At 44.1% G+C, this 143,568-nt stretch overlaps 3 protein-coding genes across 4 annotated transcripts; 2 read left to right on the plus strand and 1 right to left on the minus strand.

Moving 5' to 3' along the window:
* Nucleotides 1-27,374: 27,374 nt before the first annotated feature.
* Nucleotides 27,375-53,385, plus strand: LNX2 (ligand of numb-protein X 2). The gene is made up of 9 exons (XM_009478026.2): nucleotides 27,375-27,775; nucleotides 36,563-36,801; nucleotides 37,915-38,114; nucleotides 41,797-42,168; nucleotides 43,704-43,850; nucleotides 46,064-46,241; nucleotides 48,307-48,538; nucleotides 50,337-50,495; nucleotides 53,250-53,385. The coding sequence occupies exons 1-9, from the start codon at nucleotides 27,375-27,377 to the stop codon at nucleotides 53,383-53,385; spliced, it is 2,064 nt and encodes a 687-aa protein (XP_009476301.1).
* A 43,726-nt stretch (nucleotides 53,386-97,111) lies between these two features.
* Nucleotides 97,112-100,871, plus strand: MTIF3 (mitochondrial translational initiation factor 3). 2 transcript variants are annotated; one of them, XM_075709353.1, is made up of 3 exons: nucleotides 97,112-97,613; nucleotides 99,116-99,228; nucleotides 100,565-100,871. In XM_075709353.1, the coding sequence occupies exons 1-3, from the start codon at nucleotides 97,151-97,153 to the stop codon at nucleotides 100,775-100,777; spliced, it is 789 nt and encodes a 262-aa protein (XP_075565468.1). In that variant the 5' UTR covers nucleotides 97,112-97,150; the 3' UTR covers nucleotides 100,778-100,871. The 2 variants fall into 2 exon arrangements, with proteins under 2 accessions (XP_075565468.1, XP_009491930.1); XM_009493655.2 differs by having other exon boundaries at nucleotides 99,083-99,228; nucleotides 100,565-100,870.
* A 26-nt stretch (nucleotides 100,872-100,897) lies between these two features.
* Nucleotides 100,898-105,952, minus strand: GTF3A (general transcription factor IIIA). The gene is made up of 9 exons (XM_075720374.1): nucleotides 105,728-105,952; nucleotides 105,288-105,388; nucleotides 104,661-104,757; nucleotides 104,381-104,469; nucleotides 103,355-103,428; nucleotides 102,131-102,214; nucleotides 101,496-101,725; nucleotides 101,328-101,387; nucleotides 100,898-101,056 (listed from the first exon to the last, which is right to left on the minus strand). Exons 1-9 carry the CDS (start codon nucleotides 105,950-105,952, stop codon nucleotides 100,901-100,903), a joined length of 1,116 nt encoding a protein of 371 aa, XP_075576489.1. The 3' UTR covers nucleotides 100,898-100,900.
* Between the last annotated feature and the right edge of the window lie 37,616 nt (nucleotides 105,953-143,568).

Genomic DNA, 143,568 nt, shown 5'->3' on the forward strand with positions numbered 1-143,568 from the left:
CTGGTATCAGCAAGCCTTCTTTGTTGATGCACTTTACTTTGTCATAACGTGAATGTGCTTTTGTCTGCGTACCTTGTATTAGTCCCTAGATGAAACGAGCTGTATCAGCAACATACTCTTACCGCAGTAGAATGGAGCCTATACTGGAGTTTTCAGCAGGTATATCGATGTCATCCAAATCATTCCCCTAATTGACTTTGCTACCTGCTACACCAGCAAAAACCAAACAAGAAGAAGAAAACCCACGACCCCCACAAGGTTCTTAAGCTAACCATATTTTGACTTCAGCACACTTGGGTCTTCCACTGACTTCAGCAACAGTCTGTGCAGAACAGTACATTCAAAGTCTGTCTTACGGCTGGGTAGCCTACGTCTAGAGCAAGTCACGTTTCAAGGAGGACGCTGGAGATGTTAATATCTGTATGTGCCTCATGGTTAGTGCACTGAATATCTGCAATAGATTACATACTTAAATATGGAACAGATTAAGTTGCTTCTACACGTTTGGAGGTTAAAAGTTATAGGAAAAAAAAAGTCAGTAACAGCTATTGCCGCTTCATGCAGAGGATGCCTTATTGTTACTTCCAAGTTCATGCATTTATTTACCAATAGCCTACCCTTCCTTGTGTTCTTGCCTCTTTTATTAGATATTCCCCTGCCCCATATCATCGTTGTCTCCTACTGTTTTTTTAATCAAGCTGTTTAAAATTTGTTTGTAGCCAGACTGAAATAACTGTAAGTGAAAGTTGATTGATACATCACAAGACCACATAGATCCTAATGTGTTGTATAAAATTTCTGGTCATGTTCAAAGGAGTTTGCTATAAACCCCGTCCTGATCACACAGCTGTACCTGTACCCTTGGTGCAGTATGTGCGCACCGTAGGTGTCATCCAAAGCCACACTGCTCCCTGGGGCTGCCCCGGCTCTTAGTTGAAGTAACTTGTTTTTTAGACTTTTAAACAAACTTTTTCAGCCAAGCTTCTTCTGCAGCACGTTGATGAAGATTTCCTTCTGTCCAGCCTCTTTTTCCTGTCTTTATGTCTTGTTTGCTCTGGAGGGGCTTTCTCAGCTGTTTATTGTTACTTACAGAAGCCAATGAAGGCTCACCCAGTGAATTAGTAAAATAGTTCCCTGTCTGTGCTAGATCTTGCATTTATATTAATTAAAAATTAGTACAAGTCAATTCCTGGACTGTTTTTACAAGTAGTCCATTACTGAACTATTACTGAACCATTGCTGCTTCTAATGAAGATGGAAGCTTTAAAAATCACAGGGTTTCCTGCCTTACACTAAACCAGTATAAAAACCTATTTCTTCAGTACTGAATGCCTTCAGAATTTAGGTTCACTTCTTAACTATTCAACTCCTTTTAAATGCTAAAGGTAAAGGTAATCTAATTGAGGTGATACTAGGCTAAAAATACAGATACGTTTGTGTACTTGTGGATCGTCATGCATTTCATCCAAATGTCTGAAAAAGGTATTTAAGTTGGATCTTTACATACACATTACAAAGCTTCATAAGGATTCAGTGACAGCCACCAAAAGTGTTTCTTTTTTGAATCACCAGTAAAAAAAGGTATCTTTCTACTTCGTCTGGCAAAATAACCACTCGCCATTCCTGTTATCTGGGGGGATGGCTCAGTGTGTCTGGTCAGCGCCGATACCTTTGTATTCTATAGCTTTTGATACGTGTCTGTCTATAGCTGGAAGTGACACGAGCTGAATTAGGCTTCACTGCATGTACAGCAGCAAATACACCTGTCATGGTGTATTTATACAGTGTGGGCATGGTCCTGCATAAATAATACTTGCGGTTTTAGTTGTGGGGAGGTTTTTTTCCCACTTTGAAATCCATTTTGACTGGTAGCTGCTGACTTATCTATCGACTGCCTTATGGCAAAATAACTTTCTGATGAAGGTGATTCAGTGGTGGTAAAAAGGAGAATCAGCAGCACAGCTTGTCTGTGCACTTGACCTGAGCTGTCTTGCCAGGTAAGCAGAAAAAGAGAATCTATGGGAAAATTAACACTAAAGTGAGTGGTAATGCAGAATTTTGGGTTACTGGAGTGTGAAATGAAACTGTTACAGTTCTTTCTTCTGCGGTAAGGGATGTGTGGCATCGACTAGAGAAATGCTGTAGAAGTGTAATGCTTTTCCTAAGTCATATTTTGAAAAGTTTGAAAAGCTGTGAAGCCAGGCAATGTTCATATCTAAGTGTCATGCTGTTATGAAGCGGACGATATTTGATGAAAAACTTTTGGGTACAGCTTGACATGCTCCCTCCTACAAATGATCAGAACCATATAGATTTTACAACAGGTATTGTTTGTCTTTAAGTAAGTCTAAAGTTTAGTGAAGGCAACTTACTTCACAAAGTAATGTCAATATTGTGCTGTGATTTTTTTTTTTTTCTTTTTGCCTCAAAGGGTCAAAGAGGAAAGATTTCTGGTTTAGCTGCAATACTGACTTTGATGATAAAGACGGTTTGTTCTGAAGCACTGACATAGGCGAGGCCGTGTATACCTGAAAACCTGCTAAGCAGGTTAAGTTGAAATGCAGGAGAGAAGGGACTTCACTACAATGCACCCACACGCGTTAGGAGCAGTTGCTATCCTGTCTATGCTATTTTTCAGATGATGTATCACATGCTGAGTCCTACTTAGCCAGCCCTCCAGCTTGACTGTACAACTGGATCTGCAGTGGTGACTCCATGGGGTGCTTTGTGGGCATGAGAGTCCTTCTGCCTGCTTCTGCTCCCGAGGAATCGCTGAATTCACCACAGCTATGATGATGTGGTCATGTATGGGATTTCTTTGCTAGGGCTTGGTTGCTCCTGGTACAAATCTGGTTAGCATTCTGCTTGTCATTGAACTTACTGTATCTGTGTGTGTATATATAAAAAACTAATTTCTATATATAAATAAATAAAACAGTATAAAAAGGAAAAAAACCAAACCCTGTATTTACTCTTTTCTTTCAACAATTTTTTGCTCTCTTTCCTTTCTTTCTTGTCAGATCTTAACTTAGAAATCCTTCCAAATTTAGCTCTAACATTAAGCATTTTTTATGGAAGAATGAAGTTGAAATACAGTAGGTAAAGACGTTACAGAAATCTGATCCAATGTGTTTTTACCAACTTAATTGTTGTTCAGTTCTGTAGTTTTTGCTTTTACTTCTCAGCTGTGAAATCACTTCATTCTTCTGGTGCTATCAGCAGTTACAGCAGTGAGGAGCTTCAACAATGTGTTGTTTAAATAGAAGATCTGTATAAATAATATTGATTATCAACACTGATTATAGAAAATGTTATGAACAATTTATGGGTTTTACTGGGGGGATTTTCACATAAATTGCCAGAACAGAAGTTTGGAAAAAAGCAAATGAGTGATGGAAAAACAATAACATTTATAAGATAGGAGGAGTTATTTCCTTAATTTTCCAGCTGATGAGTAGGTGCATATAAAAAGACAGACGTCAGATTGCTTTTGCTATCAGGATATAATATGTTTTTCTGTAGTTCAAAGCTTAAGTTCTATCCTTGTTTAATAATAAACTTATTCAGTTTTCTGACTTAAAATTAGCCTGCCTCTCAAATTTGAAATAAAATGGAAGCAAGGTGGAATAACCAATCATTTAATCAGATATTAAAAATGTATTTAAATATACTTCAGTATTTATTTATTTATAAAATTGCATTTAAATAGATTCATAAAACTCTTTATTGGAAAAAATGCTCTGCCTTAACACAAATTGAAGAGGATTAGGATTTAATAAAGTGAATTACTGTTTTCTGTTTGAGGGGGAAAAATATTTTCCCGCAAGGTTTTGCTTTTAAAACTACCGTCTTTCTTCCCACATGTTCTCAAATATGTTCTGCATTGTTCTAAAACAACTCTAATCTTTAATCCCATTATCTGTAAACTTCCTTTGTTTACTGAGGGATTTTTTTTCAGATTATTAAATCATTTTATATACAAATACTCCTTTTCTTGGTGCATACCGTAAGTCTCCATTGCGTGCCCAAGGCAGTGCCGCAAATGAAGCCGACTGACATCAATTATTGATGATGATTCTCTGTACACTGGGAAGTGAAATCGAGTCTCTGGTCTGAATTCGTGGTTTGTTTCAAACATAGGGTAATGAGAGCAAGTGCAGGGAGACACCGGAGCGCATGCAGTGATTTGCAGCATAAGCACAGACAAGTTAACTCAAGAGCATATGGGGTTGCGAAGATAAAATGGTTGGAGCTGAAGTTGTCTTGTGCTTTTAAAGATCTTGGTCAATATGTTTTCCTGGTACCCATACACCAAAATGAGAGGAGCTATTTTCTCTCACTGTGCTGGTGATATTTCGTTACGCTGGGGCACGGGATAGCACTTAACAGGAGGGAGGAGCCCCTCCATCCCAGTTCTCCATCCCACCTAAGTGTGGCGTGATCCAGTTTGCTCCGACTCCATCAGACTTCACAAGCTAAAATTGTACTCTGTATTTCTCATGCACCAATAACTTTCTTTCAGTGGTTTTTTTTTAAGTGTGAAATCAAGCAGCCTAACTTGGGAAATGTGCTTGCGCATCCTTCACGCTATTCCCTTTTGCGTCCATCCTTTGCGCGGGACAGGGCTGCCGGGGAAAAAAAGCTTCTGAACAGAAACCAGCAGCTGGGTTACAACGCAGGTTCAGGAGGGGTGGGGAAAACTGAAGGGCTGTGGTTAAGCTAAAAAGTGGCATTTCTTAACTTTGTAAATTAGCTTGCAACCCGAATCATCGCGTTTTGACGTTGCTACATGTAATTTTTGATGTTGTCTTTTTCACTGACTGCAACAGTTGCAGCAACTGCGTCATCAGTAAAATCCTTACTGCTTAGGAGGTTTAAAAGGAGCTGGCAATGCTGCCCGAGCTACAAGACAGCTTAGAGGCAGCAGAAAAGTTTGTTGTCCTGTAGAGGAAAAGTGGTCCGCTTGTTTTTTTTTTTTTTTTTCTGGAGGACAAAATGATCAGTGAGGATTTGGGTCCAGCCAGGTTTTCCTCTGCTGCAAGTTCTTTTCAATGCTGGCAGCCTCTTGCGGGTTCAGCTGCCTGGGTTTCCCTGCAAAGCGTTAGCTCTTGGGTATTGTTTTGGCAAGCGGTCTTCAGGCTTTTTTGAAGAACAGGCAAGGGAAATAGAAATTTTTTCAAAACCCAACGTGGAATTTCTTGGGACAGAGCAAGCTGTGCCGGCAGATGAGGATTTTGCATGTTTGAAGTTGTCAGAATCTGTCGTAGGCAAAAAGGTCAGAGGTGAATACAGGAGTCCAGTGTTTCCCCATCAGGACTGCCCCTCCATCCTCTGGAGGCAGGAGTTCAAACGCCAAATGTAGTAGGGGGAAGTAAGAAGTAAACAAAATAGGATGCGTCTTTGAAGGACAAATCGGTGTGGTGAGAGCTTCCCGTGCTGGCAAAAGCCTGAGTAAGCAGGTGGGGCTGGCAGCGTGCCCTGAAGGTTAATGTAGTCGGTCACCAAGTCCGAGGGGGAGATGGAGCCCTCCCTCCCTTCTGCCGGGGTTCTCAAGAAGGATGCTCTGAGAAGGCTTCTGGCCGCTGCCTCTCGTTTCACCTTGGGTGCTGGGAGAAAGAAATGGTAGCTAGGACCAAGACGATGCACGGCTCAACAAAAAAATCGATGTATTTAGTACCGGTGGCGTTTTAGAACCACGTTGGCTTTGGTGGACTCCGAGCAGCAGCAGGGCTGGTGTTTCATTTCTTCTGCAGCTCAGCTGCCCGGGTGGGCTGAGACTCTGCCGTCCGCCCTCCCAACCACCTGAGCTGCCCACCGCGCTAGCTGAGGTTTTATGGTGCCTCTAAGGCTATTCCTGGATGTCAAGTCTATATTGGAGAAATACTGCCAAATTTTTTTTTTTTTAGCGCTAATGCAGGAGAGGTCTAGCTGAGCACTGAGACAGTGATATTGTTAATTTTCCAGGCTCTTTCTATCTTACTCTCAGCTGTCCCTAGACATCCTCACCATTTTATGTTTCCTCTCTAATGGCATGAGCCAGGATGTCATAATATCCAAGATCAAATGTACCAGAAAATATAATAAATTAGAGTCTGGCTAGCAGAGTAATTGAAGAATAAACTGAATTTTAAACAACACAAGACTGCGTTCTGAACTGATTGCTATGCACAAAATGCACTGAAGGAGTGCAACTTCATGTAGATTTACAATTGATGGCAGCATTTCCTAGATTGCTACTGGTAATAAAGAAAGGAAAACGGTTTGAACTTTTGAGTTAGTACCGCAACATAATATTGCAGCAATGGAGAAGTACCATTCTAGTTACACTGCAAAGTAATTCTGGAAGAAAAATTTCCTTGGTGCATTATTTATTTATTTATTTAAGAGGTTTACATGTATTTAGCAATTCTGGAGTTTACAAAGTCGCAAAGTGAACGTAGGCTTTGCCATGCAAAGAACTAAATTTGTCCTCAACTCCTAATGTAATTCTTCTAGAAGAAATTACTTAGGAAAGGTAGCAGTAGACTGGATTCCTCTCAATTCAGAAGACTGAGTTTAAGGACGTTTGGTGTCCTTAAGGAATTCTGAGGTTGTTTGCCAGGTCAGTTTTATGGCGGATAGGCTGCATATTTTGTTTGAACAATTTTCTTGTAATTTTTATTTCATTAAAAACAGGTAACGCACATATATAAGACATTTTTAAAATAACCCTCGAGCTGTGGTGCTAGTAGAGATGGCATAAGAATTTCTGGTTTTGTGAGCTAGAAGTTACCTCAGCTGAGCCCTGAAAGCTGAGCATCCGTGTTCTCCGGGTCTCTTGAAATGTGAAGTGAGACAGCGGTGGTGGAAGCCACCCTGAAAGCTGCTCTTATAACCAGAAGTCATGGGAAAGCCTCTGAAATGCAAATAGTCAGTAGCAGGTATTTGCTAAAAGGTAACAAATGTTGTTTGAGCTGCCAGATTGAAGAATCTGAGTGGACCGTATGAAAGCGGGTCCTGTGCAGAGACATTGGTGTTGAGGTAGTCAAGCTGCTGATGTGCAGAGAAACCTGAAAAACATTTTTGACCATACTTTATTTTCTATTCATCCTAATTTTGAGAATGCAAAGGAAATTTTGTAGGGATGAGATTTTTGGTGGCAATAATTCAAGCTCAAGTAAAGGCTCTACCACTTCCAAAATTACATTCTGCAGTGGAATACCAACGGATGGAAGGGCTCTTCAGCGGTAGAAATCAAACATAAGCCATCTTTGGTGGCAGGGAGGGCAGGAAGGCAAAAAGGTAGTACTACTGCACTGAAAGAATCTAATTTTGTAGTGATAAGCAATATGATTTGTTTAAGTGAATACTTTAAAGGTTTAAATTGTATTTAAACATGAAATGGTATTGTTTATTTTCATAATTGTAAAATTTAAATAAGGTTCTCTACCAGGAATGGTAATGAAATACATTCGATTTTTAAACTAATTTTATAAAATATGAAAAAAGGTAGCTCTTGTGAATTAAATACTTGAATATATACAGTAAGCTTTAGCATTATTAAACTAATTCAAAGTGCTGTAAATCCCTTGATTTAAATTACTTCACTGTGCCATGACCTAGTGGAAGCAGAAATTAATCTAGAAGATGCAATTAATAAACTACTTACATCCCCCATGTAATATTTGAAATGAATCATTTTTCGGTATGTATTTTGATCACTTAATAACTTACCTCCTCGCGTCCATCCCGTGTCTCCATTGAAGTGGGCTGAGGGATCAGCGGGAAGCAGGAGGGAGGAGGTCCGGCTGCTGCCTGCCCCTCCAGGCTGCTGGGGAGATAGTAAGGGCCAGTTTCATAAACAAGCCACAGTCCACCACGGCTCTGGCTCTTCAAAGTTTTGTAGCAGAAAGCTTGGGAGAATGGTGTTATAAAGGAAAAAATAATCTGCCTATCAATAGGGGACAATAGGCAGCATTCAACCCATTTAAAAAGAAACAAACTTGAGCAGTAGAGGAATTCCTACAGGCAGGTTTTGAGAAGGGTCATCTTCAAGATCTGATATTTCTGCTCTCTTCAATGGCAAGTTCTGCTATTTTGTGGAAAAATCAGAGCTGAATTTTCCCTGAAGTGGAAAATTCAGAGCTCTCCTGTCCTACTGAGGTTTCCCTGTTCCTCTTCCCCTGTCCTGCATCCCAGGTGACTTTTGGTGAGTTACTCAAACACCATTTATCTTTGAGAGCTTCCCCAGTGGAATATGACACTTGTAACACATATTTGTACAATTAAGCCTTTCTCAGGCTGCGGGTGGTCTCTTTTCTAATGCTTGTTACCTAGTTAAGCTAGCGCATGAAATCTGCGTACCATGGACCTGCTCTTACTGCAGGTAAGACCACTTGAGAAATTTTGAGTGCAGTTGTTAGGGTTATATATAATGGGTAAGCGGAGTTCTTTTAAGGAGTCGTGGAGCATCTTTTTCTTTCAAAATATATTAGTGGCATGGAAGAAGGCAAGCGTTTCTGATAAAGTTTATTGCAATAGTAAATGTTAGAAACAAGCCAGCAATTCCAGATTGTTTTGGAAGCTGCAGGCAGTTGAATGATATATTACAATTTAAGCAATATATTTTCTGTAACACTTAGAAGCAGAAAATCTAAGCCATTTTCACAGGGTGAATGCATCCTGGAAATACGCAGCAGTCGTCATGATTAACCATTGGAAAACAGCTCTGTGTTCAGTCCCACAGTAAGATGCCTGAGGATCCTTTGAGGAAGGATGAGTAAGGGAGTATTAACAAGGGACCCAAAGGTGCTGTTGCTGGGGTATGGGCCACAGGCGGGTACCTGGGACCTGCCGGTTTCTGATGTGAATGCTCTTAAAGAGTTAGCACATGAAAGCTGGAAAGACTTAAAAAGAAAAAAAAAAATTAAAAAAGGTAAAAAAATTGTTAGAGGCTGCTTTATGGTATTTATTCAAGAACCCTTCTTTCCTCATCTTATTGGTAAATAAACAGTAGTGCATAAAAGTGATGGGAGGTTTCATCATTTTAAAGAGATGTTTACATATCCGGTGGCATTGCTGACAGGCAGCTAATACAGCTAGGTAGGCCTGGTAATGGTTTGCTACACACCGAGTAAATATCATAAACACTTGAGGATGGGAAGCCCTCAGGAACAGTAAACATGACTAGCTAATACCAATAAGTAAAGATTTCCCTGTTGGATGGAAAATTGCAGAAATGTGTATTTAATGTGCACACACAAACTAATCGCTTCAGCTAGATAACGTCGTGCAGTGATGCTGTTGGGATCAGCACTTAATGGTACAATTTCTGTTAAGGAATGCTTTTCCTGTAGTCGGTGGGCAGGGAGCCAACGCTACATGAAGTCATTGATGTCATCGCAGGGCTGCTGACAGGGGGGACCAGAGATCCTGAGACCGGGGTACGAGGCAGCCGCGTCCATCCTCGCGTGCCGCTGCGGTGCCGGACCGCTGAGGTTCATTTTATGGTGTGTTGTTGAGTCCTGTAAGGAAAGTCTTTTAGTCTGGCGATCGGCTTTCCGGTGGAGACTGCTATGCTTGAAGAATCTCTTCCGTCTGTTATTTTAAATTATGTGTGCCCCAAAGCAGGTATAAATGAATGCTCCTAGCGTGTCCATTAGATAGGGAGATGGACAGCTCATAAATTCAGATGTTGCTCTGTTTCATGTTCAGTCAAATAGACTTTGATTGTTGTAGTGTAGCAGCACAAAGGCATTTTGAGTTTTGTGACTGCAAGAAGGAATATTAATTCATTTCAGCTTTATCCCTGAGAAGTCCCGTGAAAAAAAAGAGAAAGAGCCTTTCACATATTTTGTTACATTGTTTTCCTACCTTGGTAAAAGCTGCTTCTCTTCAGCTTTAATAAAGGATGTAGTAGCTGAAAGGAAGCTTTTCCCACATGAAGGAAAAGGGTGAGAAATTGCAAAATGAGTTTACGAGATCGTCAACAGAAATACTTCGTGGGGCTTACAGAGGATCCCTTTGTATGAAAGTCAAAGAACTACAGATATAAACTAAGTCCCTACATGAGGCGATCGCTTGTTTGAAGTGGCATACCAATAAATATTTCTTTTCCTCCCAGCTTTTCCGCGTTTTTGAAGAGGGCATGGAAAAAGCTCATCAAAAGAGTTCATAAAGGTTAAGACCTTTATGGTTGTCAGTGACTTTGAGGTTCTTAGGTAAAGGCATTAAATAAGTGGAGTATACAGTGACTATGTCATGGGCAATACGTTGTTCTGTCACACCTTACAAGGTGAAAAATGTCATGAGTTCAAAACGTGTTTTCTCATATTTATGCACAACATAGAACAGCACAATTGCTCAGCTAAATAAACAGGACATTTTCAATTATAAGGTGCCATTACCTTTGTGTGTTCTTGTCATTTATGAAATCAGTGGGTGGTTAATTAAATTGCTCCTTTGGACTCTTCTGAAGGCTGTGTTTTAATTATATTTTAGTGGTGGTGTGCACATTTCTCAACTTTTTAATGAGGGTAAAAGTTCTTTACCTTTTCCTTTGGAAATACATATTTTTTTCTTGAGGTTAGTATAATATGGGGTTTTGTGGTGGGTTTTTCTTTCTTTCCAATAAAATCTCACTGTTCAGCTGCTCATTGGAATCATGTTGTGTGCTTAGTTGAAATCAAATCTTAAAATCTTAATTTTCCTGCTGCAAAGCACTCCTAAAGCTGCAGAGTCTGTGTGTTAAGCCCCATGTTGATGGAGCGAGTAGGTTCACCACTCAGGAGAGGAACATGCTTCCTTCAGCCGTTCAGGTCTTTTGAAGACATGGCCCCTGAAGGCAATTTTGGGGCTCAAACCCAGAATTTCAGTTCAGCCTGCTGGCCGAGCAGACAGATCCTGGCTGTCCTCCTCCACCTTCATTGGTAGTGAGAGCAGTGCTGGTGTTTGGGGGTTCAGAGGGGACCTTGCGGTGGCAGGGCTGGGCTGGGGAGCAGCTTTCGTGCGGCAGGGCAAGGGCTCTGCTTTTACCTCTTCCCTTTGCTGTGTGGTGTTTCACCACGCCATTTCACAGTACAGCTAAGATCCCCACGTTAAAAATCTTGGTATCTTAGCAAATGCCATTTCCAGCCATGACTTTCTTTTTATTTTAATTAATGACACTTGCATGCTAAAGGAAGCCCATGTAGGTATAGTATTGGTATGTTGACAGAGGAACGCTGTAGCCAGGATTGGTTTATGTTGGTTCTCCAGATGAAATGGTATATTACAGGCAAATGCTCAAACCCAAAGAAAACGCCCCTAGCCTAGTGTAAATATCGTTGACACCATCATTTTAGTGCTGTTGGAAATGCCTCTAGCAGAGGTCAAAAATCTCATGGGAAGGAGCAGAATGGCCCTTGCTTCTGACCGGACAATTTGTTTAACTGGTCTGGTGGCCTCACCAGGGGTGATGTCTCATGTAGGCCATGACAAGAAGGACATCAGTCCTCTTCATTATGCTGTTTATCCAAGTCTGTTTGTTTAAGACCATGCCAAGCCAAGAAAAGTCAAGAAAAACAGGTTTTGGTACTTTTTTAGGTGGGTAATTTACTTTGCAATCATGTTTTCTCAAGCGGAGGGTGATATAAGGACCACCCTGAAGTCTTCTGTAGCATCCACTGAGACCTCAAACTGAACCCTTCACTGCTGGAGCATACTTGTCTACTGCTGATTTATGGTGGTGTTTGTAGGTTTAGGGGTTTTTTTAATCCACTTCATGGAACTAAGTAGGCGAAGGGAGAGGACGGTGTCTTGAGGGATATGGTGGTTACCACATTTAGCCAGCTGTAGGCTCTCCTCATGTCATTTTTATTACGACCAGTATAATGGAAAAACAATACTTGAGTATTCAATTTGAAAGTGCAGTTATTGAAGTCGGATGTACTGGACTTTATAAAAGCTGCCATGGAAGACAGTGGTTTGTAGTTTGTGAGTCTGCAAATATGCAGTGTATCTAGTATTCAAAAAGCCATGAAGTTAGTTAATTTGAAAGAAAACCAGAATACTCTTTTGGGTTTTTTTTTTTCCTTCTTCTTCCTTTTTTTAATTGACAAAAGCAGAGTAATTTCAGGATGTAAAACTGACTTTCTGCACTGACTACCCCTCTAGTATTGAGATACTGAATTATAAAACTATACAGAAATTGAGACTTTTTCAGAAAGTGTGCAGTTTTGAGAACAGTTTCAACATCTAATTTTAATTTTCTTTTTCAAAAAGCAGAATTTTCTTAAATAGAGGAGGAGAGGAAAGAAAAATAATGTTCTGTAATTCAGTTTATTGCTTTTCTTGCAAACATAGTGTTGCTTTATGGAATATTCATAGCACATAGCACATGGAGAGCATGACAGAGACTTGAAATGTCCTGTATGTGTTGTAAAGCCGCTGTATATGTGGAGTTATTGTAAGTATTCCTGCGTGTGCGATACCCGCACATGCTCGCCGGGTGTGCTTACAAAATTGTGATGTGCTAGATGTAGCAGCACCATTTCATTATGCATTCATGAGAAATTGCTGGCGACATTTTAGCCTGCGGTTAATTTTAATGTTAGGTTTAAGATTTGAAAAGGACACAGTGTAAGAGAGTGCCTGCAGATCTTTTACGCTGGCTTCTGCTCTGGTTAGTATTTACTGAGCCACAGCTATTAGGGCTTCACTCGTATTCGTGTGAGGTTAGGTGATTAGTTGAATTTACTGCTTTAAGTAAATCGGACCCCGAGAGCTGCTTAGTGGTTATAGGAGGGGCTGGTCCTGTTTTAATTACCCACCGGTGAATTAATTTGTGTATACCAGCATGCCAACAACCTTTTTCCTTGAAGTTCCCTGTTGTCATGTGATATCCCCTCCTCCAGGAGAACAACAGTATATTCTTCTTTTCCTTTATGTTGGGCAGGTGTGCTGTGCTCCCTCCTCGCCTCCGCTGGGATGGAAGGGTAAGGAACGTAGACTAAAAAGCTGATGAAGAGAAGGGGCTGTTGTGCTCTGTGTTGCAGGTTTTGTAACAAATCCTTGGTGTTGGCTGCTGAGGAATCATACCTGGGTGTTTCCACGGCTCCACTCGGCATTTTAAAGATGCTCTTCTTCAGAGGCTGGATGCCAAGTGCTTAATTGCAGGTTAGACCCTGTGACAAGACTTGCAAACAAGAAACGAAGGGAATGCTTTCAATACGGCTTGTTTTAAATGCATAGGCTATTCTAACCCAAAGTGTAAACTGAGTGTCTCTTGAATTAGCTGGTTTGTGCTTTTTGTTTAAATTTTGGGGTTTTTTTTTGCATTTCTCTTTCTGAGGTTTTTTCCTAAATTATGTGGTTCTCTGATATGTTGTATTTAACAGGTTGATGCTTTGCAAAATGAATCTAAATTTCTCTTGCATGAATACAAAGGCTCTTTGCGGTGATTTGCATGTATGTATATGAATTTTTAAAGATTAAAAATTTCAGCTTTGCTCAGTTGTAAAATTCAAGTTTAAAAACACATTCCGTGAATTACATGAGATTTCTGACATCTTTGTAGTCAGAAGGTGAGAAGGAAGGGGAAGTGAAATAAAATTAAACATTTATGCTGATATAAGCAGAGGTCAGTGCACGTTCTGGCTGAAATTAAACCAACATTCTCCTTTCTCACGGCTATTTGTATTTTTTATAAATGCATGAGATGGGTATGGAGAGGATGGCTGGGAAATAAGCTCTTAAATGCAAAAGCTCTTTGGTCTCCTAGGATACCTATGTAGTAATAGTTTTACAATTATCCATAAGGTTTTCCAATAGGCATCCTAGAAACCCTGATAAACTTCCAGGTAACCTTTATAACCGCCTTGCAAAAAAAGCTTCTCATTTTGTTGAGCGTTGTGCAGTGCATGCAAACTTTAAGTAACACAAGTCCTCTGGTTAAGACTTGTTTTAAAAACAAAAAGGGATGATATACTTCAGAAAAACAGAACGAGAAACAGAAGATCATTCATGCATTTGTTCCTTCTTTTTCCTAAATCTGTTTGCTTTCAGGACTTCTTGCTAGAAAAATAAAAGTTAAGAGCTCGAGTGTGTAGGTATTTTGATGTAACTGTACTTAATGTTTTCAAGTGGAAATGTTTGTCCCAGAAGAATAATTCCTGTTTTGCCATTTTTCTACGATTTGGGGAGGGGAAGGAGGGAGAGGGAAAAATGGGAGAGCAAGTGAGACGTCAGGACTGGCTGTTAGGAGGTTTTTTAATTGAAAATTTGAAATTGTTGGTGAGGTTCAGTGGTTTCGTTTGTGTATTTTCTTACCCTAAGCATGCTGTATACCAATGTTTGCAATAATTATTTGGGACAAGGTTTTATAGCTAGTTCATCTCATGCTTTGACCCCCACTTTGCAGCTAAATAGGAATCTCTGAGCCAAAGTGTCCCCTCAGTTGCATTCACAGGTCTGAAGGGAGTCAGGAGGGCAGTGGAGAATGTGGGTCTCCAGCCAGCCAGAGCCTCAGCAGATGAGCTGTTCTCCAGCATCCAAAAAAAAATCCATCTTCTGTTTCATATGGGAAGGGTGCAGTGATTTATTTTCACTTAGTGAAAAAAACCAAGACTCTTTGTAAACCCCTTTAGCTTTAAATTTACTTCCACTTAGTAGTAGTGATTGGCTGAAGTAAAAGCAACACAACATGCTTTAAAAACAAAATAAGTGTCAGTTCAGAATTTAACCTTATTGAAACTCTCATGTTCAGTTAAACCGGTTTGTATGGACAAGCAGTAAATATATTTCCTGTTCTGAAGTTCATAAAGGGAAATGTATGCAAATCACTTCTTTTAGCCAAAGTACGTTATATTATTGCAGTAGCTTTCTAGTGTAACTTCTTGGTTCTGTGAAAGATTTTGCCTTTTCCATCTTAAAATTGTTCAGCTAGGATGGCCTTTTCAGGACTCTTTCCCTATATGTTTTCTTTACATTCACTCAATATATGGAGGCAGACTAGTTGCCTGGGATTTTATTTATTGTTTCTCTGTTCTCGTCCCATATGACTGATAATAAGAGACAGTATTGCTTGTAGTTGAGTATACTGCTTTTAAAGTAAGATGTCTCCTTTGAATTAATATCTCATCATGTTCTTGACTGCACTTCTGGTTTTCAGATTGCACACCAAAAGGACAGGATGAAGGCTTTTAATTACCCTGTTTGCCCACCTCTTGGTTCATTAAAGTGGAATGATTAGCTTCTTAACTCTCAAAGCCAGTGAAAATCAATCTGGTTTTTATTGCAATATTAAACAGTTCTTTACAGAAATGTGAAAAGTTGTTTTTCTGACCCAAATGTCTGTGTCTAGCTGGAAACTAATAACCATAGAGCAGACTACTTTTTTGTGTGGATTCCGTCATACTTCTCTGTATTATAAGCTTAATGCAGAAGGGACCCTACTCAGGATAAAGTGTGCACTCCTTTCCTAGGTATTTCTTAGCTTTTTAGCGACCCTGCCAGCTGAAGATGGCTTGTGGCATAGTCTCTTTGACCCGCTAGACCCTGTTCCTGTGAGCCACTGGACTGCTCTGAACTTGCTAGTAAGTTTGAGTCGTGTCTTCCAAGATCTGGATTTTATGAACGGGCAGTTTGCAGGCGAACTTCAGACTGATTCCTTGAATCCCCATTGTTGCCGATAGGAGCAGAGAAGCTTGGAAGTACATTCTTTCCAAACACTCCATTGCATGCAAGTGCCATTGCATTAAGTTCACCTGGCCTCACCAACACAGCAGCTGCTGCTGCTGCTGCTTCTGTGCGAAGGGCAGGCAGGTGTCTGCAGCAGCACTGGGCCTTGTCTATCCCATGGGAATGTGAGTCTTAATCTCACAGAGACAGCATTATCTTTTGGGTTCATTTGTACGGCTCCCAGTGCGGTAGGAGCGTTGTCTGTGATGGTTGCTGGCTCTTGGACAGTACAGCAATTAAAGAAAAAGGTTTATGAAGTTTAAAAAATGTTTCATCTAAGTATCTGGCATAAAACATGTGAAAGTGTTTAGCGTGGGTTAAGAGTAACAAAAAAAAAGTATGGAAATAAATGAGAGTTTGAATTTTTTATGTCTGTGAACCTAACCTAACTTGTTGAGAAGTGCTTGGTTTGGGAAAATGAGCATTGTGGTTAGGGAGCGCAAAGTAGATGGGCACTCCTGAGGCTGAATTGTCTGCCTCTTAAAGACCTTTTTCCAAAAGCAATGCTAATGAAGTAATATCCTTCAAAGCAAGACTGGTATTTTAAGAGCTAGCTCTTAAGGGTTGAATACATAGAATAAATGAGGAAGTGAAAACTGTATCATCCCCCACAGAATCTCAAATGCAAAATTTCAGCGTGCTGAGAAGAGATTGGACAGGGAGGAGGAGGAGGAGAAGGTTGGCTCCTTCCCAATGTAGCATGCTTCTGTCAGCCTCTATTGCTGGAGCCATTTTGACCATGGATACAGAAAAGCGGTGCCTGAAGTTAGGAATCTGAATGTCCTAGCTGGTGGGGCTCTTTAGCGCATCGCTCCTTTCCCACTCTCTTCCCAAAATGTGGTGAACCAGAATTCCCTACTGATGTGAGTAAATGTCTTCTGTATGTTTTGCAAATTCATGATTAAGTATCTGAGAACCGAAATGCATTTTTCTTTCGTAATTCTAGGCCTTCGGGTTTTTAACACCACCTCTTGTTTGCTAGGCGAGCGTAGCAGTTGGAGCCCTGATGCCTCCCTGCTCCACCAAACTTCTCCTGACCCTTCCCCCTGCTTGCTGGTAGGACAAGTACCCTTCTCTGAGCACTTAACCCTCTTGTGCTTTTATTGGACAATTTTATTCTAGTTTGTTTATTTACAGTTATATAAATACATGCGTTCTATATAAATACTGCATATGGCTGCCAGTTTGGTGTTTTACACAGGTGCTACCGGTTATGTGTCAAATTTTTTATTTGATTTTATTTAATTTGTACTACTGACTTAGAAGGTAGTGATTTTCATTTGTCTGCCTTTGTTTAGGAATCTTATTTTTTTAAACAAAGAAAACGAGATGACCGAGGGAAGTGGACAGAAATGCTGTGCTCACTCCTCCACATTATTTATTCTGCAGGGGGGAGGTAGAAGATTGCTGCTTAATATTTAGCCCCTGTCACTCATCTGAGAGCACATACCAGGACCTGTTGGCTGCCTGCGTCTTACTATGCATCTTTGCTAACATTTTCACTTGAATCTTAAAAGACTGTTTTTCAACAGTACTCCTACTGAAGTAGTTTCTTTCTAAGAGCACTAACAGGATTCAGGGGACGCACTGCAGCAGCCAAACTTTGCACCTCAGGCAGATAAGTAACTGCACTGTAAAAGCCTCCCTATCTGATAGGTGCTGAAATTCCATTTTTTTATATATATATGTATGTGTGTATATATTTAACATGCAGTCAGCCAAGCTAACTGCAGGGGGGTTGGGCTCGATGATCTCTCAAGGTCCCTTCCAACCTAAAGCATTCTATGATTCTATGATTCTATGTAATTGAAATAAACAACTGGCAAACATGGTTAGGGGATAAACGTTTTAGAAACATTTGGGGTTTTTTTGGTGGTGGTTTTTTTTTTAATTCAACAAATGTTGTCTCCACCCTTTCTTGGTGGCTGTGGAATTACAAGGGCTGAAGTGGAGAATATATGATTCCTATAGCTGGGGTGAAAACAAATGCAGTGTTGTCTTTGCTTCCAATATTCTTTCTCTGTCAAATCTGTATAACCAGACTTGACTTTACATAGTCAATTCAATGTCCGCTTTCCCTCTCTGAATCCTGTCTGGAGGCCCCAGATCAAGTACTAGTCTACTGTGTATGTAAAGACCTGTTTACATACAAAATATTTAAATGTTTTTTATTTAAGATACTATTTGTATATGTAAGACTACAGCTTCTAGGTCTAACATGTTCTCATTATGTAAATTCTGATGATGCATGGAGCCATTTATTTTCAGTATCTGTGTACACAGTACATCTATTTGAGGTATGGTACATGTACATAGAGAGAGCATAAGCAGAAGATCTCAATGTAAAGTTTTTATTTTCTGACAAGCGTCCTACAAAGTAATATGGTGGTATCCTGTATAAATGTACAAGAGCATGAGGACAGGTCACGTTCTGCCTTTCCTGTGTGCTGAAAGCTGGGTCGGGCAGCTGCCTCTGAAAATAACCTTTTTACGTGGATCAGAAGGAAATTTCTCCCTGGAAATTAGGTGGAAATTAGCAGCAAAGTGAAATGTCTGCAGCAGAGTTAATAAGGAGAGGCGCAGTCATTGCCTAAAGCATTAAGAATCAGAGAACTTGCCTTTATGGTGGAGTTAATTCAAGTGACAGCTAGCGGATGGCATCTTAATGTCATTCCCAGGCACAGGTAGGGACTGCTCAGGCATCCAGTGCTTTTGGGACGAGCCACCTGCTTGCCAAGGGGTAGCCGGAGCCAGCACAGCTTTCTGCTGCTCGCCGGTCGCACTGGGCTGCAGACCAAGTGGGGCGGTTTCGCAGGTGAAGCAGTCGATCTGCCTGCGGTACCCTGGCTCACGAGCAAGTCATGGCTCCTGGCTAATTTGGCCAGCGTGTAGGTAGCCGGAGTTAAACACCGTTTTGACTGCAGGCTTGAGAAGGCTTTTATTTTCTTCTTTTTTTGAAGAGTCCTGCTGTAGTGATACTTGTTTTCTTTCATTAGGGAGAAAAAAAGCCGTCTCTAGGCAGGGCAGACCTGTTTCGGGGATTGCCTTAGCTCTTCAAGTGATGCTCCTGAGCTGCCGGGGTGCTGTTTGGCAGGTTGAGGCGGGAGGCTGAAGCTGCAAACCTTCTGTCTAGACCACCCGCTGCACTCTTCCTCCCATACTTTCAGGTGTCTTCCTCTGGCCATGGGTTGTCATGGGTTCCTTGCAGCCGATGGGCGCTTGCTCCCATGGAGGACTCTAACTGCTTTCCTGCAGAGCAAGGACAACCTGTGGCTTATCATATATCTGAGCCGTCTCTAAAACGTGTCCTCTTGCCTCCATCTCGCACAGATCTTAGAAATCCTTGTTTTGAGAGAGATTGTTCTTTTTTGTTAGCTTAGTAGGGGACAGCTTCATCTTTTCATTATGTGGCTGAGCTAAAGAACTGCTTAGTAACAGCGTAGTTTACCTTTCAAAATAGCTTTCCATCATCACTCGGGTTGTGGTTGATGGGGGAAACCAGCCGTAACACGTTAGACAAGGTGGCATATGCCCAAAGGAAGAGATGGGGCTGGTGTTTTTCCCTGAAAATGGTTAGTCTTGCGATTTAACTACCCAGCAAGTTCTTTTATCCTTCTTTCCATCCCTCCACCCCCGGCTTTTCTCTGTCATCAAAGCCATTTTGTGATTAATCCAAGTGTTGTCTCCCTGAATTTTCTCCATACACACCCGTAGGGATGGGGGCTGGTTATACAGAAGAGCAGAAAAAGGGAACATAGCTCACCGCTTCCCTCTTATTTTCTTTGAATCGCTTCAGCTCCTTCAAATTTGAATTAATCAAATCAAATTCTCTCTGTGCATACACAGGAACCAGCTACGTTTAATCTAGTTAAGTGTTTTCTGTTCATCCACAGAAGTCCCCGTTTCAGGGCAAAGCGCGCAGGGGAGGGCTTTCCAGAAGGTTTAGCATCTTGATGGACAGCTTTCCGCTGCCTTCATCTCTCCAAACAGAAAGGGTGGCACATATGGCAAGGGGCTGGTGGACAGATTGCACTGCAGAAAATAACCATGGCAGATAAGCAAATGTTTTACTCTTTCTTGCCTTTCTCCTCTGCTCCATCAGTGAGAAGAAAGCCTCGCTAATTGTCTCCTTGTCATGGATTTTTGACTGTTGGGGTGCATTTTTCCTCCCACTGGATGTAAAAGCCCACCTGTTACAACAGCAGTAATGAGACACTGCTTTCTTTACGCTCTTTGCGCTAGGAAGGAAATTTGTCTTTGGCTTTACCAGCAGGTAAGTGTGGGTTATTTTAATTTTCATTGCACTTTGCTTCTTTTTTTTTTTTTTTTTTTTTCCACTGCTGCAAAATTCCAGAAGGGATTTCGGAGCTTGAAGGAGGTTTCGTGGAGAATTTTTTTATATGCTCAGGCCTAAAAGTTGCAAAGCTGCTCAGTTGTTTGCAGACCTGGCAGCGTCTCGAGCCCCCAGGTACTTGTCCCACATGTGGGGGTTCCTGCGGTGGGGTAGCTTCTGGCACCAAGCAGGGTTACCCCCCAGAAACAGGCTTTTCTCTTTCCACTTAGCAGGAAATTGAACGTACCCACAGAAAAGGGGGTGTCTTGCAAATTGTAAAGGCGGCCGCCGCCTCTTTTGTGAAACGGGATGGCAGAGAAGGGCAAATACCTGTGAGAGAGACTTTGAGTGAAGTGGGCAGCAGTGGCTGCCGTGCCTGCGGAGGAGGGGGTGCAAGTTCGAGTCCTTTCTCCTCCGGGGGGTTCAGGCTTCCCGCAGGCCAGGAGAGCAGCCCGGCCATCTGAACCTGGGCGACTCTCATCTAGCTTGACTTGTGTGTTTTGTGTGTTTTATCTCTTCCTTTTCCAGCACTCCTCTTTGGTAGGAATATGCAAAGTTTAATCTGTAGATGCATAGATGTATCTTCGTTAAAGATTCATGTGCTTGTCTCCTTTGCTTCTATTCTGAGATGATTTATCGGATGTAGCTCTGTATTTGCTATAAAGAATGGATTCTTCGTTGCAGAGACCTCTGTAAGGTCACAATCCTCATCTTCCCTGTCTCATTCGAGACCGATTTGACTAAAGTAAAGCTATTTTAATCTCCTGGTCCCAAAATAGAAGCCATTCTGTTTGTGCCGTAGAAGATGGCTGCAGGATGATCTTCACGTGTTTGAGCAAAACCTTCTGGCCACTTCTTTTATCTCCGGGCACCACGTCCTCCTCTTTCCTCCCGTCATCCCCTGGTGTTGAGCATCCCTGGGTTTGAGGTGCTGGTTTTGGGAGGGCGGGCATCATCCATCTTCTCTCCTCAGGTCGGGTGGTCTTGTGCTTTCCCTCGGTTTCCCCTTTCCTTGCAGCGTTTCCTTCCCTGGTGCGATGGTTGCTCGGACCCCCTGAGCCTCCGCAGGCAGCCGCGGGGCAGAGAGGGCAGCGCAGGCATTCCTCCTGCCGGTTCCCCTGCCTGGCAGCATCTCGCGCACGCTGCTATACAGCGGGGCCACTTAATGTCGCGGCGGTAGTTAAAGCCAGTAGCCCCCTGTTGCCACGGAAACGCAGCACTCCACAAATACCCAACACAACTTACGGTCCTATTAATTTTCCCAAATGCTCCTTATTTGCCAGATTTAAGCAGGGTTTCATTTCGCAGCCTGGAAAAATGCCGTACCCCAGAAATACCCAGCGAGGGGAGTGCGCGTGCACGTCTTTTTTAGGATGTTGCATGTAAAAACCCGCACCCCTGCGGTGGGGAAGGAGAAGCATCACCTGCGACCCATTGCCTTTGCAGTGATGATGCCACGTCAACATCTGGCATAGGGCTGACGTCTCCGCTGTGTGGGCATTGCTTCGATGGAGCAAAAAGAAGCACAGAGGCAAAGAAATAATCAGCGGAGAGATGGTTTTACTGCAAGCCCAGCCCTGCCTGGTTGTGGTTCAGTGGAACAAAGTCACCGTTCAGGCACGATTTTATTTAGTTTGAATATAAAAATTCCAGTCATTCTGCTGAGCGACTTAAAAAAATGTGGAAGAGGGTTGCTCATTGGTACAGAAAATAGGTGGATTGGATAATTGGCATGCGGTGACAGCGTGGCTGCAGCATTAGCAGAAATCTGTCCCAGTTTAATTGCTGTGCTCTGCCCATCTTTCCTAGGTTTTTTTCCTGACTTTGAGCTGCCAGATGCCATCTTTTGACAACACTTTCAGTTGTTTGCATTTTCAAAAGAGGAAGAGTCTGACAGGATTACTGTCTCATAAACTTGGACTAGAATCGAATGGGGGTTTGGTGTTTGAAGACAGTGCAGCCATCAGATACTGCTATAATTAACATGGATATTGTAAAGTCAATACAAGTTGCTAGTTCTGCTTCACTTGTTTGCTGTATGGCTTTAATATTAAAGCAGAGATTGTATCTAATGAGCTAGGTAACGCTTATTGGACGATGTGGAATAACACTTTCCCCTCTAGTGCTGTGTGCCAGCTCTTTATTCTCATCATGTTTTTTAATATAGTTTCTGCTATCTTTTATTCTTCCACTGGAGCTAGGGTCTGCTTTGAAAACAGTTATGAATCATCAGCCTGGTGCTGTAATTCCTGTGAAGGATACTGGACTGGGAACTGAGAACTAATTTTTAGTCGGTTGTGATGTGGTTTTAAGCAATGGATGTAACCACTGTCTAGTTTCCCTCTCCTGGGGCTTCTGTTGAGCCACTCCTGGCTGCTAAGAGATCCTGTTCACAGGCCTGGCATTTGAACAAGGCAGGGGAATTTGGGTACCCTGAGATCCTTCCTAGCTAGCTTGGGCACTCAGGTGCTGTGGCCATGGAGAACAGACTTCAGAAATCCCGTGACATTTTAAAATTAAGCCCACTTTTCCCGAAATCCAGGGTGATGACCATACTGTTGTTTGGAGTTATTGATCGATATGTGTTGCCTTGCAAATACAAATCTGACTGACCGGGAAAGGACTGCCTGAGCTTAGGATCATGTGAAACCTTCGCTGTAGCTGTTATAACTTCTCTCCATACCCTCCCTTTCTCCACTGCGGAAAGAGAAGAAAGGGATATGCTGAGGCATTCCTGTGCTGCGGAATTCCTGTGCTGCCAGCAGGCAGCAAAATTTTGAGCCCTCTGGGATGAGAAGCAGCAGCCAGCACCTGGTGGCATTGAATCGAGAGGAAATATAGGTGGACATTTTCTCACCTGCGGTTGGTTTGAGCTACACAGCATAAACTAGGCATTAATTCAGTGGTGAGATACGTCTCAGTGAGAAGATGCCCGTTCTGGCATGGAGCGTTGTTAGCCACAGAACTGAGAGATCTGCATCCCAGCTGTTTTGGGATACAGGGACACCGAAGTCCAGCAAAGGATCAGGGGTGTCATGCATCAAAAGGGTGTTCTTTTCACCTTTGCTTTTGGTTGAGGAAATTGCATAGAGTAGTAAACAAAATAGGGAATTGTGGTATAGTAAAGATAATTTTTAGAGAGACGAGTTGCTAAGCTGAGTATTTTCCTTAGTAGTTTGCTTCTGGGGTATAGTCATATTTTTTAGTAAAATTTTGAACAGTCAGTTAATGAGCTTCAAATCTCCAGGATTTTAATAAGAGAATTTAGAAATAGATTACTTAAATCTCTGAGAGCATTCATTGCAAAATACGTATTTCCATTAACTTCGAACTGAAACTTGTGTTAATTACTTGTGACTCATGTAAAAAAAGACAACCATAGTAAAAAGGCTAACTTACTGCTACAGTTCCAGTTTGCTTGGTTTTTGTTTGTTTTTTGGTTTGGGTGGGTTTTTTATAGTGTCCATTCAGACAGAAGGAATAAATATCGTGAAATCTTATGTAGGTATGAAGCCTGACATCTTATGCTTTTGTAAAAATGTGTCAGGCTTCTCCAAAGAATGTTAGCTGAATCAGTAAGTCAGAACTAGAGGAGGCCTAAGGATAAGGCTGTCTTTCTCAGTCTAAAATCACTCTCATGCACACTCCACTTAAAAAAAAAAAAAAAAAAAATTTTTGCATGGTTGGTTGTCCAGTCTTTCCCAGTTCCCAAGTGGATTGTGATTTAAAACTGAAAGCAGGGCACCACCTGCACTGTTCAGCTGTTGTAATGAAGTCTCAGGAGAATTATTTCCTAGGGAATTATATGACTTGAATAACAGGCCTGGCTGGCTCTTTTACCCTCTTTATATTTCTTATAATTCTGACTGTTTTTCCTGTTTGCAGCTTTGCTGAGCTGATACCATTCTGTGGAGCTGGTGATGTGCGGTGATAGGAGATAGAGCAAATAATATGAGGGATGCATAAAGAGGGTTGAAGTAGGGTATTATAAATGGCAGTGCTCTGGTATTGTGGATTTCAGGGATATAGTGCTTTACGTCAGTGAAATTTAGACCCTGCCTGCCATCCCAGTTGTTGCTCAGGCCGCAGATACTGTGTTTGTGGGCTTTATAAATCAGTTGATATTTTGCACTGGGAATAGCCTGTAAAAAGTCTTGGAATTGATAATTAGGCAGCTGTGCTATATATTCAATACAAATCCTGGTGACTGATTCCTCAGTCATGGAACAGACTTGCCCCCAACGCAGCACAGCAGTGAAGGAAGCAGACAGCAGTGTGAAAGTGAAGAAATCTCAATGGTTCTTTTGGGGGCTTTGGTGTGGTTTTTGTTTGGGGGTTTTTTTGGGTGGTGGTAGTGGTTGGTGGGGTTTTTTGTTTGTTTGTTTTTAAATCTTCATGTTGTAATCCACTGTATTTCTCCCACAGCTCTGCCAGCAGAGAGGTGGTGGAAGGGTGGTCACGTCAGCTGTGGAAAAGGCGGTGCGGTTAGTTTATATGGTATTTATTGATGGTTTAAGCTAACAAGGCACTGGTGAAGTGGCTAGAGGCAGTGTCAGCAGCCTGCAGAAGCAGCCTGCCCCTGGCCTCAAGTGGCACCTCCACAGCAAAGCACAGCCAAGGGCGCTTGTCCCTGCACCAGCAGCATTAAGACACTGGGATGGGGCAGTGGTAGGAACAGGTCTGTCTGCTCACCTCCTTCAGTGTGGGCAATAAAGAGTGACTGCCTGTGTTTCACTGAGGACAAACTCTTGTGATTTCAGTAAATAGAGCTTGTCTCTGGATATACCTTTCCTAAGAAAGAAGGTTTGTCATGATAATTTAGAACATGACAGTGAAAGCCTCATCTTTCAATAACTTCTCCTACTTTACTTTTTGTTCAAAATTTATAGTAAGCTATTTAAAAAAAGTTTTTAACACACAAAAGGATTTAATTCCCACCTTGCAAAAGAGGGGTGCAGGTATCTTTGACCATAGCAAGTATATGGTCAAAGTATCTCACAGGTATATCTGCTGCATGACACTGCCTGGTGCTCTGTAGCAGACTGCCATGTGAGTCACGTAGACGTCAAAGAATAGCAATGCTAGAAGACTTCAGGAAGGCGAATTCAGGATGCTCACGGGCAGAGGTCCATAACTGGAGCTCCGTAACTGCCGTACACAGAAGGGTCCCTGGGTGTTTCCGAGCCTGGCTGATGTAGGACTTGCTCCTTTCTTGGGACCTGGGTTACTTGGAGGAGGAGGAAGAGTCCTGGTCGTAGTCAATAGTAGAGGAGTGGGTCTAGCATTTGGGCAACAGACTCTTAAAATGGCTTCCTCTGCCTCTTTGGTGCATCCATTTCCTCTGCCCTGCCTGTTGGTGCTGCCAGTACCCCCAAGTACAATACAGCATGTGCCGCGTGTTCCTCTCCTAGTGCCTTAAGTGGCAAAATAATATGGTAAAGTCGCAAATCAATGCAGTGTTTTTCTAGAACATTTATCCGGTTTATTTTGCGTTACATAAAGGACAGCCATTAGACAGGTCTCATCCCTTCTGCGTTAATCCAGTAGCATGAACGCAGAGCGGGAGCGCTGCGGTTTGAGCTGAGGGCCCCGTGTGCGGCTCTCCTTATCTGCTCTCCAATCTTTGAACTCTTACATAATACATTTAAGACTGGGTTTTGAGTAATCTCTTTTGGGGTCTCATTTTGCATTCTAAGTCTCCAGTAACAAAGAACCGCTATGCTCTTCCCTTGTGAAATCCTTTCCAGACGGTGCACATTATCTACTATGTGGCAGGGCAATGATGAGCATCAATTTCCATGGCAGAATAGAAGCCTGGATTACAAATTACTATTTAATCCTTTTTGCGTCAAAGGATATAATAATCCTTGTAAAATGTGCTCTAAGTCTTGTGCTTGGCTGTGCGAGGTTAAGGGGCAAAAACCAAAACAGGGATTCTCTTAAAAAGTAAGACACGGTGAAATGCATGTCTTGCACATGAGTTTCAGAATATATTTAAGACTACATTTCAGCAGCTAAAAATAAAGATGATAGGCTGGTACCTAGACTAGCAGTTTTCATTTCTCCGTATGCTTGCTACTGCTCTGCTAGAATACAGTAAGTGTCTGTCATGAGCATTGCTTGCTGAATTGCAATAAGGAATTCAGGCACAAAGTAAGCATTACTCAAATTTGATTCCTCCCCCCCCCCCCATGAGAACATTTACCAAAGCTAATGAATTAGAAGGTCTCTTAAGAATCTGAGAACATTTGTTTTATTTTCTAAATCATCCTGTTATGACTGTCAAGCAATGTGATTTTGTAAGGGAGAAAAGGATAAATAAGTTTGGGGAGGGGGTAAGGATTTAGTGTTTGGAATTGCAGACTGATGACTGCATGGTTTTCCTGAGCAGGTAGTTATTTTAAGAGGGGCAAAGTTTAATAACTTACAACGTTTAGAAAATAAATCCCACAGTGACAGACCTACAGTCCTTTGGCTGACATGATTATCATCACATTGACTGTGCTGTAATTTTGTTAGATAAAAAACAAAACAGGTTAGTGGTTTGGAACCAACAGCTTCATATGATTAGTTTATTCCATGTTTTTATTACTGGTCTCTGTACTAAATGAAGTGTGGCGTATTGGATAGAATCAGTCCCTCTTACTGTGTAGCAACTCACAGAGAAAACCTGAAGGTAAATGGTGACATGCAATATTATTAATGGAAAGAACAGGGTAGGGAGTTTGCTCTTATTTTTAATGCAATGTATTTAGACCTGTAATGTGTAGTATTCTACATTAATAGTCAAAATCTGAAAAGGAGAGTAGGACCAGATTAAAATCATAATCTCATATTAAAGAACACATTTAATTACTTGGTCATGTAACCATTATTCCACAATCAGGTGTTTTTGTGCTAGACGCTAATTGTGCACTTCTAGTGTGACACTGCATAATGCGGTGTCCTTGCTGTCACAAACTGGTCGTCTTGCAGGTGAAAACTGTGCAGTGCGGGAGCTGTTATGAAGCCGTAAAACGTTTATGTTGTAAAAGGAATGGTACTTACAGATTTTTTTTTTTTTTGTCGCTCTCTTCTGTGACAAATTTACAGAAAACAGGAATATTCTCTTAATCTATCTAGCTGTTGTGTTTTGGTAAACCCAGAAGTTGTCAAAAGTTCGGACAAGAACTTTTGTAGTTCATGCAAAATGAATAATTTTTATTTCTTTATTTGTTGCAGAAAATGACACTTGACTGAAGAGCGTAAGTCACCCTGGAAGAAGTTGTTTCCCTCTGAGCTCTATGTGAGCAAGCCCATCCTATGAGAAGGAGGAGGAGGATCTGTCAGCCTTCTTAGCTGTACGATGGGGACTACAGGTGACGACATGGCTTCGGTGGAGCAGAATCCCTCCTTGAACCCTCTGTGCTTTGAGTGCGGCCAGCAGCACTGGACAAGGGAGAACCACCTCTACAACTACCAGAACGAAGTGGACGACGATTTGGTCTGCCACATTTGCCTTCAGCCCTTGTTGCAGCCATTGGACACTCCCTGTGGACACACTTTCTGCTACAAGTGCCTAAGGAACTTTCTGCAGGAGAAAGATTTCTGCCCGCTGGATCGAAAAAGACTCCATTTCAAACTCTGCAAAAAATCCAGCATTCTTGTTCATAAACTGTTAGACAAGCTATTTGTTTTGTGCCCCTTCTCTTCCGTGTGTCAGGAAGTCATGCAGCGATGTGACCTGGCGGCACATCTCAAAAACAGGTGAGCGGTGCAGATGCTTGGATTGCATGTTCCTTGCACGCTTGGTAGGCCAGTTTGTGTAGCAGTAGAAACTGGGGGCAGGAATGGGGAGAGGGTTGGTGGTGGTTTTTAAATTTGCAGTAGAAGACCGTAGGAATTGGTCAGTCTGTAACTGTGCACAGCTAGAGCCCTGGAACCCTGGACATCGCACCAGAAATAGTGAAGAATGCTTGGAGAGAGTCATGGGGAGAACAATATGGTTCATTAGAGGTCTCAAAAACATGATTTAGCAGAAAAAGTTAAAGAAAATGGGGGTGTGTACGGTAGGGGGGAAAAAGGCTGAGAGAGGGGAAAAATGAGAGATGTACAAACTCTGCAGAGAGGAAGGAAATAGTGCAATAGGAACAAAGGAGATTTAGTTCAGATTTTAGGAAAAAAAGCTTTATAATGGTCTGGCACTGGCATAGATTGCTTGGATGGTGGCTGTGTATTCCCCATTTTCAGAAGTGTTTATGAACTTGCTAAACCAACCTTTATCAGGAACAGTTACGGCAGAATTGATTCTGCTTTGGGGTAGGCAGATGGACAGGGTATCTTTCGAGACTCCTGCAAGACCTATTTTTTCTGTTTAAAAAAAACCATCTGTGTACTGAACAGGCTGATGGTATGTGGTGTGAGCATGATGTAGTTTCTAGGATTTTTTGTTTGTTTGTTTTGATTGCTTATAGAACACTTCCAACACCCTGTTAATTTGGTAGAAACTCATCACTTCACACCAGTGGGAAGTTTTGGTGCAGCTTTTGTGAGTATTTTTGTGTCAGAGAGATACATTCCAATATTACCTTTACCTAAATGTTTAGGACCTTATTTTGAACTGTTAATAGTTTTATAGTTCTTCTGCTTTATGTTGCCCTACCCTAAATATTTAAATATTGAAAGGAGACCATGACAGAAACAGGGAAATAGGATTATTATAAAGTTGGACCAGATGATCCTTGCAGTCCCTTCCAACCTGGTATTCTATGATTCCATGTTTATCAAATTCAGATAGAACAATACTTCATATTGTGCGGACTGGTGCACTTTGTTCTTCCAGCAAAGGAATTGCCTCCGTACCGTGTGTGCAGTACCCTGCTATGTGAAGATATTTCATTCTTCTCTGTAAGGCAATGCCATTTTTCTAATGGAAAAATGTTAAACTTGTTTTGAGGGGAATGTTTGACTTCTTTTGTTTCCTCTATAGGTTGGAGAATGTTTTCAGTAAAATAAACAGATAGAGGTTTTTTAATCATTGGCTATTTCATTACATAAGTCATGAACAAGAACTTGGACATACCATTTATGTTAAAGCTAAAATATGGTGGAATTAATGTCAAGGCTAAAAAAGTATTATGCTTATCTGTACCAACTAACTTTTAAACTGTTTAGAGATCTATGAAATTATAAAAGGAGTATAGTGAAGAATTACATAGAGAAGGAAATTATGTATTCAAAGGAAATGCATCTGACTTAAAAGAATCCAGTTCAGGTGAATTGCATCTGCTACCAGAAAATATTCCCTGTGTACAACTCAATGCTATTTGAAAACCTAAGTTCATTTTGCAGAGAGAGGTTTCAGAAGAGTATGCAACTGTCCCTGCAAAAAAGCATCAAACTCAGAAGAATAAGCATTGTGCATATCCATTGTACATAGACAAAAGGCACAAGGGAAATATGTGTTTTTGTCAGCAGTGTTCATAAAAACAAGCATATTTTCTAGTGACTCTTCACAAAAACGGGTGGTACGAGTCTTAAAGGTCTTTTCCAACCTAAACAATTCTATTCGTGCTCTTCTGGTCTCCTCGGTCACCAGCTAAGATGAGATCTTTTCATTTTCCATGATTTCATCGTGGGCTTTGTTCTTACCTGCTTTGCTTTCTTTCAATTTGATACTTTTTTTTTTTTTTTAATTTATTTTTTAAACCAGCCTGCATAAACTTCAGCAGTTGCCCATTTCATGATGGTGTTTCATGGTTTGGTAGTCTTATCTATGCTGGCTTTTTGGGCAAAGAGCCCTCCACCTTGGGATTGAAAGAGGGAAGGGACAGTGGTGGCTGTGGCGGGACAGGGAGAGGTTTCCTTTCCTGTTGCCCCCCCCAAAAAAGGAGGGCAGTATTAGCTGTGTGCCGCCTCTGCCTGCCCTCGGTCCGGTCCAGCCACACGGGTGGCCACCCGGATGGAAAGGTTTATTTGAGAGGTGCATGGATCTACCCCATGAACTTCTCTCCAGATCTCAGGCTTTGTCCATTTGGAGACTCTTGGAGACCATCTTTGGGTGAAGGGTGACGTTGTGGAGGAGATTGTTTGGGAGTCAAGCATGGTCTGGGTTTGGTGAACAAACAGAAAGAGTTTGTTCACGTGCGTATATCCAGCGTGCCCTCTTCCTTCTTCCCCACACCCTCAAGGCTTCTGGGGATTCAGAGCTTGGGAGGACCTTGGGCACGCAGGACATGCAGCAACCCTACGGACTGTGGTGAGCCTGGAGTTGTCTGGGTTGTGTCGGTTGTTGTACCCACAGCGTGAATGTACACATGTGCGGTGTCCATGTCAGGGAGGTATGGGGACTAACGAGGAGCCTATCTCTAGGGTTTTTTTCCTTTTTTTATTTCTCCACATGGTTTGCATGTTAGCTTAGGCTCTTGCTTGTTTCCTCCAGGCAAGTAATTTTTGATCTATATGATGACTTGGGGGCGGTGAGGAAGCCTAACTGTTTGTTGGATTTATAATCCTAATATTAAACTGATTTGATTTTAATAAAAGGCAAAATGCCAGCAAGACTCCTGCTATGTATTTGGTTCATCTTCTGGTTTCCCACTGTCATATCCCTCACCTCTTCAGTCCATTTTCCTTGGCTGGCATCTCTTTGAATGATGTTAGGGCTGTTTACAACAGGGCCATGTAATTTCTTTGTACATGGAACACTATGTATGCTCTCTTTAGGCATATATGAAATATTCATTTACTTAATGCACAAGGTTATTATGAAATCTGAGTGAGCTGAGTCACTAGCTTTTACTGTTTGTCGGCTGGAAAAAAGCTTTCAGATGCAGAAGGCTGCTCATTTTCAATTCCTTCTGTTGTCTTGGGATGCCGATATGCATTTTGAGTATATGGTGATTTACAGTTTTCAATTAAGTTTATTTGCAAACATCTGAACACCTGTAAATTATCATTGCTGACATAAACGATGGCAGCAACTGCGTAGTTTGAATTTGATTTTATATGGATTAGTGAATCCAGTAAAATTCTGCAACTGGTTATTAAATGCGTGAAAGAAATATAAAATTCAGTATTATTATAATTTTCAGCCTAGATTAATATAAACCAGTCTCAACAAGGCCTTACATGAGCTAGTTTGTATTTCTCAGAAATGCAGTATGGTTGGTTAGTTTTCACTGTCTAAAAACATTCACAGTCAGGTTTTCCAGTGTTGTTTTAATCGGCTCCATTTGAGCATAAAAGCTGGAAGAAAATGTCATCGTATCCAGTAGGCACCTTGGAGTGTAAGGTTACTGCAAGCTGCTCCAGCAAGGAGCACAAGACACAAACTTGATTACTTCATGGTCACTAATTGCACTCTGTGATACCTCGCTGCATAAAGAAAATATTCTTAATTTATCAGGCTTTCAGTTTCATCACATTCACTTGGGAACTGTGGTTTTCAAAGTTAAACACAATGCACATCTGATTTAAAGGGAAAAAATATGAGTAATGCTGAGTTGTACTGTTTTTCCCAGTCACTTGGTACAGAAAATTTGTTCATGTTTAGTAAAGTAGGTGCCAATTCCACTTCTAAATATCAAAGGTAAATGTATCAGAAGGAAATCTGACAAAAATTATTGAGCTTTTCTGTGTATGATTTTAATTCAGTTAATTCGTATGGATTATTCAGACCTGAAGAAACTCCATTGTACAAAAACTTACTCTGAAATTCATACAACTTTTCAATGAGAGGGTTAGGTATTGTGTTCATGTATTGCTTTTGAGTTGGGCTTCAGTTTTCCCCTCCTATATTCTCCTATGGTAGTTTAAGTTATCATTTTGGATGGAGACATTTTTCCAAATGTTTTAATGTTCACGCCAATATTCAAGCCGATTTTACGTCAAGTGAAGTTTGAACTTTATATAAGACTGTATTTTCTGGAATTGAAGAAATTGAGCTATTCGCTGTGTGTCAGTCAGCACGCTTAATACATGAATTTAGATTAACAAGATCCATGGGAAAATTAGTTGTATAGCTACAGAATTTTATTATTCAAAATCTTGGCAGTGCAAGTTATTTTGGTGTTTATGATAGTGCTGCTGAGTCCTGTTCTTCCCACCCAGTCCCATATTAGCTGCAAGCACTGCCCCTACCCTGCTTTTTGTAGCACCAGGAGAAGTGAAGAAGATCTATAGGACTTAACCTTTTGGCAGGTCTTTTCTTACACCCGAGTAAGTGGATAGGCAACAGATTCAGAGTTTCTCCATGCCCTACAGACTCTTCCCATTGCTGGACAGATGAAGAATGTGGTGGTTCTCTGCTCTGAAGCCACCCGCCTCCTTGCAGGCTCCTCAAATCACTGGTTGTGAGAGAGAAATATGCAACAAAACACTTTCTTCTTTCTCTCCTCTCTATCTCTTTTTCCCGAGTCTTCTGATTCCCAAACCGAGATAACTCCTAGTGCCTCCTTTTCTTTTTTCTTTTTCTTCTTTTTTTCCTGGCAAAAGAAAAAACAAGACCCAAACACTTAACTTTCCATAAGAGCACCGTGTTTTACTCTGAATTGCAGTTGTAAGTCTTGCCAGAATTACTGCTTAAGGTCACTTTATTGGCAAGGTTTTATGAGCAATAGCAAAGGCATTTGGGTTGCTTCTCTGAAGTCTTTGCTTAAATTCAGCTCCTGCTTGGAAAATGATTTAGTGCAACTGGTTTGAGGCTATTTGGTGTGTTTGCTTTTATCGAACCTCTAGACTGGGCAGAAGCTGATGGCATAAGTTACAATGAAATCTTTCTTTTCAGTAGTCAGTGAGCAAATGAGTTTTTCAAGGCCCTACTGTTATTCCACAAAATACACTGTAAACTACATCTTAATTTTGTACGAAAGCTCTTTTTATCTGGAGAGAAGGATTGCTGCTAGTGTTCCAAGAAATCAGTTTTTAAATGAGAAACCCAACAGACTTGGCTGTAAAAAAAACCAAACAACCAACAAAAAAAAAAAAAACCCCACACTTTTCTTCTCTGTCTGATATGGATTAAGAGAAGTTGAAGGTAAAAGCTACACTTTGTCACCATCCAGAATTGAGCAAAAGCTGGTGCTGAAGGGAGAAGAGAAGGGAGTCGATGAATATAAGCAGAAGCTCAGTTTACATCCCAAGAACAACTGCCCTTTGAGTTTCCCAATAAATAACATCACTCAGTTGCTTTAGCTGGTTGTTTCAGCATCTCTACTCTTGAGCATCTTGATTCATGAAAGAAATTAAATAATTTCTGGAAATTCTAAAAAACATTCCTTCCTTTCTTCTCGCTCCTAGCCAAGATATTCTGGCTTTGTAGGTAGATATGAAATGCTGTTCCTGTAAGACACATTTCAGTCTCATTTCAGCCCTTATTTATGCAATTTGTTGTATGATAATGGATTCCTGTACCCATAAAAACAATCTTCAGTGCTCGTTTAGATCCAGAGATGCCCATCTGTGTACATAACTTGTTACAAGATTTAGTCCAAAATGCTCTTTATCACAGATATTTGGCAAAAACAGTATTAGTGAACATGTGCACCTTTACAGATTTATTGGCGCTTTTTAACTGTTACAACTACTGTATGGTTTTGCTGTTTGTGAATAATACATTCCTACTGCCAATAAAAATCTTTTTACGTTGCAAGTGGAAATGAAAGATCTCTTTATAGATGTACTTAAATACCAATACTGCGTTTTGCTGCTTGGTAGGTGGGTATCGTGTGTAAAGACCTAGGAACTGGCATCCCATGAATTAATGTCTCCCCCAGACAACTACTTTCCTGGCAATGCAGTTGCACTATACCAGGCTGAAAGTCATAGTCTGTTACAATTACTAGTTAATTTGGGGAAGAATCTGGGTGTTTTTTCCTTTTTTGCCTTGTAGAGTGCTGCACAGAAGGGATTCCGCTGAGCTGAGTAGGTGTGCTCAGGAGGCTGTTTACATTTCTTGATATTAGCCTTTGAAATGGTAATTAAATATCATTGGCAAAAATAAACCTCAAACCTATTTATATTTCACGCAATGATTTTCATCAGCTGCTGGTAATGATGGGGGAATGTGCTCTGTGAAGGAGGGTGGAGGAGGACCTGGCTGTGGCTTGGAGGGCTTTGACAGAAATAGGACACTTCCAGGAGTGATTTTTGTTCCATCCTGGTTTGGTGTGGTTTTAAAAAAAAAAAAAAAAAAAATTCCAAGGCATACTTTGCTATCTACACCAGGTCCTTTGCGGATCCACAGGCCTTGTGAGCTGGCTGAATAAGAGTCAACAACAGCACAGTGTTTTAGTAGAAGATACCTAAGGAAGTATCTGGTTCACAGAAGTAGTCCAGTAAGGTAGACTCTGTCGTCCAAGCTCAGTGGGATTGAAGCGTTGGTCCTCTGACTGTCAGTTTTGAGCTATTAATTCACCTCTTTGCTGAAAAATCACCACTCCTATAGCAGAGCAGTTCAGGGACAGCAAGGACATGCGGCTTGGGGTGGCTTTGTCCTAAACTTTTGCAGATCAGTGTGGGAGAGCACATCCGTCAGAGCTCCCAGTAGAGAAGAGGTTTCCTCTCCAAGAGCGTTTACCCCTTGCTGTGTTGCTGCAGAAGTGAGAGATATTGGAGACTGGTCCTTTTTTTTCCCCTGTTGTCAGGGTTAAGATTTGGGGGAGTGTGAGACTAACCAACCCATCAAGTTAAAGTATTTTAGAAATTTTGAGGGAAGGGATTGCATCTCTCCTTTTCTTGGCCTTTTGGGATTCTTGTTTTGAGGTTTGTATTGTGAAATGGTCAATGATAAAAACTTCCTGCTGAATTTCACCTGTAACTGTATGTCTCTGGCCACCAGAAGAAATTGAGACTGGCCAGATTTCTTAGCTGATCAGTCCCACTATGCCAATGATTTTATGTAGTAAATATTGCCTGGGCAAAACCAAGAAGTAGGGTTGTGTTCCATCATTAAAATCAGAGAAACTTTTTCACAAAACAAAACCTTTCAAGTCATTTTCATCTTCCGTGCTTGCACTTTCTTAACGTCGAAGAACAAGATGACCAGCAGTTTCCTTGGGGAAAGCCCCAAGAAATTATTTCTTAAATGCGTCATTTCATAATGTGAACTGTCTCTAATTTATGTATTTATGCATATTTCACAGCACATTTGGGTTACCTTATGCTATTCTTCTAAACATGTATATCATGACTTTAATGTGTATATATATAATGATTGAAAGATATATATCACTTTATATATAACACTGCTGGGGTCACAAAAGCTACACAGGTGTCTCTGTCAACATTCTTCGGAGCTGAATAACTTTGTTAACATTTGTTCAAAATCCCTCATGCCGAAACAGCCTAACCATATAATTATCAAATCCCCTTCACAGAATGTCAGAACAGAATTGTGATTCTCAAAACGTTCTGGTTTAACAAGTTATGACATCGTTATACTTCTGCTGTCTTTTGCTCTGTTAACACATTTCTTCTCCTGTTGAAAAAAGAAATCATTTCTTCTTTTGTTATAACAATCTGTCAAGTTCCCAAACAGGGAGTGCTTTCAACAGTACGAGCATCTTTAGGTGGTCAGCAGCTCCAGAAGCAGGAACTTTAATAAGGACATCAAATACTGTAAGAAGTGACATATCAGACACTGGCAAAACTGTCACACAGGCAGATGTAAGTTTGATGTCCACATCCAATTATCTACATGTAAATATAAGACCCTTTGATAAATGAAGGCTTTCCCTGAATTTGCAACATTGCAGCCCTTCTTTGCAATAAACTACTGTAGCATTTTAAACATAAGCAAAAAAAATTATTGCATTAAGAATAATGGGAACTCACAAAAACGAGTTTATAACGAAAAGTGCCAAATGCTGATGGAGCATTGTTACATGAGGGAAAGTAAAAAATTGCACCTCCTGTGTGAAGTCAGGAAGAAAAAAGGGGAGACAGGAGGAGGATGAAACACCTTCTACTGCTTCAAGAGATGATAAGCAGAGCTGTTACTTTTCTAAACTTTTCATACGAATTCCTAGACTAGCATTTTTTTTTTTCAGTATTTTAACACTTAGATTGCAATATAGGTAAAATTTTCATCTCTTTCTTCCCCCGAATGACCCCATGAAAATACAATGCTTCCTTCTCTTGGCTTACTAAAGTGAAAGGAGATTGCTTCGGTGGCTCTCCAAATGTATCGCTGAACGGGGCTTCTCTTCTGTGGAATTTTATGCCAGTCCTGTTTAATCTTTTCAGCAAGGTTGTCTTCCAGAAACTGGAGTGTACATAACAGAGTAACTCTACATTCAGAAGGTGTTACAGCACATTAGTTCATGGCCAGAAAACTACGCAGTAGAAGTTTTGTGAAGAAGGCAGTATTGGTTTGAGGTTTGGTCCACTAAAACATATTTTGGCCTTAAAATCCGATGTGTTTAATATTTTTTTATGATTAATTTAAAGCTGTGGCTTTGAAGGAGACTGGTTTCATTTGATGGAGCACTCGGGGATTTTGTGCTACAAACATTGCTGCAGGCTTGAAGCATGGTTTAAACGTTGTTTTCACAGGTGTCCTGGGGCTTCGCATCGAAGGGTTGCTCTGGAGAGAAGGAAAACGAGCAAGCTGCAAGCAGAAGCAGAGGGCGAGAGCGGTCCTGGTGGGACGGAGCAGCCTAGCAGTTTATCTCCGGACGCAGATCAGGGAATAGTGCCAGCCGAGCAGAGCTTCAGCTCACCCGCCCTTCCCGCGTGGACAGATGAGCCCGGCATCGACAATCCGCCTTTTGAGGAGAACACTGTAGCAGACAGTATGTCATCACTTATCTTCTCCAGTCTCTTTTATCAGATGTGGAAACATTTGTGGTGTCAGAGCTTGTCTCTTCCCAACCGTGAACATGCATCTTCATCTTCTGCTCTTTTCTCTTGCAATTCCTGGAGAAATGCTAGTGGGTTTCGGTTATGTGCAAGTATGCAGCTGGGATAAGGTCACAGTTAGGAAGGAAGAAATATCCCAGAGTGTGTGCCAGTTATCATGGTGCTGTATCATCATTTATCATGTCACAGTGCAGTAGTTCATGTTAATCTACTAGTAGCACTGGCCTCGCAGCAAGTTGGAAGGAGTGTATTTTCTGTAAAATTACAAAAGTTGTTTTCTAAGATGAGATTTCTTTTCCCCGCTTCCCCTTCCCCCTGCCTGGATCAGCAGCCTTCCCACACATGGAGTGCTGTCCTGCTCGAGCAAAAAGGCAGCTGAGTAACTCCTGCATCCATCTGCACCGAATGAGCAGTAACATCTCTAGCATCTGGGATTTTTGAGAGGAAGCGCTGAGCCTTACCACAGAGGAACGTGGTCCTGTCCCCTTCCTTCCCCTCTGTATTTGCCATCCTTTAGCATCCCGCTTTTTCCTCTTTAGTTGTCTCCATGTTTGCTTCAGAAATGGGCTCCTGCTCTTGACGCAGTAACTCAATAGCAGCTCCTAGTGCAGTTGTGAGACCAGCTGACAAAGAGGCATGACCCCGTCCTATGCTGTGGGGTAACCCCTAAACTACATTTTTATCATCATCACCAAATGTGAATACACAAATGACCTAATTGGAAATGAGATATATGAAATTTATTATAAAGGACAGGATCCAGAGGGTTCAGAATACCCTTTTCCAATCCAAATAACCCCATTTCAGGAAGCATGGACGCTACTACATCATTAGAGGGCTGTTTCTAACAAGTAGGTGTTCCAGCAAGTAGTGGAACTTGTAGCTGGAACTTGTTCCAGCAAGTAGCGGAATCCAATTGCACTTGTTTAGTTTGTTAAACCGTTCTCATGTGGCCAGTCTACATTGTCCTTTGATGATTTGCTTTATTGAAAGTGAGTGAGGTATAAAGGATACTAATCATCTTTCTTTTTAAAAATAATTGGCAGCAAATCAACAGCCACCTACCTTGCCTGAAGGAGAGATCACTACTATTGAAATTCATCGGTCCAATCCTTATATCGAATTAGGAATTAGCATAGTGGGTGGCAATGAAACGCCTTTGATCAACATTGTCATTCAAGAGGTTTATCGAGATGGGATCATTGCCAGAGATGGAAGACTTCTTGCTGGAGACCAAATACTTCAAGTATGGAACCTAATTATGTATTCTGTCTGCTTGCTTTCCATTCACTCCTTGCAGAACTGTCTGTTAAATGAGATGGGAGATTTTCCTTGTCAGACTATGTTGTGTAAATGTTAGCTTTGCAATTATCAGTTGGAAGACAAATTAATATTCAGAGCAGAGCAGTTTTAGCTGCCATGCTTTATGTCGTTTGTCGGACCAGTCCGTGGAATTATTTTTCCTCCTTAGCATCTCTTATCAATGTTTAAAATATGAGTTTATTTTTCTGTTTTTAAATGTTGTGGGACTTGGTCTTTATTTGAACTTTATGCACGCTTTCCAAAGGAACCTAAGGTTATGTCTGGCTAACAAGTTGGCATAATTTGTCTTATTTTTACGTAGGAATTTGTGGATTGTAAGGCTGACTTCATCTAAACTGTTATTTTAACCTGGCTTCATTGTTAACATTCCAATAGCCTAGGCAATTGACCTGCATCTTTCAGTATGCATAAAAGAGAATCAGTGATATTCTTCACTGGCATGATTTGAAGCAAGGTGCTGTAAATACTTTTCAAAAAAAGTAAACAAACAATTAAAATGTAAGTTGGTTATGATAGAGTGTGTATTTCTGTTATGGTTTTAAGTAATTAGCCACGGGCAGTGTAAAAAGATCAAATTCCATTAATTTTTGAGTTTTAATTTTTTATTAGGAGAAGGAGTTGTTTATAGGACTCTTAAGAATGACAGTAACAGAGTTCTACATAAACAAGACAGTCCTCCAGCTTTTTTTGCTATTTTTAATCATTCCATCTGAAAGAAATATGTTACCATCATTTCAAAATTACTTCAGTAACAATGTTTACTTTTGATCTAGCTAGCCTAAGATCAATCCAAAATCAGTATCAGCCTTTTTCATTTCACTTTTTTGAAATCAAGTCAATAGAAGTAGCTTAAATACTGTAGTTACCCTTGGAATGAAATTAGTTTGCACTTCAGAAAATAAAGTCCCTTTTGAGAAATGTGCCTTTTTCCTCTCTTGGAGTGTTAGCATAGTGGCTGGCCAGGAAAGTAACCCAAGAGGTTTCCAAAATGTTGCCTTTTTAACAAGCAGTTGCAGACACTGAATGCTGCCTAATTTATTTCAATACTCAAGGGCTCTCCTTGGTTGCTAGAATAGGGAGCTTGAGCTGCAGTGAAGCTTTGGAAATCCTTGCTGTTTGGGCAGGTGTCAATTATGGTTCCCAAAGCTATAAGTGGTTATAAATTGACTATAAATAGGATTTATAAGCTGCAGTGAGTCTTCCCTACCAACGTGCTGGCACTGGGGCTGTCAGATGCTAGGGGGTTGTCCATCAGAGTCCTTCGGTCACGCCGAGGGAGAGGTATGGGAGGTAAAAGCCAAATTTTTTGGAAGATACAGTATCTTTATTGCTTTGAATTTACTTGTACAGGTGGTGAGCTGTTGTATTAAAATGACCAGGTTTGGTCTGTGCTGGCTGTAATTAAGTGCAGAGTTAGATGCAGCTCAGCATGCACGTTTCAGTCGGATATTTCTGAAAATGTCTTCAAAGGCTTTTATGAGCAGTAAAGGACTAAAAGAAAGCCAGAAAGGACTGAGAGGTGAAACTCAGCATTTTCTTGCCCAGTCAAACAAGAAGTATTACCCTTTCAAGTTCTGAGGGAACAGCATTTAGTAACAGCTACATAAAAGTGTGTGTTGTCTGCAAGGTATAGATAGGCACCTAACACTTTCAAAGTGCTCTACAAATTGTCCTTTTTTTGTGCCGAACTGTGACTGTAATTCATGCAAAACATGTCCTAATGAGAATCTCTTTCCCCAAGAAATGCTAAAGCTGTTTTATTCTGAAATTGTGAACTGCCTTGTAGAAAGAAGAATTACATTTTATTGCATATATTCTTCTGTGCCCTTTGATGGCTTCCATATTTTATGTATTTACTTCAGCTAGCAACGGCTAAAAATAAAACTAGTTTTAATTTAAGGGCTCGGACGGATAAGCCCTAGTGGGTTTTGCTGGTGGGAGCTCTAAATGTTATTTCTCCTAGCTATGCCTCCTTTCCCTCTGCCCAAGGTTACAGCCTGTCTCGGGGCAGTAGCAGACTGGGACAGGGCTGTGGTTTGGTGTCTGAGCTTGCGGTGCTGCTGGGAGCAGCAGCTTTGTTACTGGGCATTGGGCTGGAGGATGGAGGTGGCTCAGGAAGGGCTACCTCCCGCTTTGCTGCTGGAGCAGCAGCCTCTCCCAGAGGTAGGGTACCAGTGGGTACGGCTACCCCTTCACCGTGCTGAAACCACCATGGCCAAATTGTTTGGTGTTGACCTCTTGGGGCCCCTCAACTCAGATGCGTGATGTAAATGTGGTGGCTGTCGTACATAGATTTCTAGGTCTTTCTTCTTCCTATTTTTTTAAGTGTTAATACTGCTATTAGATGGCGGGAAGCTGCAAGTTTGTATTTTTACTTACCCACATTGCAATGGGGACCATTAAAAGGCTTAGGTAAGGCAGGTCAATATAGTCCATTTGGTGTTAGTTTCTATCTGCTGAAATTATGGGGCAGGGTTTTTTCCATCAGGACACAATAGTACATGCTAAAGGATGAAGTTTTAGTGTTAACTTTGAACCCCTTCTTACAGATCAAGGCAAATACAGCTTTTGTGCTGGTTTCTCTGGTGCTCCTGTTTTCTGCCAAATCTCATTGCGCTGTCAATTTTTATCTTAACTTTATAGTGCAAGAAATGACTGACCCTTGTATCAGTGGGCCACATAACAAACACAATTCTTGTTTATAGGGAGGGAAAGTTTAATCTGTTTTTCATTTACAACTGGATTTTGAGTGATACAGGTTATAAGTCTGAAACTGACCTAGTTGAAGTTGGTGGAAAATCTCCTAAGTTCATGCTAAGACTTGAGAACTAGTACAATCATCTTTTTCTGCTGTCTTAATGAACAAATTTCATTATTCTGGATTTCACAGGTTTTTTTTTTAAGTTTTCACATCATGGAAGTTCGGCATATTGTTAGACGTAAGCTTTCTTCAGAGATTTGGATGTATTCTCTTTATAGGTATTGTTTTGTAGTGTTAAGTGACGCTGGGCTTGACACTGAAAGCACACGCAAAGTACTTGTTTTGGACAACAAACGATGTAAAGATCTAAGGAAGACAAGTGTAGGAGACCAGAAGAACAAAAACTCTGGACTACGATGACAGAGGGTGTTCACTATTAGAGAGATGTTGTCACCTATGTGGGAAATAGCCTCAAGTTGCACCAGGGCAGGTTTAGATTGGATATTAGGAAAAATTTCTTCACCAAAAGGATTGTCAAGCATTGGAACATGCTGTCCAGGGAAGTGGTTGAGTCCCCATCCCAGAGGTATTCAAAAGATGTGGCGCTTAGGGTCATGGTTTAGTGGTGGACTTGGTAGTGTTAGGTTAACGGTTGGACTCGATGATCTTAATGGTCTTTTCCAACCTAAAAATAGGTTTGTAGATTGAGCAGCCAAAGTGGGTTTGCAGGAGAGGATGGAAGGACCAGAGAGGAAGCCTGGTAGGGTCAGATACGTAGGTTGCTCTAAGGTTGGTTTTGCAGTGAGCTCTGAATTTAGTTTGGAAAGGACTTTATTTCCATAACCAGGAACACTTAAACACGTGAAAATACCATTCTGATTTTTTTGTTGTTTTTGTTTTGCAGGTCAATAACTTTGACATAAGCAATGTGTCTCACAACCACGCTCGAGCTGTGCTTTCCCAGCCTTGCTCAGTGCTGCACCTCACCGTGCTGAGAGAGAGGCGGTTTGGCAGCCGCACACACAACCACGCGGACACCACCAGCTCCTTGCGGGAAGACAGCTTTCAAGTGACGCTGCATAAACGCGACTCCAGCGAGCAGCTTGGCATTAAACTTGTACGCAGAACAGACGAGCCAGGGGTTTTCATTCTTGACCTTTTGGAAGGGGGGTTGGCTGCTCAAGACGGCAGGCTCTGCAGCAACGACCGTGTACTTGCAATCAATGGACATGACTTGAAGCACGGGACACCCGAGCTTGCTGCTCAGGTTATACAGGTAATTTGCATTCCCTACCTGAGTCCTTAGCTCAGCTTTATTTCTTGGGCAAAGCCTGGGGTAGAGTGTGTGCCGGACAGAACAGCTTGTGTAACGCCTAAAAGCCTGCAGCAATGCAATTTGCTGTGATTTATGTTCTGGAAATAATACTGCAAAACAAGGTGTGCTTTGGCATCTATCAGATGAACTTCACTTCCTCAGAAGTGAAAAGTGCATTAGTCTTCCCTGGCATACAGCCTGAAGGTTAGAAGACTACACATGTGAGCAAGGAGGGTACCGTGTTGCCTATTGCTTAGCAGAAAAAAAATGAGGATTATTATTATTATATTTATGTATGTACTGTAGTTCTAATCTCTCAGTAAGCTCTATAAAAGTGAGCTTTGTTTTTGTATTGATTTGCCTGTGCATGGAATTGGGGTTAAAACAGGAAAGTGATTTGTCAGACTTTGTAGAGGCAACAGGTAGCAGCTGGGAAGAAAAAAATAGGTCTTGTATGAGTCCTGTGCAGTAAAACTCATTTTCTGAGTATTCAGGAAAGGGCTATTCCAAATGACTGGCTCTGCTCTGAACACAAATGTTACCCACAGCTTGATGCAGCCTGACACATGACCCTTCCCTGTTCCCACAGGAAAACCTTTACTCCATGCCTTTCTCCCAGTCTGTAAGGAAACAGCTGCAGCACATTGCTGCTTCCTGCTGACTGGATGTTGGTGCAAACTGCTCTTTTTTTTTTTTTTTTGGAAAGTTGGAATAGACCAGTAGTAGGTTCTTCCAGTCTAGTGCAGTCATCTTTGCTTAACCCAGCACCACACAGAGAGCTGCGATACAAATGAGTAGTAAATAACTTGTTTCAGGTATCATTGTAAGAGCTTCCGTGGCAGTTAAAGGAAAGTAACAATGATCTCAGGAATTTCCCAGTTTTTGGATACAGTGAAGTCGTCAAAATTTTACACTGGGTAACTTTTATCTGTTGAGGTGTATTTTTGTGGCAATAGAAAGAACTGATGTTTCATTTAACATCTGGTATCCAAGTTTCCTGATATTCCCCAAACTCCAGAATTTGATGGTCTGCTCATATATACCAACTTTCTTGGAAGTCTCTTGGGAAATACCAGAGGTGTTCAGAGCTTTTGACCAAAATCTGCAGACCCTGCAGCCATCACGTGGGCATTTCTTTCTTTTATTGCTACGTGTTGCAGAAGTTCGCAGAGGCTGCAAATGGAATTGGGTGATTTTTAATGTTTGAAGCTTCATAACATGAAGTGAGAAATAGTCCTTTTGTTAAAGGATTTCCAGCTGATACAGACATAACACCAGGGAAAAAGCAGGAGTGTTAATATCCCCTCTGTTCTGGGGGGAATTGCAGCAAGAAGCAAGTAAGGGACTGTGCAGTCTAAGAAGTTTGTGGCACCCCCAGGAAATGGAAAACAAATTCTGCTGTCATCTTGTTTCATATTTCATCATACGTCTTCCTCCCCTTGTTCTAATAATCAATATCCTATCAACTTCATTACTTTGTTTTATGTGTTTGGCAGGCTAGTGGGGAGAGAGTGAATTTGATCATCTCCAGACCCCTGAAGTCACAGACAGTCAGTATTATCCGAGACACGGGGACTCACAACAGCAACTCACACCAACACCAGTCCCAGCAGCTGTTTCACAGCAGACCCAACTCACATAAGGTTGGTGTTTCTCTTTCTAAGAGATATAAGTACAGTTTTATTCTTGTGATGGTCTAACTGTGTAGCAAGGCAAGACTGGAAGAAGGGGTTATATCTTTTTTTTTTTTTTTTTTTTTTTAAAAGATGACTTCCACATACTTAAGTCCTGCATCATGTCTGTCTGCAGCGGGAACAAAAGATATGCAACAGCTTTTCAATAGGTTTTGGATTTGCTGACTGCAATGAAAGAAGCAAGTTCTCTGACCTCGTACAGCTGTAGTTGTTAGACCTTGTCTAAGATGGTGGCTCATGTGTTACTGCTGCATGGGAGAGCTGTCATTCAAGAACTTTTGTTGCCGCTGTGCTGGCTGCAACCAGCAAGGACAGGAGATGTGGTGCACACCGTCCAGCATATAAAGAGCATGTTGGAGGGATGTGTCATCTCCTCCGTGAGCCAGCAGTGCTGGCTGCAAGACTGCTGAGTTTTGTAGGGTTAAGCTGAGAGAGAAAGGCAGAATGAAGAGACTTTTATGAAGCTAGTGTCAAATTATCCAGAAGACCTGCAGAAATTAAGCTATGCTTGAGATGTTCTTGTAGTTAGAAAAATAGGACTTTTCACTGTTGAGAAGTTGATTTTGTGAAATAATTGTCATGTTGACCATGTAAACCAAACCACCTTTCCTCCTGTCCACTCTGTTGACATCACTGTTTCATGTCATACTTCTGTTGGGAGGATTTACATATGTTGATAGTATTTTCTTCTAAAAGTTTGGGTAATTTCAGAAAAGAAAAGTGAGGCTTTAGGAAGCTTGTTTTCCTCCTGAGGGACAAAGGTGAGGCTCCTGAATACAGTTAGTGGCTGTTAGTACTTGCCACAACATTAGGCCATATCAACACAATGATTACAGCTCATCTATATCGGAGCTTGAACCCACTTTCCATCTGCCAGCATGGGTTGTGTTCATACCACAGTTCTAAAGCTGATGTGTTGGCCGAGCTGACTTCCCTCATGTATCAATACCACCCACGGGCTCTTTCAAAGTGGGAAGTCGCAGGTAACCACAAGTGGACATTTCCCATTTTTCATACTGTTTATCTTTGCCTCCTTCTCATTAACCTACAGTTGGCTTAGAAGTCTTGTGGCTTAAAAAATGTTTATATAATTCCATGACACCAGCCAGTTAGTCCTAAAGTCTGAAGACTTAAGAAGGAGCTGTCTTTATAAGCTATGGTACGTATATGTATAACTACATATGTGATTAACATGTATATGCGAAGAACAGAGTGAGTCAGAAGGAGCACGTGGCATTGGAAATCAAAGAAAGCAGTCTTGCCATTTTCCAAGAGAAGGCAGGGGAATAAATAAGTATTGTAGCTGGAAGGTAATCTCCCAGGTTATTTCTTCTGTTATTTTGGATTCCTTGCAAATATTCTGTTGATTTAAGATGCTAGTATAGGTACATGTGCAGTGGTTTGAATGTATCACTAAATATCCTGAAGAGGAAGAGCTTCAGCAATTAAAACATACTTTGAATCGGGTTTAGATCCTTTTGATAGGGCAAAACTAAATACAGGCTAAACTTTATAATTTGGGTGTTAGAAAATGAAATACAGGACCTCTTCTTGCTTCAAGTTTGGGTCTTCATTGTAATAATTAGGGAGTCTGCACAAGGCACCCATTACCAGCCTGTAGCATTGATTGGCCTTAGTTACTTTGTGCTCTGGGAGATTCTACATACCAGCTGAGAAAGAAAACATGATGTATAAGGGCTTTAAATGGTCTCTCTTTGTCAGCATAAACACACACGTGTTTTCATTTCTTAGGAGCTTCTTTGTAGTTCTGGGCCACATTCTGCTGACAAATGAGGTAATGCTGATGTTCACCAGGACATCAGAAGATTTGTTTCTGGTGTGTGTCTACTCTTTTGACCATATGGTTTTGTAGTGCAGTCCTAAAGTTTAGCCTATTCCAGTGTTGGATGCTAAGAAAAACTGGAGTGAGATTTTCAAGATGGGCCTTTATAAACTTTCTGTCTATATTTAAGTATCTACATGAGTGGCTTTTTTTTGAGTTTTTTTCTGACCTGGAGGAAATCCAGCCAAAACCAATTTGCACTATTTAGTCCTTTTAAACCATTCTGTTAAAGTGCCAAAGCATAGCTTTGGGGTGTATTTAGTTGTGTTTTGTTTGGCTTTTTTAAGTTTTAACAATGTTATTTATCCGTGTCAAACAGGATCTCTCCCAGTGCGTTACATGCCAAGAAAAGCACATTACTGTGAAAAAAGAGCCACATGAATCTCTGGGAATGACAGTGGCAGGAGGCAGAGGCAGCAAAAGTGGCGAACTGCCCATCTTTGTGACAAGTGTACAGCCTCACGGGTGTTTGGCAAGAGACGGCAGGATTAAACGAGGTGAGGCTTGGCTTTCCTGGTGGCACGGTGGCCTCTGATTGCTGTTTGATGAGTACGTTCTCTGGAGTCAGGTGGTGTCAAAAAGTCTTTTCGCAGATGTAGGGAAGCGCTGATGGATGCTTTTCATCATGTTTCAGTAATGGAAATAGAGTATTTAGGATTGTACTTTCACCTTTTCTAGGAAAGGGATGTTTAGAGAATGATAGCAGGGAAAGCAGATAAGACCAGGAAATGTCTGGTTAAATTCTTTAAAGCTGACGGTAATCCCATGAGCTGAGGGTCTGGTGCAATGCTTTGCACTGTAGTGCACGCATCCTGTTTTTGTGTTTAATTTGGTGGGCTGGGCCCCATCTCTGTCCAAGGAATCTCTGCTCCTCAGTATTGTATCTGAACAGCAGAGATGCTCTGATGGCAGGCCACAGCTCACCCATGCTAAGTTTACCCCCAGAGCTATGTCAGTGTTGACCCTGGTTCCTGAATGCTTTCTTATCCTCTGGGTCAGCTTGGGTTTGGCAGCCTTCAGGAAAAGCTACAGCCCTGTCCTTGTTCCTCAGCTTTGCAGAAGGGAACCAGGAGGTGGAGGTTAGGCTCGGTGTAGGTGGAGGCAGTCCTGCCTGATCGATAGCAAAGCATTAAAACACATTGTGCTGTATGTGAAACAAAAGACTGCTTCTGGGATCTCTGCAATTCAGAGTTCGCAGAATTACAGATTGGTTTAGGAAAGAAATGTAGGAAAAAAAACTTCACAGATGGCAAATTTAAAAAGGACAGTGTGGGAGCATCCTTATATGCTTCGAGAGAGGGAGATTTACACCCACATACCAACAGGTATGCTTTCTTTTTCTGTACTACTATGAAAAACACACTTGATAGAAGAATCGCAATTGCTCTTTCATTGTGTAACATTAAAGTAGCCACAGCAGCAACAAAAGTGATGTCCAGTTAAGCTGCACCTCAACTTTAGCTTTCCCTGGGAGGAAAAAGCTTTTAAAAATTAGTCTCGTTCCAAATGTGACCCAGGTGTTGGCACTTCTGCTTTGTTTTTTCTGGCTTTCACTGGTAAGTGAGACAGTGTGTGAAAGAGGAGACTGTCACTGCTTGGACAGTAAGTAACATTCTTGTTTTCGTCCTGAGGCTTTTTAAAAATATTCTGAAATAAAATAAAAATTGTGGCAATTTCTTTAGTGGCTTCGACTCTTTCCAGGTTATCTTAGTAGAGATGCTCTTTCTTTCTTCTAAAGGACTGGTTTTTGTACCAGCCTTTCCAGTAGTTTTTAAATTCCATTTTGTTCTCCCACGTAACAAGTTAGAAAAAGCAGAAGACGTCAAACAGTCTGTGGAGCCTCACTTATCTACAAGAGTTGGTTACTTTGTGGTGCCTGTATTGTTCCTTCCATCGTTCTTCCTTCCCTTTTAAAGTTAGGGTGGACCTAACTTTATGGGCTCAAGCTGCACCAGGGGAGGTTTAGGTTGGATATTAGGAAAAATTTCTTCACGGAAAGGGTAGTCAAGCATTGGAACAGGCTGCCCAGAGAGGTGGTGGAGTCACCATCCCTGGAAGTGTTCAAAAAACGGGTAGATGTGGCACTCTGGGACATGGTTTAGTCTAGTCTACCCTTGATTGGTTTAGTGTGGACTTGGTAGTGTAGGTTAATGGTTGGACTGGATGATCTTAAAGGTCTTTTCCAACCTAAACGATTCTATGATTCTAAGATCCACCACTGGAAATGATTGCGTAGTGACATCTGCAATAGCAGCTGCAGTCCAGATGGTGAGGTGCTTAGGTAATTTCTATCTCAAATTTTCAGGGCGATATACCATAGAAGCCACAGCATTTGATATGTTACATGGAAATAAATGATACTGATCCAGCTTAATAGTTCAATAGATTAATGTTTCAAACTGACAGTATAAGGCTTCAGAGATATTCGCTTTCCCAGGCTGTCAGTTCAGACTGTCTCAGCTCCAAAAAATACAGTATTAAATGAAACCCTGGCACAGGAGGGTGCTGTCGGTAGGAATGACTCTGACAGACTGATGTGTTCTCGCTTGCACCTTTGAACAGGTGATGTGCTGCTGAACATCAACGGCATCGATTTGACTAACCTAAGTCACAGCGAGGCGGTGGCCATGCTGAAAGCTAGCGCTGCCTCTTCAGTAGTCGCCCTGAAAGCCCTGGAAGTCCAGATTGTAGAAGAACAGCCCCAGGCTAATGAAGAACAATTGAGTACCATCAGTGAAAATGAATACGATGCCAGTTGGTCACCGTCATGGGTCATGTGGCTGGGACTTCCAAGGTACAGAATTAATTGATGAAGTAATTAGTTACCTGTTTTAAACTAAGTCTGAGAGAGGTACAAAAGCAGAGATTGTTATTAGTTGCAGCACATCTGCCCTTATTTCTGCCTGAACAACCATCTCGGCTATATTCGGTTGGCAGTGTGCTTAGGAGAAGACGACTGTGGACAGGAGCAATGTTTTCTTAGGAAATTGGAAGATGAATAGACTTGGTTTATCCCTTCGCAAACCATAGCAACTACCCATGTGGATTCTTCTCATTGAACACAAGTAATCTTTTCTATTGCTTAACCGTATTGTAACTTCCTGTAGAATAGCTAAAACCAGAGAGATTATTAATAAAAACACAAAGTATTTACCCACATGTCTCTTCGCTAATCCACTACCTAAATTTACAAGGCCAAATATACAAGTTTAGAATATTGGATCAGACTTGCCATTTTCAGAGACTCTTGACACAGGTCTCTTCTACACGTACAAGCCTGTAGTTACGAATCCTCATGCGTTTCTTTCAAGAACCCACTACCATCTCTGCCAAACACAAAAACTCTCCAAGATTTTCAGTGAGCTCCCTCCCCTTGATCAATCTGCAGTCTGCTGGACATCACCATGTTTCATTTTTACTCTTCTGTTTTTCACTCTCTTGTGGCTACAGCTGTAAGCTCATTCTGGCATTGTTTGCTATCAAGAAGAGCTCTCACTACAGCGAGTAGTGTTATTAACTTCCATCAGGGCATGCAGGTTAATCCCTCTCCCTCTGATAGAGTTACAGGGCTCAGGTTGTCTGTAGTTGAAGCATAAAACCACAAGAACCAGGCATATTGGTAGCAGAACTGCAGTTGAAGATAACAGAACCATGTGTTGACCCTCCAGAGTTTTCACACTTTTTCATTTAATTTTCTGAGTTTTACTATCAATTTCTTTTCCATTCAAGTATTAAGGAGTTACCTAATCTCAATAAACGGCTCTCAGTTTTGGTAAATGTACTTGCTTTCCATGCTTCAGCAGTGGTTTATTGCTTATGTACTACAGATACCCATGCATGGGTCCTAAAGTCACGCTGTGCATTGTGCTGCTACTCCTTAAAGGAGTGTTGTACATCAGTAAAGAACTTGGCACCTTTTTTACCCAAAAGTTAATTTCTATGTTGGTTGTTGGGTTTTTTGGTTTTTTTTTTTTAATTACAGTCATTGCCAACTTCATTGGCAAGAATTAATTTTTCACTGGGGGAGATAACATATATCAGTACAGTGAAGCATGATCTGGAATATTTACATTCTGTGTAATAAAATGGTTAATCATTTATATTTTCATTACTGGTGATGCATCAGTTCAGAGGTAGAGAAGATGATGCATGGATTTTTAGATCTTTACTTAAAGTAGAAAAAGACTAAACTGGCTGGGGGTGGAAGAAAAATGCACTGCATTTTTGACTTGCAAACTAAATGCATTGGGTATCCATTTTCCACCCACATTCTTGCCAGCTGTGAAATCCCTAAAATGCCATTCTATTACTGTCAGTTTACAGAGTTAACTGTGTTTAAGTTTATTCTAGCACTGCATTATTTCTTTTGAAACACTTTTCTGTCTCAAGATTGTGGGGTTTTTTGGTAATTGGTTTGAATATTGCAAAATTACTCTGTTTGGGAACAGAAGTCTAATCGTCATCCCTCCCCTTCTCTTCCACGCTTAGCATGGTGGTAATGATGAGACAGCAGGTGTTGTGCCTAGTATAAAAATATCTGTATGTGGTATACACGGTTCTTTCTCTTGCTATTCTGTGCTTCCATTCCACAGCTGCCTACATAGCTGCCATGACGTAGTACTGCGGCGGAGCAATTTAGGGAGCTGGGGTTTCAGCATCGTCGGTGGCTACGAAGAGAACCACACGAACCAGCCTTTCTTCATTAAAACGATTGTTCTTGGAACTCCTGCATACTTTGATGGAAGATTAAAGTAAGCTAAAATAACAATAGTAATAATAATAATAATCAACATTTTTAAATAGTTACATGCTGGTGCAACTAATTGCTTAATGAAATATGCTGTAGCACCTTGTGCTAGGGCAGGTCATGCAGCCCAGTAGTGCTTTGCCTCCCTGATGAGCATGATGCAGGGAAGTACGGGGTGTTTCTGCTGGGGAAGGGGCATCTGTCAGAGGTGGTGCTTGTGGCTGACACCCCTGCCATCTCCCGTCCTCCTCCCCAGCTTCGGTGCTCATGTCACCTGCTGTCTCCGTCTCCCTGTTGAACTCTTCTTTAGGCCAAGAGACATTGTATATGTGGAGAACTGGCCAGTTCGTAATGTCTTTGTCTTCCTAGAGAACAGCTAAAAAATTAGAACTTACTCGTGTAAAGTGGGGAAAACTGCTTTACCCTTTCATGTAGCCTTCTGAAGCCACTGCTGGAAACTCTGGTACTGAAGATGAGTGCTGCTGCTTTAATGGAAAGGCAAGAAAGTAGATGAAAAAGGTCTCTGAAAGGATCATTAAGGAACTGAGTCCCCATGCCAGTGCCCTGAGAGTCGTTAGCTGGCAGGAAAGACACTGATAAATGAGGCAAGTTCAGCAAAGGGTCCTGAGGTGGTGGGAGCTGGAGCACTCGCCCTGTGAGGAGAGGGCTTCAGGGGCACCTAACAGGTCCTTCCGGTACCTACAAGGAGATTATCAAGGAGACAGAGCCCAGGTTTTTCACAGTGGTGCGGGGTGAGAGGACAAGAGCCAACAGGCACAAGTTGAACAAAAGAGGTTGAGCCTGGTTATAAGGAGAAACTATTTCCCTGTGAGGACGGTCAGGCAGTGGCACAAGTTGCATGGTCTCTGCCCTTGGGGGTTTTGGAGACCTGACTGGATAAAGCCCTGAGAGACCTGGTCAGATCTCACAGCTGACCTTGCCTTGAGCAGGAGGTGGGACTAGAGACCTCCTGAGGTCCCTTCTGACCTTAAAGATTACGTGATTCTACTCACACGTTATGTTTGGATGCAACCCTCAGGTCTAGTATGCATATACGCATCTTAGCCTCGTTTAGGATTAGTTCAGAACTAGGACTTACAGTTGCTATTAAAGGTTCTCATAAACTGATTTTTTGTGAAGGTGGCAGTAAAGAGTATGCAACTTGAAGTTTTATGGTGTGATGTTTACATGTAGATTTACTTAGAAAGCAACTTAAGGAAAAAAATGTACTTATGCCTAGAGCCTTGCCAGTAATTGATTTTTCAGTTCAATGACTAAACAAATAAATGAAAAAATAGCTTAGCTGAACACAAAATTACATTTTTTTGGCCAGCTATGAAACAGTTTGGATTAAATGAAAGATTTCAGTTCAATCCAAAGTAAATAATTTCAGATTGGGGAATTAATAACTAGAAGTCTTCAAATGGAAATTCAAGCATCATTCCTAAGAAGAGGGGAAGAGTGGTTTCGGTCACACTGGAAAAGATGTTTTTGTGTGATATTGTGATATAGTACCCTCTGTTCAAATGTACTGTCTCACTGAGAATATGGACTTAAAAATGGGCCATAAACAAGGGAGAGCTCCTTAGAACCTGCACCATGAGTTATCATGGGGCAGGTCTTTTTGAAGCTGTTCTGTTTTGTTTAAATTGTCTAAATGTTTTGTTAGGCTAGAGAGGAAGGGAGAAAATAACTTCACAGTTCAATCGTTAAGACAGTTTTCTGCCTACTTTATCTGTCTGGTGTGATAGAAGGTGAAATGATTTCAGCAGAAAGGTTGGGTGAGTGGGATCCCACTCAGTGAACTGTAGGATTTTGGTTTGGTTGATGCGGTACCTTGGTTCAGGCAGAGAAGCGCTTTTGAGCGCGCATTTGACTGGTGTTGGTCACACTGCCTCTTCTTCCTCTGCTCTGCCCTAGTGGAGGGCACCAGGAGAGCTCAGGAACGCATCTTTTTGCCATCTGTTTTGGTGCCTCCCATAGCTGGGAGGATCAGTTTCAGGAAAAGTCCTGTGTGATCTCCAGTCATTTTCGATTGCTTTGGGGGCTGCCAAACACACGCTCAGGTCACAGAGAAGAGGTGCTTGAAGATGGAGCATGCTTAACATAGGAAGAACTTAGGTGCTTTTTTTAAAGTTTCTCTTGAGCTTGTAAAAACTGAAACTTAACCCTTCAAGGTCAATTTTTTCAAGGCCAGTAAACAGCACCCTCCCAAATTTCTAATCCCTGCTTCAAAACACAGAGATGCTACAGCTTCTCAGTTGAACCATCTGCTGAGGGAGATTTCAAGCCAAATGGTTGCATTTGACAAAACCGTAAGCCGTTGAAAACAAGGTTCTCGGTTGGAATGCGGTTGGTAACCAGAAGTATCTTTACTTACACCTCCTACGATAAAGGCATGTTTGGTGTAAATGTGTTATAATCCACACAAACAAAGAGAAATAGTTCTGCAGTGTACATGCTATCTCATTATTTCCTCTTGACTCCATTAGATCTTGCCAACTCTCTTTCCTCACAGTTCCCTACAGGTCAGCCCTTAATGCAGAACTATCTTTTTATTAGAACTGAATCCCAGTGATTTGTGAATTTCCCAGATAACTTTCAGTAGTAAAACAGGCTTAAAATTGAACCCTTTGGGGTTTTTTAGCTACACTTCCAGTCTGATGGAAACCTATCACCCGAGAGGTGAAGTGCTGTTTGTTGGTGTGTACTAGTTACTGCAGAACAGTAATTTTTTTTTTTCTTCTTGTGTTTTTAGGTGTGGTGATATGATTGTTGCTGTAAACGGACTATCCACGGTTGGAATGAGCCATTCTGCACTCGTTCCCATGCTGAAGGAGCAGAGGAACAAAGTGACTTTAACAGTGATTTGCTGGCCTGGAAGCCTCATATAGATTTGCGAATCACTTTGGTTAAAGCAGCTTCTTTTTCTAGATAGCTGGCACAAAAATCTCCTCTATCTTTTTTTCCCTATTGATACAGCTGGTTATAAGCAGGGCCAAAACTGCTGTATTTTCTTTTTTTGTGGGCCTCTCAGACTTACTCTATGTATCTTTCCGTCCTGAAATAGCCATTTCTGTTTGCTATATCCATTGCTGGTGCAAACGCAAATATACATAAGCTTATAGAGAAACTCCCACTCTGATATGGCTGTCATTGAGCTTTCCCTGTCAGGCTTGTAGAGTCAGCAGAAGAACTTAGTGGTTCTTTGGGTTTCTCTGCACAGTCCTGAAGTTATATGTGATATATAAACATAATAGCCATGTGCCCGTTCTTCTCTGCAAAGAGAACGTGTGTCAGTACCACAATGACACATCTGTCTGCTGCTATGAATCAAAATTCGTTTCCAAAGGTACGTCTTTTCATTTTGTAAGCCTTTCCATTTTTGATTCAATTATTTCAGACTGATTCAAGTAATCAATCGTACTCATCAGAAATTATTTGGTCCCCCAAATTTTTCTTGCAGGGCATCAGTGTTCATAGAAAAGTAGGACAAAAGCCTGGTATTACTGGAATTTTTATAAAGTGCAATAATTGGACTCTTTGTTAGGAAACTTTAATATATTACAGAGTTTGTATCCTATAATGACAAGAAATATGGAAGTAATTACTGTTGCAATGCTGGCAAGAATACACATGCCCGAGGTTGCCTTTGAGTGAATGGCTTGCAGTATTAGACTTGACTTTACAAATGAATGTTTTGCTATGTCAGAGAATTTTGATGAACATTTTTATGAAGACCATTTTTACCGTTTCTATTGTAGTTGCCAGCTGTCTCTATTCATGTGTGGAAACAATACTTTGACTTGTACTTTCTAAACGAGAGAATTATTTCCAGGAAAAAAGCAAGCTATTAAGAAACCATATGTTATGGTTTACAGGTGGGCAGGCTACAAGGAAGGCTCTTTGAATTCAAGTCCAACTGCAAAGTAAGCTGCAAAGTTCACTCTTACTCTGTCACCTCCTGACAAATGTACAAATGCCTTGATATCAAATGCTGAAACGAACTCTCTTGCATTTCAGGATATTATTTTTTTTTTCCTTTAGAGAGCACCTGCTATTAAGTTGTCAGTAAGAGTAATACTATTTATCTTGGATTGTATTTAGTATTTTTACAAACCAACCTATAACTTCTAGACTTTGCCTTTCCGTGATATTTGCAGGCTAAGCACCCGTTTGTTTAAGAAAAGAGGGGTAGAGCGCAGAAAGAACTGCGCTGAACTGGAGCTAACCCTGTGCGTTGTCAGTGTTCTGCATATTTGAAAAAGAGCTTCATTTATAAACCAAGTTCCCAACCTGAACTGATTTTATGAATGACCTCTGTATTGTATTATTAATTACCAGAGAATGTATTTCAGAATCACAGCATATTTCAATTGTGAAGCATGAACTTTATTTTCAAACTTAGCCAGTATAATATCGGGGCATATTATCGCATGTCATTAATTCCAGTAGCTTTGTTTTCAAAAGAAATAAAGTTCCTCTTTTGCAAAAAAAATTGTAAAAATCTGATATGAATGAAGTGGTTTTATTCCTCTCTGTAATGTATGCTATTGGTTTAATTTCATAATATTAAAATACAAAAGAATGTCCTCTGCAGTATATTACTGTGCTGCGAATCTTTGTTTCTGAAGCAAATGCCAAATGTATTTGATACACTAACTGATTTGAGAACAAGTTTCTCCCATCTCCAGATGCTGTTTAACTGTATGCTTTGCTCTTAATGCAGATTTTTTTGTAAAGTACATCTTAGTGTAGCCCTTAGGGAAGATTTTGACATACGTACTAGGTTTAATGTTTTTTATTTTAAAAATTACCCTTTTCATTCAAAACCCTGCAAAAATCAGATTTTTTTTTTCTTGTATATGTAACAAAAGCATGGGTTAGCTTAAACTGTGCGGTTTTGTTTCTGTGTTCTGTAGCTTTTCATCAGAATGTCTAGCGATAAAACCTTTGGAATTAATTCCCTTCCTGAAGCATTTTTCCCCTTGTAGCTGCATAGTTGGGTTTGGTTTTCTGTGCCTTCTGTTTTAAATTATTTCAAGATTTTTTTTTTTTTTCCCCAGATATTGCTATCTAATTGTATGGTACTAATGAAGGATGAATGAAAATAAAAGTTCATTCTACTCATTGTAATAACGCAAAATATTGTCTCAGTCTTTGCAAAAGATATGGGTAGCTCAATGCAGACTCAGTTTAAAGATTTTTTTTTTTTCCCCCCTTGCTGTGATTTATCATAAATTACAGTTAGTGAATGTACCAAAAGAGTCTAAGGTTTAGTCTAGTCTACCCTTGATTGGTTTAGTGTGGACTTGGTAATGTTAGGTTAATGGTTGGACTGGATGATCTTAAAGGTCTTTTCCAACCTAAACGATTCTATGTTTCTATAAGGGCTCATTCCGCCAGGGTAATGTGCCAGCCCTTTAACCCGTAATTCCAGCCCTGAGAAGTGTTTCTAAAGCAGAGGTAAGATCTGTGCCGTACGGTACTTTGCTGCAAGCAGCGTTTCCTCTTTTCCCCTCAATGCCAGCTGGTACCGATCAGCTGGAGGATATTTTCACAGCATAGATTTGATGCAAGGAGACAGTCTTGCTGGAAACATCAGCTTTACAGCTGAAACTTGAGCCTCCTGGTAATCAATTCCCATCTCCATCTCTTGCAGGCAAGTATGCTCTATCTTTAGATGTCTGTGGAGCTGGAATGAGTCTAAAAGCGATTTCTTAATGATTTGCAGTAAAGCTGCCCAGAACCTGGATTCTTACTCCTTGCAGTAGTTAGTGGGTTAAGAAATAGATGAGTTCCTTTAAAACAAAACCATGCCTATGTACAGAAACGCAGAAGAAACCAGCTGCGTCTGCCAGTAGGTTATTAGCTCTTGTACTACTTGCAAGGTAAGAGCCAGACCATCAGAGTTTTGGTTTACAGACAGATTAATGAATTCATTGTTGCAGCTGAAGGTGCACAGAGATGTTGTGTGAGGTGGTGGACCTACTCATCTGTGCTGGAGCTTCATGGGAGGAACACCTTCCCCAAACAACCCTAGGGGTCTCCAGCAAAGAATGTAAAACAGTTTATCCTGCTTCACAGCATGCCAATGAAGCAAAATCTGAAGATATCTCATTTGCCGCTCTAAACTTCCTATTTAGAGTCAGGAACAACCGAGGGGAAAATTCAACATCACAGAAGAATTAAGAATTCATTTATTTGCAAATTTGCTAATAGATCTGGGGTGGGTATAATGAAAATCTAAGCCTGGTTCTCAGATATAGTGTGACCCAGATAATATCAGAAGCAAGGCAAGTTCCTTTTAGTTAAGAGACTTGACCATTTACCTCTGAGGCAATTTTAATGGATCATAAAAGTTTGTTAACAAACTAAGGGAGGAGATCCTGATGAGTTAAAAGAATAAGTATGCCAGGCAGGTCAGCAATGATGGCAAACATGGAGTTAAGGCCACACATGGCTGATGCCACATGGCCCAAGAAGATGTTTTAACACCAAGAAGGCAAGTGAACATCCTCATCCCAGTTGTCTCAGGCAAATTCTAGGCAAGCTTACTTACCTAAAAAGTGGATTTCCCCCAACACATAGAAAAAGGAGAGACAGAAAATGATTTGCAATCACCTCATTACACCTGACATAAGTCTGTCCAGCTAATGAAGGACAATTCTTAGATTACTTGTTGCCCAGAGGATGGAGTAAGCCTTAGACTTTATCAGTAATGTTATATGGGTAAGAAAGATTCATTTTAGCTATATGTTGATTTTGTCCTTCTGCTTGCTGCCATATCATGTGGATAGGTCCCCTGAATATTAGCAGTGTAATAAAGATGCAATGCCTATGTCAGTGATGCATTGCAATTGATATGATGGTGATGAGCTCCCTTCTTTGGAGTGACGCAGACAACTTCAGACAACTCAGAAATCAAAGAGGTCTGAGAGTCCAGTCAAAGGTGCCGAGCCTGCTCGGCATCAGCCACGGCATTCACTGCGCCTGAAGCTGTTTTAGAAGGCAAAGGAATGTGTTTGGGTTTAGGGGTTGATTTTGTTGTTAAACTATGCTGGTAAAGGGTGGCTGGAGCAATCTGTGGGTTGCAAGCACAGCCAAGCAGAAACAGTACACTCCTCAGTGGGGAAAGCCAAGTTTGTTTTGCCAAAGGAGGAATGGGAGCAAACCGATCCCTTCGCAGGAGGGGGAGGAATTGGGCAAGAGATGGAAGGGAGATCCTCTTCTGCAACTCTTAGGGGCAAATATTGCATCTAGAAGGGGCTGCCCCTCTTCACCCTCCTTCCCAAGTAGTAGTAGCTACCTTAAACACCTCAACTGCCTTCCATGACCTTTCCTACCCTGCCTTAGCTGCAGCAACCAGCTGTGGAGACCACGGCTCAGGTTTAGAGAGAAGAGGCAGTAGCATGGAGGTTGCTTTGCATCCCCCAGCAGCCTGCTGCAGTGGCGAATACCAGCTTCAGCTGTGCCGGAGTCAGTGGTCATGGTCTCAGTGGTGACTCAGTCTTGGGCATCTTGCAAGGAGCTGGTCCGCAAAACGACCACCCCTGCCTTCTAAGATGCAGCTGCAAGGGTTCATGTAAACACATCAGGAGCACTCTAACGCTGGTCTTGGAGATAGGCTTGCCTAATGCTATGGATCCATAGCGCACAGAACAACCTCTGCTGTGGTGGGGTTCATCTAGCAGCTCTGCTTTACCCCCAAAGCATAGTGTATGGTGACGCAAAAACATCACTATTTCAGGAGCTATGTTTGGTCTTCTACAGCTCTTCTGCCCTACCAGTGTTGGTAATCGTTAGAGGAACAGTTGAAGGAGAGGAGGTAAGTTTTACTAAAATGGAGCTCTTCCTTCATGCTTTTACCTATTAATGGACTATCACATTCTCTGCAGCACATTTTCTGTACTGTGCCTTCAGGCTGATAATAAATTGCAGCGTATGAGCACTAAATGGCAATGGAAATTAGAGGTGGATGTGTTCTCTTGCATTAACTAGTTTACCAGTAGGCTGGACAAAATACATCATGTAAGGGAGATGGTATCATAGACAGTGAGAGAATTTAATTACAGTGATGAATTTAATGCTATGATGGGGTTTAGATGTAGCCGTGACATTAGCTACTTGTAGTGGCTACATTGCTTAGCAACCTCGGCACCAGGCAGCAAGACCCAAAATGCCTTTTTTCTGCCCCTAAAGCAGGCAGGTATTGAACCTTAACCAGCCTCAGGGCAAGCCCAGGCATCGGACCGGTTCCACAAGCCCTCCACTAAAGCCAGGTAGAGCTGGGTTTGCAGTTTGGACCCAGCTTTGTAGGGTAACAAATGAAATATGCAATTAAGGAACCCGTTTGGTATTTCTTTCGATCTGGGACAAACCAAAGTGCTGGTGGCTTTGCTCCCAGGTTTTGCTATAAAGCGATTGCGGAAAGCTGCTGAAGAGAAGCATTTTAATCAGATTAGAATAGATAAAGAGTATAACCCTGTGGTTATACAATTGAGCTTTCTAATCATATTAAACTTTAATACCGGCATCAGTGCCATATTGGAACAACAATCGCAAAAAGCTACAAGCATAAAATATTACAGATCCTTAAACATATTACAAAATGTCATCCACTAAAGTTAAAAAATGTTATCGTTTTCGGGGAACTGTGCCAGCTAAAAAAAAAAAAAAAAACCAAACCAAACCACAGGAGCCTGAAGTCCTGCGTACATGTGCAGATTAAATGCAGCACAGCAGAGGCAAGGCTTGACCTTTTTGTTTCTTACTTTTTTCCTAATTAAATTGCTTCCTAAACAGCTACTTCTGCCACCCCTGTTACCCACCTTAGTCCTCATCCACCGAGGTGCTAAGTACACTTAGCTGTTTTTGCAATCAGTTAAAGGGTCCCTCGTTGTGGGATGCAGCAAGAGGTGGCTCCTCTTTACTGGTGAAGCAGCCCTGGAAAGAAACAGCTTCAGCTCTGTCACATCGCTGCCGTTGCAGCCACGGCTCAGCATCCGTCGGTGCTTAAAGCAGGGGAGGATTGGAGCCAAGAGCTGAAGGAAAGGGGCTGCTAATGCACGTCAAACACTTGATTTAAGCGGGTCTGTCTTCTGGCATCTATGTGTTTCCACCGATTTGAGTTTCCCCTGTGATTCAGGTTTGTGAGTACAAAGGACCCTGCTTGGAAATGGTGGCCTTGCGCTGAAATTCTGCCTGCGGCTGCAAGTCCTGCCGGTACACCTCCGGGCTGCAGCAGCCTTGAATTGCAGCTGGCAATCACGGCTGTCCCTCCTTGAGCAAGACGGCCAAGCAATAATTCAAACCCAAAGGTTTTCCTTTCTTCTTCCCTCCAGCTGGAGTTTCTTCTTCCCACAGGCAGGCTGGAGGAGCTATGTGATTTGTTTTGATTGTATAGAGTCAAGGTAGCAAAGACCTCGAATTTAAATCACACAGTCCCTTCTGGCTGCTGTGTGAGTGCAGCTGGCAGCTCGGCACAGGGCAATGTCCATGAAAGCAGGCAGGACGGGAGCCACCACACCGCTGCAGCCCTCATCCAGGGATCCCGGGACAGGCTGTGGTGGGTTCTCCTGTGCCCTTGGGGTGAAATTTTATTCTGCTGAATATTCTGGACCTCACAGAGACTTTCTCATCCTTAAACTAAATAGCATTTACCCCTGGATTTTTCTTCCCAAGCTTTCCATCGTTTTTTCTGACATTTTTGTATGTTCCCTGTCCCACTGCGATGATGCTCGGCTGCTCCCCTATGACCCTAGAAGTGCTGCTTTTTCCAAGGCATCTTCCAGCCCACTAATGCTTCCTCCAGGCTCATGGTCTCTCTGCATCATCCTCTGACAGGTAGCACGTGGTCTGCAGCATGGTGAGGCTGAAGGGGTGTTTTGGGCTTTCTATCGCTGCCGGCACCATTGGTGCTGGGGATGCAGCCCAGTGCTGGGACAGCTGCTGGGTTTGCTGCTCCCCACCACAGGGGAAGCATCACAGCTGGGTCCCAGAGAGGTCCCCCACCTCCAGCACCCACCCTGGCACCCCACACACTGGCAGCCCCGGGGTGGCAGCGGGGGACCGCTGTCTAACAGCCCACGAAGTTTGGCTCTTTGTCTTTCTTTGTGATTGATGCCCTGGTAATTACACACCTTATGAAGACATGCAATGTAATCATACCTTTCTAAAAATGCCTTGGATTAAAAGCTTTTCCTGGGTCTTTAGGTGATGGGTCTGCAATTACAGAAAATGAACTGCATTTTAGCTTTCCATTGAAATTAATAACAGTGGTTCTCCAGTTGACTCTGTGAGTAGTTAATGGAACAAACTGGATGCTTCACTACAATATGGGTTTTAAAGCTATTTGAGAGAGATTCTGTGTTTCAAATAGGAAAATAATTCACACGATGCAAAACCATTTTGTTTGCATCTTTGTGAAATAATGGCTCTGTGTAGCTTTGAGATGTAACTGTTTATCAATAATTATTTCAATGTGCTCTTCCATCCCTCGCTGCACTTGGAGGGAATGACCTGCAGAGAACTTTGGAAAAAAGTAAAACAAGCCAAGGAATTAATGATGCAGAAAAGAGCTCCAGCCTGGCCTGGGCTGCATGAATAGGTTTTACCATAAACCTTGAAAAACAGATTTATGTGAGTTCATGCAGGGGCAGAACAGCAAATATTCTGAGACTTGTTGAATTTCAGTTACCCCATCTCCAACTTGGCTCAGTTAAACTCAAGCTGTGAAAATCAGCAAATTTTGGAGTGCTGCTGGTGGGTTGCAACTGATTGCAGGGGGAGAGCAGCCAGCCCCTCTCCTACATCCCAGTTGACCTGCCCCACAGGCAGGGGCAAAACAGCTCATGTGTCTTCTGCTGCATCTGCCTCCTTTCATAGCTCCTTGCCCGCCAAGCAGAGATGCATCTATGGCATCACTCTCCAGGTGAGCAGAAAAGTGAGTGGTTCCTCTTTCCCTGGTGCTTTTTGCATATGAACTGGGCTGAGGATGGACCAGGATCCAACTCTGCACCTCCCATGGTGAAACTAGTCCTACTGCTCCTCTACGCTGGGGATACCAGGGGTCCAGAGCAGTGGGAATAACCACCAGGAGCAACCACAGGGCTTTTTCCCCACGGAGCAGGGGTCCCACAGGGCCACCCTCCCTCCCTCCACAATCAACACCCGTGTGCCGCCAGCCCTGCCCGCTCCTTCAGTGCCACAGCTCACCCGAGAAACGTTGCAACACCTTTGGCCCCCAGTCAGCAAGTCCATTCTCACAGCAGCCGTGAGTAGCTGCTCAGGCTTTTCGGTCAATGTTCATCTCCCATAACCGAGAAGCTTTTCCCGGCACTGGCCTTTGTAGAGCCAGATGCTGAATTGGGTGATCCCCGTTAGCTTGTGCTGCAGTTGCTGCTTTCCAGCACTGGCCATGGTGTTTCTGGAAACCTGTGACCCTGTGCCTTATTCCTCTATGGATACAATTTCAGTGTCCACATTTTTATTTCCCATCCGGTGAACACCTTTGCACTGCGAAGCTAAAGCAGAGTGGGCGCTAAGTACCACCAGCAGCCTGGCGCCCGGGCTGGCTCCCAGTCCTGGTTCATTTAACAAGGCAGAAGAGCCCCGAGCACACCCACCTCCTGCCTAAGAAGTCCTCTCCTCGGGCTGTCCCCCCGGGGTGCAGGGTCAGCCCTCACTCCCACACACTCTGTCCTGCAGCGGGGTGTTCATGCGTCAGCGTTGCCAGTTTTACTGCCTCTCCCCTGGATGATAGCATCATCTATGTGAGTTTCAGTACTTTCTCTGACATCAAAAATAGTTGTGTTTTCAGAGCATATCCCTCAGCTGTCTGGAGCAACCTGAACTGCAATCTGAAGAAACGGCGTTTCCCAAGGAACTTCTTGAATGAAACACTTGCTCCCTTTTTTTCTCTCCAAAAGTATCTGCCAGAAATCTAGTGAGACATCAACCACAGAAAAATATTTTTCATCAACTGGGTCTCCTGGGACTCACACACTCACAAGAAAATATCCTGTCAGTCAATGGCCGTGCACATGAACGTGTACTGCAGTGACCTCCTCAGGTACCCTCTCAGAGGTTGGTTGGCACTAATTTGCAACAACACGCTCCGACACCCCTTGCCCAGGCCCAGAGCCACTTGCAACCGCAGTGCTTGCGCAAGGACGGGTTTTGGTAGCATCCTGCTTCCCAGCCAGTAGCCGAGATTGGATGTGGTCAGGAACAAGGGTGCATGATCAATCAAAACCTCAGGAGAGGGAAATGGTAGGTAATTTTCTAGCATATTATAAAGATAATACATTTTTATGATGTCTATATTATGTAAGACCCATATATTATAATTACCCATATAATTAACTATAACAACCTATATGTTATAGGTAGCAAATTCTAGATAATTACCTAAAAGTTTGCAGCCTTTTGGGTGGCCCAGCATGGGCAAGACGGAATTTCACTTGTTTGTCCTGCTGCCAGACTCACAGCTTCTCAAGGCACAGCTCTGCTTCCTTACACAGCTGTAAATCATTCCTAGCTAGGCTAAAAAAAAAACCACACACTCATTTTTCCTTTTCTTCTTTCTCTCCTAATTCACCTTTTATATAATCTATACCTTTCCCAAAGTACCAAGGCCCGGGAAGGACTGACCCCACCACCCACCCAGCACCCCTGGATCAGAACTGCTGCTGCAAGCTACAGCCAGGACAGGTGATTCAACCCCAGGCTTTGAAGGCATCCAGCAGCTGTGCTTCTGCCTACACTTATTTCATTTTATTTCCGTGTCTCATTATTTTTGTTGGCAAGGAAGGTAGGGGGAGGGATTTTTTATCAGAAGTGGAGTCAATGAAGAAGCACCACAGAAACGTCTTTTGGCAGACGGCTGCCGCCACTTGCCCAGCCTGCATGAGGCAGACGAAAACTTGCCCGATCTAATGAAGGCTAATGAGTTCATCTGCTTTGAGAAAATCCTTAATTTATTGCTAGAATTGGTTAATTCTATTAGCAAATAGATCAACTACGTCCAGGTCTTTGTGTGTGTTACGGTCTCATGGGCTACATCACTATGCAGTGCATGGATTATCAACAAGACGTGTCTGTAACGTCTTGACTTTGCCTTAATTTGTGCTCTGCTAGCAGAAGAAGCCACAGCTCCTCAGCTATTGTTGTTTCTCATGGCTGGAGCTGTTCTTTGAAATACAACTAGAACAAAATTTAATTCAACAAAAATTTAACAAATTTTACAAAATTTAATGGTTGGACTGGATGATCTTAAAGGTCTTTTCCAACCTAAACAATTCTATGATTCTATGAAAACCTTGCTCCCTAAACAAAGTCCTCTCTGCAGAGCCCCAGAGCAAATCAACCTTTACACACGTGTGGTAAAGCCCTGAAAGAGGAGGTTTTAGTGGCAACGCTGCCAGCCGCCGGCTCAGAGCCACTCTGACGGCTGGCCCAGCCATCACGCCGCTGCCTGACACCGGTGGGCTCGTGGGGGCCACCAGCTGCCATGGGCGGGCCAGGTTTTCCTGGCACCAGCCACGGCTTCCTCTAAGGGACTCCAGGTAAAGTCAACCGAAGTGAATAAGATGCGAGGCTTGCGGCTCATTCTTCTGTTATTATTTTACAAATGAGCAGCCAGACGGACATCTTCCTTGGTTTAGGGTAAATATTTTATCAGCCGTATCCTTCAGATGTGGCATTGCTCTCCATCTCCCATTCACAGCGAAGAATATGGAGCTGCTCACCTAGGCTTGAGAGTGTTTTTTTACCAATCATATTGGTTGTGATGCTGAAATGAAAAACCTATTGGCTTTAATCACGAGGAAGGAAGGCTGAGCACAGAGATGCATCTTTGCGATGCAAATTTCCTTGTCGTTTAGCGTGATTTTTCATTGTCAAACAGATAAAAGCTAACCAGGGAGCGAGCAGCAAACCTGGCATGTTGTGACAGACACTTGCAAACAACAGATAAAACGTGCCATTTCCAGCTTCAGCCAGGTGTATCTGACTGTCATTCCGTGAGCCTTTGGAAGCTTTGAATATCAGATATTTTAATTATAAATGCTCAGTCAAGTCAATATATTTCTCAGTAGAGGAGCAGCAACAGACAAAAAGGATTTTTGTAAAATTCAGTGTGCACAGCGACATCTCTAGAACTTAAAAATAAGACAAGAACATCTTTAAAAAAAAAGATTTAAAACTCATATATACAAAACAGGAACAGCAAAACAGACCTTTGGGGAGACTGCAAGTAAGCTTCAGCTCAAACTTGGAAAGAAACACAAGCTTTGGAAGTCCTTCTGGACTTTGCAATGCATAATTATGTTGTGCTTCCATGCCTTGAAGTAAAGCACGGCTGTAACTGTGCAACCTTTGAGCTACCTGGGAGCTTCATGATGGAGAATTTCGCCAGACAGGCATCTCTCCTGCCAACAGCCTGGATGTGAGGCACGAGGATAGAGATGCTCTGCCCAGGCACAGATATCTGTCATGTTGATACCTGATGTTTATACTGGGGAGCTTGGGCTCTCTTTCTCCTTAATGGAGAGAAATTGGCACTTTTAGGTGCTGTTCATCTCATCCTAATGTAGTTGTCTAAAATAAATCAGATGACTCACCCTGTGGGCATAGCTTTTTTTTTTTTTCCCTGTCTTGAAAGCAAGCAAGGATGAGCAGCCGAGGTACCAGCTTTCGCGCAATAGCGTCTAAAGGTAGGTGAGATGAATCCTACTGTAGATAGCTAGTGCTTCACAGTTCTCCAAATAAGTCAGATGTAAAGTTCCTGAGAGAGGCTGGTTTTGAGAGCAGTCAAAAAAATTTAAGCAACAAAGAATATTTCAGCTCCCCTCCTGGGATGCAGGTGGCATCAGACAACATTAAGCACACATGGAAAGACATAAAAATGGGGTGCCCAAGGTAATCACATGGGGTGGGGTACTCAGGAAGGTCCATGCTGGGGGGCTGTCATCGCAAGCCACCTCCTGTAAGGTACTCCTGGGTTGGAAATGATGCATCTCAGACAAGACCCAGCTCAAAGCTTGTGGTCTGGGGGCTGTCAGGGAAATGTGCCCTCTTTAGGGGTAACACTGGGTAGAGCCACCCCCCGCAAGTGCCCGCACCTTCGCTGGCTGCTGCTGTCAGCTGCAGGGAGCCAGGCAGCAATGACAGCTGGCATTAGGGTACACGCTTTTGGGGTCCCCAGTTTTGCAGAGGGAAAATGCCCATCCACCTTGTTGGCAGCTGTGGGCAGGCTCCATCTCAGCCGACTTCACCCACCCAGAGGCTGAGCATCTCCTCTAATTGTGCCTCCACGAGCAGCAGGGAGGCCAGGAAGGTGATCCCTCCATGTACTTAGGTGTTTGCCCAAGCAAGGGCTGGGCCAGCCCTGGAGGCTTTTGTGCCCCCTGACTGATGAGGGGGCTCGCTGAGAGCCCCCCTGCATGGCTAAACCTGGGTGAGGGGGTCCCATCATCACACCATCACAACCAAGGGGCAATGCTGGGAGGTGGACTTAAAAGCAGAACATTTATATTGGTGATAAGCAGCAGTTCATTTTAAAGAGAAGTTCAAACTAATACTGTTTCGACTACCATGTTGAGCTGTGTCCTCTCAGAGACACATGTTGCCTGATACACCTAAACTGAAGAAATATCAGCTCCCACCTTGGAGATATCCAAAAGCTGTCTGGACGTGGTCCTGGGCAACCGGCTTGAGGTGGCCCTGCTTGCATAGGGGGGTTGGACCAAATGACCTCCAGAGATCCCTTCCCACCTCAAACCCTCTGTGATTCTGTGAAATCTAAAAATAATGTAAAAATAATAGAGAAATTAAGAATGTTCTCAGTGAAGCCTTCGCTGAAAGATGACTCTGAGATTTTATGAAATGGCAATTTTCAAAAATACTTTCATCACTCAGGAGTGCTTTCTCTTTGAATTTTCATCAGAATGACACACTTTGGTGGAATTATTCAGGTTGGCCTGCCAAGGTCTACAGCTTACCAAACGCTTTCCAGCAGAAAGGGGGTGCCTGCATGGTCATCCTTCTCCTGCCTGGCTGGACGTGGGCTCACCACCACCACCACCACCACCACCGTTCACCAGCGAGGCACCACGAGGGCACCCTCTCCCAGAGCAAAGCCCCTCTCACCTCCTGGCCTGCCCCTGCTCCCCTGCCACACGATGGGGATGTGGCCATGGTGCCGGGCATCCCTCCATAGTCACCCCAAGGCAGCCAGCCTTGTGTCTCACTGCTTCCGCTTGGGTTTTCATATACGCTACGTACATGCTGGCGAGATATGGACAGCAAAACCTTACCCCCTTCCCCCCCTTCCATTGCTCTGCATCTCTGCACCTGGAGGGGTAGAGGATGCCAATGTTGGTTAGACACAAAAGTAAAAAGAAAAGGAGAAGAAGGGAAAATAATTCTTCCCTTCCCTCTCCTGTTTGTTCAGATCATTACCATATCAGCAAACCCACATGAAAGTACTGTTAATTTTAATACTTTCCCAAGACTAATTAGGTTTAAATTGGGTAGAAAATATTGTGCAAATAACTAGCCGTGCATAAAATCCTCGGTGAAGTTTAAACAGGAGTGGTAGAAAACAGGGAAAATAGTTTTTATTAATGCATTTACACCTTTTTAGAATTTCCCTGAATTGTGTTTTACCTTGGCTATAAAAATGAAAACATTTAAATTTCTTTAAAATTACATTTGACTTAATTACAGCCAATCCCTAATACCAGCAAACAACCCATTTTGCCTACTTTGCAGCATAAATAGCCACCAGCCTCATCATTTCATAAAGAGCTGTTTTTCTACATGATGTTCTCTATGTGCAGAATGTTAATAGCTACTATAGCTGAATATGAATAGGCTTTGTAGCTCCACTTGAAATATAGAAAAATGGCCCAGACATTAAAAAAGATAAAAGGGAAAAGGGCAGTAATGAATTTAGAGGAAAATGAACATTAATGGTACTAGCATTACCTCATGTTCCACATAACAAATTATTGGAAATCTGTCAAGCACACCAAATTATCTACTCATCTGCTGTTGTGGGGCCCTTTGGAGCCATCCAAAACCAGCAAAAGCAAGACAATTTAAGCTAATTTTACTATTTATAACAATAGAACAGACCATTAAGATAAATTAATGTCATTATCAAGTTTCTATGAAAATGACAAATACCGCTATTTCAAGCAGCTTTAGAAGCTGTTGACTATAATGAAATCTGCTGTACAGGTACTAAAAAGAAACACTCCAAGTAATTATTTTCTAGTAGCTTGTTTGTTTCCTTCACATTCATTTACTTTCACCACAATTAGTTCTGTACACAATATATGGTAACTAAACAGTCACACCACGCAGCATTAGGACTAATTGGGCAATTACGATGCAGTTTTCAGCCTTTTAGGTCCTAAAGAGAGCCAGGAGTAAACATTTTAGAGGCAACAATAGTGGCACCGCATCGATTTGCGGGGTTGGAGTTTGAAGGAATACAAAGCAATGAGAGAAATAAAGCCAGGTAAAATGCTTTACACAAAACAGCCCGAAATGAGATGGTTTATTAAATGATCTAATTGCTGAGGCTCCAAGTGTGAGGCTGGACACGGCCGGCAGAAGCCAGCTGGGGTTAGGATTTCGGAGCAGGCGGGCTCCCAGGTGGGCTGCGGTGCTCGGGGCGAGAGCGATGCCAGGTCAGCGCCGGCAGCCTCTGGCCTCAGATCCGTACAGCCGTCTAACGACGAGTGTGACGCCAGGCAATGGTGGGAAAACATGTGGGCTGGGAAGGTTTACTCGTATTTTCTCAAAACTTCCTCGGCATTTTAACTCCACGTGTTTCACATGTGCATGTCCCACCCTTGGCGGGACCTTTCTGACCCCCAGCACTGCTGTGTTAGACAACAAATTATGCAAACAAATCCTTTCTTACTGCCAGTCTTGAGTTTTTGCTCTGGAAGATAAAGAAAACAGAAGCTCCTGGTCCCTCTTCTCTCTACCACTCACAATTTACTAGACAAGGCTGGGGAGAATACACATGTATACTGCAAATGCAGCACGGATGCAGCTCAATATGTGAATAAATTACAGCCGAGGCGTCGATGTTCAGCTGTGTTAATCAAACACGATGGAGGTAGCCATGGAAAGCTAGGTGGAGATGTCACACTTTCCCAGGCCAGGCTGGAGGCTTTTTTCCCCCCAACAGCTCGCTCACACAGAGGGCAAGAGGAGGATGAGGGAGCTTAGCATCCCTCTTTGAACTCCTTTTCGCTTTCCCCATTTCTGTAGCTGCCAAGCTTTTATCCGCTCTGTGTGTGGCATTTCATGCCAGCAACATAATGAAATAATTTGTGTATTTGCACATAATTTCCACGCAACCATCTCCAACTTTAAAACCCCTGTACGGCTGAGGTGGGGGTGAGTGCAGGGTGCAGGGATAGCTCACTGCTGTGATTCCAGGGGAGCAGCAAAGCAAATCTCTGCCTGCATCCCTGCCCGGGGACATGCGAGTCGGGCTGAGAGCCTCTTCTTTGCCTCCAACACAGGCAAGAGGCTGAGCTGGGGGCTCCCCGAATTGCTGCAATGGAAGCCACGGTCCTCACACTCACCTCCCTGCCACACGGCTAATACTCCGCAGGGCGGAGGGCAGACCATGCATAGGGACAACCTGTGTCAGTGAACTCCCAAGGGCCTGGGGACAAGGCTGCTCGCTCCCAGGGCTGCAAGGCGGTCTCCAGCCCAGGGACAGATGAGGAAGGTACCAAACCCAGCTGCTGACACAAAGAATCCCCTCTTTCTCCTCTTCCTCCTGGCCAGTCCCTGTCGGGCATCCAGCGACGCCACCACGGCACAGTGGTATCTTAGTCTGGGTGCTGATCAGCTCTGTGCTAATGATAATGAAAGGCAATTAGTCTCTAAAAGCATTATCACAACTTTCATTGCATTTATGACATTTTATTAGTACTATCAGTCAGGGATTTTATGAAGCAGAAGTTTGCTTTTTCCTTAATTAGACATTTATGAGAGAATATCAAATCTGACAATCCATTTAGGAATTTATTACAGAATAAAGAGACTCCAGCTGAAATTCAGCTTTGGTTTATACGCCTGGTTTTGCACTGAATTTAACAGGAGCTGCATCTATTTGTACCAGTGCAAATTTGGCTTAATGTGTCTGCGACAGATTATGCATCCATCAATTTAGGGAAGGCTGAACCATCCACCTTGTTCACAGGTGCTTCCAAAGGCTGGAGATGCTCAGGTTGCATGGGGAGGCACGGGCAAGAGCAGAGGTCCTGTGAGCTCTTGCAGAAGGATGATTTTTAAATGGGTTTCTACAGGAACCTCCTAAGTGAAGCTTTATGAAATGCTGGAGCAGCTACTGGGGAACCTCTCCAAATCACAGCAATTAGCAAATCATGCCAATTATTCAGGCCCCCGAGACATATGTAAAACCCAGCCAGGTGAGTATGCTGGGCCAGGTTACACCGTCCCATCTGGGCTGCAGCAGTTTCCTGACCCTGTTCTCCCACCACTCATCAAAGGGGAGACATCATGGTTGGGCTGGGCCTCTGTCCCTGCCAGGGAGGCTGACATCCATTGCCTCACCTTGCCACTGCCTAAAAGCTCTCCCAGGAGCAGCTGGAGCCCAGCAGCCAGCACACGGCAGGGGCGGGGTGAGCTCAGTCACTCAGATGTACGCCCGAGCCCTTGGGACCTTCACTTTGATTTCTGCCTTGTTACCGTCTTCAGTCCCTGTGCTTTGTCCTGCATTCTCCATTATAAGGCCAGATTCTTGCATTGCTCCATCTCTAAAAGATGCTAAAAGGAATTTCTTAGAAATTATTCTAAAAATTTCACACCTGAAAGGAGTGACGAGCCAGCTGCTGACCCCTCAGCAAGCAGCTGCCAGCAGCGCCCGAGCACTCAGCGAGTGTGTGCAGGATGGTGCGCCTTTGCCGGGAGCCAGCAGGGTCTGGTGGCCTCCTCAGTGGCCAGGAGAGCAGCAGGTGGCCCAGGGACCAGTGGAAGGTGCAGGACAGCCATGCATTGTAAGCTGGACTTCTCAGTCTCCCAGAGCCAGACATGGAGCAGTAGGGAAGGGAGCAGGACAGCGGGGCTGTGTCCAAGGAGGGATGAAGAATTCAGAGGAAAAGTGGGAAAATGTGTCCCTTGTGTGCCTAAAGGGCTCTTGTGACCACTGCATATCCAACTGGGGCTGAAAGGGCTATTTTAACTGTGCATACTAACACTGTACCACTCCTAGCCTCTGCAGTTTTGGAAGGTGTTCAATATTTAAGAAGTTACAAACACCCACACCCCACCACCCTACCCTCCCTACCCCCTGTTTCAAGACTTGGAGAAAGCGCTGCTGTGAAAAACCTGAAGAACTTACAAAGGATATTGAGAGCTGACCTTACTACAATTTGTGTAAACTTGTTCAGAGAGAAAATAGGGGTTGTAAAGGAACCGTACCACAAAGGGGTTGTAAAGGGACTGTACCATAGAGAGGAGAGAGTCATAGCAAGAACTAAGGAATGAAGCTGCAGCCGCACAAGTTCGGCTTGGAAGTGGAGTGCAGATCTCCACCAGCCAGGGTGCTTAACCATTAACTCGCAGTGCCAAAGGCAATAGTTATCGGCAGCTCAAGGCTGGGTGCCTGTATTCCCACACAAGTAACTGGGCTCCAGACAGAGGTAAGCAAATGCAATGTAATAGTCTGTGATAGGCAGGCAGTCTGCCCAGGTGATCTGAGGTTCCCTTCTGCCCTTAAATACTGCGAATTTATGAGAAGGATCTGCAGGCTGAAGAGCTAGGTCAGTGGAGAGCAGACCTGGGCGCACACCTAAGATACACATCAGAAAGGTCTGTGATGGTGAAAATGCTTAAATAGCACAACTGTAGCATGTTGGCTGATATTTTCCAGACTTTTAGCTCTGTAAATAAAATATACCCTGTGAAATTTCTGCGAAACCAGGATTTTTTGTGAGGTCCTCTGCATGCACAAGAGTGTGTTGGAGGCAGGAAAGGAGAGATTTATCGCGGAAGCCAGTGCATCCTTAAATACCAGCTCCTCTCGTTCCACTATAAACAGATGGAACCCCACAGATACCCACACTTGTCTTTGTCTCCGATAAAGACAGCTCGAGGTTAGCTCCAGCTTTGGCAGTCTCGGACACGGCGGTGCAGAACATCAGACCCAGCCAGAACGCGTCAGCCGCTCGCCAGGCAACCAGCCCCACGTCTAGCACCTCAGCTGTTCTGCCGCGGGCCTGGCTTCTGGTTTTCCCTCAATGGATGCCGTTTAGCTTTTACTTCATGTAACAGTAATAAAAATTAACACTATTTTTGCAAGAAGAGACCCAAGTAGGGAAAGGAATGTGCTTTTTAGATTCTTCATCCTGCCTCTTGCCAAAACTGCTCTTATCTGTGTCTGTGTGTTAAGGAAAGAGACAGACGGCAGAAAAGCTGCAGGCATGCTGGTGAGGGTACAGAGAAAGACAGAAGAGAGCTTTTCCCTATTTCTTCACGCTTTAGCAGGAGATGCAGGGCAGCAACTTCACGGTGCCAGGGTCTTCCGTCCTGCCCCTGCCTTTGCCTGTGCAACCCCCAAAAAGCCCCAGCTCACCTGGCGGGTCCCTCTGACATGGCACACAGCACAGAATATCATGATCAGATTTCCTGTCAATCAAGCTGATGCTTTGCAACAGATCCCAGCCTGAACAACCCAGAAAACCATGTGATCACTGTTTTAGGTTGTTCTGGACTTTTCAGAGTTCAGGGTTAAGTTTTCCCTCTACACTCCAGAAGCACAACCTTTGTAGTGATGAAGAAATCCCCTCCTCCCACCCCCATGAGTATTTTTCCTTTTCCCCTGCTTACGGAGAGAGCATTAAGCCCCGATGTGAGCATGTTAAGATCAGGCCCATGAGACTGTCTTAAGAGTCTGCAAGCAGCCTGGCACAAGCCACTCCGAGGTGTGGGCTAGCACGGTAATTTAAACAGCAGCAAACCCAAATCGAAAACGATCAATGTGCAGCTTACTAAAAAAGAAGTTTGTAAGCACAATGATAAATACATTAGTGTACTAGCAAACCAACCACCACCAAACTGATTCTATTACATAGTTATTGTCAGATGAATTCCATCAATCTCTCTCCATTTTAAGAAATGGATGGATTTTCACGGACTTTTCCACTCAAAGAGCACAGATGGCGGGAACCTGGTGCAGAGCTGACAAGCAGCTCGCTGCAGCGCATGGCACCCTGCAGACACAGTGCTAACAGCTGCTTATTGCATCTTTCTCCAGGCTGGATGCAGAGACACAGCCTCTTTCCCAGGAAAATGATCCACAGCACATGGCATGCCAGGTTATACTAACAGAGGAGCTGAAGCCTCCGTAATTCTCTCTAAGCACCTCTCTTTACCCCAGGAGAATTCCAGCACCATTCCATTCTGAAGATGGACAAAAGTGTGCTCCCTTCCACAACAGCAACTAAAACTACCAACTAGTGAACACAGTTGCCCCCCAAGACTGGCAATGTGACCAGATGAGTCCCTGGTGACCGGAAGAAGGGACACGTTGTGCCCATTTTTAAAAAGGGAAGAAAGAAGGACCCTGGGAACTACCAGCCTGTCAGCCTCACCTCTGTGCCTGGGAAGACCATGGAACGGATCATCCTACAAGCTACGCTAAAGCACATGGAGCACAGGGAGGTGATTCAAGACAGCCAGAACAACTTCACCAAGGGCAAGTCCTGCCTGACCAACCTAGTGGCTTTCTATAAAGGAGTGACTGCATCAGTGGACAAGGGAAAAGCAACGGATGTCATCTATCTGGACTTCTGTAAGGCCTTCAACACGGTCCCCCACAACATCCTTCTCTCTAAATTGGGGAGATATAGATTTGATGGGCGGACTTTTCAGTGGATAAGGAATTTGCTGGACGGCCACATCCAGAGGGTCATGGTCAACGGCTCAATGTCCACATGGAGACTGATGACAAGTGGTGTCCCTCAGGTGTCCGTACTGGGACCAGTGCTGTTTAGCATCTTCATCAATGACATAGACAATGGGATTGAGTGCACCCTCAGCAAGTTTCCAGACAACACCAAGCTGAGTGGTGCAGCTGACACGCCAGAAGGACAAGATATCATCCAAAGGGACCTGGGCAAGCTGGAGAGGTGGGCCTGTGTGAACCTCATGAGGTTCAACAAGGCCAAGTGTGAGGTCCTGCACCTGGGATGGGGCAACCCCCGATATCAATACAGGCTGGGGGATGAAGGGATTGAGAGCAGCCATGCGGAGAAGGACTTGGGGGTACTGGTGGATGAAAAGCTGGACATGAGCTGGCAATGTGCGCTTGCAGCCCAGAAAGCCAACCTGGGCTGGGCTGCATCAAAAGCAGCGTGGCCAGCAGGTCGAGGGAGGTGATTCTGCCTCTCTACTCTGCTCTGGTGAGACCTCACCTGGAGTACTGCGTCCACCTCTGGGGCCCTCAGCACAGGAAGGACATGGACCTGCTGGAGTGGGTCCAGAGGAGGGCCACAAAAATGATCTGAGGGCTGGAGCACCTCTCCTATGAGGCCAGGCTGAGAGAGTTGGGGTTGTTCAGCCTGGAGAAGGCTGCGAGGAGACCTTATTGCGACCTTGCAGTACTTAAAGGGGGCTATAGGAAAGATGGGGGCAAGGTCTGTTGTGACAGGACAAGGAATAATGGTTTTAAACTAAAGGAGGATAGATTTAGACTGGCTGTAAGGAAGAAATTTTTACAATGAGGGTGGTGAAGGACTGGAACAGGTTGCCCAGAGAGGTAGTGGAGGCCCCACCCTTAGAAACATTCAAGGTGAGGTTGGATGGGGCTCTGAGCAACCTGATCTGGTTAAAGCTGTCCCTGCTCACTGCAGGGGGGTTGGGCTAGATGACCTCTAAAGGTCCCTTCCAACCCAAAGCTTTCTATGATTCTATGATTATTCACCAGTGTCCTGGTTTCAGCTGGAATAGAGTTAATCTTCGTAGTAGCAGGCATAGTGCTGTGGTTTGGATTTAGTAGGAGAAGAATGTTGATAACACACTGATGGTTTAGTTGTTGCTGAGTACTGCTTATGCTAGTCAAGGACTTTTCAGCTTCCCATGCTCTGCCAGGTGCACAAGAAACTGGGAGGGGGCACAGCCAGAATAGTTGATCCAAACTGACCAAAGGGCTATTCCATACCATATGACATCATGCTCAGTATATAAACTGGGGGGGGTTGGCCAGGGAGCTGTGATCGCTGCTCGGGAACTGTCTGGGTATCGGTCAGTGGGTGGTGAGCAATGGTATTGTGCATCACTTGCTTTGTATATTATTATTATTATTATCGTCTTTCTTATATTGTTGTTATTATTATTACTGTTTTACTTTATTTCAATTATTAAACTGTTCTTATCTCAACCCAGGAGTGTTTCTCACTGTTACTCCTCCGATTCTCTCCCCCATTCCACCGGGGCAGGGGGAGTGAGCGAGCAGCTGTGTGGTGCTTAGTTGCTGGCTGGGGCTAAACCACGAGAGCCAGTAATTACAGCCCCTGCGCTGATGGAGCTTTTTAATCCCAGCAATGTTTCATGCTCTCTGCAGAGCCTTCTCCAGAGAAGCCTCCTGAGAAGGCTGCAGAGGTGGGTCCAGAGGCTGCATTCCACGTTTGCTGCCCCTGTGAGCAGGTGTCCTTGGAAAGGTTTTGCCATGGAGCATATTTCATGCCCGATGGATGGCAGCGGGTTGCCTTTTAACACTGTGTGCACAGGCAGCGACAGGCTGTCTGAGCCTCCCTCCTGTGCCCTGTTATCATGTAGAGCTTCTGTGCCCCACATTAGATGCCACTGGGGCTCTGCTACCCTCAGGGCTGGGGATGGTCTCTGAAGGATCATGCTTTGTCTACCTGGGTGGTCTTGGCCTGAGAGATGTAGGGGAGGACACACTCAACCTGCATGATTTACAGTCAGCTTGGAACAAACCACTTTAAACTGAGAAATGTTTTGGTTAAAGAGAGTCTCAGGGCAGTGCTTGGGTGACATGAGGATGGTAGGACTTGCTTAACAGGTTAAGAAAAGGAACTGGAGCAAAAGTTGTCTAGAGATCCAGGTTTCTGATTTACCTGCATCTGGGGAGACGAGCAGCTCCTGCCACGCCAGAGGGGACCCAACCTGCCTGCTCCAGGGGTGCAGGAAGGACCTGCTGGTCCCTACCCCTGCAGAGCCCCAGTGGCACGCACACAGGGGACAGTCACCTTACCAAGACAGAAGGCTCAGAGGCAGCCATGGGCTGTCAACTTCCATGACTTATCTTGTCACGTGTGCCCTGAGCTCATGGGGAGGGCTGGAGCATTGACTTATTTTGGCCCACAGTGAGGAGAGGAAAGGCGCGCACACATGGACAGCTGACATGGAAACCTGCTCAGCAACACTGACTTTGTCCGGTGTCCCATATCTTGGAAACGGCTTTTAGCTGGAGACCAGAGGGAAAGGTATTCATATGAATGCATTAGTGTGCCACTGTGCTGTTTGAACTGTGCATTTTCATACACTCAACAGCTGTGGAGTCTGTATGAGGGACACAACTACACGTACATGGAGGCTCTCAGATGTCAGGAGCAGCTACTGACTCTTCTGCCTGTGTGTGGGCTCTTCCCTGGGCTCCAAGGGTAGTGATGTGGGGACTCCGACACCCTAGCAGTATCACGAGTCCAGATACCAATCAATCAGGCCCTCAGGCTATGGCAGTCTCAGCAACACAAGGACAGGACACATGTGTTTCTCTCAGGAGACAGGCTCTGCTTTGTGCTGCCGCCTCCACCATGAGGCACTAGGCTAGCCAGGAGCCAAAGCAAGCTCTCTGCCCGCACCCACAGCCACCTGAAACACTTCAGAATACCTTGGTGACACCACATGGTACTGAGGCACGTTGCTGGAGTCTGACAGAGTGTCATCTATCCCACCATTGTAAAGTCAACACCACGCTGTGGTAGTTACCACCAGCCCACTGGTCATGAATACCTGCCCATGCATGGGCATTATCCTAGTGATAGTAGGGCATGAGGGATGCTGGTGTCTGGATGTGGGGTATGTGGTAGGGCTGTGGGGGACATGGAGGGCATAAAGGCTGATTCTTGGGCTGTATACAATTCAAATATATTTGTATCATGTACATTTCTACATTGCCAGTAACAAGACAGTCAATCCGTATTTCCTCCCAACCCCATCTTCAGCATTTGCTTCTGCTCTACTCTGCCCACCAATTGCACCAGCACAGTCATTTGTGCAACATAGGGTGACCAGGACCACTGTACTTACTTGGATGAAAAATAACCCACTTCTTTGCAAAGTCATTTTTCAGCTGTATCAGCTCTTTGGCTCAGCACTGTCACAAACCCACTTGTACCAGTACAGCATGGGTGGTAGCATGGTGGGTGGGAACAAAAGGGCAGGGAAAGGAGCTGAGAGCGGTGGCTGATGGAGAACTGTCTCCACATGAGGCTATGGCTTTGGGGTGAACAGCAATGCATCTCTGCCCCCTCACTCCTGCAGCACGTTCCTTTGCCCACCTGGTACTGTGTCACATCTTGGCTCTGGAGCAACTATTTTGCAGCCACAATGTGAACCGAGTCAGGGCTCATGGCCTCATCTCTATAAAAACCTGCAAAATACTTATTTTCAAACCAGATCAGTTTTTCAGTCATGATTCACCACACAGATACGCTTCCTGCACAATTCAATGGGTGGTACAACATAGCATGGGCTGGAACAAGAGAAATGCAATTTAGAGCAGCTGCTTCATACAGCTTCATACCATTGAGCAGTGTAAGGCAGGACCAAAGTGAGATGTGTGTGCCCACAGAAGACTTCTCAACCTTAATTACAACATTTTTCAGCCCCTCCCTTCAAGCTTAGCTAGTGCAATTTGTGTTGAACTGCTGATGATGTAAGACTTCTTAAAGGAGTTGGGTTTCTTTTAAGATCGGTATGATAAAGACAGAGGAAGTATGTGATGTACATTGTCACACTTTGTGATGAAGACTGAAGAGATAAACATGGAATATAAACTGTTTTGTGAAGTTCTGGTCTATGACCTTTATCTCCAAGTAAATTTAGCTAAATAAATAAGTAATAAAACAAATGCTGTAAATGAAATTCTGAAAATGATCACTGCAGTTATTTGAAGAACAAAGAACACAGGTATATTTTTAACCACTGAGACTACAGGTCTTTGAAGTCTGAGCTAAGCTGTGAGTTCAGAGGAAAGAAGTGGGCCCCCAGGGAGGAGTAAGATGGGGTGAACACAGTGTACAGCTGCTCAGGTTTGGCTCATGGTCTTGCACAGAGCCCAGGGGAGCTATTGCTAGGGTGGGTGCAAATGGAGCAATGAGAGAATGAGAGAAGAGCTGAAGCGCTTTCCTCAGTGGGCCTATCTACTCACATTGCTGTGCCCTTTCAGTTGAGACATAAATCACTTTCTTCATTACCAGGTGCACCAAGGGTGATGAACTGTACCCCAGAGCCCCAGTTCCACCTGGGGAGCTCACTGCGCTCTCCAGACAGAGAAGTCCATACACCACCTTTGCCACTGGCCTGAGGACACAGGCAAGTCATGACTAAATCGTGAAATGGCAGCTTGAATTAAATGGTGATTCACTTTTTTACAGCCCATTAATAGCAAACCATCTCTAATTACAATAATTTGTGGTAATAAGTGACAATTAATATCAGATTTGTCTGGGAGAAAGGTAATTTGCTATCTAAAATGAGGGACATGAAATGATTTTGTACGTAGGTGCTGCTCAAAGACATGATTTGGGTTCCACATGGGGACCATCACAGAAGGTTAGACCAACACTATCTTTAGCCAGGACAGTTACAGGAGAACTTGACAAATAAAATACCCAGAGTTGCAGCTGCTGTGGATGGAGGTTTAGGACTTTGCACTGAAAGCACGATTTAAAACCTGGATCAGGTTTCTTAGGGCCTTCTCCAGTTAGGGTCTGAAGCTCTGCAAGGACTGAGATTCCCTGGCTGGCCTGGAAGACCACCCTGGCTCCATGGAGTGTCTTTTCATCCAAAGAGTTGTCTCAGAGATTTCATTTCCTATTTGCTTGCATCTTACCTTCAGGTACGATCAGGTCAGTAGGAGCTTTGCTTCACCCACCTTCATAAGTACTTTCTCCTCTGTGCACAAGGAACTTTGTGCTGTTACTTTTTTTTTCTTTTTTCCAAAAAGCTCTGACTCAGGTCCCTCATGAAGGTTCTTACAGAATTGGAGCTGTCATGAAAAGTCCTCCTATCAGGATTAATAACTAATCTAAAGTGGTTAAAAGATGTGAAACAAAAGGTGGAAAAAACGAGGCAGCTTTTCACAATGAAGGAGATAACCACTGGGGAGCTGTACTGGCCAACATTTTCATAAGTGGTTTGGCCAAGGGGTGAATAGTGAGGTGAAAAAGTTTGCTGATGTAGCAAAATTGTCAGAGAGTAACAATGACAACTGGCTATGAAGAGCTGCAGATGGATTTTATGCTGTGGAGTGACTTTGAGGATAAAATGGAAGATGAAATTCAACATTGATAAATGCTAAGTAATGTGCATGCGGGAAAACAATCCTAACTATGTATGCTCAGTGATGGGCTCTAAATTAGCTATTATCACCGGGGAAGAGATCTTTGAATAGCTCTCTGAAATACCAGCTCATTACTCAGGGGTGGTCAAGAAGGTAAATATGATGTCAGGAGTTATTAGGAGAAGAACAGAGAGCAAAATAGAAAACGCCATTATGCCATAGTATGGATGTACTCAGACCTTGAGTACCATATACAGTTCTGGTCTCCCTACCTTAAAAGCATGTGCTAGAACTGACAAACAATGAGATAAGGATACTAAAGGTATGGAATGGCTTTTATGGGAAGTGACTGCAAATATGAGGACACGGAAGTTTACAAAAAGAATGAATGAATGGCGGTAAGACAGTGAGATGTTAAATTATGAATGATATTGAGAAAACAAAAGAGAATGGCTCTTTGCTGTTTCTCAAAGAAGAATGGCTATTTGCTATTTCGCAAAGAATAGTAAATTTTAAAAGAAACAGAAAAGTACTGTTTTACTTCAATTGTGGAAATCATTGTCACAAGATTACAGACACAGGCACAGATGAGTTGTAAAAAGGATTAGATACAAATAGCATAAGAAAAAAAAAATCAAGTGCTATTACAAACAAAGATGGCAATGCAACCCCTAGCTCAAGCAAATGGAAATACATGTTTCCACAAGTATAGGAACAGATATATAAGTATAAGCATGTACATGAATGCACACAAACACAACTATTTCTAAGCCAAAAGGGTACACCGAGGAAGAATCTCTCTACTTGCTGTTTGTACATCCTTCCGTAAGCATCCATCCTAGTCACTGTCAGGTGCCAGTCTCTCCCAAGACCCGTTCACGTGTCCCTCCCTTCCTTTTAGGATCACTGTCGCAGATGTCAAGCACTGTTCTCTGCTCTCAGGTCTCTGACTGGAGGTGATACTTCACACGCAGCTGGTACCTGGCACTGGGACCCTGGCATCTGGCTTGAGCTTTCCGAAAGAGAAGGTGCAGTTGTATGTAACCATCTTTGTTCAAAGAATAGCATCTGTGTGTAACTAAGAAAGGCACAGTTAAAAAAAAAAAAAAAAAGTAATCAACAGTTTACATTGCTGATTACTGTGTCAGAAGGAAACTAAATTGCAAAATACTGAAATCTAGTGGGATCTGACAGGCAAGAACTTTTTTTCTGTCCTCGTATTAAGATTGGGAATGTAGCCTGACAAAATTAAGTTAATAAATGCCACGTTTACGGAGGAGCTTGAACCCTCCTGATGTTTGCATCCTACATGGCATCCTGCTTTTGAGTTCAACCATCATATTATAGTTGAACTTAAAGAGAATAATGAATGGTTTTCCAAGACTTTTCCTCTCTTTTCTAGGATTGCTAGATCCTGACTGCCCCTAGAGTCAGTGGGAACAGCACACCCTTCCCTCTCTGACCCAGCCGTGCTGCTTGGAAAGGCGCTGCCAAGATATGTGCAAGGGCAGGATTGGTGCTTTCAATCAAATGTTTTAATGTAAGTCGCACTCCTTAGCCCGTGTTACAACCAAAGTGAGGGTCCCAATGCTATGCTTTGCTTTTATGATACAAAATAAACCTTATGACTGATGGGAGGCACAGGCTTGCAGGAAAAAACATGTAAGACTCTGCTCTAATGACACTGCGCGTTCATTCCTTTCTCGTGATTCAATGGACAGGTCTGGAAATGCTGAACATATAAAAGGACACCACATTTCCAAACTGTTGAGAAATGAATAATGCATTGGGAAGCAAACATAAGCATTATTTCTCTTCTAATCAGTATCATGAAGCATTTTGCAAATTAACCACTTTCCCCAGACACTTAGTGTATTAAGTAGCTCTAGGCTGAGCCCCTATCAGGCTGGATGGTGCCATCTGCATTTAGAAAATTGCCTATACATTTATTAAAGTTAAATTCATCCATTAATTAATCTTTCAGCATTTTCCCTGGAAACTCTCATTAGCACATTGAGCTAATTCCTACAACCAGCAGCACTAGGGGGTGTGTGTATGGGCAGGGTGGGGAGGAGGGAAGGTTATTCTAACTTAATAATGGAAAGGATACCTCATTCTTACATTTACATTAAAATCAAATTGACAAAGTCAGAGTAACTTTGGAATGAGATAAACCTGCTATTTTATTTTCCTTCTATATTGGAATCTTTGCTGCAGGAGGAAAAATATATTCAGAACATGACAGAAATCTTCTGAAGCTGATAAACCAGAAGGAATGAGACAGTCTTCTAGTTACCCATTCCTACATAACTCTGATGTAGGTGTATTTTGACCTAGGAAAAGGAAACTGCATTTGTGTAGCAGTACTACTCAGTTCCTTTTCTACAGTTCAGGATAGTTTCATACTTGCTTGTATGACAGCAGCACCTAAAAACCCTGGCTGGACAGGAGGACTCAGATGCACCACAGACTTATCTTGACCTGCCCAGTTTCTTCAGTGAGGTGAGCCAGGGTAAATGTGGTAAGCTCTTGGTGTGCCAAAACCGATCAACTGCGTTAACTTGAACCTTTTTTATTTAGGTTTATGTTAAAACATTTTCCTCATGCGTCCCACAGGTTAGGAGTGGCTGTGCAGTCGGGGACTATGGCTCAGGTTGATGGACAGTCCTTTTTTATGCCACGGTAACCGTATCCCCATGATGAACATCACTATGAACATCGAGTGAAACGCAGCAGAAATTCCTCGGGGAGCCTGCTGGCTAACCTGACAAGATAACAGGTGGGAAAATGGCAGCATAGAGAAATGAAATTACTTTTAAAGGTCTTAGGGTAGAAGGAGGCTAATACTAAATCCAGGAATCTTAACTCCTCATTGAGTCACCTTGCCAGCACGCACAGCTGCCCACACTGAGCATCTTACAAGTTTGCCCTATGTTGCACATTAACACAAAGGAAAAAGTATTATTTTAACAACTCTCCTCCTTCATCACACGCTTGTAGCATAAATGCAAATATGGCTATTACTGCCACTGCTTCCCACATAAGCTGCTCTACCTTTCTACATGGGAAGTCCTCCCCTTGCAAAATGGGAGCAGTCGGGGAGGGGAATAGCAATAGTCAGATCACATACAGCAAAATACAGCTGGCAAATGAGCACATTATCCAGGTGACAACACCAGGACGTGTATCGTGTAAATACCACAGCAACACTCATACGTGTGGGCTTTCCAGGGTCACATAGCAAAGAGGGTGGGATCTGAGGGTGTGTGGTGAAAGTCAGTATTGGGCATATTTTAAGAGACCCAACTATCAGGCTTGACATGTGTTGATCTTTTTAATAGCTGAAAACTAGGTCAAGCTCCACAGGCCTGCACCCTCAAGGGACAGGAATCAACTTTTGGTCATTCTGCTCCCACATTTATTACACAAGTATAAAAATTGATGGTCCTCTCTTCTCGAGATACTGCAGAGCACAGGACACATTTGTAAGCGAGAGACTCTGCGTGAGGTCATTGTAAAAAACATTCCACCCCAATTAAACACAATTTGCTCATACTAATTTTACTGTAGTACAATTCTTGTAACTATAATTACCTAAAGCTCTAAGCTTTAGAGGTGCAGGTACTAACCAATGAGCCCGTCAGCAGCCCCGATTCTTAAGCACTCCTGCATACACAACATTCTCAAGCCTTTTATCCCTTCAAAGTCAGTATGCCAGTTCCCATGTGTAAAACAGCTCTTACACACATACACCTTCAGAATCAGACCTGAAGTAATGCTTTGTAACCCCAAAAGCATTTTCTGTTTAATAAAGAATAGTAAAAAGTGTTTCTTTTACAAAGACAAATACACTTTTAATGAAGGTAGGACCCTGACCTCAAATAGAAAACTGGATTATTTCAACTTGCTATGGTTTTTATTCAGCCTTTCTTGCCTCCTAATCCTGATAGAGTTCAGCTGTACTCCTCTAGCAACAAATGGATTCTCCTGCAGCTAAAATAATTGTATAAATAGGGATGCTAATGTACTCCCTTCAGCTGATTAGTATCAAGTTGTAGAGACAGTGAGCTCAGCTTGTACTTGTATTATAATTTCTATTAACTTCTGCCCCCAATCTCTATGTAAAGATACTCTAGCAGAGAAATAACATGAAATAAGCACAAGATGCAAAACAGTTCTGGTGTTGAAAAACAAAAAGAAGAAAAATTTAAGGAATAACTTCATCTGTGTCACTCACGCCAGATGGCTGCTTATTTAAGTAATCAAGTTAGGCAAGACGCATTTAGGACTATCTTATTTAATTTGATTATTTAAATTAATAAACTGCCTGTAAGACAGTGTTTTTTTGCAGATATGATCAGGTCCTATTCAACTCCAGTTCATGTTTGCTGATTTGGATATGGTTACATCCAAAATGAATTAGTTCATCACTTCTCTACGTAGCTAAACTGTTTTGCTTACATGAGGAATGTTTTGGATCAGATGAGAATTACCCCGATGCACCAATTGATATTATGTTAATGCCTAGCAGATTAATGCTCTAGCAAATTTGCATATAATGAACACAGACCATAACCCTTTGTTGAAGTGTGCATCCCCCCCAGATAATGGGCCCTTTCCATATTGACAGGGAACGAAGACGGCAGGAGAAGCAGGTTCTGTAATTCCTCTTATGCATTCAACAAAACTACTGCTGTAACTGCAGAGGTATCGAGTAGTTACTGGTACGGGAGTGATTATGCAAATGACAATATGCAGTTTTAGCGACTGACCTAACACTACCCTAAGACTCTACATTTGTTCAGTCTACAGCATATGTTTCCAACCCATATAGACTTCAACAAAGATAGTGCTTATATAGTCAATAAACAATGTTGTTCTGCCCTTTTTCCTGGCAAACTTTGGGAGCAGTTATTATAGAATCATAGAATCGTTTAGGTTGGAAAAGACCTTTAAGATCATCCAGTCCAACCATTAACCTACACAATTTATTTAGGGCTTGTCCAAAAACTTTCCACTGAAACTGTTTTTATGGAAAACTTCGATTTAAAGCTGAATAGCTTTTCATTTTTACTGAAAGGATGTCTCCTGCCTGTGGAATATTCTGTCCTTTTTGACCCAATGAGCTATGTCCCAAGCAAAGCACATTTCGATGGGGACATGCCATTCTGAACACTCAGAGGAACCCAAAGTGGGGATCCTTTGAAGGCTCAGCTCAACTGCTGAGGCACAGTTTACTAAAATTAGTAATTGGCGCACTTTGTGAAATTTAGTCCAGCTAGAAAGCCCAACCTGGACAGGGCAATGAATTTATGGAGCACATCAGAGCACTTCCAGATCAAAGCATTTGGGTCTCTAATTTGACAAAATCTTTTTTAAAAGCCAAGGAAAAAATTGGTAGCTTTGTTCACTGCGCAAAAAATATCTTGATTGCCAACCAAAAGCTAATAATTGAATTTAATTCAAATATCCACATTTGGAAAGGTTGTATGCTTTTTCTATTTGTCCTGCAGTCAGTTTGTAAATGGTTGGGGAGGACTGCTTGGGAATGTGGAAAACTAGGTTTACATGTCTAGCCTGGACTGATGTAAGAGGACAAATTTTGATACGAAGCTGATGCAGTGAAAACTTGAACCAGCCTTTCCTTCCTCTTGAGCCAGGATCCCAGAGCAAAGCCTTTGGCTTCAATGAAATGCTACATTTTTTCCAAAATTTAATTTTACTGAAAATATTCTAAAGGATCTACAATTAATACTTTTAAAATAACAGAAGGAAACATGGATAGCCTCTATATATTTACTCAGTTATTTGTTACAGTTACTTTATATAACTCACTTTTCTTGGCTCATGGCTGGTTTTTAGATATAATTAGAAGAAACCATTTACCTTTTAGACCATCATTTAACTATATTTCAAGCTCACAAAGTACAGTTGTTTTCCACTACCCACATATGTAATTGTAAAAGCAAAGCAAATGCTACTCTTACAATACAGCATTCATCTCCAAAGTTTACAAAAGCAGGGTGAGCTAATGGAAAAAGAACTACTAAATGAAGTACCAACTGGCCCGGTTTCTAGGCTTGTTTTTAACTTTTTCCCCTTTTTGGCCATTTAAGAAAAGATACTGCGATTTTTTTCCCCACTGTATTTTTACCCAGACATGAAATAGCTAACAATAATTCTTATCTTTTTTCAGTGGTGTGTTGAAACATGTTGGTTCGGATTGAGTATGAGATTTGGGTGTTAAAAAAAAATAATTCCAGCTCTGTTGCTCTATTTCCTTGTAAACAAGCAGACAAACAGGAAACTTCAGTTTCTCTATGTATGCTAATTCCCTTGTTAGGGCCAGGCACAAATTTTATACTACCTTGAACATGGGGAAACACTATAAAGCTGCAAATTAGTAAATTAAGATTTTATTTTTTTTAAGATCGTGTTATGGTCAATAATACTTACAGATCTTCTCATTGGTACATTTGCAGAATGAGTTTCCTTTGACAAATTTAAACAGAATGAATGCATGTGAGCCTTTACAGTGTGAATAAATTCTGCTCAGTCCTTTGAACACCATCTATGTTTGTGAGTTACTTGATCTTAGCTGAATATGGGAATAATTCATTTGATTTCTGGGTACAATTCTATGTGTTAATGCAGAGCTGGTTTCTGAATTTCTTATCAAAACAATTACCTCCTGCTGCTCTTTATAGAACAAAATATGACTCATTCCTTGTGGCTCCATCATCCATGTTTAATTTATGTAAATAACTTATGGTCTGATACCACGTAAGTATCACTGGCATATGAATCCAAATAAATACATAAATTGCTTGGAATGTAAAGATGTCTCAGCACAATTGAAGTGCTTTAAAATTATTAACAAATAAATTCTCAACCTTCTACTCGAATACAGATTAGTTCCTTATATTTCAAATGGACTAAGCTTGTAGGACTGTAATTGCTTCTAAGAAAATGTATACATAAGGGTCCCAATCCTTCATTAGAATGCAAAATGGCAGAACCTGAAAATCACTTACATCCTGCTGATTCCTGAAGTGATTCACAGATAAATACGGCTTTTTTTCACCCAAGCTGAGGTCATAGTCCAAAATTCTGGGCATGCCATTGGGGTAGAGGACCCCCCTGAGGTCCCTTCCAACCTGAATTATTCTTTGATTCTACACTTCTATCACAAAGCAGTAATTTCTTTTAGGCAGCTGTTCCTCCTGGAGCAAAAAACTTGTTCCTATAACCCTTATCGGAATAAAATAGAGTAGATTTCAGAGGGACTGTGTAATTAATTCTAGAAGAGGCTTTGTCCCTAGTCTCAGACACATGAACTGCACTTACACAAAACAGCAAAGTTAAGGAAAAAATATCAAAATTACTAAGACATATAGCAGCATGTTGTTTTATAATTCAGTTTGACAAAAGTCAGGCACAGTGAAGTACTGAAGCTACCACTGAGATTTCAGTAAGAAAAAATATGTTACCAGTATTTCAGGAAGCACGAAATACTATAAATCATTATTTTCTGACAACCCAGGGATCATAATTGATGTTTTTTCATGTTCAAGATGCTACACAAAAAGCAAGCAATCGGGCAGTAGGCAGGAACGCTCCGTCTTTTGACAGTGAAACCCTGACATAACAGGAGAGTCCTGGTGAAGTGCCCAGTGCAGTATTTCTTTATTGTTCATTCAGATTATAGGAGTGCCTAACCTGAGAGCACAGCTCCATTGTGCTAGGCATGGTCCAGACGTGTAATTAGGGAAAGACTCTGCAAGGAAAAAGGGAGAGCGATTCTGTCTAAGTGGGAAAAAAGATGAGAGGAGAAGCATGGAGATGAAGTGACTTATCCAAGGTCACAGGGCACATCAGTGGCAGCACTGCAGTCAAAACTCTCATCTCCTGACTCCCAAACCAAGAGTCACCCAGCTAACACAAGCATGAGGCAAAAGATGTAGCTGAAATTTAGGCTGTATGAATCCAGGGCTCTTTGGGCTGCTCTAACTCTTCTTCTCTGCTGCTCTATCCCTAAAAGCAAGCCACCATCAGTGACTTGTAACAATCAAATAACCTTGCTTTGGTGTGTCTGCAGCCATCACCCACACACAACTTGGCAATTCTCCTCCCCAAGCTTCCACTCATCCCGGACCGTTTGATGCCTGCTGCCTTTGTGAAGCTTTTGAAATTAATGCTTTGAAGCCTCGAAGAGCAGCTCAGAAGGAAAAAAAAATGTCGGGTTTACATTTTTAAAAAGATGTTCTTATTCTCCTCACAGCTGAGTTTTGGCGGCTGCTCCTGGACAGAACAGTAAGTTTTTGTTGTGTTTTCCCAGGCCAGTTTGTCTGGACTGTGGAGAGCCATACTTTTTCTCATCTGTTTTTCGCTGCGGATAGGCCATAAGAAGTCACCTGCTCAGCGGAGGCTGCTCCTGTGCGTGCGTGGACCAAAGAGAGAGGACACGCAGCCCTCAGCTGTTTCAGCTGGATCGTGCCATTTTCCCCATCTCTGGGGATAGAAAAGGCCCCATATTTCTACAGCTCCTGACTCCCCTTCTCTCTGCCAGCCAAGTGTCTACATACATGTTTATACAACATGCCAGTACAAATGCTTCTGTCTGTGAGCTGAACAGACTTTCTCCAGATCTGCTAGCTGTCCTGTAGGGAAGAATTTAGTCTACACCAACAAAAACCAGTTCATACTAACTGACTTCAGAAAGAATCCTCCCTGAACTGTCAAAGTCATGATATGCATCTGTCCTGGTTTCAGCTGGGATAGAGTTAATTTTCTTCCTAGTAGCTGGCATAGTGCTGTGGTTTGGATTTGGTAGGAGAAGAATGTTGATAACACACTGATGGTTTAGTTGTTGCTCAGTACTGCTTATGCTAGTCAAGGACTTTTCAGCTTCCCATGCTCTGCCAGGTGCACAAGAAGCTGGGAGGGGGCACAGCCAGAATAGTTGACCCAAACTGACCAAAGGGCTATTCCATACCATATGACATCATGCTCAGTATATAAACTGGGGGGGTTGGCCAGGGAGCAGCGATCGCTGCTCGGGAACTGTCTGGGTATCGGTCAGTGGGTGGTGAGCAATTGCATTGTGCATCACTTGCTTTGTATATTATTATTGTTATCATTAGTATATCGTTATTATTATCATTACTATTTTACTTTATTTCAATTATTAAACTGTTCTTATCTCAACCCAGGAGTGTTTCTCACTCTTACTCCTCCGATTCTCTCCCCCATTCCACCGGGGCAGGGGGAGTGAGCGAGCAGCTGCGTGGTGCTTAGTTGCTGGCTGGGGCTAAATCACGACAGCATCTCAAAGGACTAATCTAGCTCTCCGGGGAGCAAAATCAGCTCTCAGTCATACAGCCAGGAACCCAGTGCAAGTCTGAATTAACACAAAAGCAAGTTAGTTTGAAGTTTCAAGCCTTGGTCACGCAGACTGCAAAGACACCACAAACCAGATTGTATTTCTCCTGTAAGCAAACAGAAGTTGTCCCAAGAGCAGTGAAATAACTGATATTTGAATGGTCAAGGTTTGTGTTGTCTCTCAGTTGCCACCATAATCATTTCTGCTGTTCTTCCTATCTCCTACAACAGCCCTACAATATCAAATACCAAAATTAAAGATATCGATACCCCCCAGCACGTCCCCTACGCCTCTCCCTTGTCCTCAAAACATCCTAGTTCTCCCATCTCTAAATCCCCCACTGCAGCACTCCCTCAGCCTTCCACATCCCCTACGCAGGCTCCTGGGCCGCTGGCGAGGCAGAAGGCACCGTGTGCCATAGTTGATGTGGTAATACCCGCGAGTTAACGGGGCAGTCTGCACACGCACATGCTCTCTGGTCAACTGGATGAACTCTTCTGCCAGAACAAGACAGTAATTTGAGGGTCTCTCCTCTGTTTAATCATCGATTTTCACAAAACCTGTTAGAAATACATAAATATTAATAGTTATTACAAATGTGCAATATCTTTGAGGCCCCTCTTTGCCAGACTGGGCTGAAGTGTCCAAGAGATTAAAACTGTGCCAACAGAACTTGCAGAAAGACAGATGGATAAGAAGACAGGATGATCACGTAAGCTTTTTTTTCTTTAGGAAAACATGCAAAAAAAAACCCAAACCAAACAAAAAACCTACTTCCAAAATGCACAGTTTGTACTTACAAATTATTATCAGATTTAATTAAATTCTGTTTTCAGATCTGAGTTCTTTACTTTGTGCCAGGATAAAACAAAACAAAAAAAGCAGTAATTTTATCAATTAATTTTGAAGAAATATTGGTTGGCAGAAGGCATGTTGTTGTGTATAAACATGTGAAAAATCCTACTGAACTTTTTTTTAATATAACTTTTCTTCAGTAGTTTTCAGAAAGATTTAAATTTCCCTCATCTCTGCGTTCCAAGAAGCTGAATGAGAACTTCACAGCAGAGCTACCCACCGAGTGCATTTTATAGCTTGTGCTTCTTCACCAAATTGGGAGATAAAAAACCCCAAAAACTAGCATCACGCATGATATGCTAAAAAATCTTGAAGACACGTGATGAAGACTGTTGTTAAGGGCATTTGACTTTCATCATCTTTAGAGGGAGATAAAAAAGAAAGTAAGATTACCTTGGGAAAAAGTACATACAAAACGAGTCAGATTGTAAAGCCTCCAATAAAACACTACTCTTGGCAAGCTACATCGGGGGGGGGGGGGGGGGGAAAAGGCAGCTCCTCTGTCCATAATGTGTATTTTTTTTAACATTTACAAATTATTTTTGACTTAGCCACGCAGGGAGCCTACTTTCAACCCTCAATTTGAAAATCATGGAGGCTTTATAAAGTCTTCCACCTGCATCTCTTTTTTGCATCACAGTTCTTTATCCTCTAAAGGATGAAAACCCTGGCATATAAAAACTCTGTTAAGCTGTCACTATCAATAGAGTAAAAAAAAAATAATGGTTGACAAAGAAGAAACAAATTGCATCTTCGAATAAGTTTCCTTCATGCTCTTGTTAAAAGCTATAACCTCTGATGTTAACTAAATTTAACCCATTCTGACCCTTTCGGTGGCCCTTAACCTTTTCTTTATTCTGCTTCCTGTGGTTGCTGAAGAAAACTGGCCCAGTCATTGGAAAAGCGCTCTCTGTTGCACACAAAGCCCCAGCCTCGCTGCTAGTCTGTCAGGAGGGATAGAATAGACGGGGAGGTCAGCACCTGTGCTGAGAAGCAGGTGACAGGGAACTGCCTGGACCATTCTAGGGCAAGTTGTAATAGTTTCTACCCTTTAAATATCACACTGTAGTTTCGGGTATTCAAGGCAGCGAAGTTCACGTTTTCTTTGTGAATGCAGACTTTAAACAAATTAATCTATTGCTGTTCAACTGACTGTAAAATTAGTAGATTTACTGTTGCAAAAAAAAAAAAAAAAAAAAAAAAAAGAGAGCTTTCACTTCCACTTTAATAAGGTCACGGATGTGTCCTAGGCTGCCAACAAAAGCAGCTTTTAAAATCTTCGCAGCTGAACCCAGCAACTTGCAAAGGCTGCAGAACAATGTCTTAGATGTACAGTGGAAACTCCTCTCCCTACAGTCAAGATGTAAAACTAGACAGTTAAAAAACTTTCTACGCTGGGAAGTTTTAACTTTAATTGTGTCTCGCCCCAGGGACCCATGGGCTTGCTTTATGATTAACATTTTAATAAACTCAGTCAGCCTTGCTTTTCAGGGAGCAAAATCAGTTCTTTGCCTGGATTCGGTAAATCAGCCCAAGCAATTTAACGGCAGAGCATGCATCTTCAAAAGATTTGTTTTAATTCCTGTAGCAGCGGCAGATCTCAGAAACCAAACAAAACTTGAGCTGTTTCAACTGTATTTGTATATTCTGTGCAGGGCATCAGTTAGCCGTGAGCATTTACCACTCAACAGAATTTTGGGGTTTGCTTTAATTTTTTTGCTGTCTCTTGCTAGAATAAAATAGAGAAGTGTGTGTAGGAAGCAACTTTCAAAAGCTGGGGATGGAAAAGGCGTAAATGAGCTACTGCAGAATCCAGGAATCTGGATCTACTATATCCCCAGAATTTCTGTCCTTTAAATACATGTTTACTCTGATATGTTCTCTACCATACAGCAATGCTCAGCTCAGCACAAGGGAGATTTTCATCCGAGTTATGTGCTAAAGTCTTTTATAAACACTAATGGGAAAAAGAATACTAAGGCATACACAGGAGAGGCTACAGCCCCTCTCTGAACCAGGGGATGCAGAACCACGCAGCCATGGTTATAACTAGCAGGAAGGTGGAGGCGAGCCACGCCAGCTGCTGCTGAAGAGCAGGGGTGGGGAGGAGAATCATAGAGTCATAGAATCATAGAATGGTTTAGGTTGGAAAAGACCTTCAAGATCATCCAGTCCAACCATTAACCCACACTACCAAGTCTACTCTAAGCCAGTCAAGGGTAGACTAGACTAAACCATGTCCCGAAGTGCCACATCTACCTGTTTTTTAAACACTTCCAAGCTCCCCCGCCAAAACTCCCTGCGAAGGAGGGAATTACACAGAAAAACAGGAAAAGAGAGGTGCACAGTGTAAGTGGCCCTCCAGATGCTCAGTACTTTTGCAAGCGTAAGTGTGCAGGAGACTAGTCACAGATTTAGTAATAAGACTGAAAAAACCTGCTGTCCCAACCTGCTGCTACTGGTCCATGACCAAGAGCCCCAGGCATTGCATAAACCCAACCATATCAGTAATAAATTCCTGATGATCTTGTTTGGCACTTGAAATTTTTTGGACCAGATATTGAGAACTACAGCTCCCGTTTAGAAAGCGGCAAGATGTTTACCGCGGACCAAAGTTAAGACCGGTCCTCCACCCAGAGCCAGCAGGTGCGAGCTCCTTGCAGGTGTAAGGCACTTCAGCAGCTTGCTTCCTCCTCCCACAAAATGAATGACGGAGTTTGAATGAAAGTAAACTAGAGCCTTGAGTCTCCAGGTGAGCACTCTTGTCATCCACCTAAGGGTATTCTTGCTCTCTGCTGGGCATTACAAGCATCTCACTGTACTACACTGCACTACACCGCTCTTGTATGAGGGCAAGAAATGTCTCCATCCACCATCCTTTCTCCTTCTCATATATTTGCACTTTAAATTCTCTGGGGCATGAATTTTCTATGGTTTGGCACGAGGTCTAGCAGAAAAGGCCCTGATTTGGCACAAAAAAATAATAAAGTGAAAACAACAACTTTGCTAACCAGCTTGGGAAACTAAATGCCAAATGGAAAAAAAGACAGATGCAGATTTAGGAATTAAAAAGCAAATAAATGACTGAGAGTATTGTCAGGGGTGGGCAGAGGATGACATGCATCAGGCAAAATAGAAGGGAGAAAGTTATTATTAACTGCGCTTATTATGATAGTGTCTTTCAAACAATTAAGACTGCAGTCCCACTGTGACAGGCACATATAAAACACGGCCCCTGGACAATTACAGTGTAAACAGACGTGAGACAAAGGACAAGGAGAAAGAGTACAATGAACCCCCAGAAAGATCAAGTTAATTGAGGACAAACAGCATGAGAAGGCTGCACTATTTCTTGGCACACAATTTAATTAGAAGGGCATGAAGTAAAACAAACATCAGGTTTAAACTTAACGGAATTAAATAAAGGGAAGATAGAAGGAATGCAAGTCATATGCTCCAAAGTACCTTGCTTCCATGCAGGTAGTTTTTATCACAGAGAAGAGGATTATAAGCTTTATTGCTCCTACTAGCATTGCTGAAAATTATCTGTCTTATGGGGATGGTTCTCAGAGAGGCAGTAGTAGCCAACTGCAAGCTGGGCCGTTGACAGGCTCTCCTCTAACGCATATTGCAGAGCTAAGGATGAAAAAAAAAAAAATCTCTCTCCAGGCTTCAGCTCTGCCAAAACTTCCCTTCATGGTTATTCAAATTCCACACTTGATTTCCAGACCATGAAAAGAGCAGTAAAAAACATTTTTGTCTCGCCTTTTCTTGTTGTGGAATGTTTTGCTCTCCACAGCTGGACACTGTAGCATTTCAGTAATTTGTGTTTCAAGAGCATCAAACTGAGATCCGGTTTTCTTAGGCACTCTACAGGTAGAAGAGATGGCAATCCCTGTTCCCAAAGAGCTTACAACTGTAAAGGCATAAAGCCTGAGTGAAATCAAGAAATGAACAAAAGAGCAGGATGGAAAAAACAGGCGCTATTTGCATAGAATAGGTGAAGCTACAGTTGTCAGCCAGGCTGTTAGCACAGCTCACCATCTACTTAGCCAATTCTGTTAATGGCATTCTTCCATATTTGTCACAGCAGGCACGGAGTTTTAATGAGAATAAGGTGCCAGGAATAAATTTGAGATTGTGAACTGGTTTAGTAAAGTTTTCTAGTTTTGCACAGAATTACTATATGACGTCTTCTGTGGAGATGGAGAGCACACAGCACTGACAGACTTTTTTGCAAGCGTGTACCAAAATGACTGTACAAAAACAACCAGCATGTGAAATTAAACCATTCTAAGACAACAGTTAAGAACAGAAAGCTTTCAAACAAAAAAAAAATGAAACTCAGATTTTCATTGCATTTCTTTTTCCTGGGCAGGAAGGGGGAGAGAGGAAAGAGGCATCACTTAGTTGAAGCCCAAAGCAAATAAGCTAAAAAGTCCTGATTTTTTTAAGCAGGAAGGACAGTGGACAAGGCCTTGCTCCCAGCTGCCTCCTATGGCTTCGTTTTGCACCAAATTCTAAACGCAAGCACACTTTGGGCCCGAGTGTTGTTCTCAGCTCCAGGCTGGCCGGCCAAACAGCATCCCTCAATAGGCACAAACACCTCAGCTCCTGAAAAGACGTTCTCCACAAACGCGCTGCCCCGCTAGAACAGCAGGAGAACAGCAAACTCTCACGCTGTTTAGTATTTTGCTCATTTAGTGGTTTACTTACAGCTGGGGACCTAGGGTTTGCACACGAATTTCAGCTTCCCTTTCCAAGGCAACGTCTTCTATCTCCAAATCGGAAGAAGGAGCCTGCAAACCTAAGGCAGCGCAGCCTGCCGAAGAAGGTAGCAAATCCAAACATCCCACAAGCTTTCAGACCCACTCACACGCCACAAACGCACACGCTGCTGACCCCTGCAGACACATCCCTACCATGCACCACCCACACCTTGCACGCACGCACGCGCGCACGCGCGACCCGGGACACAACGTGCAGTGCTGATGCCTGGCAATCCTAGCATGCGACGCAAGCCCGCACCGCTGCGCGTTCAGTCACACCGGCGGGCGCGCAGTCATACGGGTGGAGACAGGCAGTGTGACGTATTATGGTACGCAGCCAGGTACTACGATGACCCAGGCGCGCAGCCTTGACACGCAACACGCGCGCAAGGTGCTCAGCGCGGCACGTCCTCCCCACTCGCAGCCACGGACTACCTTCCTGGGAGGACCGCTGAGCACAGCGAGAACCATACAAGAGAACAGAACAGAATCATTCAGGTTGGAAAGAATCTCTAAGGTCATCCAGTCCAACTGTCAACCCAACACCACCATGCCCACTAAGCCATGTCCCAGAGTGCCACGTCTACCCGTTTTTTGAATGCTTCCAGGGATGGGGACTCCACCACCTCTCTGGGCAGCCTGTTCCAATGCTTGACCACCCTTTCTGTGAAGAAATTTTCCCTAATTTCCAACCTAAACCTCCCCTGGCGCAGCTTGAGCCCATTTCCTCTCGTCCTATCGCTAACTACTTGGGAGAAGAGACCAACACCCACCTCACTACAACCTCCTTTCAGGTAGTTGTCGAGAGCGATAAGGTCTCCCCTCAGCCTCCTCTTCTCCAGGCTAAACACCCCCAGCTCCCTCAGCCGCTCCTCACACGGCCTGTGCTCCAGACCCTAGCAGCGGCCCTCACACCCACGCGCCGCTCCCCCCGCGCACAAAGAGGCGCAGAGAATGAACAGAAGGACACAGCTCAGGGCCCACAACAACCCGCCCCTGCCGAACCGGGCAGGCGCCCATCGCCGTGGAAACCCGCGGCCGCAAGAGGCCCGCGCAGACCCGCGGCCAGGCGCACGCGTCCGCGGCCAGACGGGAACTCCCCACGCGCACACGGCGGCCTACGCGGAGACACGGGCGGGCGCAGCCGCGCGTGCGCAGCCGCGCGGGCGGCCGTGCGCGCAGGCAGGCTGGCAGGCACGCGCGCTGCCCGCGCACGAGCGGCACGGGCGCGCGCACACGCACCCGCGCAGCACTGGCACGGCCGAACGGCCCCGCCCACAGCCGCGCGCAGGCCCCCTCCCGCCCCTCCTCCCCCAGCAAGCGCGCAACCGGACGCGTGGGCACACGGGCACGCGCACGCGGGGGACGCGCACAGCTGTGCGCGCGCGCGCGCACGCCCCCCCCCGCCGCCCGCTCACGGAGGCAGGAGGCGGAGGCGCGGGAAGAGGAAGAGGAGGAGGAAGAGGAAGGGGGAGAGGCGGGGCAGCGTCCACCCTGCCGGCGGCCCAGGTCGGTCCCTCGGCTGCTGCGGCGGGCCGGCTCGGCTCGGCCCGGCCCGGGCGGCAGGTAGGTAAAGGCCGCCCGGTGCGGGGGGAGGGCGGCACCGCGGGCCGGGCCGGGGCGGCCGCGGGAGGCCCGGCGGGCTCCGGGCAGCGAGGCCGCAGCCGCCGCGGCGCCCCGCCTGCAGCGGCGCAGCGCCCGGCCGGGGTCAGGCGGAGCCGCGCAGGGCCGCGGGCACAGGGCCGCGGCCCAGGGTCACAGCCGCGGTCACGCCACAGGCACACGCACGCACGGACAGACAAGACAGACAGACAGACAGACGATGACCTCCCCGACATGCACGCCCGGGAACGCAAAGGCAGCAGGGCACAGTCACGCACGGTCACACACCCGCGCGCAGCCCGTCTCCCCCGCGCCCCGCACAAATCCACGCGTAAAATTAAAATGGCGTCCTTCCAGCGGGCGCTCAGACGAGGCGGCACAGGAGAGCACAGCCAGCAGCTCCCACGAGGTGCACGACGTCTCCCAAAACGTCTCCCAAAACGTCTCCCACGGCGCCCACGCGCGCAGGGGCGGCCGCCTTCCCTGCGCTTCCCCGTGTGCGTGTGGCCTAACCAGCAACCCAACACCACCATGCCCACTAAGCCATGTCCCAGCGTGCTGTATCTCCCTGGTTTTTGCACACTTCCAAGGATGGTGACTCCACCACCTCTCTGGGCAGCCTGTTCCAATGCTTGACAGTCCTTTTGCTGAAGAAGTTTTTCCTAATATCCAATCTAAACCCCCCCTGACGCAGCTTGAGCCCATTTCCTCTCGTCCTATTGCTAACTACTTGGGAGAAGAGCCCAACACCCACCTCACTACAACCTCCTTTCAGGTAGTTGTAGAGAGCAATAAGGTCTCCCCTCAGACTCCTCTTCTCCACACTAAACAACCCCAGTTCCCTCAGCCGCTCCTCATAAGGCCTGTGCTCCAGACTCTTCACCAGCTTTGTTGCCCTTCTCTGAACATGCTCCAGCACCTCAATGTCTGTCTTGTATTGAGGGGCCCAAAACTGGACACTGTATTCGAGGTACTTCCAAGGAAGAGTATCAGAACCAGGAAGAAAGTCCTAGCGTTAGATACTTCATTAAAAAAATGTGGGCTGAAAATATTAAGTGTGACATGCCTTTTTGTTGGACAACAAATTCTCCCTCTTAACATTGGCTAATTTCTCCATACACAAAAAAAGCTGTGTAAGAATAGATATTCTTGTGAGGAGAAATGAACTAGAAGTTTTGGATTCTTTAAAGGAGCTTAGGCTCAAACTTTAAAATGCTGAGGATAACATCAACTCTTCATAAATTTTGTTCCTTTGTCAAATTTTCTCTCTGGGTTAAAGCCCTCTGTTACTGTAAAATTACTGTTGATTGTTCATTCTGTATAGTAACACCATGCATCTTTTTGAAAGAGCAGTTTTAAGGACTAGGGTTAACTGAACTTCAATCAAGTCTTTGTAATATAACTAGAAGAATCTGACTGATGGGGGTAACTTGTTTTTAATTCTTCCCTGCTTCCTCAGAATGACTACCTTTTGCGTGATGAAACTTTTACGTCAAGCAACCAGGAATGAGAATAGATACGCAAAAAGATTCTTTGCTACTCTTCTGACACAAACACCACAAAAGAGGGTCTTTTCTCCATTCTGGATGGTGGTACCTGACCCTAGAAAGTCAACTGTGTTTGGACTTGCTCAACCATTTTGTACAGCTGAAAAATCTCGCAGGGAACCAAAAAGCAAAGCAGCATTTGGAAGCGTTGGGCGAAGAATTCCCTATCGGATTTTGCACGTAATCAACCAGGATGGAGAGAGCTTAGGAAACATGCACCGAGCAGAGGCACTCAAACTTATGGATCAACAGGACCTGAAACTAGTTCTCCTTCGTGAGAATGCAGAGCCTCCTGTATACAGACTAATGACTGGGCAGCAGATTCATGAAGAACAGCTTAAACGTGCAGAGAAGAAAAAAGCAAGTCCAAAACCAGGTATGTATGTTGTTGACACTACAACACTGAGCACTTTGAGAAATGCTACATTAAAAGTGGTTTCAGCAGATGAAATCCTCTTACTTGCATTTGTGTAAATCCAAAGCAATGTCACTGCAGTCCATGCTATTAAGGATTTGCAGTGGTGAAAATAAAGTTTTGGCTTAGTCTAGTCTTCCACAGAGAAGCCTTCTAGTGCCTTCTCAGAATTTTCTATTTTGGCATCTGCTAGCTTTTTTTAAAAATCTGGTTTTATTTAAGTGAACATAACTAGACTCTGGTTCCATGAGACTCACTGAATTTCTGTTCTGTTACTAAGGCATGAAGCGACAGGCAGTTTTTACAAACAGAGCACCGGGAACACCAAAATATTTTTGTCACCAGTCCTCATTCTTAGACTAGACATTAGAAAGAAGTTTTTTACAATGAGGGTGGTCAAGCACTGGAACAGGTTGCCCAGAGACGTGGTAGAGGCCCCATCCCTGGCAACATTCAAGGTCGGGTTGGATGGGGCTCTGAGCAACCTGATCTGGTTAAAGCTGTCCCTGCTCACTGCAGGGGGGTTGGGCTAGGTGACCTCTAAAGGTCCCTTCCAACCCAAAGCATTCTATGATTCTACGATTCCTAGCTTGCTGCTAGGAAGACAAAGTCTGGAGCCTTTTCTTGTACAGACTAAGAGAACAACTTTTTCAATATTGAACACTTTTCAGTGGTTTTTTTCTTAAGTCAGCCTGCTCCAGCAGTTTAACAAACTGAGTTTGGCAAAGAGGTTTTGGAAAAGGCATCAGACCTTGTATCCTTTTTTCTTATCCTCACGCTAATGAAGGTATCTGTGCTTTGGGTAGGCTTCTGATTTTAGAGGAGAGCACTATTGTGGTATTGAGTTTTTCTATTCAAGAAACTACAAAAGATTATTCAAATGGTAACTGCTTTAGAGAATCTTTAAGGAGGACAAGACCATAAATTGTTCAAATATATTACAAGGCATTATACTTCCAATTGAATATTGCACTTCACCATTCAGGAAAATGGGCTTGAGATGAAGAGATGTCTAACTTCAAAGCTTTTACATTCAGCTATACTATGCGCAGAATGTAGGAATTTGCATGTTAAGTCTTTAATTCCAATGCTTCCTGGTTTATCTTTGTTAGGCCTGCATTGTGGGTGGTATGAACAAATTGTAAGTAAAATAAAAATACTTTAAGCCTTCTGACCCTGAAGAGACTTCCCACTGTCTCTCGAACATGCACTCAGTCTCCCAGTTATGGCAGTGAGTGTGAGATACCAAGTAGCCACCTTCTAACGTGAGAGTGGTGTGTGCTGGGACAATGAGATTGGGATGCTCTGTGTATGAGAAGGCAGCACGGGGGAAGGGAGTTAAGCAGACACAGCACCAGAGGCTGTTGAAAGAGAGCAATACAGGTTTGTCAGATGTTAAGCCAACACAGTTTTAGTTCTGTTTTAAACAGGGATGGTTCAGAAGGAGTTATCCTTTTCTTCAGCTATTGCCAAGAACGACTTAGAGACCAAGACTAAACAGATAGCACAGTGGATTGAAAAGAAATACCATGTTAAAATTACCATCCGGCAAGCAAAAGATAGCAGTACAGACATGGTAAGTGCACTCCTGAAAACTGGACCAATAAATTTAATGAAATAGGTGTACTTGTATTAACTTCCCCTAGTCAGTACTACCTTTTTTTTTTTTTTTTTTTAATATATCATGCACTGATAAAATAAGTGAAGGTCTAGGTCCCATGAAAGTAATGGTTGGCCCACCTTAAGTTGCATCTGTTCAAACACTGCAGTTCTAGAAAAATAGTCCCATAGAGACAATTCAAATGCCATGCTTTCTTAAGAATGAAGTTATAATACTGGCTTTGACAGCAGAGTCTAAGCAGTTCCTATTCCTTTGCAGTGCCATCTTATTAACTGGGCTGGTGAAATTCTCCTGTCTCTGCCTTAAGCCCGCTTACTCATTGAAAAAACTAACAGTAAGGTTTAAAAAAAATTCTGTATTTTAGCTGGATTATTTCAATAACCTAACTGTTCTTCTGAAGATCCATTTGTGCAATGGTGTCCAGGGTTAGTTTTCCACTGCTGTGTGGAAAACTACTGGAATGATGTTCCAAGACTGGCGAAGTAAACATCTATAAAGATGTTAGGGAGCTGGTGGCAACTTACTAGTATAATTGCAGGGCCTTGAGACTCATCTCCATTGTCATTTGCAAAAATGTTTTTTTAATAAAGATTCCATGTAAGATTTTTTTTTCCCCTTTCTAACATTTGTAGTAAATTAGGTTTCCTCGATGAGTCTCTCTACTACATTGCTGGAAAAAAATGTGGTATCACTTCATCCAAAAGGAACAAAACTTTTTGTAAGGAGTTGAATTCACGGGGAAAAGGTAGCAGGAGGTAGAACTGGATATGGGAGGGAGCAGAACATTTCATGCTACAGTCCAGATTGAGGTTGTCCTTAAATTTAAAAGCTTAATTAGGAGATTAAGAGTTCAGCTTGTTATATGAATGCACTGTATCACTCAGTTCAGTACTACTGCTTTCTGTTAACCTTAGAACACTACTGCCCCTTAAGAGGAAAGCCCCATAATAATATGCCCAAATCTAGTTGAAGAGGCAGGTGGGGAGGAGTCAGATGCAGTTGTAATCACTTTCACAGACACCTTTAAACAGCAAAACAGGATGAGTCAGGAATTCAACCTAAGTGTTAGGAAATGGCTCAATTCCTCTGGCAACTTTCCTAAACCTGCTTCTGAGTAAAGAACAAATGATTAGGAAAGGACAAACTGAACTGCTCAAACCAGGACTAGCAACTAGCTCATTTCAGCTAATAGATAAACCACAAGCAGGAGATAGCATCATTACAGAACAGCCTGAAATATTTTTCTACCTGTGTTTGTGCATTTAGTCCCTATTTTTCCGCTTCTTTTCAGTTCATGCTTTTTGATCAGATTTTGGAGACTGTCTCCGAGAAAGCCACTTACCTTTCGAAGCCAAAAGTTACTAGAGAAGGAGTGAGTACCTGTATTTTGAGACACATGTCTGACAAAGAGTTGAAAGCATACCAGAAGATGGAAAAACAGAAAAACAGTACAGTAAGGAAAGATGAAAATGAAGATCTGAAGTCAAGTGAGTTACATCAGTGACATTATGAACAGGTGTAAACAATATTAATTTCTTATTTTAAAAAAAAAAGACTATAAATGTAATAAAGTTATTATTGAGCTTTGCAGTGGTCATTCCATGAAGAAAGTTGTCTCAGTTAACCTTTACTGCAGAGTCAGAATTTCAACAGCCGGTATTTCATTTTCCATGGGCTTATCCATTGTCTTGCTTTCTGTCACAACCACATCCTTTCCTCGCTGCGTTTTAGGAGGAATGTAGCCGCTCAGACGAGACGCTAAGCTCCTCTTAGGACGAGAACGCTTTGCCTGGCAGAAATAAATCCAGAATTAACAACTTAACATATCTGTGGAGCAAAGACTACTACTGGGGGGGATGAGGAGGAAGAAGAAATTAATGAATAGGCCAGCACTGCATTATTTAAAGGAGCTTCAGAAATTAAGAATCTCCCAAATTTAGTAGCTATCTGGCCTGTTTTCCTGCTTGAAGTCACATTCTAAAACACATGATGTTTACCCTCCTCTGAAGTGACAGGATATGGTTTAGACGACTTTTTTCAAGAGTATAACTTACTTTCAAGTTCAGCTTTCTCTTTTCAGGATCATGTACAACTGCATGCCTTGCTAGGCTCTGCTACAGTTACAAAGAGTGGGTGGTGGGGAAAAAAAAAAAAAAAAAAAAGAGTTAGATTTATCATTTCAGATTATGTGATTCAGATTAGGACACTGTAAAAACACATACCTTCATTGCAAACACTCTTCCACAGCCTGGATAGTCACAAGAGAATGGTTTTTTCTCCTCGTGAAAAGAGAGGATATGGCTTTGAAGGTTAAATACAGTTGTGTAAGTTCTCCCGCATCCTTCTCTCGGGCATCGGCAGACTTCCCTCTCCACAGCATGTGTTTTTTGATGCTGCTTGAGATAATCTTTCCTTTTAAAAGTTTTGTAACACTCATTGCAAACTATCGGCTCTGAGTGGGCAAGAGACAGAGTATAAATTAACAGCTTCTTACAGGAACTCAGACTCAAACCCTAGTAGTCCTCTAGAACAATGCTAAAATCCACATGAAATGCAAGGAACTCGGAGACTGGAAAAGAATAATGCAGTATGAGTTACCCAGATCTGAAATCCTACATCATACAATTTCTCATTAACTGGATTGCAAAGCAAAGCTTGTATACTGAGTAGCATTTTCACCAGTGAAAGGTCTAGCTAGAGTGACAACCATTTTACCAATTAAGTGTTAGTAAACAAGTTTGTCTAGACACAATAAGGTGATGAAAGGAGTTCAGCAAGGACTCCTCTTCAAATTAGCAGTTTGTTTCCTATTCATATCAAAAGTTAAGTTCTATTTACTACAGCATTTGGGGTTTACCTGTATGACTTTCTTTATTATGTTTCAGAAGCTCTGTCCAAGTTTTTCCAGTATATGAGCAGTTTTCTTTCTTGCATGCATAGCCTGTTAGGGCAAATGTTTACAATCACAAAGGTTCTGGCAAACACAGTCCAGTTTTACAAGGGGGAGCTCCACTTTCAGCATTTGAAAATTAAAGGCCAGTATTCCTCCTCTCCTCCCATACTGCATGGCAATGGGACGAGAGGCAACAAACACAATTAGAACATAAGAAAGTCCTAACAGATTTAAGGAAGAAGCCTTGTATCACTGATACAAGTTGTCCAGAGAAGCTGTGGAATACCTACACCTGGAAACTTTCAAAACTTGACAGGACGCAGCCCTTGGCAACCTGGTCTAACTGACCGCGCCTTGAGCGGGCAGTTGGACCAGATGACCTCCAGAGGTTCTTTCCAACCTAAATGATTTTAGAAACATAAGATCTTGACCATACAGTAATATTCCTGAGTCTAAAGAGACTCTACCATTCTATCAAGCAGACAGGATCATTTTTAAACAAACCACAGAAAGTCAACACTATTTAAATCCTAGGACTGGGAAGGTCAAACAACTATCAACAAGTCCCTGTCTTAAGAAGGGAACCCAGTACAAATTGCAGTTTTTGGATACCCTTCCTAGTCCCTTGGGTTTGGGTTTTTTTTTTTTTCTAGCCCTGGAAAGCAGGTTAGCTGTCAATAGTACTGAAAGAAAGGACAGGAGTGTAGTAGGATTAGGTCAAACATACATGACCACCTCCTGACAATTCCACTTAAATACCTTTCACATAGGTACATTAACAACTTTAAAAATGCAAGCCTACATGGCTTTGCCAAGGCTCCATAGGAAATTTGTGGCAGAACTGGCAACTGCTCCTAACCTCTGGAGGCCTAGGCTAGTGCCTTAACCATTATCGCATCTTCAGAAGATGGATTATTGACAAGGAAGCAGATTAGGAGAAGAAATGACAGAAGGGATCCTGAGCTTTGTTCAGCCTGCCACAAGTACATTGTAACTGAACACTGCCAATGCCTTGCAATTGTATCCCATTTGACTATTTGAAACTGGTGTTCTTGTTTTGTCTTGTCTGGATCACTAGGCCCAGAATACTTTCATGTCTGTCATACATCCCTGCATACTCTCTGTACTGGAAGAAGTCCTTTTTCCTTTGCTAAAACATAATTGAGGCAAGAAGAAAAATTGTATTACCTTCATGTATCTTCTCATGCCGCTTTAGTCGACTTGGAGTAGAAAAGTACTTTCCACATCCTTCATTATTACATCTAGGTATAAAGTACACTGGTTTAATTTCTTTCACTGCATCTGCATATTTTTTCTTTAGGTGAAGAACAATTAAGGGGGACAAAATAATCTGTTTCCCCTTGCCTAGAGATCTGTTCTGTGTCCCCCCCACCCCTTGTAAAAGTAAATTCCATAGTATGTTTCTAATAGAGGACTCTGATCCCCTCAAGAGTTAAAACTATAGTACGATTTCCACGTATACAGCAGGTTAAGCTTTAGCTAAAGAATCAAGCCTCATATCCTCCCTACACAGTAGGCTCTTCAAACATAAAAGAGGGATAGAAAGTGGAGGGTTGAAGTGGCTTGTACAGATTTAGCAGTCAGGGCAGTAGCAGAGCACTGACAGAATCTTTGTGCCTGTCACCCACCCATACCAGTGCACTTCACTTCAGTGGAACATTCCTGTAAAGTGTATTCCACCTGTAAGAAATACAAGACTAAACTTTGTTTTAATCAGATCTATACTGATGTGTCATGTAAATAATGGAGTTGCAATGCACAGCTTCTCAGAGAGGTGTCCAAGCCTCTCGCCTTTTTTAAGCTACTACTCACTTCAATGTTAGCCAAGCCACGGCTTTTTACTGGAAAACAGAGGTAGCTGCATTTTTCATTACCATACAAGCTCTTATGCTTGTATTTCAGACTGTGTGAACTCAAAACTGGTTTTTTTTTCATTTATTTTTCCTGTGAACCTGTAATAAATCGTAAGAAAATGTCTGGAATGCTGAAGTTACAGAGCACCAAGACTGTTTCTCTAAATAGACTACTGAGCGAAGCACTAGTACAAGAAATATACTTGCAGCCATGACTACAAATTCATGCCTTTTTTTTTTTAAACGCCACATCAATGAGAAGGTGGAAAAAAGGCACCTGTTTTCATCTACAGTGTTTAAATGGAAATGTTTAAATTCATTATTAAAATTGTCCACCTACTTGAAGGGAGGTTCATTGGTGTGGTGACATTGATGAACTTTAAGCTGTTGATGCTTCTTGAAAGACTTGTTACAGCCTTCAAAGTCGCACTATTTAGGAAATTAAATTACCATTAGAGGCCAAATAATGACAGCCAAGTCCACATGTGTTTGCTGTAATCACAATCACAGTATTGGTACTCACACAAGTACCACGTAATAACAAGTTGAAGTATTTCACTAGATAGGCAAAAAGGAGTTTGTTTAACCTCTGCTTTATAGTATCAAATGCAATTACTCACCACATACTGCTTTTGCTGATTTTCATGCTTGCGCTCAATGTGCTTCTTTAAGTTTGATTTTGTTCCAAATTTCTGATTGCATCCATCAGCTGTGCACCTGCAAATGAACTGCATTTTTATTATCACTCTCAGCAATTTGTTTCCTAGGCAGATACAGAAATCATTGGACAAGAGGAACACACAAAGAATAACTGAAACTCAGACCCCCAAGTATAAAATCTGCTTTAAAGACAAGAAAACCCAGAGGCTAAGTTACACTCCAAGGCCACAGGAAAACATATCAGAAGAGATTTTTAATAAAACACATAGGAATTCCTAGCTCATAATCCATGACGTGCAGCTACCAAGGGCTTAGTAGTAAGAGATAACTGCCCTTCCTTCCTTCTTTTAATTCTGTATTCTAGGGAGAGATCTGCCCGTTCCTTTAAGCATCTATTATGCATCATTACCAGGTAGGAGGTTTTAGGTGCAGGAGGTTCCCCACGTCTCACCCTTTGCGCACGCTGTTGCGGCAGCACTCATGATACCAAATCGTGCCCTGGAACACCCACACATGGCTCTTAACTCCCCTTCGTTTCCACAAGGAGAAGCGTAATCCGTCTTAAGGAGTAAAAAATTTGGCCTTACTCGAACGGCTTTTCCCCAGTGTGCGTAAGAAGGTGGCGAGCGCGGTGGAAATCTCTCGTGAAACCTTTACCGCAGCCTTCGTAATCGCAGACGTACGGCCTCTGAAAGAGAGCGGGCGGTTCGCAGATGACAACCCACCCCTGCGGGGGGCTCGGCTGCTTCCAGGACGCTGCCTTCAGCAGGATGCCCCGGCGGTACGCCGGACACAGCCCACGCAGCAGTGTTCGGCAGACCCCACGCAGGCTGCCCGATCCCCCGGGGGTGGGGGGGGGGGGGGGCCTGGCCGCGCAGGCCGCCGCCACCCGCCTGCCAGGCCCCGGCACGGCGCCCCTCACCTCACCACACACAACCTCCCTCCCCGGCCGACGGGGGGGGCCGAGGGGGCGCCCCGCGCCGCTGCTCCCTCAGGCCGTGGCGGCGGGGCCGGCGGCCCGGCTCACCTCGCCCGTGTGCCGGCAGAGGTGGGCGTCCAGCCTCCAGGCCTTGTTGAAGGTGGCGTCGCAGTCGGGGAAGGAGCAGATGAAAGGGCGGGAGGGGAGCGCGCTCGCGCTCCCGCTCGCTCGCGCTCTCCCTCTCCCGCTCGCGCTCCCGCTCCCGCTCCCGCTGCCACCGGGCGAGGACGCGCGCGCCGCACCCCCGCCCTCCAGCGCGCTCCCGGCCGCCATGCGGGAGGGCACGTGACCAGCCCCGAGCGGCGGGCGGGGGGGGGGGGGGGCGGGGCGCCGAGCGGGCGCATGCGCAGTCTGGCGGCGGCGCTGCCCGGGGCCCGCAGCGGGCGAGGCGGGCGGGGCCGCGGCTGCCGTGCCCCAGCGTGTGTCGGCGGCCGCGGTCCGGCTTGAGCCACCCTGCCCCGCCGTCGGCTAAGGCGCCGTGAGGGGCGCAGGGGGCCACGGCCGCCTCGCCTGAGAGCCTGATCCCCAAAGCAGCCCAGGCCCCTGCTCCCTTCTCCATTACCTCAGGCGCCAGGCACAAGCCCGCTGCTGCTGGCTGGTGTGGAGCCATCTCACACGCCAGAGGAGACCTGATCATGCAGAGATCAAAAACACCTAAGTTTGAGTCCTGCCACGGAGCAGCTCATCTGGGGTTTTAGGGCCGTATGGGCTCTGCTGCCTCCCCAAGAAGTGCTGCATGGATTTTGCAGGTGCCAGGTCACATCCTAGGGCAAGGTCTTCCAAGCAGTTTTGGTTTGAGTCCCTACCTTGCCAGGAGGGAAGATGGGTCTGCATGATGCTGGTTGGACCCAGCCATCAGCTTCTGCTGCACACTTCCTACCACCTGCCCCAAAATTCAGGCATTTGCAAGCCCAGATGGAGGTGTCTGCTGTCCGGGATCCCATGGCAGAGTGTCTTGTCACGCTGGCCTGTGATCATGCTGACTCCCCAAGCTGCCTGAGGTTACAGCTATGGGAAGAGGACATGGGACTGCACGGAGCTGAGGGGCCCTAGCACCTTGTACAGCACCTCGCTGGTACTTGACTTGTCATGCTGAGGTATCGTAGAATCATAGAAACGCTTAGGTTGGAAAAAACTTTTAAGGTCATTGAGTCCAAACGTTAACTTAACACTGCCAAGTCCACCACTAAACCATGTCCCTAAGCACCACATCTACACATCTTTAAAATACCTCCAGGGATGGGGACTCCACCACTTCCCTGGGCAGCCTGTTCCAATGCTTGACTACCCTTTCCATGAAGAAGTTTTTCCTAATATCCAATCTAAACCTCCCCTGGCACAACTTGAGCCCATTTCCTCTTGTCCTATCACTAACTACTTGGGAGAAGAGACCAACACCCACCTCACTACAACCTCCTTTCAGGTAGTTGTAGAGAGCAATAAGGTCTCCCCTCAGACTCCTTTTCTCCACACTAAACAACCCCAGTTCCCTCAGCCGCTCCTCATAAGGCCTGTGCTCCAGACCCTTCACCAGCTTCGTTGCCCTTCTCTGGACACGCTCCAGCACCTCAATGTCTTTCTTGTGCTGAGGGGCCCAAAACTGAACACAGTATTTGAGGTGCAGCCTCACCAGTGCCAAGTACAGGGGGACGATCATTTCCCTAGTCCTGCTGGCCATACTATTCCTGATACAAGCCAGGATGCTGTTGGCCTTCTTGGCCACCTGGGCACACTGCTGGCTCATGTTCAGCCGGCTGTCAACCAACACCCCCAGGTCCTTTTTAGCCAGGCAGCTTTCCAGCCACTCTTCCCCAAGCCTGTAGCATTGCATGGGGTTGTTGTGACTGAAGCGCAGGACCTGGCGCCTAGCCTTGTTGAAACTCCCACAATTGGCCTCGGCTCATCGATCCAGCCTGTCCAGATCCCTCTTGCAGGGCCATCCTACCCTTGAGCAGATCAACACTCCCACCCAACTTGGTGTTGTCTGCAAACTTACCAAGGGTGCACTCGATCCCCTCACCCAGATCGTTGTTCATCTCATGATCACATCACCTGCTCTGCTTTGCACTATTTGAGTTGTCACCTGAGCTTTACTTTAGAAGATATTCCACATGTGTTGCAATTCTTCCCACGGAGTGAGTGTGAGGGACAGAGGAAGAAAAATGGAACAGGACAGTGACAAGGGAACCATCCCAGGGAGAAAAACTCCCATTCCTTCTTCTCCGTATGTGTCCTGAGAACTGGGAAAGCCTAAGCAGATGGCGGTGCTTGGAGCAGGCTAGGGAAATGGGAGAGGAAAGACGGGGGGAATAACGAGCAGGAATCAAGCCTGTGGGGGCTGGACGGGAGAAGGGACACATGAAGTGAGATGGCAGCAGTGCCGGAGGTTGGGATACCTAATGGCTATGCAAGTACGTGGCAGGGAGGGAAGCTGCTGGGCAGAGCGAGGAGTTCATGCCGGGCCAGAAGCAGATCCCCATGGCCCTGGGGGATGTCTCTTATCTTGCTCATCTGTAGCAGGACTAAGGGGAGGGCTGAATCAGTCAGTCAGACCCTCACAAAGCAATGGCAAGAAATCACCTTATTTTCAGAAGGGAAGTCAGTCTGAAAAGATCTTAGCTTTTAACAAATACTAACCAAAACACTTAGAAGAAAAAGTTGCTACTTTTTTGTTTTTTGTCTCAGAATTGCAATAAAAAACAAACCTGAAATTTAAAAAAGAAGTTATAAATCTTCCTCTTTGAGTCTTTTCATGTGAAAACGTGATATTGCCTCTCTAACACAGGTGAGGAAGTATCATGCAAGGGAGAAAACTTTGGAAAATGTTGCCACTGGCTACACAGAGAACAAATATTCGTCGCATAGGGGTTTGCTCTATGCAACGCCAGTTAGAGATGTCAGCTGCTCAAATTCCTCTGGGAATTTTAATTCCATTTTGGAAATATATAAATAGAGGATGACTCTAGGCCTGAGGGATTCTCATTGTGTTGTGCTGTTGGTGTCTTCTGAGGTGACTACAGAGGGAGGATTTTGAAGAGTCCTGTAGTAGAGCTGGAAAGAGCAGTGGGTTCCATTTCAGATTTGATCTTATTAATTTCTGCTGTGGGAGGTGGAAGGTAAACCTTCTGAGAGGTAAACATATGCAACAGAGAAAAATAAGTCTGAAGGTGTACATTTCCAACACAATGTCTGCACTTCTACTGATAAATTTTAATAATCTGTAAGCTGAAAAGGAGCAAAAAACCAGAAAACTGAGGTAGTTCATTCCCTCAAGAAAAAAACTACAACACACAACTCCCTCACATACACATAAAAACCCCACAGGGTAATGAATTCCTCAGACTCTGATTAAAACTACTCCTTTAAGCTGGCAGGATCTACCCAGAATTAAATATCAATCCAGGAAAGACTGCACATAGTGCCATGGATACTCATTTCCCTCTGAAGAACTGCTGCATGAATGGGCCATGTATCTTTGTCTACTAAAGGCTGTTTCATTTTCCCACCCCAATGTTCTGCTGTAGGCAAAATTGTATTTACTTCGTCTGCAAGAACAGTCATTTCTCTTTAGGCAGCACCATTGAATCAAAGATCTTATGTTTATGAACATTACACAGAAATTATTTCAATGTGTACTAAAATGCAGATAAATAAGTTTTAAATGTACTTACAGAGTAGCTGTGGAATTGCAGGAACCATTCCCCTGCATGAGAGAAAGTTTGCAAACTGAAAGATGACTTTTTCCTATAGATTTGCGGCAAGCTAAATATTGACTGTTTGAAGCACCATGTCTAAGATCCCTTGGCCTGGTCCAGTGGAGATGGGATGCAGAATGACTGTGACTTAAGAATGATGCTAACTACTGTTTATGTGTTTTTAGCTGGTCCCTACAAGTTTTGAGACCACAGTTGCAATTGCAGTGTCAACAATCCTGCAACAAGTCCAGACACATCTTAAAAAACCCCAAGGCTTTCAGCTTTCCAGAATAAGTGGAGAAATGGTGCTGAGGAGCTCCATAAAGTTGGCAATAGTTGTCAGGAAACTTCCTGCAGTTTGTGGAGAAGTTCCTCGGTTATGCATTGCACGGTGAACTGTTATGTCAGGTAGGATGGAAGTGGAATAAAGCAAAGAAGTAGTTCTAGCATTTCTTATAAATGTGAAATGTCGAGCTTTTTATTAGTAGAAATGTGAAAATATCACTGTGGCAGATGTGCTGCAAACCTATGGTAGTATGATCCGTAATCACTCCAATGGATTACGTGGTTGTGAAAGCAATAGCATAGTTTTCCACCTACAGGCAAGACAATTCATCTGTGTATGCCAGCAACATGTTAGATCTTCTCTCACAGAGAAAGCAAACATGTTGCTGAAAAATCCTTTTTCCCCTCTTTGCAACACATACCTCAAAGCACGAAAACAACTAAGGTTTTTTGGTAGTTGTTCATTTTTACACAGTTGAAAGGGGAATAGACCGTTGTCTCTTTGGTTATTTCCAAGACTCTAAGGAAGCTCCAGTAGCAATATTTGAAAAGATAAAAATAAAGTAGCGCAGTCAAATGTTTTGCCTTCGACAGTGCATCAATACTTGCAGTGGGTGATGCTAACATGAACTCAAGACATCATTTTTTCTAGCAGTTTATGGGAAATCAGAACAAGTATGTCCTTTGGCAGTGTTAGGTTAATGGTTGGACTTGATGATCTTAAAGGTCTTTTCCAATCTAAACGATTCTATATTTGCTCTGCCCATATACAGCATACTATAGGAAAAGGCATTGCAGATAACTTGTTATTTGGCTATGAAAGCTGGGAAAGAGGTTCTCAGTCATTTTTCCTCATCAGCTACCAGGTTTCAGGATTGCAGGTGATACTCCATTTTGGCAATGTTGAATACGTAGGAATGTTGAGGCATATCTCCACAAGGTGATTATTTCCATAGTTTTCACTTGAAAGGATATCAAAATATTATGCAGATGTTGGTACTCTTGGAAGACATCTCGTGCGAATGCCTTCTTGAAACCACTGTGTCCTTCAAGGCTGGCAAAGGGATGCATCTCCTCAATTTTATGCCAATGCATTAGTTGAAAGGTAACTTCCAGAAAATGTAATTGTTCTTGAAGCTTTTCAGACAGAAGGCAGCATATGGGTAATCAGAAGGAGGAATACTGTATGCTAAGTGGTCAGTAAAGCTCACGCTTCAGGAACCTGTCATTAGGAAATTATCTACATGCCAACTTAAATTCTAGTCCCTGAACTTTCTTAAAAATTGTGGAATTAACTACTTTTGTCTGTCCAAAATGCAGCAGTGAAAATAACATTTGTTTGGGTAAACAGCTTTCGGAAGATTGAAGAAACTTCTTATATGTTATGTTCACCTGAACTCTAAACTGAAGTTATGTTCAATTTTACAAATAAAAAAAAAACCCTATTTGAAAAAAATGCATTACAAGGCATCCAAATTGCTTAGTACCTTTTAAAATAGTAAATTGTAAATTGTTCTAACTGAATTTGTGTACTGCAGAAATGTACCACTGAGGGAAAAAAAAGCATGCTACATGATGGGAAATACGTAGTTCCCTAACACAATCCTTACAATGATATGTTGCATTTGTTTGCCAAGTAGTCATGCCTTACTCCCACCAAGTAGGCAGTCTCCCTCACACTGTTCTGCCTGCCAGAGACAAAGTTGTTACTGGATACCAGACCTGAGTTGTAGAGCACAGAACAGCCCAGGTTGGAAGGGACCTTGAAAGATCGTCTGGTCCAACCTTTTGTGGAAAAGGGAGCCTAGATGAGATTATCTACCACCTTGTCCAGTCGCATCTTGACAAATTTGATGCAGACGAGGGGATAGAAAAGGCTGTTCCTCTTAAGCATTTTCATCCCGTGGGATTACTATAAACAGAAATGAAAGAAGACCAAAATGTGAAAAGCAATCAAGAGAAAGCCCCAGAAAGCTGGCTGCTTTCCTTGTTAGCATGAATGTGGGTGAGAAGAGTCGGGGGTGGAAGAAGGGCCATGGTTGTTGTTCATGTTGAAGAGGATCAGCCCAGCCACACTGGAAATGCTTCCTACGTCTACTGTATTATTGCTCTAATCTGCCCTGCCATTTTCCCTGGCTCCAGCCTACTTGCAAGGTTATATGGACCCCAACCCCCCAGCCTTCTTTTCCTCCTCACAACAACAACAGCTTTATTCTCTCCTTCATCAGAGCATGGGCTCTTCCTCTTTTCCTAAATCACAAGCTTGTCCCGTGTCTAAGGGAGAGCAGATGAAGCATGTGTGAATTATGCAGACTGGATGCCAGAGGCAAACTGTAGTTAGGATAGTGTTTCCTTGATCTCTCTGTTTACAGAATTATAGCTGGCTTGTAATGGTGCCAGTGTGCTCAGGAACCCTTTCTAGGGATTTCTGGGAACCGCAAAAACATGTTAGGAAGAGGATGGAGTTAATCAGTTGGGCTTTCCGGCTGCTATATTCAGCCTAGCAAGCCACCTCCAACAGATGTTTCTGCTTTTAGGCCACAAAGAATTTTACTGACTGGCTGTCCCTGTGTTCAAGAAGCATGTAAAGCTATCAAAGACTTGTTTTCCATAAGAGCATTTTCTTGTCAGGTGATGTTTTTCTGTCTCTGGCACAGCATATTTTAATGAATCTCTCAATAGACTGATCCCCCAAGAGAAGAAATAGAGGAAATCTGCATTACCTGATTTTCTCTCCTGCCTACGGAAGGCATGGGCTGTAAGCGACGGCAAAGTTACACAGCAGAGCTGTGTGGAGCAGAGCCCTCTGCTCCCCATCAGCCTTCTCATCTGCTCTCCTGACTTGCCTATTTTGAATAAAATTTCCTGCATGTCATACAAATCAAATTAGAGCCAGGTCCCAGGTGTTCCTTAGATGTTTGGGAGCCAGTCAGTTAATATCACTGCCTGGGTCTTGTATCTCTACCTATCTCCCATGGCTTGCATGATAAGAAGGGAAACGCAACTGTGTGAGCACCTGTATGAGCTGGCTCCCCATGAACTCTCTCCAGATGGGATGGGGGAAAGGAGGGCTTGGGCACAGCCCCTCTGCAGGCTGTGGGGTGATGGAGGACCCCTCTCCTGGAAAACACCTCCTTCCCCTATTCCTGCCCCTGCCTCGCTGCGTTCGCCCTGAAGGCTTTACCTACTCGAGCATTCCGCCCACCCAACCGTTAGACAGGATCAGACAAGACCAGGTTGAAACAAAATGGTCCCGATTCTCCATTTCACCATTGTAGTCGGCTGAAGTGAGCAAAGTTACTCCTCAGTCCCCCAGCACAACTCCAGGAAGGAGCTGCCTGCCCAGAGGATGTTGATGGGGTTATTGGTCCTCCCTGGCCCATGGCACAGCCAATTTTCGGAAGGGACATAACACCCAGCATTATGTCTGCCCTGCAAATGGTGCCTTTCCTAATCAGTCACAACTATTTGTGCTCGCAGCACTGGCCTCTCAAGGCATCGCATTACATGGGTCAGTGAGGACAGCAGTTATCTATCTGACCAAAATTGCAGGTGCAAAATCATGCCTGCAGCTATCTGGGGCCATAAAAACAAGGCATCCTCCAAAGGCGGGTTGCAACAGAAGCGGCCACAGTAGCTGTACGATTCCTTCCTCTCCCAGCCATGCCCTGCGGGGCACTTCTCCGGCACGTAGTCTGTTCACTTGGAAGAAGGAGAAACGCAATTTCACCCATCCTCTCCTGGCAGCAGTGGCTAGGAGGGATGGTTATTTTAGTGGACCACAACATTATTGCAATAATTGCTGCTTCATCAGACAGAATTATTAGTCTGTCAGTAATGCGTTAGACAGCAACACTTGTCTCAAATGCCTCTTAATTATCTAAATAAGCAAATTTGCTTCCTTTCCCATGGTGGTCACTATTCTCTTGTATCATTTGTGCAGCTGAAGCTGTGATCTTGCAAATACCCCTGCAAGTAGTTGTTATTACAAGGGTTGTCTTGTCGAAGCGCAGAGGCAAGGCAGAGATGCCAGACTATTTCCTCAGGGCCTGATTCAAATCCTTTTGAAATCAGTAGAGAGATGCTCCCAGTCTTTCATGACTTTGGATTATATCCTCAGATAGTAACTTTTTCCAGGCAGGAATTTTGCTTCAAATGTCTCTCGAATACACTTGAGAGATCTGGCAGCTGATAAAACGCTACAGCCTTAAGCCAATACAGCCAGCAGAGCCCCTGAATATATTGTAATTTTTTTCGACATACAGTTTTTCTCCTGGGGAAAGCAACGATCTGATATGTTTTCTTGTCCAGAGTGAGACCTGCAGTAGCTTTTTAGTTACTCGGAGACATTCAAAAGCTGAAAATGTGACTTTCAGTGTAAAGGTTTGAGGCTGCAGACATTCACAGGGCTTCAATACATGCCTTCTGCCTGCTGCACAGCCAGGGTTTGCCCTCCTGTCCACCTCCCCTGCGCTCCACCTGCGCCTGTTCGTGTACCAGCATCCCCTCCTTTAAACACCAACACTCGCAGAGCCGTGGACTCTGCTCCAGCAGGCAGGGCTGCCTGCCTGCTCCACCTCACACAAGCCAAAATCCCAGGAGAGTGTCCCTGCTGCCATCATGGGCCAAACATTTGGATGGTTTGCCTGCAAACCCCCTGTCCCCTGCTGCCCCCATCACCCCAGACCTTCCCCTGGGCTGCTGAGCACGGGCTGTAGCACTGAGCTCCCCGTCCCTGAAGAAGAGCATCTTCAGAAAGTAATTTTGTGCCTCAAAGCTGCAGCCCCCAAGAAGGTGCAGCACAGAAGCAGGTCCCACAGGGCGAGCATGGGACAGGATGGCAGCTGCTGGCATGGGTGCAGCGTCCCTTGGGCAGGGGCCAGGTGACCCAGGGGGTGGCTGGTGGTGCACAAGGAGCCTGGAAAGCATCGTTCCGCCAATTTGAGTCATCTCAGGGGTGTGCTGGGAGCCAGGCCCCTTTGCCTCCCACATAATGAACGACAAAGAAAAGGAAGGTCCTGGCTCTCCACCAGCCTGCACCCAAGTTAAACGCTTGGCAGGCACCCAAATTCTTCCCTTTTTGGTTTAAATATGCACAGAGGCTAGAGTGCAATGGCTGCTGGAGGAGTCTGAGAAGACGAAAACCCAGAACTTGTCCCTGAGGGGATCATTTCATACAAATCTCAAACCATGAGGTTTCTTACAACAGTGTTCATTTTATTCAGGCATGTTAGCAAGAACATAATGAAAATCATCATCAAAACCCAGGTGAATTTTTCCACCTAAAAGGGAGATTTGCCTTCCCAGCTGTGGCTGGTGACCCCACAAATGCAGAGCTCTAGGGCTGCTGCTCATTTGGGGCCATAAAAAGAAAACCGTGTGCATTTAGTGAAAGCAGATAGGGCCATCTAGTGACAAGAGAAATGCATTCTTCATTTCATGCTGTGAAAGGTCTTCATAAGCCCTCAAAAGCCTGTGTGGGCCGCCAGGACAGGTGGGCCCACAAGGCATGGGCAGCCCCCCTCCCAGGGGCACGCATGGCTGAGCCTCATGAGGTTCACACCGCTGGGGCTTTGCATGGTCCTCAGCAAAGCTTTTGGGAGCAGGGATGGCAGTGCCAAGCAAAAAGGCTGCTTGGCTCATCGATGAGGTTTGGGTTTAGAAAGAGCCCATGGGGCTTTGCAGGCAGCATGGGGGGCCAGGCAGAGGCAGAGCTTGGCCTCAGCTACACAGCAGGCAGATGGGGTGGACTGGGTTCTCGTGTTTCTTGGGAGACATCAAGTTTCCCCAAGCTGTTTTTGAGCTGCTTTAGCCAAATGAGGAAAAATTCAGGACAGGAGAGAAGCTTCTTAGAAAAGAAAAAAAAAATCAAAATACCTTGTTTCAAAATATGCATGAATTTTATTTAAAAAAAAAAATTAAGGGGTTCTCAAAATTGTGTCCTCTTAAAATATGGAAATATTCGAGCATGGCATTCCCTCTGACCAAAACAAAACTCTTCCATAATTTTATATCACTAACATATTGAAAATTTTTGATTTCTTGGCAATGGAAACATTATTTTTTCTTCTTCCTTTTCCTTCTCTCTTTGTGTAGCACATTCCTCCTCTCCTCTGAAGAATTCACACACCTCAGCTCATTATCAGTCTAGCTAATTACATTACTGCTCTTCCCAGCAAATTAAGATCCAAAGCCTGCTGTTTTACAGTAAACTCCCCAAAGAAAAGGGTAATGAGGTTACTTAGCAGGTTTTGTTCCTTGGGTAATTTCCATACACTTCTTAGTTTATAAAGGGGGAGATAAGGTAACCGCTATAGCTTTTATGTTAGCCTTCCCAAGCATCGTCCAGCTCTCCAAGCACTTCTGGGAAGGAAGGGGTTCTCCTGCTGGAGGCCTAGAGGTGAGACCATTTGCCCCAGGTTAAACAGAGACCAAAGCCAGCTCTGGCCCTACCTGTGCTGCAAGCAAAGCTGAGACACAGCCCATTTGGGTGCCTTAGGCTGTATCCACACTGCCCAGGGATGGACCCCCCAGGGCAAAATGATTGTGTCCCAACCACAGAGCCCTCAAGCCTAGGTCTTCTCCTTAACCCATGAGGTCTCCCCATGGCCAAAAGACAGGCTTGTCGCCTTGTGCCAGGAGCAGAAACCACTTCAAAGCGCCTGAAATGGGTGCGGGCTGCACGGTAGCCCATCAGAGCGGTGCTTTCATAGCACGAGGGTGGAGATACCTGTGGGAGTGTGACATGAGGCTGTCTGAAGATGCAGGGCTGGGACCAGCACCTCAGGTCTGCAGCGAGCAGGCTGATTGCTGCCAGCATCACCCTAGCTCGGGGCAAGCAGAGACAGACTAAACCGTACCAAGCTGTGCTGGGAAGGGGAAGGACTTGAACTCCAGTTTTGTGGAGACGTTCCAGATGCAAAGTTCGGTTTGACTGAGAATGGAAACAAACCCAACACCATCTGCACCACAAAACACCCCAAAGAAAACAATCTCTTTGGAGTCAACTTACATGTTTGGATTAGCCTCTGACTTGTGCTTTTCTTTTGACAATAAAGGCCAAAATTTTCCTTTTGTTGTTTCCACAGAAAGTTTTTCTTTCTATCAGATGACATAGTTCTTTGGACATTTTCTACTTAATGATTTGTTCATACCTGCAGTCCCATCCAGGAACTCAGCACTAGTATCCTGGTTGTTTCACACTTCCCTAATTAAGCCAAGGTGAAATCAGTGGAGGTAATGAGCTACCAGAGTGAAGGGCGTGGAAGGAGAACAAGGACGATGCCGTCATCAAAGGAACAAAAATGCTTTTGTGTAGGCTTATAATTTAAAACAAGATTTCCCTGCAACTATTACCTGATTATGGTCAATCTCTACCACACTTAGATTTGTTCATTTTGTTATGCATTCCTCTTCCCAGAACCTCTCAGCCCCCTTTGGCCATTTGTGGGTGAAAAATTCACCCACATTTTGTGCCTATTCATAAATCTGCATACTAAAACCTGGGACAAGAGGCTGTGCTACATGCTTGTCCAGCACCTGGCACACTAGGGTTTCCAGTCTTTCACTGGGCTGTTTAATAGAGTGCAAGTGCCTTAACAGCACATGGGTCTCCCTTACCCTCTCATCCGAAGGTGTTACTCTGGTCATGGTCAATTGAGAATGAAGCTGGGAGCAAAAAGTTAGTTCACTCAAGTTGCTTTAATCACTTCAGAAACAGGTCCAAAGCCTGTAGCTGGCTCACAGTGCTGGCTGTGGCACATAGCCAGGGTCAACCTTTAATTTAAAGGCCTAATTCTGAATGTATTTAAACAGAAAGCTTTCTGTGAAGACCTAGGCCACCAGACCCTCCAAGTGCTGGAAGCTGGACAAACATATGCTGTGGTTTCTGCAAAGGACTCCAAGCAAAACAACTTTCTGTTTAATTTGAAAAGTTTCCATCTCTCCAGCACAGTAAAGAGAAAAAAAGCAGCCCTTCCTCAGCTCTGCATCAAGCCGACAAAACCAAGTGTTTTTCACAATTCTATCTCATATCTATTAATAAGCCTGTCACTACAGCCGAATTGGATGATAAGTCATCAACCAGATTTACTCATTGGGCTCTCTGGCTCTCTCCTCTCTGCTCCATCTTCCCTGCCTACCTGCAAGCTGTTGCTCTGCCCCATGGGGAGCAGCTACCACCCCTCTGATGGATGTTGTGCCAACTCTCTTAAATACACCCTGTCTGCCTCTGAGGACACTGCTTTTCCCTGCTGTAACAGATTTGGGGGGGGGGGGGGGGGGTATAGGGCTGAGTCATTCAACTCAGGCTCTTAGGGAAATCTTCTTTCCTCATTAAGAGAACGAACTCTCTTTTCTCTTTATAGCTTTTAATTGTAATTAGCGCATCTGGACCACATTCTTTCTCTGTTGCATCTCTCCTTTTGGCCATGCTGCCCCTCAGTCCTCAGTCCTGCCTACTGCCTTTGCTTGTGCCATCCGAAAACGCACATCTGCATGCCACTTGGGTGCCCATCAGAATGGACCAAGATTCTCTGCAGCTCCAATGTAAAGTGTCAAACACCCGTCAAGCTGCATGCTGCCCAGGAGTGGCAGGTAGGGATGACAGCTATGGGGTCATAGACAGACAGGGATGTAGCATGGGGAGCTGTGATCGGCTTGGGGATGGTTTGCAGGCAGAAGGAGAGAGCACATCAATTAGCTAATGATATGCAGGGGGGTCAGTTGAATCATTAAGCATTCATTTAGAGGCACATTTACATATTTGCCATACTCTGAAAGTGCCATGCTGCTGTACATGTGCACAGAGATGTGCTGCAACTGTTTGCAATCACCCTTGTAAAACCGCCTATCAGTTGAGTTCATTTGTTCCTTTTCTGTATTTCAGTACGTTGGCTGGCCAGCAGCTTGCAGCTCTGCCTCGCACTTGAAACAGTCCTGCTAAATAGACACCGGGTCCCTAATTAGAGGGATGAAAGAGCAAGGTTTCGGACCCCAGCACAAACTCCTTTATTCAAAAATTCTCTTAGCAGAGTCATCTGTCTTCAAGGAAGAAAATGATGATTAATTGATTCCTGGGATCTGACTTGCTGACCGTTCCACTGAGCCCAGCAAAGCCGTACCAGTAAAAGCCAGTTTAAGCAGTAGAGGCTCTATAGGCTCTAACAATGGACTCTCAACATATACCCCCTCCCCCACACAACTTCTGAAGCTTGTAGGTGGTTTCACTGAAGTTTTATGACAACAACTAGGGAAAACAACTTTGGGAACTAACATTGCCCAGCAAGACACAGCCTGCAGCATGTTTTTTATGGCCAAGAACTCGCAGCGTTCCTGGCTTCATTTCCTCAATGCTCGCAGCAGTCCCCCTTTATGGCAGGGCTGTGCTCCCCCCCCCCCCCCCCCCCCCGCCCCCCCCCGATGCAAAGCAAATGACTGGGGCAGCAAAGAGCTGGGATTTGAAAGCCTACATTAATTAAAACAACAACAATCTGGTCTAGGTAACAACTGCTAGCTTGCTCTTACAGCCAGCACCATTGAGGCACATCCCCATTGCCTGGGCAGGGCAACAGTGACTTTGAGTGGGTGGTGCCAAGAGCTTCATCAGTACGGGGCTGGGACCATGGACAAACACAGAGAAACACCTTGGTCTTATGGCTTCCAGTACTTGAGCTAATGCTCAGGACCAGCTTGATCATCTCTGCCCAGCATGGCCCTATGTGGTCCTCTCCTTGGGGCCATTGCAAAAGTCACAATCTGCAGATGCATGAAAAGCTGCTGTCACTGCTATCACTAATGTCAGGTTTCCTGGGCTTGTAGCCAGGCGCTTTTCCTTATCAGCAGGTAGTTTATAATGTAACACTCCTGCTCACATCAAAAGAAAGGAAATATAGAAATCCATTCTCAAAGAAAGGAATTTGTTCCTAAAAAGTCAGTGGGCTTGGTACAGGACCTAAGGGCAGGATCTGGCCTGCAAAGCATGCAGTGGGAGTGATTGGTAATGAAAATGCAGCATTTTGGAGGATGAGGTAAGACCCTACAGTTCTGGGAATAATGCAAGAACCACGGAAACCAGAAACATGCGTCAGAGCTTATTTTCTCCCAAGGCGGTTGAACATTAACAAAGCCTACATTAGCAGCAGTGCTGTGTCACTGGAAGGAGGGGGTCTGACACTTGTTGCAATGGGCCTTCCTCTTCTTCCAGGCTTTACTGGTGTGTCACCTCAGCTTGACGTGGCAAGTAGGCTGCAAACCTCTGCTCTTGCCTTCAGTAGTTGGGATGGTCAGGGTAAATCCCAGGCCAGCTGAAATCTGAACAGAGCACACTTGAGCTCTACTGAGAGAAGAGACTGCTGTGGCTGAGCTCGGCTTCCCCCAAGCAGGGATTTCTGCAAGTTGTAAAATTTCTTTGACTCCAGCCTTACTAAACTTGGCTGTTCTGCAGTCATTTTAGCCCAGATTTTTCCAGCAAGTGAGGTTTGGCTTTTGCAGGTGTGCTGTCTATCCCACGAGGTTTTTACCTTGCTCATTCGCAGGCAAAGAAAGTAACATTTGTTGTATGAGTGTATGAGACAAGCAGCAGCTTGTAGTTTCATTATTAATTATTTACCAGAGAAAGAAAACTTCCCCATCTGGGAACATTTTATTTTCTTTGTGACAGGAGATGATAGGGTAATGAATGGCCACTCATGACATGAGAATGCAGGAGTGACGCTGGTATCCCCGATGGTTAGACAAAGATTCATCCATTGATACAAAATCATTAGAAATCACTTGCCCGCACAGGGAACCCAGTCACAGTCCTTTTTGTGCTCTTCCTATGCAGAATTACACACTGCAGGAAGACAGCCTGGCAGCTACAGCCTCCCTGGTAGCACTGCCCAAGTAATGGCAGTTCAGCTCTTTAGTATAACAAGCTTGACTCAGTCTGGACATCTGAAAACTATCCATCTACTTCCAACTTGACCCTGTCCTGCCTGAGTTTTAAGTTCATAGAAAACTTGGTAAAAGCATGAGCTAGTCCTGATGAAACCCTCCTCTATCTCTGTTACACTGCAAAACCCCAGGCCAGCTGGAAATATTTGTGTTTGAGCACAAAGGGAGGTGCACAAGCTCCTTGATGATCTCATGCTCTTCACCTTTTCCCTTTCTCCTGTATGCGTCAAGACAGGAGGAGTTTGTCCTTGGTCAGTGTGAGTTTTGATCCCTTGGATGACCGTGGGAGGATGGTGGGTGCAGCTGGGACGAGCTGCATTTCTCTGCAAGAGTCTCAGCACACAGCCACTTCTTGCACAACACTTTTGGCGTAAGAGCTTTTGGGAAATGGCTTTGCTTCTGTCACAGGAGCATAGAGGGACCACAGTCGGTGGCTTTGGCCACATCTTCCACTGCTGTAAATAGTCACAAGCTCATTTCACCACCTGAGATACCTATTTCCTCCTGTACACTCACCTTAAACCTCTTGTCACACCGTGGGAGCTCATATCAGGGAGTAAAACCAGCCAGCCCCGGGTAGAAGCAACATGTAACTAAGCATCCTCTGGCTGCTGTTAGGACAACATAGCAATTTGCCATCTCCCTTCTCTTCTCTTGCCTATAATTATGCTTTAGTCACTGGTCATCTGTTCTCTTCAGACCTATAATCCAGGAACCTTTCCTGTCCCGTCACCTACAAGTGCTTATTTGTTTGCACAGTTAGGAAGACTTAAACTTCTTTTTCTGCTCTTTTGGGAAGACACAAACCGCAGGCAATTTAGCTGGCAATATAACACCGATAATGTGCCTCGCTTGGAAAAAAATTCATAGGTGCTTTAAGTGTTAAGCGTATGGGCATGACAGTAAACATGCTCTGAAAGACTCAGGAAATGTTAAATGAAAGCAGAGCTGCAGCAGCGGGGAGGCAGCAAGGCGGCTGTGACTTGGTGCAGGCAGAGAGTTCCCTTCATGTTGTACATTTAGTGATGTCCATCTCTGACATATTTAACAAGATATAAAGTTGTAGTGTCCTGTACGGTCACTAAATTGTCTTCTGTAAGCGAGTATGCGTATTTGACTTTGGCACCTTTCTAGCAGTGTGGAGAGCGTTTGTAAGGAACCATAAAAAGTCATTACATATGCAGAACAATTGAACCTCCTCAGCATCTGTGGTAGGAAACACATCTGTCTTCTGTCCCTTTCTTTCCTAAATGTCTCCCTGAATCAACTTTTATGGGAGGGTCGTAAATATCCCTTTCTATTCGAATCCAGGAGTTAACAATACCCCCTGTGACCATAAACACAAGATGTTTCATTGAGGAAAGAGGTGCACTCAAGTAAGCAGAGATCTTTGTGACAGTTGCTGCCAGTATGGTCCCCATGCACTGCTAATCACATTAGTGGGAGAGCACAGAGGTGGCCGTCAGACAGCAAAAGAAAGAGGGGGAGAAAAGCAAGACTAATCTTGTTAAAAGGGAAGCAAAGATAGACGCTACTTTTACACAGAAGCTTATAACGTCCCCATTTTCCCAGGGCTGGAATCACCTGGATGCTCTCCCAGAGGCACTGCCATTGTGGAAGCGAACAGTCCCACATCGTGCTTGTGTTTACTGAGGACTGGGTTTCCTTATGGCTCTTTGCCTGCCATGTTCTCTTGGTTTCTGCACAGGCAACCTTGAATCCTTCCTGAAGTAGAGGTTTACTTGCCTCCAGATGACTTTAAAAGCAATAGGAATGTTTTTAATCCCCTGCATGTGTTCCTTTTCCACAGAGGAAGACCCACAATTTTTAATAGATGAAACAAGCGCCTAATCTAAAATATTCCTGTGTTTCGTCATTCTCCCCTGGGAGGCAATGTCAGATGTTTGAAGGCACCTCCTCCCTGAATGAAATCTTTTGCTCTCTGGCTGCATGAGGACAATGCGCAGATCCCAGCCGTGTGGCTGTGGCACGCTTTTCTTACTTGGGGAGTCGCAAAGCACCCCCTAAGCTGGGAGCTAAGGATTAGCCAAGCAGTCGCTACGTGGCTTCTGACAGTCCCCACAGTAGTATTTCCTCCTCCAGTCAGGGTGCAAAACCTTGCCATGCTGTGAGCCTTGATGCAGAGGTGTTGCCCCAGGACTGAGGTCCCCTCTTCCCGCTCCCTCCTCCCACATTTGGTGGAGATGGGGTGAGGGAAGGGGGTGCAGGAGGAGAGGTGCTCCTGACCAGATGCTCACTGACGTGTAGGCACCAATGCCTGCACCAGCCCACACTCCCAGTCCTGCACACAGGATGCTGCTGTGCAATGCTGAGGCTCTCCAGCCAGGTGGGAGCCTGGGGCAGGTGGTACCCAAACCAGTGAGCTTCTAGGTCAACGAGACAAGATGTGCAAGATGTGTGTTTGGGGAAAAACTTTCCTCTTTTGGGAAATCAGAGCCTGGAGAGGCAGCACCATGTGCCCAGGGTGACCCTCCAAGCCAGCACTGGAGAGCTGATGGACACAGCCTTTCTGAGTACTTCTCCAGCACCTTGAGAGCAAGACTGTCCCTCCTCCCACCACACAATGCTGTGAAACTTCCAGAGCTGTTTTAGCGGCCCTCCCTCCCACAGGGTTTAATGTTGGAAGGGAAAACAGCACCTTGTTGTCTGAAAGGAGCCTTAACCTGTTTTTATATCCATGACTGTTTAATCAGTGTCATACTACAGTGCTGAGGATGGAAAAACAAAGCACTTGCGTCAGTAGATGGGGTGTCTGCCGCTGCGTGCGCTGATGCCTCACCAATTAATCATAGAATCATAAAATCATTTAGGTTGGAAAAGACCTTTAAGATCATCGAGTCCAACCATTAACCTCGTACTGCCAAGTTCACCACTAAACCATGTCCCTAAGCACCACATCTACACATCTTTTAAATACCTCCAGGGATGGGGACTCAACCACTTCCCTGGGCAGCCTGATCCAATGCTTGACTACCCTTTCTGTGAAGAAATTTTTCCTAATATCCAATCTAAACCTCCCCTGGCACAACTTGAGCCCATTTCCTCTTGTCCTATCACTCTTTACTTGGGACAAGAGACCAACACCCACCTCGCCACAACTCCTTTCAGGTAGTTGTAGAGAGCAATAAGGTCTCCCCTCAGCCTCCTCTTCTCCAGGCTAAACAACCCCAGTTCCCTCAGCTGCTCCTCATAAGGCCTGTGCTCCAGACTCTTCACCAGCTTCGTTGCCCTTCTCTGGACATGCTCCAGCACCTCAATGTCTCTCTTGTATTGAGGGGCCCAAAACTGGACACAGTATTCCAGGTGCAGCCTCACCAGTGCTGAGTACAGGGGGACAATCAGCTCCCTGCTCCTGCTGGCCACACTATTCCTGATACAAGCCAGGATGCTGTTGGCCTTCTTGGCCACCTGGGCACACTGCTGGCTCATGTTCAGCCGGCCGTCGACCAACACCCCCAGGTCCTTTTTAGCCAGGCAGCTTTCCAGCCACTCTTCCCCAAGCCTGTAGCGCTGCATGGGGTTGTTGTGACCAAAGTGCAGGGCCCAGCACTTGGCCTTGTTGAACCTCATACAGTTGGCCTCAGCCCATCGATCAAACCTGTCCAGGTCCCTCTGCAGGGCCATCCTACCCTTGAGCAGATCAACACTCCCACCCAACTTGGTGTCATCTGCAAACTTACTGAGGGTGCACTCGATCCCCTCATCTAGATTATTGATAAAGATATTAAACAAACAGGGCAGGGGAGGGAGGACCTGACGGACAGGCAGGAGAAATCTGTGACAGAAAATCTTACTTCTTGTCACATTGGGTGGTGGGTGGGGGAGGAAATGAAGAAGCACCTGGAAGTCTGGCCACAGGGACAGTGGTGATGGCTTTATAGCTGAGAGTCCATGCCCCAACCAGATGGGGAGGGGATCAGCCACTTGTTGCCTTGATATTTCTTCAAGTTCTTAAATATAAAATGCAAACCCCACACTCTCTTGGCATTAAAATAATGATTTCAGTATGGATTGGTGGTTGCTAAATGAGCTGGGAAGTGGCCGTTTTCAGTGTCCCAGGGCACTCATGCTCCCCTTGCCATCAGGGCTGGGGCTTTCTGGGAGGGGCAGCAGTGCCAGGCAGGAGGGGAGCCCCTGGGATGCAGATGGACTGGCTGCAGGAATGGGAGAGGCTATGGTGAAAAGCTCTAAAGAAGCTTGCAAGGATGTTTGGGAAGCGCCATTGGGCCAAGCACACCATCCCAGGGAGCAGACCCTGCGCAAGGCAGACACCCCTGTGATGAAGAATAGCCCAGGCAGACCCAATGTTTCTGAGCACTGGAAAGCAGAGCTATTTGATAACCAGCTGACAAAGAGGGGAACCTGAAATTCATGTGTTGCTCTCCCAGGCAATGGATGTTTTGTTTCCCAGTCCCAGGAGTTGATTGGTGAGACCGGGACCCTCCAACCCTGATGCTCCACTCTTCTTTCTGCCCCCTTCTCTCCCTGCAGGGACAACCCTGCACCCCAAACTGAGTGGCATCAGGAGTACCTTCCCTGGCCCCCACAACCTCTCCCCCCTCAAATGATATTGGCATTGACCATTTAATCACGGATGGGTTTAGTGGCTGTTGGGGGAGAGTCCCAGAGCAGGAAGCCGGGAGCTGTGAGGGGAGGGAAAGGCAGCAAAAGGGATAAAGGGGAGGGAGCTACAGATGCCAGGGAACAGGGCAAAGGGAGGCCTGAAAGGAGGAGAAAGAAAAACTAGAAACAGTGGAAGGGGGAGCCTGTTTTCTCACTGACGATGCCCCTGATGAGAAGGTAACAGATGAAGGAATGAGGAATTTGGGTGATGCAGAAAGTCAGCATTTATGCCTATGCCATTTATGCCTGTGCAAGCCCTTTGCAGGCTGCAGGGGACATCCCTGGTGTGCGGGTCCCCGTATGCACACTGCTTTTCAACTCCAAACGTGACAGGCAGCCCGAGTCCTCACCACGCTCGCCTCTCCTGTAGGTGCACAGTCCGGATTACTATTATTACCATTATTATTATTATTACCATTATTACTGTTGTAGCAGTAGTACTTCTATTAATATTATTACTATTGTTATTACTTCCTGATTTTCCCAGGAATCTGGATCTTTGTCTCATACAGGCAAAAAAATCTTCTTAGAAAAAAAATTTTCTTAGATGGAAAACACCTTGCTTTTTCTCTTGAGGATGTCTGTGTGGCCCTCAGGTACAATTCATTCATCTCCTCAGCTAAGCCAACATATTGATCCTTCCCCTGGGCTCTGACCCCTCCATGCCTTCTCTGTTTACAGAGTTATCTTCAGCATTCCTGCCTCCTCACCACTGCTCAGGGGCAGCAAATAGTTCAGATAAAATTGATCCGGTGGATACAAGGAAAGACGTCATGAAGAAACCCCAGGCACGAGGCCATTCACAGGCTCTCTGCCATCACGTAAGCTGTCTGAGGGTCAGTTCGACATTAGCTGCCTCCTGAGGTGGGTTCTTATAAGGAGCAACTCTGAGAGGCTGAGCGGCTCTCAGCATCACCGACAAAGTGCAAACTGGGGTGTTATTACAATTATCGTCATCATTGCTTTTGTGCAATGCATTGGACAAACCTCAATTCCACCTTCTGCCTTAGACACACTCACAGGGTTTGAAGGCCAGACAAATGATGCAAACCACCCAGCCTGACCTGCACGGTACAGCTCAGAGCGTCTTAGCCTTAGTTTTAGCTTCAGTCCCATGGTTTTGTGCAAGTACATGAGTATCTGAAAGTGGAACAGGAGTTCCACTCCTCAGTGTTTGTCAAGACCTCCATCAGGGCTGCCTCCAGCTTTGCAAGGGCTACTCAGAACAAATGCCCTCTTTTTGGGGACATGCTGTATCCTTTCCATTTTTTAACCATAGAGTCAAGTACACAAAGGTTACATTAAGGTAACTGCTTGTAGGCCCAGTGCCTGTTCCTTGTTCCCTGGTCCTGCAGACCATATTCAGAGGATTATGAATCCACACAAGTCATACGAGAAAGCCTCCACTTCTCTTGGGGAAATGACTTCACCCCTGGGCTACAATGACAGGCTCCGACCCAGGCGCCCTGCTTGGCCTCCTGAAATGTCACCTTTTTTTTCTGCAGAGTAGCCTAAATTCAACCAGTGGGGTGAGACCGTGATGCACGACTTCCCTCTGCAAAGGAAGAGGAACGTTTAATTTTCAGGCATTGCTGTGTTCGGCACGGTGGTGCCCAATTCCTGGCATGGCTCCTTTGCCTGCCCTTCCCCAACATGTGTGGGACCGTAACTCCAACCATGCTGTGCTCAGAGGAGCCAGTGGAGACCGTGGGAGGGGGAAGGACCCACAGTGCACCCCACAGGTCACAAGCAACATCCTCAGTCCCTGGCAAACAGCTGAACCTGCCAGAACAGTATAAACCTGTAAATTGGCAAACACTAAGTACAAAAAGAAAAAAAAACAACCCCAAAACTCATGTTTTGGCTACTCTAGGTGATGGTAGCTTCAAGCATCATTAAGTGAGGACTCCATTTCCAGCAGCTGTGGACAACTACTTACCCTCCAGGTCTTAATCAGCCCAGGCACTCAAGCGGCGCGCAGCTGCCGCAGGTAGGCTGGCAGGGCTGAGGGCAAAGCTGCTGACAGGGACGAGGTCTGCTGGAGCGACTCAAGGGCTGTTTGCTTGATGGTTGCTCTGGGCAAGCTCATCCAACTGACTTTCTCTTCTAAAAAGAATTAAATTCATCTAAAAAAGTTGGATGTATAGAAGTCTTTCCTTCATCCTAGTTCTATGTGGTTTATGTATGTCTCTTTTTATGTACAGTAATGACTATATTTTCTACAGTGGTCTGTATCAGAGGAAATCTGTTTTCTAAGGTGTTGCCCTGGGTGGGAAAGTCTGTGAAAGGCGGTTGTGACTTATCCCAGGGAAAGGCCAGAGCAGCTTAAAAAGTGGCTCGGTGGGGCCAAGTTGACTTGATGTACCCCACAGCAATCTCTAGCTTTTGAGTATTTTTGAAGCCCTGATAATGAAAAGTACAGGAGCACCATTACTGGGGGGAGTGGGGAGCAGTAAGGGTGATGCTCTGGCTGACATGAGGACCCATGCAGATCAGTATGAGTGGAGAGATAAGTGATTGGGTATTATTTAATCAACATACCAAACTAAAGTATACCAGCTCAAAAGCTTCATGGTCCCTAATAAAGTGCTGTCCCTGAGCGTACATCACTTAGAGGATTTTGCTTGTCCATGACCTCTCAGATAAGCACATCAAATACAACCTGGAACAGGCTGCCACTTCTGGCCCGAGCAGCTGATGCTCATGCAGTCACCAGGACAGGGAATAGTCAGGCAATTCTGCAATACAGTTCTCTTGACTAATTAAAAAAGAAGAAGGAAAAAAAGAAAAGGAAACCAATGACCAACACAGACCCTGGGGTGCCTGAAGAAACAACACCTGTGTTAGTGTTCCTTATGCCATCTCTAGCCTTCAATCTACATTTTTCTCACCAGTTGATGCTTTTCTAGCACTTCTGGGATTTCTCTCTGCTTATTTGGTGTTTCTGGTTGTATCTGTACATACACGTCCATCAAAATAACAATTTCTTCCTTGTATTTGCAATCAGGGCTAACAAAAATCCTGTTTACACAGATTGGTTCCTGAGCACCTTCTCAATATAAGTGTTTTCAGACTTGGCTCCTATTTTTCAGCTATCTTACTTTTAAACAGAAACTTAACGGCATCTACTGTGCTTTGTGAGGAGAAGACAGCTGCCACATTGACCAGCTTCAATAAGTCTCCATTTTATGCTGCCTTACTAGGCAGATCAATATACTCCAAATGTCCCATAATATACGCAAAGTCTCCCACAATATACTCCAAGTGTCCCATTCCAATCTGAAACACTGCTCGCCTTTTGGCTTGAATGGCTCTTGCAAGGTTTGGGCCTAATACAAAAACAAATTGAGAAGGTCTGGGTGCTTCCTTGAGGCAACTGTATTTACCCCTGTGCTGCTGTAACCTGTTCTAGGATAGCAATGTGTGTCTGCACGGTCTGCTCCATGGCTAGAGTGGGTGGTGGCATTGCTCTGCAGTGTGCTGGATTCAGTAAGAGTTCTTCTGAGCTCTGCTCAGGTCTCCAGAAGTCTGACATTGCAGACATTCGCTGAATTTACTGCTAAATTGTTTCAGTTATTGTGTTGGAAGAAAATAGCTTTATGTTTAGAGTCTTGATAGCCAAGATCGGTGGGCAGTTTGGCTGGGACAAAGGTGCTGGTGGGTGGCACCAGAGATGCCGTGCTGTATTCCAGCACAGATAAGGAACGGGCTTGACTCTGCATCTGTTGCAGTCAGTGGGAGAGGTCAGGCTACACAAAAGGTCTTTAACCCAGGCCTGTCAGCACAATTGCCTTGCAGTAGAAAGGCTTCACCTTGTATTGCTGCAACCCAGGAAACTTTTGGGAACTAAGCACCAGGGCTGTGGGATAGGACCCAGATTCCTGCAGCCCTAGAGCCTCCGCTTGCAGCCAGGAGGCAGGTGTGTAGGAGTGACGGAGCAAACCACAAAGCTGTTTGCTGTATTCCATTCAACTGGGAGATTCAGCATGCACTAAAGCGAAGAGCTCACATAACTTCCCGCTGCAGTCTTCAAAGGAAGTGTATCTGTATTATCCCTGTGGGTTTCATTCACTCGCTACAGTACCCCAGAGTGATGCTGGTGTTACTCAGCGAAAGCAATACTGCAGTAAAAAGGAGCAGTGAATCGGGCGGGCTGTGCTTATTTTCATCTTTGCCTGATACATGATGAGCTGCTTTTGGAGTTGCTACAAAAATGCATTTTGAGAGGAAGAAGAGGAAGGATCAATGCATTTCAAGAGACCATTCCACACTGAATCATATGGCAACTTCCAAATTGTCCGTGGCACGTTAGCTGGTGAATGGTTTAGGCTGTGATCTTCCTGCAGTCTTACAGTACTCAAAAATTTAAAGTTTAGTTTACGATGTTTAGTTTATTGCTCTCTTTGAGCCGATATGTACCAGTGTTTATTAGTTGTCTGAAAACAAATTAATTGCATGAAAGACATGTTATGTTTCAGACCCTAATGTACCTTGGGCAAGTGACTGATCTCTTTTATGATCCCTCAATGGATCAAGCATCTGACACAGCAAACAGGGAAAAAAGCCATTGCATTTCAGAGGCAAAGCTCACCATGAACCCGTCATCAGCCGTGGAACTGTTTGTGGTGACTAAGGCATGGATATGTGGAAGGATGCAGTACCTGAGACATCAGCCACATGGAGACCTACCTCTACACTCTCTGTAGATAGTGAAAGCAGCACCTGACATACCTTTCATTCATGTGATGATCCTGAGACCGGTGGCCTCGTTGAAGTGCCCCATTCTCTCTGTGTTGCCAATGGACTGTCAAAGTAGCTCAGATGAGTCTGAGGTGTCCGTGCTGTAATGTTCAGTGTCAGTCCTTGGCACTGTGATCTGCTTTGCCCTGTTCTCCTCTCATACCTCGTGCATACAGCGATTGCCCCTGGAGAGGGATGCTTGTGCAAGCCCTTCTGGTGCCACATCTTCCCAGGGTGACAGCCTGCCTTTATCATCCTTCCAGCTAATACAATATATATATTTGCATGAAAAGACTTTTCCCTTCCCTTCTCCTGCCTCCCACACCAGTCACCCAAGATCCTTCCCTGTGAGCTTGGGGATTATTCCTTGACCTGAAGCTGAGGGTGTCTCCTGTGAAAATCACACAGTGTATGACCTCCTCTTCATACTTTGGGGTGAGCTTTGACTGCCACCCACCATGTGTCAAAGCTCCCTTTCCCATGTTGCCAGGCTGGTTTTACACTGGGGTTGTCCCAACCGTCAGGACCAAAGGAGGGTTCCCAGCGCACTCCAATTTGCTCTTGAAGGAACCCAGGCGTGCAAGCGGGGAGGGAAGTCACGTGGCGTATTGGTGGCTGTCCTTGCAATGTGACCTGCTCAGCCCTGCTTGCAGCACATGGCCTGGGCAAAGCAGCTCTGCTTGTGCCACCAGATGAACCCTGCTTTGCTCTGCAGGGGACAAGGTGCCCGAGAGAGGGCTTTCCCTACAGCTCCCGTGGACGGACAGATTGCCATGTGCCTGGGAATAGGTACACAGACACTGCCAAATGCCTAGCATATCATGTAAGCTGGATTTTTAAATGGTACAGGAAGGTGCTGTGTTTGATTCCAGGATGTCTAATGGATCTCCATGGAAGGAAATCAATGCCATTAGTACGGGAGCACTGGTCTGTTTTTTCGCTGCCTCTCAGCACCGATCAATCACTGCAGGCTGCCACTGTCTCATTCACTGTCCAGATGGCAATATCCAGTGCCTACATTTTTTAAGCTCTTGTATAAAAGAGAGAAAGCAGGCTCTTTCTAGCTGTAAACAGCTTATCTAGATCTGCTTTGTGGCAACCATACATGAATAGCCTGAAGTTCTATCATCTAGCTCCCTCTCTTATGAAGCATCTTCCTAGACTGTCTTCAGAGGATCACCCAAGCACTACTTTATTTCTTCTGTTACACAGGAAAATGAATAAACACCGTCCTGTGTTTAGAAGAGCTTTTACACTTCTGGCATTCAGATTGGTGCTTTTCTGTTTAAAGCAGCAGATCTGAGAATGATGCAGATTGTTACGTGGATATGTCAGATTTTGGAAGGAGGGGGTGTAAAATGTTAAGTTTCTTATTTTTCACCTTAGTCCTAAAGACTCAAAACCCTCAGTTGTGTCTTTGCCTCATTTTGGTACCAACCGTAAGTTTTTAGGCGAGGATGACTTTGGAAGCTTGAAAACTCAGTCATAAACAGTGAGATTGGACTTGCATAGCAACTACAATTCTTCACCTACTGAAAACCCAGGAAAGCTTTTCCCAGTTTCAGAAAGCTACATAATAAAAATGTAACCACACTTGTTCACTGCTACAGATCAACATATAACCTTACGTATTGTCCTTGTGATGTTTCTGAAATATCCTGTGATAGCCATTGTCATTAAATGACATTACTTGTACAAAACCACGAAAATAATAAAAAATAGTAATCTTTCTGATACTTTTTGTCTTTACACTAATGTGATAAAAATTAGGTGGCATTTCTGTAGTCATCAAAGTGCTTTACTGGGCTTAAATTATTTTGTGTTAGGATTCACAATCCATAACTACCAAACTTCCATTTATTAGAAAAGAAGAAATCTTTCTTTTTCAAAAATCAGTGAAAAAGATTTCTTTTCCTTTCCATTATAGAGGTGGGTCCTATTCTTTTTTTAAATTGAAAGCTTGTGGTACACTTTTTAAGTTTTTTGCAGTTATGCTGTAAGTTAACACCAATGTTGTATAGTTTGCATATATTCTTTTGAACACTGTCTACATCCTTGTGGACAACAAGCTTAAAACTTTGCTGGTTGATGTTGTGAAGGATTTGTTGCATGAAGACATCATCTTCCATTGCTTTTATGTTTGTGGTTATTAATATAAAATTATCGTCAATGATATTTATGTGTCATTTTGTCAGCTGCTGTTCAGACACAAGACGTGCCCTGCCCATGTGCGTTAGATAACCAAGATTACTCAGTAAATATAATTCTCCTAAAGACTATGCAAACAGTTCATGTTCCACGTTGCACTTCCCCAGTTCTTCATTCTCCTTTTCTGGAGTCATTGGTTCATTTTAACACCTTTCTAGACTAATGTGACTGTCCCCACGTTCCCCCACCTTTCTTCACCATTGACTGTTGTGATGAACAGAGTTGTTGCATCAAAGCAAATCCCAGCCTGATAAGAAGTGATAACATGCTGAGCAGGTTTTGTGCCTCTTTCATAGATTGCTTGATTCGGCTGATATATCCTTAAATCATGATTCGCTCAGTTTCCCTGGCATGATCATCTGGGTATAATGCCTCTCTGGTGCTCTGTCAGCTTAACAGGCCTGAATAGTCAGAAGGCAGTGATAATAAAGATGGACAGTGATCTGTTTTAGTACCACATTCAAACATCCTTGAAAAGGCACCAACGTGTTGAAAATAAGCCTACATCTAGTGGAATGTTATACCTACTGCACAGAAGTATACCCATTGGAAATGCACCAAGCAGAGCTTTCCAGCTGAGATAACCTTTCAGCAGAGCAAGAGATGCCACATGACCTTTATGCAATCTCACAGTGCTGCTTCTAAAACATCCTTTGTTGACAGATTTAGATATGTGAACCAGAAGAAGTCTTTGCTAAAATGCTCCAGGCCTGAGGGGGTCCCAAGTAAGCTTGAGCTGCAAGCTGCAAGCCTCTACAAGAAGTTGACCTGTGCTGAGAGCCAGCTGGATCACCTGCAAATGTTAGCTGTGGTCGTAGACACTTGCCCAAAGGGAACTGGATTGAAGTTACTCAGCTTTCATCAGATAGCAAAAATTATCCCTCTCTATTGACCCCAGTTGCTTTGAACCATGAGTGTCCAAGTGAGAAATGGCTCTGGATTCCAGCTCCAGCTCCATCTGACCTACTTAGCTCAGCCACTCTGTTTAACAGGGGCAAAATCGTCATGGTTTCTTCCTGGCATTGGGTGATCAGTGTGGAAAAAAGCCTTTATCATTCTGCCCTCAGCACTCATACTCTTGGGCTCAGCCCGACTCTTAACACAACACCACAGACCGCAGCCCTTACCTGAGAACCACCTGAATCCAGGTCTGTAATAAACACCACATCCTCATCTCTCAATGGATCATGGTCAGGGGAGGCCTCCGAGATAACCTTGGCCAGTTCCAAACAGTCCAGATTAATACTCTTGGACCTGGAAATGACTGTGGAGTTAGCTGAGGGCATGAATCACTAATGTAACAGCTTTGCACCTGACTGCTATCAAGGAGATGGGGATGTGTCCCCTGACCAGGATAAGCCAGGAACAACAGCTCAAGCCATTGGAGATGAAGTAAAATACCATTACTGTGCTGTCTTTTAGTGTGTGGTTGATGTATAACATTCTTTACTCATGCAATGCCTGCCTAAATGACTGCAGATGTTATCAAGCCAGCTCACAGGGTGGGGTTGCTGCGGACACTTTCTGGGAAGAGGACCATGTCTTGCCTTCATCCCCTCTGAAGTTTAAGGGCAGCTATGTCCAGGCCTCTGAAGCTAAAAGGCAGTGGAGATCTCCTGTGACAGGAAACTCAGAGCAAGGAAAATAACATGTTCTGGGAAGATTCATGATTCAATGGGTACTGACTGTACAGGATGGCGGACCTCCCACATCTCCCTGAAAGCTGGACCTGCCCTTGAAGATCTCCCTCCAAGCACTCATCTGCCAGGGCATCTGCTTTTGCTCTCTGAGGAACCTGGGGCCAGCTGAACAAGATGCAACAGGCATGAAACTATGGATGCTGTAATAAACTGCATTCTTATTTTAGGCAGCAACTTGACTTCAATGAAGACTAAGTTTTTAAATAAATTTCAAAGAAACATTGCAAGCTGGCCTGAGCATCTGGCAGCTCTGGTTGGGGTCAGAAGAGTATCGGTGTGTATGTTTGTAGGTGTGCCTGACCCCTGGGAGCAAAAGAAGCAGTACATGTGGACCTCTTCAGGACTAGGAAGATGAGAGCCAGATCCCCAGCTGTGGCCAGCTGGGGTACGCTAGCCACAGTCAGTAGCTTTCATTTGATCTCACTGCATGAGGAAGGTGTCCCTCCTCAGTACTGTCAAACCACTGTCCTTCCTGAGCAGCACGCTGTGATGGGGGCTTCAGTTAAACCATGCCAGATCTCCGTATTGTGCTCTCAGACGCTCAGTCCCAGAACACACGTCTCAGGATCCCTCAGCCCCCAGTGCAGTGCTTTGGTGAAACTGTGCAGCAGGACCAAGTTAGTCATGTGTCGGTCAGTGCCCCACCTCCCCTCTCAGACAGTGTCATTCACATAGCTCAGTCATCAGACACAGCTATTTGTGAGGAATGATGGTCTTTAGGTTAGGGCATGGAGTGGGGACTTAAGAGATGAAAGCGCTGGCTCTACTGCAGATTCTCTCTGACACTTTGGGCAGGTCCTTTACAGATGCGTTTGCCACTTACTTTTGTGCGTGAATGCACAAGAGTGGTAGGTGAGCTAGACCATCTACTCTGCAGAGCTGCAATCGGCGTAGGGACAAAGATGTAATGGCATCTTTAGTAAGCGGTCTGAAGAAACTTTAATTTCTTTCTCTGGATGGTGATTATTGCTTGGATTAACCTCTCTCAGAGACATCTATTCCCCAAGCTTTGTAGGAAAGAGGTACCAACAGATGCTCTGAGCTTCAGGTTAATGGGATGCCCACAGTAGATGACATGAAGCCCTGGTTAGTATTCCCTCCTTGTCCATCTGAAAACCAAAATATTCTGTGGCATAATTGAGAGGCAGATTGAGAAATGGAGGAAACCAGTGGCTGGACAATTTACTTGTCAGCAAACTCAGAGTGGTTCTTCCCACAATTGTCCAGAACAGCAGTTCTTGAACTTGGGGCTGAAGGGAAGAGAAGGCCTTCTCTAGGGGCCCCAGCGTGTGTCTCAGGGACCTATGTCAGATGTTGAAAGATGGAGGTGAAAAGCCCCTGGTGGTTGTCTTTGCCCCCTTCACTTTTCTGTATCTTCCTCCCCACACACATATATCCATGAAATTTTTTTCTCTTCAGGAGCTGTATGAAGAAGACAACGCTTGTCTGGAGCTAGTGACACCCTTTGGTGACTCATCCCTTCTCTTGCCATCAGATCCAAGTGATCAATACATTCCTCAAAGGCTGAATCTCAGGCTGAAGTCCTGGCAGACATGAATGAGTCTGGAAAGCCAGTTTTGGAGCCAGGAGTGCAGGCTCCTGTGTGTGCAGCAAGAAGCATGGGGGCAATGAGGACCCCAGCACACACCAACATGTCAGCATTTCTATACCTCCCACGGTGGCACCAACACCTCCACGTGAAGGATCCGTGCTCAAGGTGGTTTCTCCTGGACACCAGAGCTCTGATTCCCCAAGAGCCTGGGCTCCATCTTACAGCACTGCAAGAGATATCCACAAGCCCTGGAAGTCACCAAGTCCCCAGTGTGTCATGGACAGCCCTGGCTCAGCACAGCCCAGGAGTTCAGGCTGCAAGACAAGCTGGCAAGATCTCACAGTCACATCTGATGGACATGTGCCCACACATCATTGAAATGAGGGTATTTTTCAGAATATTCTGACTCCTGCAGATTGATGTTTGTGCCTGGAAACCTCTGCCGCTGCAGGGCTCCCAGCCAGCCCTTGCTCTGCCCTCAGCCCTGCTCTCTGGGGATCAGGGCAGCCGCCTGCACGGCTCCCTCTGGCTCCACCATCACAGCAGGCACCAATGCTTTGGCGTTTTCTACAGACCGTGATTCCACCTGAGTCGCAGTAAATGCTGTCATCTGTTTGGGGAGGCAGGGGGGAGACGTTTTCTGTTGAGTACTGGCTTGGGAGCTGGTGACCTTTGTGTTTGTGCTGGTGGGGGTACATAGTGGGTGTCAGTGATCGAAGAGCTTTCACCGAAGGAAGAATTAATAATGCCTGCTTCTTTCTTTCACACTTCTGCAAGACTCAGTCAACCCTAGCATCATGATTGATGGCATGAGCAAAGCCTTGTTGGCGCCGTCTCAAAGGCAGGTGCCTATTAATGAAACAAAAAGACAAGGATGAAGGTGTCTTGCAGGGCTCACAACTCCACTATCAGTGCTGGAAAGTCGAAGTGAGTGGCTTGTTCAGGGGGGTGTATTTGCTGACAAAAGTCTGTGCAAACAAGGACCTTGCGAGAACATACAGGGAACAGCTGCTCTGTATCTGGGAAAGGTAAATGCAGTTTGCAGAGCAAACTCACTCTAATTCAGGCAAATACTATTACAAGCAGTGTAGTTGAAAAGAAAACACGTTTACTGGGATGTTAACATGACTCGTATCAAGTGCAGGGAAATGGGGAAAATGCCAGTGTCTGTGAGCCTGCTGCCTGAAGCAAATCTGTCCTGCTAAGAAAACCCCTTTGTGTGAAGCATCTTGCCTTGACCAAACATCCTCGGTATCTGTGGTGGAAAAGTGCTCAGTACGTGGCAGGATTTGGCCTCCACAGGCCCGCTCCAAGCACCAGCTCAGTGCTTTTATTTGCAAAAATTGTGTTGGACTTTGGGTGCTGATTTGAGCTGCCCCCAGGGCTGTGCTGCAGAGGCAGGGGATGTTGAGCACTTGCAGGGAATCAGCGCCTTTCAGGAGGCTGACGCTGAGCATCCCCACACCGAGCATCCCCAGCCACTGACCCATCAAAATTTCATCTTGTCTTTCTGCCTCCCCTCCTCCAGGACCACTGCCACCACCCTCAGCGCCCCAGAGGGAGAAGCAGGAGATGCCTTCAGGAGAGCAGGAAGAGCTGCAAGGTCTGGGGACAGAGCCCCATCTCGTGGAAGCGATCTCAGGCCCTGCTCGCCAGACGCCTTTGTGGGGTGGCTTGTGAGCCCCAGCATGATCTCTTGCCACACATCATACCTGCTGCCACACGGATTAGTGTAATAAAAGCTTTTATCTCAGTGTCAGTCACAGCACGTCATCCCTGCAGGCACACAGCACAGGTGTGGGGCGGTGCCTGGGTCTTCCTCTCCCTTAGCTCAAGATAACACGCAGCGCATGTGAATGGTAGTCATATTTGTGTTACTATTGAAAAAAAAAAAAAAAAAAGCTTTATTCATTACAGCAGGTTTCTGATTTACAGACAGTCGGAGAGCTGGTTGAAGGCCAGGCGAAGCATCTTTCATTGCAGCAAAGAGCAATAAAATGGCCTTTTATGTGATCTGACCAGGCAGCAACAGGAAGGCATCAGGCAGAGCAGACCTGAGGACCAAGGGATTACCCACAGCTGGGTCAGCCATCACGGGAGCAATGGCTGGGGGGAGCTGCTCAGTAAGCAAGAAGGATATGGCCCAGGAGAGGCTGCAAGTCAGCACCTGTTTGAAGCCAGGTATTTGCTGGGTTTCTGCATATAGAAACGGCCTTCTCCTCTTTTTCCCACCTGTACTCAAGGACGATGGTTTCTACCCACTTCGTTCAAACATAAAGCAGGATGGTAACAACCGGCCGTTCTCTTCCTCCTCCTGGAAACCCCCTGGAAAGGTCCTGTGGCACTGCTTGGCAGTGAACCGAGCCAGGCAGCACCAGAGCAGATGGGTAAGCAGCTTTGAAATTGTTATCCAGTGGCTCCCACAGAAAGCACTACCAGTCAGGAGCTCCTGCGCCCACGTGAGGAGATGCAGGACTGAATCTGCTCCATTGGGTTCATTTGATTTCTGTTGACAGTTTCCTGTTCCTGTCAGGAATACAAAGTGAACTTGTCCACTTCCAAAGCTTCTGATTCGGAAGAAGAAGTCTAGGTCTGCTGCATGGGTCAGAAAAGGAATACTTAATTTTTTCCAAACCCTGCTATTCTGTCTAGAAAAAATGATATTTAGCAACCTGTTGCAGCCAACATGTAGCTGTGCCTGCTACCCTTAATATGTGTGATCAGGGATCCTGGAGGGATTATTTAGCAGAGTCAGCATGGTAGAAAAATCTTCTTTCCGTTTGGTTGACACACAAAAAACCCTAGAAACCTCAGTGATGTTCTTTGATCCATTTGAGATAATCAGGGATGATCATGTCTCACACTGCTTGGCTGATTTGTTTTTGTAAATTCAGATTTTTCCATCCTATATTTCAATGCCTAAATTCCTGTAAACCACAGAGATGGCTCAAAAAGCCCGTGATTTTGCACACCAGAGCGCAGAGCTCCACAGAGGCTGCGGGGAGCTCCTGCTCCCCAGGCTCCCGCTCAGCACCCGAAAGCTCTCAGCCGGAAACGTGAAATAAGAGCCAAAGCCACCAGTATATCCAACTGTCATTGTCTCCATTTCTTTAGGCTGGAAGTTTCCAACGTTTTGCTCAGGAATCATCATTAGTCGGTAAAACGTGAGGGTTGGTTAGATGGCAAAGTTCATCTCTAGTACCAGGCACCGGTGCGAGGCAGGTTCTCAGACAAAGCAGTTGCCTTCTGCCAGACCACAGCAGCAGCAAAACCCTGGGCCAAGCCCAAATGACATTGTGATAAGCAGAGCAGGGCATAAGCTTTGCTATTTCTAAGCCTCTGTCCTGGTTTCGGCTGGGATAGAGTTAATTTTCTTCCTAGCAGCAGGCATAGTGCTGTGTTTTGGATTTAGTAGGAGAAGAATGTTGATAACACGCTGATGTTTTTAGTTGTTGCTCAGTACTGCTTATGCTAGTCAAGGACTTTTCAGCTTCCCATGCTCTGCCAGGCGCACAAGAAACTGAGAGGGGGCACAGCCAGAATAGTTGACCCAAATTGACCAAAGGGCTATTCCATACCATATGACATCATGCTCAGTATATAAACTGGGTGGGGGGGGGTTGGCCGGGGAGCAGCGATCGCTGCTCGGGAACTGTCTGGGTATCGGTCGGCGGGTGGTGAGCAATTGCATTGTGCATCACTTGCTTTGTATATTGTTATTATTATTATCATTTTTATATTGTTATTATTATCATTACTATTTTACTTTATTTCAATTATTAAGCTGCTCTTATCTCAACCCAGGAGTGTTTCTCACTCTTATTCCTCTGATTCTCTCCCCCATCCCACCGGGGTAGGGGGACTGAGCGAGCGGCTGCGTGGTGCTGAGTTGCTGGCTGGGGCTAAACCGCAACAGCCTCTTGCAGTAAAAATGCAGGGGCTGAGCAGCGTGTGTGTGTCTGGGATTAATGAGACTCTTGGGGACAGGCTTTGGGGGGGATTGCGGGGTTTTGGTTTTAAATGTTTTATGGAAACACTGAACAAACACCATTAGCCAGCTCAGCACTTTCTAATAATTAAGCTGGATAACACTGAGCTGGTTTCAATTGACTTTTAGATGGGGAAAAAACAAGCTGGAAGTTTCATTTCCATGTGACACGCCTGTAAAGAGGAGTGACAGGGGTTAGAAATCTCGAGTTGTCACGCTGGGGAACACGAGTCCTTCAGCACACTGGGCTGCAGAGGGTGACTCTCTGCCGGGGACATCCCCAGCCCTGTCCCCACCACCCCCATCGGCGGCAGGGACAGAAGACAGGGTGATGGTGGAGACCAGCTCCCCTGGGCGCTGGCACCCTGCTTGGGGCTGGTCTCCCTGTGCCCAGTGGAGCTGACAGCAACACCTCCTCCCCTTCGGGCTCACCCCTTGCACAGGTGCCAGCAGTGGCGGCAGAAGTTTGGGTCCTCTCCCCATGTCCAACATGGGTCACAGGAGTTTTTCCCTCTCAGGATGCCTGGACACGCAGTCAGAGGATGCACAGGGGCTGCCAGGGCCACCATGCACGGCCACCACAGCTGGCCATCCTCTGAACATCCCCGCACCCTCTGTGGGCTGGTTTTGAGTTAAACCCTCCTCTCAAGCCTCCCTGCCCTGTCTTGGCTCCTGCCTGCGGCGGGAAGGCGGTATTTTGGGTGGCTATGGGCTGAGGTTTGCATGCTTGGTGCCTGGTGCATGGGTGACATCTACCGACCATGTCTTCAGTTTCATTTTTATGCTTTTATGACTCTAAATAAAACCACACCAATAAAGTGATACTTGAGATCGTGTGCTGTTGCAACGTCTCATTTACCTGTCCCAGGGTAAAAGCCAATAAAGTATTTTTATAACTGCATGTTATAACGTCAGGTTTTGACATAAGGCCAATACCTAGTTTTCAAGTGGAACTGTGCATGGCTGTGGGAAATCTTTAAACATGAATGGAGATTATTCCCCTGTAGTTTATTCCCCTGAGAATTATTCCCCTGTAATTAAGATTAGATTTTGGATCTGTTTCTTTAATAGAAAACTCACAACCAGCCTAGAGCAGAACTATACATGCGAAGTAAAACTGGTGAATTTTCTTTACATAAAAATGCTGCCATTTGTCCTAGGATTTATTTTAAAATGGCAAACTAATGCTCATTTCTCTAATGTTTCTTACCTTTTGAAGAGTAGAAAGTAATATTAACAAAAACCAAATGCCTAACTGCCTCCAAAAAACAGAATAATAATTAATCCAACAAATATTTGCAAAAAGGAAATACCTGGGTGCTTTTTAAAAAAGTAGTTCCAAGCTGGTGGCTTCTGGTGTGATGCAATATTATAGCTGAGCTTCAGGTAATAACTCTTGGATCCATCCTCAACAAATTGCCCTAGCTGGATACAACTTGCCAAGTGCCTGGCCGTAGGCATAGACCGGCCAGTAGGCTGCAGCTGGAACAGTATCGCTTCATTTCTTAGTTCTTGCATGAGATGCTGAAAATTGCTTTTCTTACTTGCAAGTTCTTAACCCATGCAGATGCAAAGAAAAGAATTGTGAATACAGTACTTAAAGGCTCAAATTCAAAGGTGAATAGAAAGTAAACAACACTTGTTCTTTCAAATACTGTGATTTTTAAGCCTTTTCTTATTTTGGCATCTGGCATATAATTTGTGACTGTTTAGGCAAGGTGAGGCTGCTGTAGAGACTGTACAAGCAGTACTTTGGCATTCACACAGTATAATACCACTCACAGCCTCTGCAATATCTACGATGCCATAAATGTTAATCCAGCTCGTCCTCCTTTCCTGTGTTATCTCTCCACATGTATAGTCAGCTCCTAAAGCACAAGACTGGGACAGGAGGATTCCTACTGGAAGACCAGCAAGAATAACATGCCAAGCTGCGATACAGGCTAAAAAGCGAGCTGAGGATGGGAGAGATGATTCAGGCTGGGGGAAGGCAGCTTCAAGATCAGCTTCAACATGGGTGTAGACAGACTCTGTGGGACCAACTCTTTTTCACTGTTGGTCATTCCCAAAAGAGGAGCACTCGTCAATTGCTCTGAATTTTTTAGCATCTCTTCCCAGGACTCTGACTTTCCATTCGATAGAGTTGAGTCCCATCTCGCTGCTGCCGGTCCAGTCTCCAAGGCCACCAGTTCTTCCCCTGCAATGCCCCAATCCTCCTATGTACTGATGGAGCATCTCCAGATACCATCCCACATCCTGTTATGTTCCTTGGCCACCAAGGAAATTCTGTTCAATACTAGTCCTTGAAGAATGCTCCAAGTTATGTATTGCTGCCCCAAAGCCTGGCCTTATGTATGTGCCATGCTGGATCCCATTTTCTACAAGCTGCCTAATAACTTCTCCTAGAGCATTGGGTGAGACATTTTTCAGATACCCACAGAGATTAAATACTGCTTTTCCCCTGCCAAAAAAAGATGGCAGGTTAATCTGGTGTGACCTATCTTTTGTGGATCCATGTTCTTTTTTATTCTTCTTTTACTACTATTTTTTTACTGCATTTACTATTTACTATTTTACTTATTCTTCTTCCTTGGCTTTCATTATTCACGCCTTCATAATTTCTTCCAAGGTTTTGCTTGCTGATGAGTGCAACCTAATGGGCCTATAGTTTCTCCAGTCTCCCATACTCCTTCTGAGTATCCTCAGCTCAATCCTCCTTGATTATATCTTCTGCAGATTTATAGGTCTCAACTGCTGCTGCTAAGCCCAGTTAAACTGCCTTTATTACTTCTTTTATATTTTTTCTAATCTAAATCTCTTCAGGGTACTTCCATCTGGTCTCCAAGAAAGCTTCCCTATGCTCCAAAGCAGAGTGTTAGTTCATCCATTAATCACTGCTCCCCCATAGTTAACTGTCGGTGCTAAAAATTGGAACACTATAAGCAAGCACAGTATATTTTACATGTGATACAAATGAGTAATGTTATGCTTCATCTTGTGAATTATAAAATAAACTCCTTCTGGAGAGATAAGAATGCAAGTCATGCAGAAAATTATTTGTTCAGATTGTCAACCATGTGGAAGAGTGTTTAGTGGCTTTAATGTCTGATCTCAAATGCTAGACTGGCTTTCAGCCAGTTAATGCAGCTTATTTTGTGGTGCTCTTTTGGATAAGATCTTGTAAGGAAAGGTTGTATAAGTAAAGCTCCTGCATTTTAAGGTCCGGTACTTTTTTTTTTTTTTTTTACAACAGCGTTTAGCTCAGGTGTCCTTTGGCAAAATTCTCACTTCTCCCATGAAATGTTCTGCTCACCCACCCCTAGCTGGTATCTTCCAGCCCAAAGACTATTTAATGGTACCTCATAATTATTGCTTTTAAAGTCCTTTGGAATTTACAGCTGTATAAATGTCAGTGGTATTCTGTAAAATACCAGTTATGTGAAAATCTTGGAAATCTGCCCAGCTATGATACTGCCAGGAATTTGGATAGAAGTGCAACATGACTGCTTTGGATAAGAAAGAGATTAGGGCAAGTTACTTTGATTGATAGTTACTAATAATCATGCTCTGAGTGCTGGAATAGAGTTTGCTCTGGTTTTGATTTATCCATTCCCTTAAAGCATTTCCCATTCCTGCAGAGGAAGAAATTGGCTGGGCGCTGGCTGTGCTGGCGGCCCACTGCTCGGCCAGGCTCGCCTGCTGTGCTCGCTGCTTCTCAATAAATAGTGTTATTTCGGATGCCACAAGATGGTGCCAGCAATCAGGGGAAAGAAGGGCAGGATGGACCCAGGGAAATCGGCCTGATTTGAGGTTGGCAGGGTTAGTTAAACTCGTCTCCCGGGACCTCTTCTCTCTGTTTCTAGGAGAGGACTTCAATTCCAATCTCTTCCAACTGCTCTTAAAATATTTTTCATGTTTCTGTGCCGCGCTTCAGTAGCCTATTTTAGGATTCAGCTCAGGATGTTGTAGGGCAGTTGGCATTCCCTCAAAAACTACATTTTTATAGAAAGACAAGCACTTCTGTTGTTTCCCTAGTTCCTAACAACTGTTTAAAATCAAGTGACATGGAAAATCTAGTGATCTCTATGTCTTAATCCTTCATGCTTCATTTCTTTTGGATTAATGTTTGGCTGTGACTATTT

Source organism: Pelecanus crispus, chromosome 1 (assembly GCF_030463565.1).
Source record: "Pelecanus crispus isolate bPelCri1 chromosome 1, bPelCri1.pri, whole genome shotgun sequence".
Taxonomy (NCBI): domain Eukaryota; kingdom Metazoa; phylum Chordata; class Aves; order Pelecaniformes; family Pelecanidae; genus Pelecanus; species Pelecanus crispus.

Bases quoted from the DNA above. Each gene is read 5' to 3' on its own strand.
- LNX2 (XM_009478026.2), top strand. From the start codon at position 27,375: ATGGGGACTACAGGTGACGACATGGCTTCGGTGGAGCAGAATCCCTCC. The intron at 27,776-36,562 runs GTGAGCGGTGCA...TTGTTTTCACAG, and splicing joins GCGGCACATCTCAAAAACAG to GTGTCCTGGGGCTTCGCATC. The intron at 38,115-41,796 runs GTATGGAACCTA...TTTGTTTTGCAG, and splicing joins CTGGAGACCAAATACTTCAA to GTCAATAACTTTGACATAAG.
- MTIF3 (XM_009493655.2), top strand. From the start codon at position 97,151: ATGACTACCTTTTGCGTGATGAAACTTTTACGTCAAGCAACCAGGAAT. The intron at 97,614-99,082 runs GTATGTATGTTG...TGTTTTAAACAG, and splicing joins AAAAGCAAGTCCAAAACCAG to GGATGGTTCAGAAGGAGTTA. The intron at 99,229-100,564 runs GTAAGTGCACTC...GCTTCTTTTCAG, and splicing joins AAGATAGCAGTACAGACATG to TTCATGCTTTTTGATCAGAT.
- GTF3A (XM_075720374.1), bottom strand. From the start codon at position 105,952: ATGGCGGCCGGGAGCGCGCTGGAGGGCGGGGGTGCGGCGCGCGCGTCC. The intron at 104,470-104,660 runs GTGAGTAATTGC...TTTCCTAAATAG, and splicing joins ATCAGCAAAAGCAGTATGTG to TGCGACTTTGAAGGCTGTAA. The intron at 102,215-103,354 runs GTAATACAATTT...TTGCCCTAACAG, and splicing joins GCATGAGAAGATACATGAAG to GCTATGCATGCAAGAAAGAA.